The sequence below is a fragment of the Saccostrea echinata genome, unplaced genomic scaffold, assembly GCF_033153115.1.
Source record: "Saccostrea echinata isolate AGI-Se365-2 ecotype Australia unplaced genomic scaffold, CSIRO_AGI_Sech_v1 ptg000023l, whole genome shotgun sequence".
NCBI lineage: Eukaryota > Metazoa > Mollusca > Bivalvia > Ostreida > Ostreidae > Saccostrea > Saccostrea echinata.
The window spans coordinates 3279371-3423549 of NW_026889772.1; the positions used below are offsets into that span (position 1 = coordinate 3279371).

Here is a 144179-nt window from a genome sequence, read left to right on the forward strand (position 1 = left end):
TATTTACAATATATGAACCATGTGCAACATGCACCACGAATTTACTTCATTTTATTAAAGAATTATCGTTGAAGAACATAATTTTAAAAGACAACTTCTAGATGTCATCGGTTTAAATTTTCTAAGCCAGTGCCACATGATTGACTATATTCTTGTTTTGATTTGAAGTTGATAGATAAAATAAATGAACATGCTTATATATGTCAAAAGATCATTGGAAAGAAAAGTGATATTTGCCAATTGTTCACTTGGGACATTTTACTTCTTAAGCGTGATGCATTTGGCATGTTTTGAAACACTTTTCGTGGATCATTGCGCAATCGCAGTAAAGGATAGAAATAGATCAATGCTACCCGGACAAGCATTACTAATAACTTAGACTTTAAAGTGAATGGTCATAACGAACTAAATATGTGTTCGTTATTTTAACAATGCAATTTAAAATATATATGTGCCGTCAATTTAATACACAGGATAAATACTTGTCTTCTTTTCGTGTTTTTGAAGAGGATAAGTTCTTTTATGAATAAGGATTTCTCTTTGGGAAGCAGATCAGGCAGTATTTACAAAGGACTGGTTTAAACTTCAGAGGGATTTGAAAAAAACAGAAGGACTAGACAATTATAACTTTTTTTTTCCATTTTGATATAGAAATTATATGTTTCGCCACATCGTTGTAAATATTTTTTAGTTTTCAAGGAATATGAAGTGGATTGACTATTTCATTCTGTGTTTATTGTTCTTGGAAGGGTCTTTCTCCGCAAACATTACAGAAGTGGAAACCCTATATGATAATTTGTTGAACAATTACAATAAATACGTACGACCGCTGACTTCGACAAGTACCCCAGTGTTGGTGAATGCCACGTACAGTCTTGTAGGAATTAAGGAATTTGATGAAGTTAATGGCAAGTTTTCTGTGATTGGCTTCTTCACCATTACATGGATAGACCCCCGCCTGGCATGGAATCCGTGGCTGTACAATAATATATACATGACAGAACTTCCGGAGTCCAAGGTCTGGATCCCCAGTCTCACGCTGGTCAATCCGTACGATAAGATCGAAAACCTCGCCAAAGGACTTTTTCCCGTTACATACGTGTACAATGGTTTAGCTTACTGGTCACCTGGTGACGTCACATCTACCGGATGTGAGGTAGACGTGACGTATTATCCATTTGACACCCAGTCTTGTAGCATGATGTTGATGTGTTGGGGATATGGACCTTCTGCAATCATCACACAAGCGTCGGACCCCGAGATTGGGATGGCTTATTACTCAGAACATGGCACATGGGAACTAGTCGACAAAAAGTTATCAACTCATCTAGACTCATTTCTTTCCTATATTAGCATTGATATAAAAATGAAAAGACGCCCAACCTTTGCTGTTATAAACATTGTTCTTCCAATGGTTTTCATGCTGGTTCTGAATCTTCTTGTCTTTATTTTACCAGTAGATGGCGGTGAACGCGTTTCGTATGCTATTACAGTGCTGTTAGCGATTGCCGTGTTTCTAACTCTTGTGGGGGATAACTTGCCGAAAACATCGAAACCAACGGCTTTGTTGTCATATTTTCTTCTCGTGGATCTAGTTCTGAGTTCTTTGATTTGTTTCTTTGTTATTATCGGTATGTCCTTTTATTATAAAGACAAAAAGGAAACCCCTGTTCCAAAACCAATCGCCAACATGGTGAGACTGTGTTGCCATCGCAGATGTGCCCGTCGTGCGGAGAGTACGACGGTTGTAGAAGCTTACGACCCAAAATCGTCGAACAAAAATGTTCCGTTTACGGACGACGATGAAGAGGAAGAGGAGGTGACGTGGAAAATGGTGTCCAAGTGCTTTGACAAATTCATGCTCGTGTCTTGCCTTTTGATCATAATTGCCTCAACAGCGGCATTTTTTGTCATGACCATGTGATTTTACAGCATAAGCACACCTGACTGTATCAAGATATACTGATTTTTTTCACATAAAATGTGCACATCAAGTGGAGATCTTTCCATAATATGAAGAAAGGTAGTGAGATACGTAAGCTGTACTCATTGAGAATTGAGATGTAATAATGCCAGTAACAATTTACTTAAACCGTTGTTAAGTTAAGTAATCAATTAAAATATTAAGGAAACTTTAAACACTGCTCACTATAGAGTTCCAATTCCATGGTAGTTTTAATCTGCCTTTTTTCTTTAAAAAAAATGGCACAAACGGAATTTACAATGAATGACACACTTTGAAATAAATTAAAGCATTCTAAACATTATTTTACACCTAAATAAGCGTAATTGAAAATACTACTTGCATGCATTCTCCAGTGTTAGTAAACAACAGTGATTTCTGTTCATTGATACTTTTTTTAAATATAATGGTAGGTACGCTATGTTGAAAATGAACTAGATAAACTCAATTTGTACACCTTTATATGATACAACTATCTCAAATTATTCTTATTTTTATGTGTTAAAGTGACAGTACGGCGCATCTCATAAAAAAAAAATGACTAGATAAAATTTTCCCACAAGATTTGGTATTTTTTTACTGCTAATAAATGTATAAACTTTCAGAAAATTACAACTGTCACAATTAAATAATTTTGATTATTTCTTTAAAATTAATAGATATTTATGGGACGTAAATATATACATCGCAACGTGTTCGGGGTTCCACATTCCATGCTATGCACGCATGCGTAGTTTTCATAAACAAAACAGCATGGTTAGAGAGTGAAGCCCGGTAGGCCTGCTACATTGACAAAGTCGACCAAAAATAAAAAGAAACGGAAAATAGAACTTGAATAAGCAACTTTCCTGACTAAAATTTAGTTTGGGGATTAAAAATAATCGCTGGATAAGGAAGAAACGTGAACTCGGCGACACTCACGCAGGGCTCTCGAAGGTTCTATTCGACAGGTTTGTTGATACTTGTTATCATTTCTCAATTTTCTATCGCTTTCAAGGAAAAAAAAAGTAAAGTGTAAACTCAACATAAAAATACACCTTTGACTTACAAACATTGTTGACATTTGAAATGGTAATTTTTTTTAATTGTGCAGAAAAATATTTTGTTTGACATTTGCCGCAATAACGTATAATTAGTTGGTTTTTCCTTTCTCGGACCCCAATGCACAAAACGTCAACATTTGTACTTTTAATTCTGTTAAATTCGCCTGAATGCAGACTAAAATCTTTACGATTATTATTTTAGATTATTCTATCAGAAAGTTATGATAATTTGTTTTTGAAAATTGCTTTGACCTAATATTCATTATAATTGTAAACTTTACAGTGTAGGCACGTGCCGTTTTAGAATTCACTTGGTACAAATAAACAGATCTAAGATTGCTCCACTTCGTACGACCCTTGATTTTCCGGCAGATTCTAATTACGTTAATTTTGTTTGAGTTGAGAATTTTTCTGTTTCTCAAACTGCTTACATCAACTTTATACTTTATTTCTTAATGACATATTGGGTAATTTGAATGAAAAAGCACACATTTTACAGCCGTACTGTCGCTTTAAATAAATGGGTCTTTTGTACACCCATGGATAAAAGATATACGAGACATCCTTGATTATTGTGGACTGTTTTATACATTTCATAGCTTTAACTGGCTTAAGTCAATTATTAAAGAAACCCTAAAAAAATCAATTTTTACAAGAATGGAGAAGCATTATTTGAGAAGATAAAGAATAAAGTCCAAAAAACATCTTCTATCAGTGTTTAGAGCTTTTTTACTTTTAAAAATGTTGTTATAGTTAGAATTTATTATATGGATTGTTATCTTTGTATGAAGTTATATTAACTTTCATTCATAACTCATGATCATTGGTTGTAAAAACAGTCTAATAGTAAATTAGCTAAGAGAATTCATAAGCTAAAACTTTCATTTAAAATATGTGATTATTAACACTTATTGTATCGATTGTTACCTGTGTATGAAGTTTTGTTTCAATGAACTTTTCTGTGGTTCACAAAATGTTTGAATATTGCAATAAATAAACTGTTATTTGTTTTGCCTATTTTTTTATTAGAGAGCTACATGTTTTCTTATCGTAGTTTGTAAAATTGTCGTTAGATCTAGAGAATTGATCTAGTAATGCGTTTCTAATCTTAAACTTGGAGGATACTTATAAGCTTCTGCAGCCTATCATTTCATCAAATTAAGCTTCCTGAATTTTATCATTGCATATTTTTGTATGACAAAACAGTAGTTAAAGAATGTCGTTAAAAATATAACACAGACATATGAATGCTAATTTATCAATTGCAAACAAATACAATTTTAAATACATGTTTATATCAAGTTTTCATGTCAGACCATGAGCTAGTTTACATCTTATGTCTTGCTTTCCATGACCATTTCGGTGTTGTTTCCAATGGCCACTTTTTTCGACATATGTCACTTCAGATACATCGACGACGTCTTTTCAATTAACAATAATTACACCCTTTCATATGTCGACTCAATATATCCCAGTGAACATGAAATAAAAGACACAACATAGCCTGCCACATCTCTTTCATATTTGGATGTTTTACTGACTATAGACGACAAAGGCCAATTAACAACTTAACTGTATGACAAACAGGATGACTTAGGCAGTAATTGTTCCTGTGTTCATATAATAAGTTATATATGTGACGGTACATCTTTGATAAAAATAAGTATAAAAGTCTATTTTGTAAGAAGCTGCCTTCACTGAAAGTTATAAAGTTGTTACATTATTAAAAGTTTAAATAATATTTAATACTTAAATATAGTTATATGTTCAGATTCAGATGTTACAAATATTGTCGGAAACCCATGGATGGCTTCACCTCTAAGCGAAACTTTCAGATTAAACATAATACATCTTTGGTAACACACAGGTCTTCACACCGGAGATGGTTTTTACAATTTGTTTTAAAGTGACGGTCGTTATTTTCTGCACAATGCTAATAACCAAGTTAAGTTTATTTTACCTACATTCATTTCATGTTTACACAAAATTGCAAGACAGAATAACTTTTATTGTCAATTGATGGATTATCGTGAAAAACTTTTTTGGAGGGTAAGGAATACGAGAATCGATTGAAAGACCTTTTAAAAGTACTCCTTTGTCAAACCCATATTTTCTAATGTTGATATACGAAGACAAATAATTATGTGTAACTTGAAACCCTTTGTACAAGTATGGTTTGTCTGTATCAAGAAATTCTTAATGATTTTCATAACAGCCAACACTATAGTCATTTAATTTTCAAATTCAGGAATCTTTCTCTGTTTGTTTCTGTTATTTTGTGGTCATTTACATGCGTTATGATAAACATGTACCTTGAATGTACGTAAAGAGTAGAACATGAATCCTAACTATAATAGCCAAGAATTTGTCACTATAGTACCTATCTAATGTATAGAAGAAATATTGATGTTTCTGACAGAGTAAGAACATAATCTCACAAATATCATTCGAGATCTTCTTAACAGGAAATATTAACAAAAACCTGTACAGTGTGCACCGATTTAAAGATTACTTCCAGTTCTTATTTTTTTCTTTAATCCAAGCTATTATTTTCATGTCAAAAATTTTCTAGTTAAATTTGAAACTCCTGTAATATAAAGCCTTCTTTTAAGGATGTGGATAGTTTTTATGTTAGCTAATTAGAATATTCAAGAATTATTTAACGACAAATATTTCATTTTAAAGAACAATCGATCTGATTGACATTAAAAAGATGCTTGAGTTTCTGATTGACAATATTTATGTAGTTTTTGGAGATCAGGTCTTTCAACAATCTGTTGGATTTCCCATGGGAATCAATGCGCAATTAGCAGATTTATTTTAGTATTCATATGAAGCAGAATTTATTCAGAAACTTGTACATGAGAAGAAGAAAACACTTGCAGTGGCTTCAACTCGATATTTAGATATATCGACGACGTATGATCAATTAACAATACATGTAGTTACTTCCATTCATATGTCGACTCGATATATCCCAGCTGAGCTTGAAATAAAAGATACCACTGAGTCTGACATATCTGGTTCATATTTGGATATTTTATTTGAAAACGACTTTAATGGTTACCTAAAAACAAAGCTTTATGATAAACGTTATGACTTCAATTCTTCAATCGTCAACTTTTTTTCTTATGCAGCAATATACCCTTATCACCTGCATATGGGTTTTTGTCTCCCAGTTGATTCGATACGCAAGAACATGCTCTACCTATGAACAATTTCTAAAACGAAGCAAATTTTTGACAAACAAGTTGATGAAACAAAGATATCAACAGTCTTGTGTGAAGTCATCATTTCGCAAGTTTTATGGTCGTCAGCAAATACAATCTATCATTAAGTCAAATGCTCACTGACATTTTTCATACTAATTGTTAGGCCATTATTTACACACTGAATTGTCGACGGATTTTTCCGTTGTTCCTGATCATGACAAGCAGCGCACGGCGGGTGTGACCGGTCGGCAGGGGATGCTCACTGCTCCCTGGCACCTGATTCCACCTCTGATCTTTTTGAAGGTCCGTGTTTGTTCTGATCCCGATTTGTATTGTTTAAATGAAACTGTGAGCTTGAATACTGTTCAATTTTTAACCAAATAATGTTGCAAAGGTAAGTAAATTTACGAGTTCCATTTTTATTGAAAAAGCAGCTGTTAATGATGTCAAAAAGCCTGGACTTTAACTAATCGTGGGGAATGGTTGCATAAAGTGTTAAAAAGTCATACGTTTTGATGTTATTGATTTTGGTAAATTTTTGAGATTTCAAATTTTCTAAAAGTTCCTTAGAATTTTTATTTATTTCTAATTTTGTATATTTATTTTGATTTACCTTACTTCTATATTCCCTTTGGTAAAACTTAAACTAAGTCGAGAAAAATAGTTTTTGAACGAATGCATTAATTTCTGGATATACATGTATGAACATGAATGATCTCTCTAACAAAACACAATCTTATCCATTAACATCCGTCTGAAGTAGCAGGAACTTAAGTCTTCATGAAACAAATAAAAACACATTTAATTGTTCTTGATTTTATGTACATATAATGCACAAACACTTTAAGGCATATAATCAGTTAAGAAAAATTCTTTATTCAAATGAAATGATCTCTACATTTAATATTCGATTGAAATGCAGAAATAAAATAAAATGGAATTTAGTGTTCAGTGCAAGTGCTTTTTCCCCTTATATATGGACAGGAATTTAAAACACATGACTAATTTTCTCTTTCAGACGTAGAATAAAAGAACATTACAGAAAAGAAATCAATTTACAATCTTGTTTTTTTTTTCCGAAAAGCAGTATGGAATTGAAACCTTTCCATCTGACATTACAATATAGACAAAAATTGTTTAGACCATACATGTACAGCTACTTCATTGAGGACAATAATGACATGAGGGGCTAACTTTTATAGATATCTGTAAATAAATCTGTTCTCCGTGACTAATGGACTGTTTCAACAATTAAAACACCGAATGGTTAACACTTTTGATTGTAATGAATTATTTTCATTAAATTTGACACCAATACACTCTGGGGAAAAGTAAATACAATCCATGATCATTATATCCAAAAAACATTTGATCTTGTAATTCCTGATGACACATAAACCCAATTGCTCAAAAGGGTTCGTGATAGATTAGATTGTAGATATCTAGTAGGTAATTTTATAGCAAAATGAAGTGTCAACTTTCAAGCCAGACAGCCATTAGAAAACAAGTTACAGGTTTTCTCAAAACTTCCATCTGAAAAAAATGTATTTTACAACAATGAAATTTTTGGTGGGTATGTGTAACCCTTGGTGGGTATGTGTAAAACACAAAACGAGAAACAAGAAACGCGAAACGAAAAACAATGGAATGAGATTCAGCATACAATAACATGTCAACACAGAGGGACAGTTTGTGGTTTTGCTTTCATTTTGATACATAACAGATGCAGAGTGAAATGAAAACATCTAACTGAAGTCAGCTTTATCAGCGACCCGCACAGCTATCTCACACAGAAAAAAATATATTGTTGACAAATTTAATTAATACAATACTATTGCCTGAAAGAAATTCTTACTCAATTTTTGTTTATAATAATAAATTTGTCATCAAATGATACCTTCAGTGATAAACTACTTGAATGTATTTCCGCTGGGGTACTATATAACGGTCCAAATTTCTATGTTAGAACTCTAACTATACCTCTGTCTAAAAAAAGAAGCAATTATTACAGATCATTAGCTTTTTACTACCATAATTCCATGAAAATCTTTGTGATTTAGTAATTCTGGTAATATTATAGGTGAAATTTAATGTCGATGTTATAATAATAGCTTTTCTAATACTACATATGTATTTTTATATTGAAATATATTATTAAATGTTTTGTTTATTCTTTGATTATGTAACAATCAGATAGTAATACTAGTATGAAGTGAAATGTCTTACCAGTTATTAAATCATGAACTTTTTAGTTTGTTGATATCTTATTAAATCTGTCAAGATTATATCAGTAAGCTGTGCGGACTCGCTGATAAATCTGACCTAAGTTAAAAGTTTTAATTTCACTTAGCATCTGTTTTCTAACAAAATAAAATCAAGGCAAAAGCTGTCTCTTGGTTGACATTTTGGGGTCATTGGTTACTTTTTTATTCCGTTGTTTCTCGTTCTTGTTTCTCGTTTCGTCTGAAAATAATACCCTAAGCTTTGTGTTTTATGAAAAACGGGCCCTTTCCCTCTATATTTGACAGTGTATTTAATAAAATGATATACCATTACATAGGAAAAATTACTGATAAGTCCTGAAAATATGCCCTGTTCACACGGAGAGTTTAATTCGAATTAAACGTAAGTTACTGCAATTAAATATGAATCGCGTTCACACGAAGAATTTAATGCGAATGAGTTTAATTCGAATTAATTTACTTCGTATAAGCTCCGTGTGAACGCTAATGAAGGCTAATCCGAATTAATGGCAAAATTAAGTCACATGCAACATGTCGGTGGTCAGATATAGGTACTTGTGCTATTTTTGAGTGAAAACAAAGGAAAATTGTTTTAAAAATGGATCTGCTCTGCATAAGGTGATATTTATTATCAGGCTAATATTATGTGACTAAATTTACCTCCATAAAAACTCTGTGATCTGGAGAACTCGCGTGTAAAAAAAAAAAAAACTATTGATTTGACATCACAAGTGACAAAAATATGACGTTATATGCCAAAACACTTTTACACGTAGTTATATATTGTCAAAAATGGTGACGCTGGACGATAATGTGGAGCACCAACTGTGTTGAGCGGTATATGACTCCTGTCCATGCGGGAAAAGAGATGTTAACAATGAAATGATAAAACCATATGTCTCGGACACAGATTTTTACCCCACCTCTGTTGATTTTTGGATGATATCCTGGCTTACGATTGGTTGAAATCTGTCACGTGAAGGGGGTGTATTACTTATACCTAGTCGCTTGAAAATCAATACATGGTCGATACGGAGTTATCGTTCTTTTGTCAGAACGAGTTCACGCGATTTGCCGAGTGTCTGTTGACAATGTTACAGTTAACTAATGTAAGTAACGAAGATGGAACCTTTTTCTCCCTTTACTGAAAGTCTTCAAAACTGTCAGTACGTTATTAGCCTATAGCACGAAACACTCGCAAAACAACATTACGTCACACAACGTGACGTCATAATAGGCATTGTATGAGTGATGAAACATATATATAGTGAGAAAAACAATTTTACAAACCACAGACAATGCATAAATATTTTATCGGTGGGGTAAATTCGTTACATAGTTTTTTAGTGACAGGGTACGGGATGATTAATAATGCTGTTTAATAATGCAAGCAGTAAGATTTATGATCGGGGATGAGAAATTTTCTATTTAAAAAAAATAATTCCGCGATGTTTTGGTAACGCTAGTATTTGAGATGGATAACTTCTAAAAGAAAATTAAATACAGTATTCAATTTATGCTTCAAGCGAATTTTATTAGAAGCACGATTCCAGAACAATTTCACAAACAAGTTGATGAAACAAGAATATCGTTTAAAGTCATCATTTCGTAAGTTCTATGGCCGATACAATGACCTTGTCAGCAAATACAATCTATCAGTAAGTCAAATGCTGACTGACTTTTTTTCATACTAATTGTTAGGCCATTATTTACACACTGAATTGTCGACGGATATTTCCCGACCATGACAAGGAGCACACGGCGGGTGTGACCGGTCGGCAGGGGATGCTCACTCCTCCATGACACCCGATCCCACCTCTGATGTCTTAGAGTTTCGTGTTTGCTCTGCTCTTATTTTGTAATGTTTAATGGACTTTTTAGCTCGAATACTGTTCGTTATCTCCATATATTTCATTCACTAATGCCACGAGTTACGTTTTGACGTCGTCAGTGTTGCGCCGACAGCTATTTTTTGACATTCGTAAACTTGAGAGAAAAGTTTTATTTATAGAGATATTTTATTTTGTATATATCAAATGGTGAGCAACGTCTTAAAGATCAGTACATACACAAATGTCAAAGCGGTATTTATGATTGTGTTCTTATGAAAAACAAAACCAGCATCAAAACTCAGTCCGGTGTGAGTATATATGTATATTGCACTTCATTTTCTTACAACGTGGTCCTAATTTTTTTCGTGAACGAAATATGGAAAGGAACTAGCATGAAACTTTCCAAAAGATGTTTCAAACATCAAGTGACAATAAAATTTCGTTATCTGACAATGTTTATCGCAAGAACTTGCGAGAACTTGACAGGTATCGCACAGCAGTCGTGACTAAGTAAAATACGTCTCAATAAACAAGAAAACATTGATGTTGCCATCAATTGTCGCCCGGGAAATAAATGAAGTAAAATCTTGATCATCAAACCGCTTCGATTTGTGTGATAAAGGACTGAGACTATAGTCGATAAGATTTACGGAAAGCTTCTAATCGGATTAAAATCGAACAAAAACGATGACGTTTTAAGCTTTTTCATTTCGTCAAGTAACTGTTGGCTACATAAAATATAAATTAAAATCAGACATGTGTATCATCTATCATCAAAAATATATTTGACTTAATGAATATAAAACACAAACTGTGTAACGTACGTTTTTATGCAATAAGTAAAATTTTATGTTTTAAAAAAGGTCCTGTCGATAGTAAATGATAAGCAACTTTGTATATTATATAAAAAAAAACATTTATTTTTATAGATGTACTTCATGGAAGTAAATATATTGTGTATCTCTTAATTAATAAAGGGAAAGAACATTCTGATGAAATATATGGAGATAACGAACAGTATTCAAGCTCAAAAGTCCATTAATCAATACAAAATAGGAGCAGAGCAAACACGGACCTCCAAAACATCAGAGGTGGGATCAGGTGCCATGGAGGAGTGAGCATCCCCTGCCGACCGGTCACACCCGCCGTGTGCTCCTTGTCATGATCGGGAAATAACGAAAAAATCCGTCGACAATTCAGTGTGTAAATAATGGCCTAACAATTAGTATGAAAAACGTCAGTCAGCATTTGACTCAATGATAAACTGTATTTGCTGACAAGGTCATTGTATCGGCCATAGAACTTACGAAATGATGACTTTAAACGAGACTGCTGATATTCTTGTTTCATCAACTTGTTTGGCAATAAATTACCTCGTTTTAGAAATTGTACATACATAGAGCATGCTCTTGCGTATCAAATCAACTGAGAGATATAAACCCCGTATGCAGGTGATGAAGGTATATTGCTGCGTTTATCATATTAACGACTTTTTCAAGTAAAATATCCAAATATGAAACAGATTTGTCAGACTCTGTGGTATCTTTTATCTCAAGCTCATCAGGATAAATCGTATCGACATAAGAATGGAGATAACCATTGTTAATTGACAATACGTCGTCGATATATCTAAATGTCGAGTTGAAGGCCTGATGTATAATGTTAACCTTTAATTCTGAATAACTTCTCCCACCTCAATCCCATACACCAAAACTTAAACTTATATGTATCGAGCAGTCCAGTCCTCCGGGCTGCAATAAACATTCTTGTAGTTGTTCCTATGCAATTTTATATTTATTAATTTTCGGTTGTTTTCAGCAGAAATAACAAATTGAACAAGGTAGTTATATTTGCTTCAGTTTGAAAATTTGGAGACACTTGGTATTTTGCCTCTAAGGGGAAAACGTAAGAGTTCGAAGTTGCAAAGGCGATAAAACTTTTTATTATTATGCATACCCGATATCCCAAAATTTGTTAGTTATATTTGATAATGTTGTTTACAAGCCATGATCTTGTGATTTATATGCAAAATCTTATGAATGAAATAAAAGAAAATCTTATTCATGCAAGATTTTGTTTTCTGTAGGAAACCTTGTGAAGTAGTTTTTCATATTGTTAAACATGTGATTCATATCCGATAACTCTTGGATTTATATGCAATGATTTGATGATTTATTTGCGATAATCTTTTGAGGCAAATTGTAAATACATATAAACAACATTATCGAACATGAATCAAAGTTTTGCATGCGTCAAATAAAATTAAAGAACATGAGTATATAACAATTTAAATATATATATATATATATATAAATCACTGCGTTTCAATTATTTCGCATATAAAGCACAAGAAGTCCGCAAAGTTATCAAAAATGAATTACTTGCTTTCTTTTTCATATAAATCACAAGTTTACGAATATATAAAAAAAAAAACTTTTCGTATATCAATTAAATAACAAGATTTAGAATATGAATTTCAAGCTTTATATAATATAGATAATATAAATTAAATATACAATATAAATAAGCTTTCGAAAACTAGAAACTAGAAACAAAAAAAAATCCAAATTTAATAAATCCCTGTTTTATGAAAATAAATCTTTAACAATGATTATATGAACCCTGCGGGATTTATCACTTTCGGATTTTTTTTTTTTTTTTTTTTTTTTTTTTTTTTTTTTGAAAAAAGGCCATTCCTTCGTCGAGTAAAAAAAATGCAAAGAGAGTTACCTCACTTTTAATTAAAAGAACTGGGAGATTGCATATCGTTATAAGTATTGTGTTATTTTTCCTCCGTCTTCTGAAACAAAATAGTCATAATAAAACATTTCATTTATCAATATTCATTGAAGATGTAAATCCGTGTTAAAGAGTACCAACGGAATCTACTAAAGAGGGTGTTGCAGAAACTCGTGATTATTCCCTATATCGAGAAGGACATTTAAATACCCACGACGCATGAAGAGTTATCTCTAAATATAGATAATGCTACGTAGATGACTTTATTTATACGACGTGTACGTCCAGCTTGTTATAACAAAAAATTTAACATTTTACGTTTATTTCACGCATAGTTTTTTCCTATTAGGAAAAAATTAACATAGACTAGTGACCTGTAAGTAAATTTTTTTCACATTTATGGTCACTATCGCCATATTGCACGAGAAAAGTTAGAACGATAAAAATCACAATTAATGGCAAGTGCACCTCGCACATTATTTTGAAAGATGTATGTAGACTGCGTGCGTTAATATTTTTCAATATATAAAAATGTGTACAATAATCAGGCTGTTGATGCAATATCCAAGAAATTCCATTGAGTCATTTCAATTTTAGTTGTTTCAAGTCAAATCTGAGCCACTAGTTAACAGAACAATAATGAAAGGAAATGCATATGAAAAAAATTGAATTATATTTAAAATGATAGTACTTTATTTTAGACATCGCAACTAAATAATAACATTAAATATATGTCTTATTAGTTTTAGATCACAATATCAAGGAAGACAATTTAATTCTGCATGCATTTAAAATATTACCCATTAATTTTCTAACATTCTCTCCCTCTCTCTTTCTCTCTCAAAAGAAGTGTTACATTGTTCTTCCATTATATAAGAAAAAATATATATATATATATATATATATATATATATATATATATATATATATATATATATATATATATATATATATATATCTATATATCTATCAGCCATTCCGGGATTCGAACCCATTCTCAGGTAAAAAGAATCTTTTGCATAGAGTCCACACGCTTTACCACTAGACCAGTTCCAACAGTGATCGAAATATCGTGTGCTATTTTATGTGCACATTTTGCATTTCGGATGGATAATAATTTTTATTCGATTTTTGTGATTTTCGAAAATATGCCTCTTTTAAACAAAAAATCGGAAATGGCAGTTTTGAAGAAAAATCCTGTCTCTTTATGCGTATATCAAATTCATTCTGTTTCAAGGAGGCAATTTTTCAGAACAATGGGGATTCCCTACTTGAAAAACAGAAAACTTGACTTATTTTGCTATGTGACTAATTTACACTTCATTTAATGGCAAATTGGAAGTCGATATGCAGTTTCTAAATATTGTTCTACATTGTGCTGTATATACCGTTGTATCTGAAAAAATTTAAGACCGTTTTCCGTTACTTAAAATTTTTCTTTTAAACTGCTACAACTTCAGGGAAAATAACAAAAGAACTGCAACACCCTCTTTAAACCTCCCCGAAACATCATTATTCCTTACTCATCTTAATTATTTGTATATACAGACATTTTAAAAACCATTTACTGTTGTTTCATTGTGGAAAAGTTGTCGTTTAGGTTTTAGATATAATTTTGTTTATCCATTTTAGATAACGTGACCCTATAGGTATATATATTTCTAGAGTAAAAAGAAAAAAGAAAAAAAATTATTCCGTGGTTCAATAACTAGCAAATATCCATGGACATCATTATTTTCCCTTCATCTTCTGAATAAACAATAAAACACAACATGTGAAACCTCTTACCATTTGTTTAATTCTATAGATTCTACATAGCTCCAGTACTTTATGAAGTACAAACAAAACTATCTGTGACATATTAGCTCTCTCTCTCTCTCTCTCTCTCTCTTAAATAATCATTAATATCCATGAATTCTCAACCATTGGACGGAGTTTTCACAACATACGTACATTAACAAGACATCTGTAAGGAAATGATAGCTGGACAATATAAAAATGATTAAAGAAACAAAAAAAAAATATAAATACATAAAAAAAAAAATCATTTATGAAAAAAGCACATTTTTCCTTAATTGAAAGTTATATACTAGTAGTGTCCCCTTTATCAATGAGTTCTCCTGTAACATTTTATGGCATCAAATTAAATTACAAGCTATGAGGCAACAACTGAATAGTATTTCTAAAAAGTGACAGGAAAACTGAACATACAATTTTCCTAGTTTTTGTGATAGAAAAGGTGCAATATTGTTTACTCTAGCTTTATTATGTACATAATTCACTACTTCACACCAAAAAAAAGTCAATATTTTCTCATAAAATAATATAGCACTATCACAGTCTTTATACAACTGCAGGGCCCCGTTTTACAAAAGAAGTTACGACTAAGACAAAACTGCAAATAACTCTTTTTTACATTAATTTGAATACGGTTCAAATCTTTTTAAAAAGAAATTAGAAAGATATTTTTATGCAAACATATTTTAATAGAAATATTAATTTTACAAGATTTTACAATCAACTGAAGTTTTTGGTCTCAGTCGTGAGTTCTTTTGTAAAGCGAGCCCCTGGACTTATAAGTCCGACCTCTGTAAACTGTTGTACAGTTATCCAGATCATGGCCTTCCCATATATAACATAAAACTTAGTTCTTTATGCTTCTACATGCTTATCACATTTCTTCTCAAACAAAAGGTAACTTCATTAGTAATATATACTTTAATATATCTAATATTGAAATCTAACCTTAGGAGACTTCAATAGAGTTTATTGATTAGATAATTACTTGTATGTTAAAATTTCTTCAAATTATTCATGTACATTTTTTTTTATTTCTTTACCTAACAAGATAGGAAATCACTGGTAAATTTTGTTAAATTCGTTTAGTGTAAAGAAAATGTAACCACTGTATAGCACCTCAATCTCACATACAATTTCTCACCTGGCACAGGGCTACGTACTCACATTAGGAAAAACGATTTTAGTAGTCTTTCTAAAGAAGCTGTAAAAGATATTCGAAGTATTTTAAAAAAAAATACTAAACGGCAAATATCAAATATAAAATTAGAAATTGAATTATGTGTCCTAAACCTGTACTTCCATCGAGAAATGGATATACATGTAATATTGTTTCAGATGATGTAGTCGATACATTTAACATCGGGTGTGTGATTTATGATTTAAATGTATGTAATTTTTCCTGTTTTACATGAAAAGTATTGCAGTTTTGTGATAATTGTGACAATCTATTCTCTATGACAATTAGATAAATGAGAGCAATAAATATCTCTACATGTAGCTCATTAAATAGAGATCTCCTATGTCTGATTACAATGCCCTAGGTGGAAATCTCAGTTAAGGATATACAAAAACTTGAAGAAACTGCCGAGATTTTTGAAATATTATATTCAGAAATCATCTTCATCACTAAAGGTGACATTTTGTTTTTCACTGGAATCAGTAGAATCTTCAAGTTCAGATTTAAAGTTCTCCTCGTCTGGTGTCTGGGTATCCGTGCTCCAATCTTCCGTTTGAAACACCTCAGGAGCTTCATTAAATGACACCCTTTTGCTGCTGCGAGTCATGTTCTCCAGATCCAAATTAAGAATATCTACATTTTTAAGACTGTCCTTCTCGGTTTGTGAATTGTTGGATTCATTACTGTTGTCATCTCCATTTTGTTCACTTTCTTTTTTATCATTGCCTTTATCATCTTTCAAAGATTCTTCTTTCTCTTCTGTTGATTCATCTTTTTCCTTCGACTTTTCCTCTTCCTTCTGATCACGATCGGTCGATGTTTGTTCTGAATCAGATTCATCTTCTCTCTGAGAACTCTCGTTAAAATCTAGGTTAAGTTTTTCTATCACAGGACTTTCATCACTATCTTCCGTTTTTTCTCCCTCAAATTTTGTATTTTCAATTTTATTTAAATTGTCAATTGAATTAAACTGAGTCAAAAACACTTTACTTTCCTCACTCTCTCCTTTCTTCGATTCTTCATTTTCAGTTTCTTCACTTTCGGATTTACCTCTGCTACTCTCTGTTTTATCTTTGTTTTCATTTTCCCTTTCGTCTTCTGTCTCTGGTTTAGAGTCGTTAGCTGGAGGGCTTCCCATTCCTACACAAGTCGCAGGTTCTGGAACATCACTACCCTGTGGCTCAGGTCTCTCTTCACCCTCCAACCTCTCCCAAATCTGCTCTGCAAAAAGCTTCCTCTGTCTGGAAGCTACATGTTTAGGTACTCCTGCCTCAGCAGGGAAAGGCACTTTAAAAGGATTGGAAGAGTTCTCCTCATTCATCACATCTTCCAGTTTAGGAACCACAGCCTGCCGTGGAGATCCTGAGGATTTTTTGGGAGGTGGAACCCTTCCTGCTGGGGCTGTTTGAGGACGCCTGGTACCTGTTGGAGGTCGTTTTATTGCCTTACCAGAAACGTTTATTTGACCTCCAGGATTTGGATTTTCAGTCCTGTCCGATTCCAATCGGTAAGAATAACGAACATTTTCGCTAGCTTCCGACTCTTTCCTTTCTGAATCAAAATCTGCACCTCCAAATTTCTTATTTAATTTATCATCAATTCTTTTCACTCCAGTATCAATTCTCTTTTTCCCTTCCAGAACATTGTGGACTCTTTTTCTTGCAATATCTGGAATAAGTTTGTTAAGATCTGGGTCAGATTTAGACATTTGATCTTGTTTATGCTTTTCTTCCAACTCTTTTTTCTTCTGATCTTGTTTCCGTTTCTGTGAAACCCATTGATCATATGACATCCTGTTACCTTCAGCACTTTTGGATCGTGATGATGACGCAGTTTTTGGTCGTTCTTGGTCAGATTTTTGGCCATGTGGACTGTTACCATTTACAGCAAGCTTTATTCGTCCTGCTACAGGGCGCTTGTAAATGAACTTCGAGGTGGGTGGATGTGGAGTGGCCAAGAGCGCAGAGTCATTTGGTGATTTGTTTGATTTCTCTCTTATATTAACATTTGTTTCGGGAGTTCCTTCCACTTTTATTCCACCAGGCGTAGAAGGATCTTTGCGTCTAAGAGGAGCAGATTCTGGACGGATGTTCTTCTTTTCATTTTTCTCTTCATACTCCTTCAGAATCCGTTTATGTTCTTTCCTTTCTTTTCTTTTCTGATCTGCAATTTCCTTATTTTTTTGATCGGCCCACTTTTTGTAAATTTTCTGAGCTTCAAGCCTCTTCTCAAATTTTTCATTGGCTTCCAGCACCATCTGCTCTCGCTCTGCCCTCTTCTTTGCCTTTTCTTCTTTAACTTTCTTTCTGTAGAGTTTATCTTTCTTTTTTAGCCAGATTCTGAGCTCCTCTTTGCTGGAATACTTCAGGTGGTAGTTCATCCTCTCCTGTTCATCTATATCTCTGGGCGTTGTCACTGCTGTGCTGCCCGTTTTCTGTGTAGTTGCAGTGTTGTGTGAGTGAAATGATGAATTGTCTATGGTTGACTCGGAATTCTTGCGCTTAGACCTTTTCTTATGTTTCTTAGAAAGATATTCATGTTTTGGATTTCTGCTGTCTTTGATAATGTTCTGCATGGATCGGTAAGCCATATCCGTGGATTTGTTGGACAGTTCACCTACAAAGAAATTCCAGTGTTTAGTTTTTATGTCTAAATGATCATTGATTGTATCTTATGTACATTCATTAGTATATTAATAATATATGAAAGAAATAACTATAACGACTGGAAATCAATTTTCGGAAAAATTTCAAACCAATACTATTATAAATATACATGTACATTATTTTGGAAAGTGTTCCAAATTTTGTGGTATCACATGCAATTTTTTTCTGAATATTTATTTTGCTTCTCAAAGAAGTGTACAAGGCACAAATATATGTTATAAGTTTCTAAAATGCTTCAGCCAATTTTTTTTCGAATAAAATCATATTCTGGACCTTAAAATTGGAAAATAAGATTATATAACCCATTTCCCGTGCCCAATGTTAAATACCTTTTTTTTTTTCTTGAGATATCCCGTTGTTTTCCTAAATTTCACTTTAAGAGAGAAATAAATTACATTATACCGTATGAGTAAAATTTTTAGCAAGGATTTAATTTTGGCATTATTAGCGAGGGTACTGAGATCGCTAAAATTGAATATCGCTAAAAATTAATCGCATTCTATTTGTAATAGCTTCTATAGTTAGCATTTTAAAATCGCTAAAATTACTGGTCGCTAAAAATAAATATCAATTTTTTAGGATAAATCGCTAAATTTTAGTCTCGCTAAAATTTCCACTTATACATGTACGGTATTGGACTTTCCTTTTTGTTCGTGTAACTGGCAACAAAATGAGCTACTACTGTCCAATAACAACAGTCGAAAGAAAACTTTTTAGTGATTGCCCAAGAATAGGGTTATTGTAATATAGAGGATAAATTACTGTAAATCTTACAACAGAAATTGAACATGTGCAAATATGCATGTTTTACAATAGAAATTGCAAAACAAATGAGTTTTGTAATTATTTTACAGTATCTTATTTTAATGATTTACAGATTATCAAATTTTTGTAAGAGCAATATGGAAAATGTTTTTGAGCACTAAGGATTTTTTTTCCATTCATAAATCAATATGGCTCTGACATTATCTTTCTTTTGTTGACTTGAAGTCACTTCAAATGTTGACCATGACAGATCAAGATATTCTTACATTTTGTATGAACTTGGTTTTTCTAAGAGATAATATATGTAGGAGATATGTCACTCTTTTCATCAGCAAAATGTAAGTTTAATTTCATCTTTTACTGGTTATATGAAATTTGATATGCCAGGAATGTTTTTAATTGTGCCAAACAGTACCAAACTTTAAGGTTGCTGTTGTGTGGTTGCATTTTGTTCCAAAACTGTACTGAAATCAACAAGAACTGTTTTTAACACACTCTGTTTATAGAAGGAGGTTAATAAAATAGGAAAAAGAGCATTTTAACTGTCATTTAAAATATTACAATACATATCGCAATACAGTTAAAAATATCGCAATATATCGCAATACGAAATTTCCAGCCGATACCCAGCCCTACTGGTTACTGTGCCCTCTTTCTACAAATTCGAATCATCATCCTAATATGTTCAGAAAAATTGGTGCTCATCACAGATTTAGTCCATGCATACAAGCATGTTCAAACCTTAAACAAATACAGTTTTTGTCTCAAGAATACTTCAAAAACATGAAACAATCGTTATTATAACAAAGAAAGAGCATCTGAAGGAGGGGAGGGGGGGTCTTTATTGCAGTAAAGAACTTCTCAGCAACAGAGATTGTATTGGCACTACCCTGACACAAAGTAGCGTTAACAATATTACAATGGTTAGTGGAGACAACATTTTGTTCAGGTACTGTGTAAAACAGAAATTGTTTTGCTCAGGCAATCATTAAAATGCATGTATGACTAAATAACTTTAATGATGATAAATTAATGGTGTTGGAGAGTTCCAGTTTAAGAACTGGTTAAACTTTCCCTGTCTATATGTTATAAAGCTTTATGTCAATATTCCACCTGGGTCTGTTTACTCGTGCCTAGCCTAGAGATAAAGCACTAAAGGGAATCAGCAGGAAAAAAATCTCAATCCAAAACAGGCCAAGCTTTACCGAGAATTCCAAACAGCTTTTGTTTTCTATACGGCAATTTTAAATGACCACGTTGCTTTTCAGAGCAGATCATTGGTTCAATATCTAAATATGTTTTCAAGGTCTATTTTGTGATTTTTTTCTTCAAAGAAACTACACTAAAGCATTCATTTGCAAGACTGAAGAAATGTTAGTTTTTTGTACTCTTAATATAACATCATACCATCTCTATACTTTTAAGTATTGAAATTCAATCTGACTATTAAAATAACATATTCTATAACAAAAGAAATCATTTTAAAAAAGGGGGATCTACATTCAAAAATTATTAAAGTAAAAAAAAAAGAATAATGAATTGATGTATTAAATTGTTTTCTTTTATTAATGTGGTGTGACAAGTTACTAAATTGTTATAACTCTCCCAAAAATTGATGTACCTATTGCTATTGTTTTTGTGTTATAAGCTACCTATTGTTATAACTCCCCCTGAGAGGGGCCTCCTCTTGTACTGAGAATTATGTTGTGTTATAAGCTACCTATTGTTATAACTCTCCCCTGAGAGGGGCCTCTTCTTGTACTGAGAATTCTGATTCTGTTGTGTTATAAGCTACCTACTGTTATAACTCTCCCCTGAGAGGGGGCTCCTATTGTACTGAGAATTCTGATTCTGTTGTGTTATAAGCTACCTATTGTTATAACTCTCCCCTGAGAGGGGCCTCTTCTTGTACTGATAATTCTGATTCTGTTGTGTTATAAGCTACCTATTGTTATAACTCTCCCCTGAAAGGGGCCTCCTCTTGTACTGAGAATTCTGATTCTGTTGTGTTATAAGCTACCTATTGTTATAACTCTCCCCTGAGAGGGGCCTCTTCTTGCACTGATAATTCTGATTCTGTTGTGTTATAAGCCACCTATTGTTATAACTCTCCCCTGAAAGGGGCCTCCTCTTGTAATGAGAATTCTGATTCTGTTGTGTTATAAGCTACCTATTGTTATAACTCTCCCCCTGAGAGGGGCCTCTTCTTGTACTGAGAATTCTGATTCTGTTGTGTTATAAGCCACCTATTGTTATAACTCTCCCCTGAAAGGGGCCTCCTCTTGTACTGAGAATTCTGATTCTGTTGTGTTATAAGCTACCTATTGTTATAACTCTCCCCTGAGAGGGGCCTCTTCTTGTACTGAGAATTCTGATTCTGTTGTGTTATAAGCTACCTACTGTTATAATTCTCCCTTGAGAGGGGCCTCCTCTTGTAATGAGAATTCTGATTCTGTTGTGTTATAAGCTACCTATTGTTATAACTCTCCCCCTGAGAGGGGCCTCTTCTTGTACTGATAATTCTGATTCTGTTGTGTTATAAGCCACCTATTGTTATAACTCTCCCCTGAAAGGGGCCTCCTCTTGTACTGAGAATTCTGATTCTGTTGTGTTATAAGCTACCTATTGTTATAACTCTCCCCTGAGAGGGGCCTCCTCTTGTACTGAGAATTCTGATTCTGTTGTGTTATAAGCTACCTATTGTTATAACTCTCCCCTGAGAGGGGCCTCTTCTTGTACTGAGAATTCTGATTCTGTTGTGTTATAAGCTACCTACTGTTATAACTCTCCCCTGAAAGGGGCCTCCTCTTGTACTGAGAATTCTGATTCTGTTGTGTTATAAGCTACCTATTGTTATAACTCTCCCCTGAGAGGGGCCTCCTCTTGTAATGAAAATTCTGATTCTGTTGTGTTATAAGCTACCTATTGTTATAACTCTCCCCTGAGAGGGGCCTCCTCTTGTACTGAGAATTCTGTTGTGTTATAAGCTACCTATTGTTATAACTCTCCCCTGAGAGGGGCCTCTTCTTGTACTGAGAATTCTGATTCTGTTGTGTTATAAGCTACCTATTGTTATAACTCTCCCCTGAGAGGGGCCTCCTCTTGTAATGAGAATTCTGTTGTGTTATAAGCTACCTATTGTTATAACTCTCCCCTGAGAGGGGCCTCTTCTTGTACTGATAATTCTGATTCTGTTGTGTTATAAGCTAACCTATTGTTATAACTCTCCCCTGAGAGGGGCCTCTTCTTGTACTGATAATTCTGATTCTGTTGTGTTATAAGCTAACCTATTGTTATAACTCTCCCCTGAGAGGGGCCTCTTCTTGTACTGAGAATTCTGATTCTGTTGTGTTATAAGCTACCTATTGTTATAACTCTCCCCTGAGAGGGGCCTCTTCTTGTAATGAGAATTCTGATTCTAGTGTGTGATAAGCTACCTATTGTTATAACTCTCCCCTGAGAGGGGCCTCCTCTTGTAATGAGAATTCTGATTCTGTTGTGTTATAAGCCACCTATTGTTATAACTCTCCCCTGAAAGGGGCCTCCTCTTGTAATGAGAATTCTGATTCTGTTGTGTTACAAGCTACCTACTGTTATAACTCTCCCCTGAAAGGGGCCTCCTCTTGTAATGAGAATTCTGATTCTGTTGTGTTACAAGCTACCTACTGTATAACTCTTCCCTGAGAGGGGCCTCCTCTGAGAGGGGCCTCCTCTTGTAATGAAAATTCTGATTCTGTTGTGTTACAAGCTACCTACTGTATAACTCTCCCCTGAGAGGGGCCTCCTCTTGTAATGAGTATTCTGATTCTGTTGTGTTATAAGCTACCTACTGTTATAACTCTCCCCTGAGAGGGGCCTCCTCTTGTACTGAGAATTCTGTTGTGCTATAAGCTACCTATTGTTATAACTCTCCCATGAGAGGGGCCTGTTTTTGTAATGAGAATTCTGATTCTGTTGTGTAATAAGCTACCTACTGTTACAATTCTCCCCTGAGAGGGGCCTCCTCTTGTAATGAGTATTCAGATTCTGTTATGTTATAAGCTACCTACTGTATAACTCTCCCCTGAGAGGGGCCTCCTATTGTACTGATAATTCTGTTGTGTTATAAGCTACCTATTGTTATAACTCTCCCCTGAGAGGGGCCTGTTCTTGTAATGAGAATTCTGATTCTGTTGTGTAATAAGCTACCTACTGTTATAATTCTCCCCTGAGAGGGGCCTCTTCTTGTACTGAGAATTCTGATTCTGTTGTGTCTTAAGATACCTACTTTTATAACTCTCCCCTGAGAGGGGCCTCCTCTTGTAATGAGTATTCAGATTCTGTTGTGTTATAAGCTACCTACTGTTATAATTCTCCCCTGAGAGGGGCCTCCTCTTGTAATGAGAATTCTGATTCTGTTGTGTTATAAGCTACCTACTGTTATAACTCTCCCCTGAGAGGGGCCTCTTCTTGTAATGAGAATTCTGATGACCCTTATTCCTCATCTCTTGAGACAGGCTTCTTGGTAAAATCACCCCAGGGGGAGCTAATCCATGGCTCACCATGTGATACTGTTCTCGTAACATCTCCATTTGACCTATATATTGTCTTGTGATTGTGTTTGTCTTTAAGCTCTTTCCTTTCACTATATCTTCCAGCTCTCTATATTTCTGTGTTAATCTCTCCTCAATGAATGCATCTGGATCAATTTCAAAAGATCTATATTTCTTCATTTGCCTTCTTTTTAATAATTTCCCTTGCCTGTGTCCAGTGGGAGGCTTTTTCTTTGAGCTGCTTGTCACAATGTCACTCATCACATCTTTGTCTCTGGCTTTTACGGATGGAACTGGCAGACTTTTCGTTGTTGATTGTGATGGCTCCTCAGATGACTTGGATCTTGGTGTCTCCGGAGAACGTGATCTAGATCTGGATCTTGATCTGGAGTCAGACCTTGAACTAGATCTAGAATATGACCTTGACCTGGATCTTGAGTATGACCTTGACCTTGAACCTGACCTTGATTGTGAACTGGAGCGTGACCTAGAATGAGAGTATGACCTAGATCGTGATCTGGAATCCCGTCCATTTGACCAGAAGCTGGAGGAACTTGACGGTGATCTGGATCTGGATCTGGACTGTTTTGGAGAGCTGGTGTCTGGAACATGAATGTTCTTGCTTTGACTGGATTCTTTGACTTTATGTTTGGACTTCTTAGTTTTCTCCCTTCCCTTTCTCTCGTAGCCATTTTGACGGACATCTCCATTGATATGCATCTTTCTTTCTGTGTCTTCCTTTTTCCTGTAAGTAATTGTTGTTGTATTATTATAAAGTAACAAATCAATTTAGAAAGTCTAATCCAGTCATATTCAAACATGATAACCCCCCTCTCCTACATGTCAAAGGACAAAACAAAGTTCCACCTACTTGTTGACTTTTCCTTTCTCTTTGTCCATGTTTTCTATATCAATCTCCACCTGATTTCTCACAAGCTGTTCCAGTAAATTGAGTGTTCGTTTGGATTTCTTGGACTGCTCTTTCTTCTTGACATGGGACATTATCCAGTTATCAGTCTATACCTGGAATTAAGACAGGTTCATCTGATTCAGTAACACATAAAGCCTAGTTCATTACCAATTTTAAATCCTGCCAAGTGTTAAAGTAATTCATTTATTATTTAAGCTAGAAATTAAGGAAGCTAAATCTGGCAATAAAATGGTCCTGTACAACATCAAAAACAATCATAATTAAATATAGCCTGTTAATTAATCAAACAATTATTTGATAAAAGATTTACAATATAGATGACAACAATAATGACACAGAGAATTAGATAATTTCAGAATTTAAACACAATTAGATTTTTTTTTTATTCCCCTAAACTACATTCTGAGCTTTTCTTATCATAGCTATGTACATTCTTTTTATCAGTTCATTAATTTTGTTGGTTGTTTAAAACCCAGATCCATTGATAAGGTGATATACAATCAACAAACAGTGTAAAAAAAACACTGGTTCATGTTACACCCATGAAAACAAGAATTAGGTTAATGTTGGCAGCCAAAACAAAGAACTTCATTACATATTCATAAAGTAATCAGGATTTGTAATTCTAATAAAGACAAAATTTAAATAAGTTTATTATTTGTACAATAACACTTAGAAGAATATGCATGCAATTATTTTAGCAACAAAAAAGCCAAAAAGGCCGGACTACCACTGATGGTCGCCTCTGTGGCGCAGTGGTTAGAACGTCTGCTCTAGAGTCGCGGACTAAGGAGCTGATCCTTACATCTCAGGTTCGAATCCACTGCGGGACGTGGAGACCGTATAAACCCAGGTCCCATGACACAGTAGGTGTTGGCTTAAAAAAGATCCCTCACTGCTCAATGGCCCTGAGTGCCAAGTATAGGCATAAATTTGCAGCCCTCCAAGTGGTGGCGTCTCCATATGAGTGAAAATTCTCTTGAGGGACGTTTAACAACAAACAAACAAAACAAACCACTGATTGACATTAAGTTTTGTCCATTAATTTCTACACAGGGCAGACTCCGAGACATAATAACCTTAAGTAGTTCCTATGGGTACACATCCTTATTTCTGTGTATTGCTGCATGACAACTACATAGGTCAACAAAAACATGATCAACTCTTCTTTAAAAAAAAATATGAATGTGGATATTCCTGCATGTGGCTTAATTTTTTTAATCTATCGAAATAGGACCTATAATGTATACTGTTTATCAGTTCAGAGTGAAGTATAATACTTGATGCAGAGAGGGGATAGTTGCTCATTAACTCATCAAATTTTGTAAGATGACACCCCCAAAAAAGAAAAACAACAAAAAACAAAACTAAACAAAAATACTCACATGTTTATATTGTTGTGGGCTGACAGCAATATATGAAGGGATTTTTGAGCATATACATTAAAGTTTATAAAATCTATATTAATATTATTTGGATTTTTGCAATAAAGAATTTTTGGCAGTCTTTAAATGTGGGATTTCTAATATGACAAGAGTTTTAGATGTGCAAGTATATGATGAATGAAAAAATAGCACTTTATAGAAAACTTCTTTTGGAATTTGGAAATGATGGAAGAATTAGCAAGGATTGCCATAACTGGATTATAAATCTGTTTTCTGGTGCTAATCTTTTTATATCTGGTCTCTAATTGTTTATGGCCTACTTTTAATTATAAAATCTAATGAGTGCACAACACCCAGGTACAATGAATTCTTCAGGAGGCTGTTCAACACAGCGAACGCTCGCGAACATTTCTGTTGGAAAGATAAGGAATTTAGGCGAGCGCTCACGAATGTTCGCTCTGTTGAACAGGCCTCAGGTGTATATATCCTACCTGTAGCTTATTGAGGATTATAACCGTGATATTCATTACTATAATCCCATTACCTACAGACTTTTTTAATCCTTTCTAGGACCATCGACCACAATCAATCATGCAATTAATTTAGAAAACAGCATTCAATTACTGCAACAAGGATGAATTGTTATATATCACAACCATACAACTCAATCGCAGGAAGTGGTCACCTGCTCTACCATCATCATTGAATTAGTTGCTATGACAACAGTGTAGTAATATATTATGACACGAATAAAGCTTTCACTCACCTCGTATTAATCAACTGTATACAAGAAAATCGGAATCAATACTTAATGTACGGAAAAGTGAGCGCATGAACATTTTCTCATTTAAAAAAAGAACAGAGAATGAAAAATAAATAGAAATAGTACAATTTAGTAATCATTTTAGCAAAATAATTTAATTTTCATTTGGTTAAAATGATAAACATGCATGTTTTGACTTTATGTCTGTGAATTAATTTCCTGAGTGTAATATATATATATTAGATATACATAATTAGATCCATCATGACATTTAAAAAAGAAAAAATCTGTCTAGCCACACCAGGGATTTTACATCACCCTCTGCAGATGATATAGGAGGAAGCAGCTATATGATCATTCATATTCCAACTGATGTATAGTGAGCTGCATGTATATGATAAAAGAGGCACATAATCAGTGACAGACAGACAGACAGGTGGATACAAACTGCCTAAAAGATGGGTTAATATTCTGTAATATAGAAGCTTACTTTACATTAATAATTACATACTCAGTATTCTTTCATATTCAGTATTGCATTTCCAACTATAAAATGTCAGGTCTATAGTTGTCTGTATAAACTAAGTGCAAATGGAATTACCTATTTAGCTAAAAATCTGCTTCAAGAAATTGGCTCAATTTGTCTTTTATCAGCTATTCTGCTTGACAGCTTTAAACAGCTTCTCTATGCAAGGACCCTGCATATTACTTTAAGTTAAAATGTCACACTGTTAAACACTTGTAGTTCGAACCTTCAGATATTTGAATATCAAAACTCTACAAATAAAATTAAGAGACAGATCTTGAGGTCTTAGGCTTATAGGTATTTATAGATGCATTAACTGACCAATGAAAATGCCCATACACTATGCACACCTTTATGAAAAACAGTGACTTCATTAATCTACCAAGGAAATTTTTTTAATATCTGACATTATCCACCTTCAATAGTTAAAAATATTATCTAATGCTGTATGCATGCATTGTAAAGAAGACTGCATTGCACAATAGCCATTAGTTAGTGATGAGAGACATTTTAAAAAATTCTTGAAAGCTGAAGCTTACTCAAAAAACTTGGTCAGATAAGGTAACTACATTTAAACTTGGTTATAATGAAGTCACTGGGACCTAGCTGTGAAATTTCTTTGCTATATATCTGTAATTCGTTATATCCGTATAAGGAATTCATTAAATTTATATACAGTGGTGGATTTAAGGGGGGTGCACCCGGCACGCGCCCCCCTAAAATTGTCAACGTTAGCATAAATCACACTTAGTTTCATCAGGAAAATGTAAAAATGTCTAATCGGTAGACCTCATTTTTACCCTTCAAAATCTTTAGAATCCAGGAACTTCCGGGGGCTTCGCCCCCTGGGCCCCCACCAGGGCTTCACCCTGGATCCACTGGGGGCCTCAAGGCGGCCCCCAGACCCCCTGCCTACTTCTTGCGCCCCCCTAACTTCAATTCCTGGATCCGCGCCTGATATAGCTGGGGATCCAAGAAAACTTCACTATATTCATGAATTCGCTAAATCCATGTTCGTACGAAACAATTTTTACTGTACACACTTATAATGACTTGGTACACTATCTATACAAGGAACTCAGACAAACATTGTCAGTACTTAGATGATTCACTGAACAATGTCGGTGTCCCAGATATGGAACAGCAGACCATTATAACCTGATGTGATGGTGACCTGATGATGATGATCAGTTCAGCTAATACATGGCACACTAGGTACCAGTGATGAAATCATGTAATACTGTGAAGACATCACTAAAATAGCAATCAAGGGGGACTACTCAGAGCGAGAGAGAGAACTCGTATTGAATACTCAGTGAACACACATGTATATAAACTAATTTGATGTGGTTCTTAAGCATGTTCAGTGTGTATTAAGTTATAAACATAAACAATCGAAATAATAAATTAAATGAACTAAGTACATGTATGGCACAGAAATACAGTTATATATTAGGTTTAATTGACTACTAACATTACAGATACTAGCCTAGACTTTACTTTAGACATACCACACCACGTGAATTTTCCTATCTGTCAAGCATGTTTCAACTCGCGGTTTTAATTCTGCAATAACACGATACTTAATTGAATAATGATACAGGTAATTTCTTAGATTGTTTCCTTTACTACAGTACTTACATTTTGTTAGACGATGCCACCCTACTATACATGGTTACTATAAAACTAAATGTAAATAGTCCATTGCAATGCCGACAGAATGGTGTTTACATGCTTCTGTATATTTTGTATTGGAAATTTACGTACGCCCTGTATTTATGCGGTATGAATACCACTTACTACAATTATATTTGTAAAAACTCTAAACATAATTTTTTTTCAAAAATAGCGTTTTAAATATTCGAATCTTTGAACATAAAATATATAATTTGTTCCTTCTAGGTTCTTTGAAATTTGTGATTGTGTGCGGTAATACGAGGGAGGTATATTCTATGTAATAGCCAGGTAAATGTCTACGAGATTGCACGAGACCACACTGTACCATGACAACGTTGATACAACCAAAATGGCCGACTATATTTACATATAAAAGATACAGGTAACTAAACTTTTTTTAAAAAAATAATTGACATAGCTAAAATAAATTCCAAGTTTAGGAAATATATTTTAAAGTGATGATTTTTTTATTTTAAACATGGAACTTTTTATCGGTTCTTGTTGACAAAACAGGTGCCCGTCTTTGTTAATTTGCATCTTATTATTAATTAATTATTTTCACGAAATCTTTAGAAGAGGTTAAAAAAAAACAGTTCATTAAACATTTAAAAAGTCTTTCAAAGAAATGCATATTGCCAATGTATTGTCTAAAGAGAATTATCAAATACAGATACATGCATGTAGTACATGTGCTCAACCTGCTCAAAGTAATTTGCAAACACAATAATTATTTATTCATTGAAATTTTCTTTCCCTTTGTCTTGTTTACCCTGCTTTGCATTAGACTTTTAAGAAAATGTTTGCTTCCCAGCATTGAAAAATAAACAAGAAATAAAAATTAAGCAAAGGCCTTCCATGAAACGAAAATTAATGTTCAACATTTGAATTCACACCATTTTTGTTTTTTAAAACTTTTCGTCCTGATTTTTGACCAGTGATTTTACCGTAATTTAACATTGATTATGGCAGGAACTGTTGAAGACTGACTTGAATTTCTTATCAATACATTTTTAGATCCTAAAAGATGTCAGCGGTAGCCATGCCGACTATTGAGGAGCGGGAGAACTTAATGAGGCCCCAGAGAGTCCCCCTCTCTGGCTTCAGTCCTCGTCCTGTCCAAAGACTGGCCACAAGAAAACAACCCAAATCTGTGTTAAATATAGAGTGTAATCACTTCTTACGGACAGAAACAAAAGACTTCACCCATGGACACGCCCCTCTCACGTATAAACTTTGGCTGGAAGCCGGGAAGCACGACCCTCCCTACCCAAATACCCCTGACCCGAACTTTAACAGTAACGTGTGGAGAAATTTTAGAAAACAGTATGGATTTAACACTACCGCTGAGGGGAGAAAAATTTCTGAAGTGTTAGCTACAATGTATCCATTAAACATTCCCCCACCCTCCCAGGTCGGGGATCACACGTTTGAGAAATACATCAGAGAGACAAAATTGTTTAATAATGAGAAGATAGCTTTTCTTGCAATGAACAGAACAAAGGCGGATGTTCAGGAATTCAAAAGGTTACGGTGTCGTAGCGAGGCAAGAAATCCGCCTCTCGACGAAAGTGGTGAGTTATAAGATTCCATTTTGATCATAGGGTAAACATAAGCCAAGGCACACTTGGTTATTTTATTTTTATTTTATTTTATTTTATTTATTTTATTTATTTATTTATTTATTTATTTATTTATTTATTTATTTATTTATTTATTTTTGGTTTAATGTTCTCGGTAATGCATTTGTAGACTAATCCAAAGAATATGTCTTAAGACAGATACATGTAATTTAACAAGCGTCTGGCAATTGCAATGTTTAATCAGGGTTGAACTTGCACCCTGTTAGGCGTGCTCGTATGTTGATAATATACACGTACGTTGCAATACTGTTGCTATAACATCCATGGCAACATAATTATGTCTAAATTTTATCGACATTGGGGTCTCACATGAAAGCTATACACTTTTCAGAATTAAAGTTCTTCGATAATACAATCAGCATTAATACACTTTGAGCTAGCTACTAGCTGGCTACAATTTTTAGTGCATAATAAAGATAGCATTTACCACTTCATAACATCAAACACTTTAAGCACCCTTTCATCCTAATTAGCCTTCTTATTTTTTTTTTTTTCAGGAAACATTTTACCACCTGAGAACTTTAAGAAATACGAGCATCGGTTTTTACCCCCACCCCCTCTACCGCCGACCCCTCCTCCGACAAACCAGAAGATTGACTCCCTGGGCCAGCGGTATATACCTCGCTCTGAGCCTCATCTGTGGAAGTTGTCCTACAAATTATCCCACCCTCAGTACGAGAGTGTTCGAAAGGAAGTTAAACGACGACAAGAAATGATGAAGAACAAGCCCCCAGGAGTATCTCCTAAAACTTTCCCATCACCTCTGGTGCCATGAAACTCGATACTTATTTCATCTTATACTGTATTGAGGATCAGTGCAGACTCTAGTGTGCCATTCCTTCTTTCGTATCACTTCTTTATTTTCGAATTCGCGGTCTTTATCTGGACCTTATTTTATTTTGTCCAGTAAACCACTTCAAAGCTAACCAATTTAAAAAAATGTAAGAATGAATGTATATATTTACGAACGGAATGGTGCACTAATGAAGGACGCCCACCTGCGTCGCTTTTTGGGCAAGAGTGCTAAATCATTTTCAGTACCTGTGATTATGACGTCATAATACATGGTTATAGACTGTGATATGTTTCTCACTTGGTGACTGAGTGATAGTTGAGTGTGTACATGGTTCTTGTCAATATACATGTACCATACCATATATTATACGACTCATATTCTTTTTCTTTGTTTACATGTAGGTGTGAGTTTGAAACCATGTTTTGGAAACGTCGGCCAGAATTTTTTATTTTACATAAGCAGTATTTTCACGAACGCCAACCATTTGTAAACAATCACAAAACTATACCAATGTTTGTAAATATCTTTACCAGTATTTTATTATATAGCTGTACGATTGCTGACCATTGCTCAGAAGGGGACATCTGTGTACAGCTTACCGTGTTTGTTTTCTAACTAATCACAGTATATTTATTGTTATTCATTCTCTTTCTACTTTTGTTGTGCAATCACAAGAAATGGAATAAACCTTTGAAATAATTTTGCCAGTTTGTTTAATCTACCTATAGACATGTACGGAATAATGTTTGTAGGTTTCCTTGCACGGGTCCCAGTCCTGAAAGGGGGTCTAAGACAGACTTATGCAATTGCAGTCTTAGAATCACCAAATAGGAAATGATAATGAAGAAATGTGTTTGTAAAAATTTCCTAATACTGTAACTGCTTTAGGCAAATATCACTATATTCTACAAATTGGAACATATTGTCCTTCTAGCTGGACTCTTTTTTCTGGCAATGAACTTCGGGAAGACTTTTCACGGTCTGTAGAACTGCAACAAAAACATAGTCGTACACAGCACCTGGATATCCAGTAGATATTTCATCAAAAATATGTTTTAATAGAATATCCACATAAAGTCTTAAGACCATAAATTTACAGGAAACTTAAGTCAAATCTCAAATTAATTAGCATAACTTGAATTAGTTTTGAAAATAAAACAAATTTTCACCATGTGTGTGTCATTTATTTGAATATGATACAAACTTGCAACTCTTTAGACATGTTTGTTCAATTATAAAAGCCAAAGTAATGGAAATTTCGCTGGCCATAATACAATTTCTCAATCTCCCTTGCAGAGTTGTCGTTCGTTCCTCTCTCCGGCACCTCTGCAAATGCAATGGGCTCTCGTCAAGTTTTTGACGTAAGGTAAAAAAACACGACATTCCAAGGATTATTTCTAGGGATGTCAATTTTGTCAATAATTCATATTCGAATATTCAATGAAAGTATTCGAATATATTCGAATATTCGATAAGATAAATAAAATCTGGTTTATTTTTAATTGCACATCATCCTACTCTCATGGCAGGTATTGCATCGGTATTTCGAGGTAAAATATGATGTAGACTTCTGTAGATATACTGTAAGGAATTCTACATTTGATATTTATCAATGTTTAAAATAAATAATTGATTTGAAGTGTATACAACCAAAATATAATTTTAACAAATGATATAGATATCAAATTGCTCAAATTGACGTACCAGTCGTCTAACCAGGGACAAGATTGTCGTTTACTCCTCATAAATAGACATAATGAATTACAATAATCTGCTAAATAGGAGATATAATATAATCTTTGATACAATGTTTTGAAAATATAAACAAACACTTCCATAGACAATTTTCCTAGGTCATTAATTTCCCGATAATGATTTTGAAATTTTTAAATTCATATTAAACACCAGATAATCAAGTAATTGATGCATTATTCTGAAATTAACCCCTTTACAATATTATAAGCTGATTCTATCAAAGATGTAAATCAACGATCAATAAAATTTATTTTCATAAGTACACTCTTCACGTCTCTTAGACATTCAAGAAGGGTTTCATTTCATTGTCCTCAATTCTAGATCCGATTATATTAAATTATTGAAAATACTTATTGTATAAAACATTAATAATTCTTGTTTATTTCTTTTATACCTTACTCAAATTGAAATAGTTTAGAAGATCTATGAGATAAAGAAGTAGGATCACTAGTAAATAAAACGGGGATAATTCTAGCACTGTTCTAATTAAAATTTATTACTTTTTTGTGAAATCTGAAAAACACCGAATATTCGAATCTTAAATTCATATTCGAATATCAACTCATCGAATGAATATTCGAATGTTCGAATATTCGTTGACATCCCTAATTATTTCAAATTAAACTAATAGTTCTAGATCTACTTAGTAACTATATACATTAAAAGACAAACTTTAGTGCAGGAATTTAATTATAGTGAATTAAAACAAACGCACTATTTCTTGTGCCTAACACCGAGATTTTCGCGAGCCAACGACAGAGGTGATTATATGATCCGATGGTAGAGAGTGACAATTTCTAACACTAACGCTCGATACTTTACATACAACAAAAAACACAAACCAACAACTGAGTACGTTTATTTTCAACGTGCATATATGTAGTATAGATACTGCAATGATAAGCTGTATTTATTCTGTAGGGGTTTCCTTAAGTTTATCTTCAGTGATTGTGCAGTGATAACTCAAGTTCGAATTTCGTCATCCATCATGCACGCTCGTGTTACAGATACAAACAAGAAATTGTAGGTGGGCTATATCACCTTGAGCTGAACTGAACATTTCTTTGATACAAAATGCTCGAAACCACAGCAGGGGGTTTAAATATACCGTTTTAATAAGTAAATTAGCAATGATATTGTACTTGTGTCTTGAGTCGCCCGCGTGGCGCAGTGGTTAGAGCGTCTGCTCTAGAGTCGCGGAGTAAGTAGTTGAATTTCGAATCCCACTGTGGGATGTGGAGACCGGTCCTTCGGATGAGACCGTATAAACCGAGGTCCCGTGTCGCAGTAGGTGCTGGGCTGCTGGCACGAAAAATATCCTCGCTGTCCTGAGTGCCGAGAATAGATCAAAATTTGCATCCCTCCACCGGCAAGTGTTGGCATCTCATGAGTGAAAAATTCTCGAGAGGGACGTTAAACAACACATAAACAAGCAAACAAACTTGTGTCTTGAATAGAAGACTTTAAAAGATTTTTCTCTACAATTTGAAATGTTAAACTTTGATTCCCTAATGTGGCCAAACCCTACCCATGACAAGAAGGCCATGCTTTGAATAAATCTGAAACTGAACTTCTTGGGGATGCCTGCATATTTACATGTATATCACTGATCATGGCCATGCTGTTCCTCAGAATTAAATTTTGATTCCATATAAATATGGCCTCAGCCTACACCGGGGGACAGTGATTTGATGTCAAAAAGCTTTGACGTTTTGAATCTTTTCTAGCCCAGTGGTTCGATCTTGAGAAGATTTTTAAATATTGTCTTCTTATATATAATTATCTCTCTTGGAAGGAGACATGGCCCTTTATTTAAAGAGTTTAATCTTCTTTTCCAAAAGGATATTCTCTGCCAAGTTTGGTTGAAATTGGCCCATTGGTTCTTCAGAAGGTGATGAAAATGTGAAATGTTTACGCCAATGACGATAATACCACCGACAGACAACGGATAAATATTTTGATCACAAAGCTCCTTTGAACCTTTGGCTCAGGCGAGCAAATAATATCACAATAAGAAGTAGCTATCCTCTTCTTTTAGCATTGGCCTCTATGTCAAATATTTAATTATCTTGATTTTACCAGTACTGAATTCGCACACGTACAAATTGCCGTTTAAGGAATTCACTGCGATATCTCTTGGATCCATGAGGGAGATGTTATCAATATATGTGACAAAATGTCCATCTATGTCAACAATATGAATGCAGTGAATCTCTGAGTCTGCTATCAAAATTTGACAAAGTTGGTCTGTTGCTACACCCTGTGGTGAAAACTCCCCATCTTTCCGGGTGTCGTGGGTTCCACGGTAACTAAATCGGAACTCCCCGGCACGGTTCACCACCACCAACGACCTGTGTGCCGTCAGTGATACACAAATATCCCCATTTCCATTTTCCGTCATGAAGATATACCCGCCCTGGAAAGAAAACAAGTCTTCTCCTTGTTCATCATACTGAATCTCTTTTTTTATAGACCTGACATCGTACTGGATCACTTTGCATTGGTTAAGATGACTGTTAGTCATGCATACCAATAAATCTCCCGAATCCTTCCCACAAATGGCACGTGGTATCCATTCCTGCAATCTGATGACAATGTCTAATGTTTTATCATCCATATTGTACTTGCTAACTGTTTTGTCTTTCCAATCACACACATAGAGATCTTTTTCGCCATTTGCAGCTATATCGGATGGATATTCACCGGAAGTGACGTTTACACTGTCTTTCACAGCACCAGAAAAGACCATGCACGAAATGGTGCTTTCATACAGGACAGAAATCCATATTTTATCTGGCTGACAAATTTCAATGCGGTCTAAATCCGAGTTATTTGTATCTACCTCTAACAGAAGAACAGGGTCACCATTCTCAGTTACTGTACTACTCGTATCTTCAATCTCAACAACATCGCTATCTTTCACATCTTCACTGTGGTCAGACAGTTCAATAAAATCATGATTCTTGTGACGCCCAGAAATTATGCATTTATTACAAACTGGAGTCTCACATTGTACACATTGAATAGCACATGTGTTACCCTCGTGTGTCTTACACGTTGTAAAGGGCCGCTGAGAATCTTGGCATCCAGACTGTACCAGAGACGTATGGCCCTGGTGTACATGGATTGACATGCACGGTTTGCAAAGTTTGACATGACATGTGTTACAGTGTGTCGCAGCAGCTTCTTTGGAACCAGCGCATGCATCACATCGGACGAGGTCCTGCGCTAGTGAGCTCGCCATAGCCTGAAATTAAGATCTTTATGCTTAATGCTTAATGAAATATTAAGATGACGAACAGTATTCAATCTCGAAAATCCAATAAAACGATACAAATTCGGAGCAGAGCAAACACGGACATCAAAATTTAGAGTTGGGGTCAGGTGGAGGAGTGAGCATCCCCTACCGACCGGTCACACCCTCCGTGTGCTCCTTAATAAATAGAATAGATGGACTTTTTCCCATGTCCAAATCTTAGATATGCTTAATTCATTTACAGATATAGATGCAAATAGTAATTGAATAAAAAATACATGCAGTTCTCAATATTTATAGTTGGTAATAATCGTTTACTAATAAGTTTAATTGAATTAAGCCTATCTTTATGAAAGTCACAACACATGCAACAACTAGTATAATATACAAATGTAACAAGTTTCCCTATAGTGGCGGAACTAGGATACCTTAAAATGGATGGTTGGCATAAGACGGCAGCCTGAGGCACACTTTACGTATAATAACAGCAATATCCAACGATTTTAAAAAATATTCAGCTTTACTAAATTTTGGGACACGAAAGGAAAGGGGGCTGTGTCTCACTCTAAACCCGCTTATGCCCTACAAAACAATCAAGTAATCTTGCCACGAAACGTTATTTGTCATATAGTATGCCAAACAGAGAAAAAGAGACAAGAGGAAAATAATTCAAAGAACTATTTTTTTAACATCCTTTTTCAACACTACAATCAGCATTTCTAATCAACCCTATATCTATTTAATCTTCGCCTGTCAATATCAGACTTGTGGAAAATCCACATCTGCATATTAACATCTGTATTGCTCTTCAACTGAAATTTATTTGATATTCCGTTTATCTGTCCGCTAAGATGTCATAATAACTTGACACCAATCGTGTGTCTTTTGAATTAAGGGTCATCTATACACTAATGAAAAATATTTTTTGAGAAATTATATTGACTAATGGTGAAAATATTAAGTTGATCCTTTTTATTTTAATACACGATGCTTTTCATTCAATCCCAAGAAAAATATTCATGCAGACATCAAGGTATTGATGAACGGAAATCACTGTTGGTTACTTAATAGTTAAATGGGAAAACCACAATTAATTAAGTAAATATAGTACTAGATAACTTCATCTAGGTCTAGTATATTGTTAAGAAAACTGGAATTGATTTAATTACGAACTGTGTATTACTCAAATCAAAGGGCAAATCACTGCATAAAAGCACCTTGAAATTGAAACTTGTCAGTGTGCAATGTATTTAAAGGGTATTTAAGGTCAGACGACACGTTCCTCAATAATATATAATTTTCCCAAGAATTTGTCATATTGAAGTACTGTTCCTTTAACGAGTTTCCTCACCAAAAATTGAGGTACCTTACCAGGCATTTGTGCAAGATACCTGAGGGTAGTGTTTCCTATATAATCCTACATATAATCCTACTTGAAATCATTTAAATTGTCAAAATCACAATTTTTGTTGTATTTATTTTCAAAGACTTTTTGAAAACAGTTTAAAAATCACAAGATAATGTTGATATTATAAACATTTTTTATATATTACATGGATAAACAAAACGGATATTTGAGGAACATGTCGCCAGACCTTAAGAATGCCTTTGTTCGCCACTTAGTGACACAGTATCTGGCGTGCATATATAGGTTGATTATAAACATATTTAAAACTAGAGCAGAGCCCGTTGCAAAGCAACGAGTAGGTCTTCCGTTGGAGCTGCGAACAGGAAGAAGTGACCTTGAGTCAAGGTCATGCCACATTCTAAGGTTATAAGCAATCTTGTAAGGGGTATCAACTTGCAATGTCTCACCAGTAGAAAGACAGTTAAGGAATGTTGTTTCTCCGTTGATGACCTTGAACTCGTTCAAATGACCTTGCATCAAACCATGACACACTCTGGTTATAAGCAAACCCCATCTATGTGTTACCGACTCGACAAGTTAACACATGTTCTTACAGACCATTCATCCAGTCAAAACATTCTTTCCTTAGTGACCCTAAATTTAATCAACATGGCCGTAGGAACCGAGGGGGGGGGGGGGGGGCGTGCCCCCCAATAATTTTGCCGATATATAGATTACTATAGTAGACATAGATACTATAGCTTGTGCCACCTCAAAAGAAACGTCTGATAACCTTCTTTTTTTTTTGCTTGTCAAGGAATTTTTGGTAGTTGGTGACCTTTTTTTTTGCTTGTCAGGAAATTTATGGTAGTAGTGTCCCCTCAACTGTCAACTGAAAATGTATGGCTGTGCCCCCCCCCAAAAAAAAACCCCTGAATTTGCTTCCTATGGGCCTGATCAAGGCAATGATACACTGTATGATATCAGCGATACCCTTTTGTGTGTTTCGCAATTGACAAGTTCACAGTTTGCATTTATTGCATGATAGTGAGGGAGACATGAAGATTTCTTCGCCCATAAAAAATCATATTCCCCGAGGGCAACATGAAGATTTCTTCGCCCATGAAAAATCATACTCCCCGAAGGCAACGCCCTAGAGAAATATGATTTTTCATTTGCGAAGAAATCTTTATGTCTCCCTCACTATTATGCAATAAATTGTTTATAATACCGAATTAACCAAAATGCAGGAATTACAAAGGAGATCCAATGAATAAAGCAAACATGCATTTGATGAGAACGATATGAAAGAGATGTAAGTTACAGGTACACCAATAGCCTCGTTTCATTAAAAAAAAATTCCTACGGGACAAGTTTGTGTGATCACACCAGTAACATTCAAACACCATTACATTTTTACACATTTAAATCGACACAATCAATCAACGATAATATGCTGACGGTGCGACCGTTGGGCGAGTGCATTGTTCACTTAATTTTAAGATCCGCCTCTTCAAACAGCACGAGACATTTGGAACGTCTAGACTGTGACGTCTCATGACGTATGTTAGCTGTATTTCCATAAACGAATTTTGAAAAGTGCAAACATTTTAACAAAGCACGTTTAATCTACTATCTGTATGCAATTCCATTAATTAAGGTGATTTTTTGGGGTGAATTTTTAGTTGTTGTTACCGCGCGAACGAAGTTAGCAGCGTCGCTATAAACAATCTAACTCCTCACTCGTTTAATTGTGACGTCACAATCGTGAAACACGACGTTTTGTTGCAGGGCAAACATGATGGACACGTGACTTTCTCGGCCAATCAAATTTTATTTTACTAGTGATTTTTCACTTGTAAGCTAGTTTTCACAGAGGTATAATAAACGTTTTTTTAGACCATACATCGAAATAAATTATCATAATTTCTATAGTCGTAATTTATTAGGTTCAACTCACTGCTTTAAAGGATCATTGTAAATGTTTTATGCCCAATTTGGATACTGAAGAACGTGTGATTTTTGAAACACTGATGCCCCCTTATGGCATCTTATGGCAAAAGTTAAAAGTTTCTCAAATGCAAGTCAAACTCCATGGTCAAGATCAAAAGATAAAAAAAAATGTTATTACCCAAATAAAGGTCTTGAACAAAGAATATACTGTGAAATATATACTAGTATGAAAGCCACAGCAGCAACAGTTTAAAAGTTATGGCCAAGGTTAATTTCTTTAAAAGGTCAAACTCCAAGGTCAAGGGATCATAATTGTTTGTACTTGAGGGAAGGTCTTAATTGTTACAAGGAATACACATGTGGTATTAAAAAAGCCTTAGCACCAACTGTTCAAAAGTTAAAACCAAGGTTAAAGTTTTTCAAAAGTAGGACATAATCAAAGGTCAAGGTAAAATGGTCAAAATTAAAGGTATACAATGACAGGCCTTGTCACAAGAAAATTACCTATGTAATATAAAAGCCCTAGTACTAGTCATTCAAAAGTTATTGTCAAGGCAAAAGTTGTTTAAAAGTTGGTCAAACTCCAAGGTCAAGGTCAAATGGTCAAACATATTTATACCCAAGGAGGAGACTTATCACAAGGGATACAGATGTGAAGTATAAAAGCCATAGCACCAACTGTTCAAAAGTTTTGGCCAAGGTTATAGTTTGGTAAAATTTTGCGAAAGAGGATCAAACTCCAAGTTCAAGGTCAAGAGCTCAAATATGTTGGTACCTGAAGGAAGTCCTTGTTACTAGGAATACACATGAGAAATATGAAAGCAGTAGTTCCAACCAATCAAATTTTATGGGCATAGTTAAAGTTTTTGCGGACAAAGAGGCTAACACAGTCTAACAGACAAATAGACAGGTGGACAGGACAAAAACTGTATGCCCCCCCCCCCCCCCGATCTTCGATTACAGTAGCATAATAAAATATCGGCGTCTTTGGGTTTTCGCATTGGCCTTAAATCTGAAAATCCAAAGGATTACAAGGTGCATTACGATACGCTTTCACATCATGTTCTATAACCCAGAGCATATTGTCTGCAAAGATAAATATTTAATTCAGTATTTAATTAGCTATGCATAATTATCTATGTTGTTTTAAAAAGGAAATATAAAAAAAATATTTGTTTTATATTTTTCGATGTAGAGATATACAGAAAATGTTTTCCAATTTTAAGTCCTATGATAATCGCAATACACATTTAAAAAAAAAAATTATCTATGTTGTTTTAAAAAGGAAATATAAAAAAAATATTTGTTTTATATTTTTCGATGTAGAGATATACAGAAAATGTTTTCCAATTTTAAGTCCTATGATAATCGCAATACACATTTTAAAAAAAAAGTGTGTGTTGGAGGGGGGGGGGTCATTACATTTTTGCTGGGATTCGCCTATGTATGACCCTAGAGAAACAAAGAGTGGGGAGGGTGCAAGCAGCAACTAAATCAAAATTTACATATTAAAACTACAACAAAAGACTATTTTCAGAAGGTCTGCCCCCCCCCCCCCTTACAATCCGTACAACGGACCTGTGAGAAAAATACTGATCCTACATTCAGAGTCCCAGGGCACCAGGAAAGAGTGGCAAAAAGAGAATATCGGTTTATTTCAGTCTATAAGTCGAATCAAAATATCTTTTCCTCAAGAGTCTTCTTTCTTTGAGTTCTTCCCAGTGATCGTGTGATTTATTTCATTTAATTTACGTTCTGTACTGGACTTGGAAAATGAGGACATCTTTAGGTTCCTGAGCTGGCCTTGAAGCCCGCAGAACAGATTTTCTGCTTTATGATAAATTCAAGTGATATGTAATATGGTATTAATTTTGTGTTGATTTTATTAATGTTAATTTCATCAAGAAATATGAAAAATTAATGTTTTAACTATACATAGTGAGGCATTATTTGTGTGGAACGATTATTTTGGGGTTTTCAGTGCAATAAATATAATTTGTGGAAAAAATGTCCAACAAGCCCCGGGGTTGAATATCCGGGGGGGGGGGGTCTGTCCACAAGTACCTGTTGTCAAGCCCGTAGAAAACAATTTCAGTTTTTTTTGGGAAGGGGGGGGGGCAAATAGAAATTTCCACAGGTACTTGTACTCGATTTTTTCCTATGGTACACATGATGAATAAGTGTAATAAATATAATTTGTGGAAAAAAATGTCCAACAAACATTGGGGTTGAATTTGGGGGGGGGGGGATCCTGTCCACAAGTACCTGTGGAAATTTCTTGATACATAAACAGAATTTAAAAGCATGTATTAGACATCTTTTGAAGGGGAGAGGGCACGGCCGTAATTAAAAGTTATATAGAGACTAGGAAGGAATGAACTGTCATTAAATTTTGGTTAAGAACTATTACCTAAACTCTTCACTTTCACATTTTCAATTACAGATTCTTGTTTTTAAAAAGCTATACATGTACATTTATATGCATCTACGAGATGCATAAATTATGTTATTAATCATTTTATCTTAAAGGAAAAGTAAAAATCTCAATCAAACTTGTTCCGCATATTATGCTCTCTGATTCATTACTCAACAGATGCTTCATATACATGTAAGAAGGGAAGACCGCAGACTGCAGGTGTGATAAATTCACAGCATGCAGCTCCAGCCTTAATTCCAACTTTGTTCAAAAATATTATTATTCAACGCGAAAAATTAGAATTAGCCGATAGAATATTTTGAATCACTTCGGAAATGCTGCCGTAACACCAGACTGAGTTCACAATATCGAGTGATTTTGATTGACAGGTGTAGCGCCGTTGTGCATGGATTTCGTGTAACTATACATGTACTGCAGATTGTGGTTGAAAATAATAAACAAACAGATCTAAAGAAAAGATATTGTATACTGTACATATATTTGTTAAGAACCAGTTCATTCATGAAACGAATTTAGTCGTATTATGTGGGCCCATGTTAGATTTGACAGGTTGATTAACTAGTAGAAATTCAATGGACCACAGTCATTTAGGGTATTCCGAATCACCCCGCACATCGCGACTCTCGGTAATTTACCTTACCGCTGTACCTCGCACGACACATGCACAGGTGTGACAACCAAACAGTCATTATTAGTAAGGTCTATACTTATTGCATACAACAAATAAAGAGGTAAACATAATGCATTAACTAAAAGAATTAATTATTTTAATTCATTAACTTTCAATCCTTTTCAAAGAAAATGCCCGTGTAGAAACGTATTTCTCATCGATGTCGTGGCGTTGTTGGTGGATGAAACATGGCATAAAAGGTATCGATAGAACGGCAATTTTATAAGCTTTTGTGAGTATTATTTGTTTTTTATAACACCTCAAAAATATACTAGTTATGGCCGCATTTGTAGCCCCCTACAGTTTCGAACCACGTGTGTACATGCCCCTGGCCAAATAAATTGCACACGCTACATGTATACTTGTTATATGTCAGATTATTATTTTTTTTTTATAACATTGTTTTTCTTAAATGCAAGGGGTATGAAAGTAATGATTTGACAAAGCAAGAGCTATAATAAGACTATCCCGGGTCCCGGTATACACTTGATCAGTGTTGATCAATGTTCATATGTACGAGTACACGTATGCAAATAATTCGATAGCTTTTGAAGATTTCAACATACATTTTTGTAACATGCATATTTTTAATAACCACTTTATATACAAAACAAAATTTCATTCTCTTATCTGGTAATATGGACGTCGTAATAGATCTGACTGAATGCTTGACATGCCTGTTTCAAAAACGTTTCCTAAGTTATCTTAAGATATGCCTAAGTTATAACTTTAGAAGTTCCTAAGATTTATCACAGCTGTATCGCGAAACAATCTTATCTAAAAAAAAATTATAAGTCATTTCTTAAGTTGTGCCTTTAAGGACTAATAAAATAACATTCCCGCTCTATATACAACTCTCAGTATGGTATATATTTTTAGATTCAAAAAGGAAGGGTGCGAGGATTGGGGATTGCCCCCACTTTTAAAGGATTTGGACACAAGTATGCTTAACTTTTATGAAGTGTGTTGCTAGATCTAAGCATTCACAGACACACACTTTCAAGCCATCTTCCCTTCCGAGCACACGATATTTGTATTTTAATTTTTAAACATTGTTCTAGGTGTTATACATTTACTTTATTTTGTTCTTATAAGGTATCTACATGTAAATAAAATTTTAAAATGAATGCTTCGTAGCGAACACATGCGAGTTTATATTTTTCAAACAATCTTTGCCAATTACTACACTGCATGTACACGTTAGTTGTTTGTGCGGTGTAGAGCAACAATGTATTTCAACATCGAGATGCCTGCGGCTCTCTGTGGCCACGTGTATGTAAACGAGGACTGGACTACAACACTTAAAGACACAAAGCGGCAGAGATGGATGAAACTGTTTGCTATATTACAAAGACTTGAATTATAGTACATGTATATTTGAAGGAATTTTTATTTATATTAATGTTTATTTAATTCTATAAATAATAAATGGACATTCACAAGAGTGATGGTAAAAATAATATGTGCGTAGCATGCGTAGTAATTACAATTATTTACCGAAGCCCCCATTCAATTACAATTACAGATGAATTAAAATACAACAACACGGGATAGAGCAATACTTTTTTTTAATTGTATTATTGCGTGAACAGACAAAAACAGCGATTAAAATTCAAAATGATTTTTATGCACCAGTGTTTGGAATTAAGATTATAAAAGATTGGTAAAGTAATCTTACTGATTCGATATAATTAAAAACATAACTTTCCATTAATTAATAGCTCTTTGTACAAAATTGACATTATACGCGATCACAAATACTAGCTTTGTTTATGGCCACAGGTGGCTAGTACACTGGTGACCTCGATCAACAGCGTGGGATTCGCGCGTTGGGTTACATAACTAAACATCGAGCTGAACATGGAGACCGTAATATGCATACAGCTAATGATCGTGAATTATTCAATGCATACAGTTTAAAATCACTTACAAAGTTTGTTGTAATAATAAACGTAGAAAGATAGATTTAATATTCTCCGCTTTTGAACACTATTAATCTAATTTAAAAAAAAGAAGAAAAGAAAGACTAGTTGTAATAAATAATTTAATAGTAAACCATAAACCACGTTTTAAACCTTATTAAAAAGAAAATTAACATTAAATACCGCAGGGTATATTATTGAAAGCAAGTCTGTTTAAGTTATACACATGAAGAGGCCTGATTTCCTTGCCGAATGAAAAACGTTACCTGTTTACCTGGCCTGCTTTCTAATACGTATTACGCAATACCCATGGTATACTCGAACAAAACAACATTTTCATTAGATCAAAAAGGTGTAAAAGAACAATTTTGTTCCCAGGATCCAGATCGAAATATTTACCGTTTTTGAGTTATAAAGCAAAAACTTTTAAGGGCCCAAGATCCCTAATCATAGGGGCCAGCCCCTTTTAAATAGTATAATATGAAAGCCCTTGCAATTATGCACAACTTTTGTTCTACATGTCTTAACAAAATATTTCTAGTTTTCAAGATATAAAGGAAAATATGTCAAATTTTTTGCTGTTTTCCGCGTTCTAACTTTTGACCCCTCTCTAGCGCCATTTTTAATGCAAAAATCAAAAAACAAAAACCGATGTGCACAACTTCAATGCTTCCTCTTTTCAATTTCAAAAGGTTTTGTGCTCCAATTATAACCATTTCTGATCCTTTGTCTGGAAATCGGAGGCATGCAAAATTCAATCAAAGGGGAATAACTCGTGAACAGAAGGTAATTTCCAAATTGTATTATGGTATTCTGACAGTGTTTTGTAAAGTCTAAAAGCTCTGAAAATTTGAACAAAATCTGTTTAAAAATGAGGAAGATATGAAGCGTCAAAGTTGGCGTCTAGGAAAAAAAAAAAAAAAGAATAATCTTAATCATCACAATCAGTAGAAGGTCTTCCGTTGGAAACGGAAGACCTTAATTCACTGTTCAACAAAACATTTTTTTCACCATTCAACATAACTTAAGGCAAAATATTAGAGTCCTTTAGGGGTTTTTTCAGATGCAATGTTTGAGTCAAAAAGTCACACTTAGTAATTATTTTCAGACAAGGCACCTCAAACGGAACAGAGATAGATAAAGAAACTGTCGGCCGAAACAACAGAAAAATGGCACTGAACCTTAAATAACTGAAAACAGTTGAACCATCTACCAGTCTCAATAGATAATTTTGTATTGCCAGTTCTAAATACACAATATCTCTTGGACTGTTGAAGAGGCAAATTCAACAAATATTCTTCAAAGATAAGATTAATGAATTCTAAATAATATCTGATTTCAAAAACTCCAATACTACATTCAAACGTTTCTGAGCATATTCCATTAACTACTGGCAGTGCTTTTAAATTGATACCTTTTTATAGACGTTTAATTATAGAATTTTCAAAGTGATTTTTTTTATTCTTTGCACACTGATTTAATATTTATGAAGCAGTGCATTATAGAGATTGTATACAAGTTCTAAACACATAAAAATAACTTTGGGACACATAAATATTGTTTTAAGAAAGCTCTGATGAAAAATTACCACAAATCTACAAAATTTACATATTTCAAGGAACAAAGGCGCACTTTATCATGTTCATACAGAAAAGAAATGTTTCCTTTCTACTTGTTTTATATCACCTATAGTAAATGTAAGTACATATGTAGGAAATGTGACATGTGAAAATATTCATATCCCATTTCTATAAGCATTAAGATACAGTATGTTGGAATGTGGTTTGTCTGTCTGTCTATCCAACTCCACACTCCATTTAACATGAGTAAATATATGACCTAAATTGAATGTGTATCCTGTTATTTGCTGTGAATTGATCAATGATCAAAGTATGATTCATTAACTATCCAAAGTATTATTGTTTTCTGCCAATCTTTATGTAATATGTTCCTTTAAATAGTGTTTCTTATACATGTATATATAAAGCTCTTCTTAACTAAGAGAACTGTGAACACCAACACAAAATATCTCGCCCCTTTCTGTAAGATTAACAAATTCAAAATAGACTGACCACGGCGAAAATATAATTAAAAACTTATTTCATCTGGAAATTATTGGAACTACGAATTTTGGGTCGCGTTTGGTTAACACATCCTTGCACTTTCACAAATTTTAATTTCATCCTAAATATTTAAGAGAAGTAGCAATTTTGTTGTGTATTAATGAAAAATATTACATCTATAATTAATAAAATTCAGAGTAGAAATGTTCGAAAGCAAAACCCACTCATTTATTTAGTACTGTCAGCCGCGCTCAGTGTTGTATACAGAGTTTAACGAATTGAACACACCCGTGAAACGTAAACTGTTTTTTAAACAGGACACGAACTCTGTTAATGTGTTATTGTTAATGTTTACGATTCACCGGGTGTGTTCAATTGTTAAACTCAGCACACGCCACTGAGCACGGACTGAAAATACTGTGAGTGGGTTTTACTTTTTCACATTTCTACTCTGAATTTTCTGGATTATAGTTTGAATATTTTTCATTAATACACAACAAAATTGCCACTTTTCTTAAGTATTAAGAACAAAATTAAAATTTGTGAAAGTGCAAGGATGTGTCAGTCAAACGCGTCCAGGAATTCGAAGTTTCAATAATTTCCAGATAAAATAAGTTAGTACGAAATGGTATAGAAACATATATGTCATGAAATTATACAGAAAATTTGAGAAAATATTAACTTCAAATCTGTGTCCAAGCACCTTTAAACCTATGTAGAATTGAACCTGATTATTCATTATTAAAACTAAATCATTGACACTTTAGATTTGCATCTCTGTTATGTTGCAAAAATATTTTGAATATTGTGATGCTTTGTCAAGTAATGGCAAAACCTCGGGGTTTTTTTTCTCAAAATTTGGACGAAATTGAAAAATTCCGGGAATAAAGATAAAAAAAAAACAAGCAGGACATTCGCAATGTGTTTCTCATTTCATATTTAAGTGCTTGTCACAAGTTATGGAAATTTTCAAAAGCATGCAAGGGCAACTGCCCATAGTTAGACAGAACACATCTTACTTACAGTGACGAATTCGAATCAAAGTGATGAGGCCTTTGGGTGTTTGATTGTGTAGGTCATATTCAAACCCTTCTTCAATACAGTTACAGATCACTAATAGATAATAAACACACTACGATACGCCATCTTTAAATGTCTGTACTATACGCCATCTTTAAATGTCTGTACTTACTGTTGCATCATGTTGATTGTTTTGTACTGATATGATGAGTAGGGGACAATTAATATCATCTTATCAGAGAAACCAGGTAGGATATGAAACTATAAAACACATCTCATCAGAATCTACAAATATCGAGACTTCCCGCTCAAATTCGTCTATATACAAGGCAAAAACGTGGTCCACTACTCCATATAAACTTCTGTCTAGCGGAGAGGATCAGAACCACTTGACTTAATTTACACAGGGGGTAAAGTTTTCTATACAGGACATGCGATCATACAATGCTAGTTGCTGCTTTGATTGTTGATGGAATATTGGGTTCAAATTTCCTGAGGGCTTATAAATTTACACTAGCTAGACTTGGAGACTTGTTCATTTTCTACTGGTGAAGTAGGCAAGTCAGTTGTCTGTCAGTACAAGGGTAATTGGTGCAGAATAACTCTGAACATCTGGGGATACTAAAAAGTGACGTGTTGACATACTGCAAGATAAACAGTGTGGGTCTTTTTCTCCTACAACTGTTGAAATCTTGTAAGCCGTTAAATACTTCTGATGGAACATTGATAGGGGCGTCACTTGTGACCAGGAACACAGAAATAAAGTTCCATGCGTCTTATGAACCTACAGAATGAAGTGACTTATTTGAAGAAAGGCACATTTGTTGCTGGGCTGGATCCAGTTCAAAATATATGGCAGCAACAGCAAAAGGACGACGTATTGCGAGGAAATTTTAGAAAATTCAAATCATTTGCATGATTTATTTGAAAGGTTTAGTACCTATGCGTCATCTGCGAACAAACTGTCTGCAAGTACAATTGCGTTATCATGCATCTTTTGCATTATCTATGATTGATTGATTGTATGTTGTTTAAGGTCCCGTTCGAGAATTTTTCACTCATGAATGTGGTGAATTGTTGAGCATGTGGGTCAAAATTGTTGATCATGTGGGTCAAACAAAGCTTATATACCTGTCGAGAGGTTCTAGTTGGAGAAACTGCTGCTCCTGGCCATTCGATATAATTCTGAAACATGTCAAATGTCACGTGTTGTACATGTGCTGAAATATCCATAACATATATATTTAGCACAAGTTGAAGAAGAAAAGAGTATTTTAAACATACGTTCTATGTATACCTTTTAACTCGAAATAAAAGATGCCACAGAGTCAGTTACATCTATTTCATATTTGGATGCTTTACTGACTATAGACGATAAGAGCCAACTAACAACTAAATTGTATGACAAACGAGATATCTTCAGCTTTTCCATCGTTAACATGTAGTAATATTCCACTATCACCTGCACATGGTGTTTATGTATGTCTCCCAACTTATTCGATGTTCAAAAGCATGCATTATGCTCCGAGTACGATCAGTTTTAAAACCGAGGCAGACTACTGACAGATAAATTGACGTTACAAGAATTTCGACAACCTCGTTTAGAGTCAGCATTTCGTAAATTCTATGGTCGTTTGTTTGTTTGTTGTTGTTTAACGTCCCTCTCGAGAATTGTTCACTCATATGGAGACGTCACCACATGCCGGTGGAGGGCTGCAAATTTTTGACCTATACTCGGCACTCAGGGCCACTGAGCAGTGAGGATCTTTTTCGTGCCAAAACCTACTGCGACACGGGACCTCAGTTATACGGTCTCCACGTCCCACGTCCCGTAGTGGATTCGAACCCGCGACGTAAGGATCTACTCCTTACATCGCGACTCTAGAGCAAACGCTCTAACCACTTCGCCACGCGGGCGACTCTATGGTCGTTATAATGACCTTGTTAAGAAGTACAACCTATCATTTAGGTGACGTGTTTATAACAATTGTTAGGCCTTTTTTTTTATACCAAATTTGACTACTGAATATTCCGTCTACCGGTCGACAGAAGATGCTTACTCCTCTTAAGTACATGTACCTGATCTCATCTCTGGAATTTCCGGGGGTCCGTGTTTTATGCACTGTTCACAGATTTGTATTATTATTATTATTATTTTAGATTTTTTGAGATCGACCATTGTTCGTTAACTTCATCTTTCTCAATATGTTTGTTGAAAATATGTAGCAAAATTTCCTGTGTTGTATATACATTATTCGCTCTCACACCCCTATCAGCATCCTTTGGTTATTCACGCTAAGAAAAATACTACACGTGATGAAATTGGTTTAAAAAGTGAAATTGTTAAAAGAAAAACGGAAAAAAGATAAAATATTTCTGAAAAAGAGAAAAAAAAATTGCGCAAAGGACTTGCTGCTTTCCGGAAATGGGCAACTATGGATAGAACTGGTAAGGGTCTGTTTTTCTTTTTTAAAGAATAAATATCAAACAATGATGTACAATGCATATTTTTATATTAGTCTGCATATTGGTAAAGGGAAGAGGATGACCTGTAAAGACAGAAAAAATTATGTGATATGCAAGTCATTAGAGGGAACTGGAAAGATCGGAAAAATGTCACACCTAGCTATGCTAAAGCCCCCACATGAATGACGTAAAATTCATTGATTTGTTTGTTGTGTTTGTGTGCCTGATGTCATGAATATGATTCAAGGTCATTTTTTAAATGTCAAGGTCATGTTAACCGTTGAGATAAGAGTTTCTTCCGGAGCTCTGGAGCCACAACCTAGAATAATTAATAGTCCCCTACCGGTGGAATGGGAGGGGACTATAGGATTCCTCCTCGTCTGCCTAGCTGTCTGTCTGTCCGTCCGTTCCTCTGTCCCACCAAGTCTTCTTCACCTTTTTCAGAACGCTTGTAGATATTGAGCTGATTTTTGTATGCGAGTGTACCTTGACGAGTTATAAATCAAGTTTGCACTTCCTTCCGCTTCGATGCCTTTCAAAAGGAACCAAATTACACTTGCCAGTAAGGAACTAGTATTGCTTACGCAGTACTCTCAGAATGCTCGTTAACATGTTAAATCATCATCATCTCTATGATAAACTCTTTGGAAAATAAATCACAAACATAACGTAAATTTTACCAAGTTTTAAAAGTAGTAAACAAACACTAGCATTAATTATAACCCTTATAATGTCTTGCATATAAATCAGATGTGTGGAGGTCGGAGTATTACCCTCCCTGTCCATTTGATCAGCTTACTTAAACGCCTGAAGCATTCCCTTCAAATAATTACACGTATAACAAACTGGTATTGTGACTTTTATTGATAACAGAATTTGTGGAGTAAAAATTAATGCTGAAAATTAAGCAAAATTCATGCATATTCTATTTTCATGATAAAATGTACATTCAGAAGACAAAATGGGTGCTTTCTTCAGTGATAATAAAGAAGCGTCTCTGACATTTATAAAACCTACATGTACATTGAAAGTTGTATGGTACATGTATCACTATGGTCAAGAATTACTTTGCCTTGTTTTACTTACTTGGCAAATTACAAACATAAAATTTAAAGGACACATCACTCCTATCTCAATAAAGGAGAAATTTTGCAGACTGATATTTTTGATGCTTCAATATACCAATTTATTTCTTTCATACACTTAGTTTGAATAAAAAAAAAAACTACAAAAAAGTATCTGTTAAATTCAGCTCTAAATGTTTGGGGGAAAATACATTTTACCTTTCATACTTGACCACAATTTCAAATCTGGCATTTATATTCAACAAAGCTAATCAACACAACACAAAGGAAAATCTGTTTTTCTACAGTTTATAACAAAGTTCATTAATTCCAGTTTCTGCTTCGGAATTACATTTGTTTCTGCCCTTGTCTCAAGAAGCCAGGTAACAACAGGTAACAACAGATATTGCCCTATTTTGGTACACTACACAGTGGCCCAGCTTACAACAGCAGTAATGAGTCCTACACAATTCTACCAGGTTATGTTCCATACACAGAAAGTCTATTACCCGTTTCACAATTCATAGAAAGTAAGCAAGCATTTTCTCATGATAATGATGCTTCTAATGAAGTTTTGGCACTTATTCAAAATAAAATCTTTGCAGATAACTTTTTTTTTATTAATTTTTTTTTGGAAAAGACAAACTTTTTTTTAAATCCCTGAAATTGATGAACTGACCTAGATGTAGGAACAAAACAAAAGGGGGATGAAATGACCTAAACATATTCTGTAGACAACAGGACCAAAACAAAAGGGTGATGAAATGACAAGTGCTACAAAGAGAGGTAGAGGTGTATGACAGACCACCTGTTGCCAATTTTACAAGAGGTTCCTTCTCTCAGTTTAATACCAAGGCTAGTTCAGTAACCAACACAGATATTGCAAATTAACGGTACAACATACTCAATGTGTTTTTCTCCCAGAACAAGAAGATAATGTATAATTAACTGGATATAATTAATTATACAAAGAAATCTCAGCCATCTCTAATCTAAACGTTGATACACTGTAAGCAAGAGCAGTAGCCACAGTGTATGTATGTGTATTTTATGCTAATACTTGTAACTTAGATACATGTATACTGATGGAGCAGTAACCTCTACTATTCCAGTGTTCTTTTCTTCAGAATCATCTTTTGTGATAAAATCTACTTCATTGTCAAAGACTAGAAATACAATGGTTTATAAAAGATTAAAAGAAAACATGGCTGGATGAACGAACATCTGGTTAACAACAAGAAGGTTGTTTTCCTTTCAAATTGTAATAAAATTCCAAAAAATAAAAAAATGCAGTTCTCTAAAATTGTCAAAAAAGGTTAACTTTAGAGAACTAAAAAAATTCAACTTTTTAAAAACAAAAATCTGGTTTAAAATATACAGTTGGGTTTTCTGATAAAAAAAAAAAGAAGGAATTTTACAACAAAAAGGACACGTAAAGAAAGCACTAATTCCAATTGTTGTAATTCATTGTTGAAATCTACTTGGGGCATTTTCTACAGAAGCATATAAGCCAACACACATAATTGCCATGAAACTGAGCTACCAGGCAGCAAGCATTCTAACCTTCACATATCAAAACAAAGAGGACAACACAAATTAACATATTAAGTTCATAAAAAAGGTCATACATGTATATTCTTAATAAAATAAAAAAAGAGAACTCTGTACAATATATGGCACAATTTGGGTTGTAATTTCTGTTTATCTGTAGATACACATCAACATATGTATAAACTGACAGGGGAAACAACCAGCCAGTTTTATTACACACCATTTTTGTCAGATGAGCTTTTCAAACAACATTCTTAATTACAATATTAATCTTCAAGTGACTGTTACAATAGAAACAACTGCTTTGTCTTGTACATGGCTTTTACTGCAGAGAGATTTTGAGACATGATACAACGGAGTTGATGAACAATACACAAGCTGTGGCAGTGGTTCTCTGTTATAACTTATATCCTCACTAAACTTACAGCTAACAAATATAATGGACAAAAATTTAACTTGGCTTGAGCATATACATATGGACAAATGCAAATGAAGTTCTACAAAATCTTACATGAGGTCAAACAACTCCATGTCAGTTAAATGATCTTTAAACAATCAACAAATATAGACATCAAGTTTGTCACCAGACTTCTATGCTGAAACAATGTATTATATAAATATTGCATGTAGCTGAGTGTAACATTGAAAATTTTCACCCCAGTAAAACCATTGTCATCCGAGGTGCAGCCAAGGTTGACAATGGTTTTCAAGGGGTAGAAATTTTCAATGTTACACTCAGCTACATGCAATATTTATTATATTATACTGAATGTTTTATACATATACATGTTACAGTGAACCTTGTGCCCATAAATTCTGAGCAGTCAATATTTTCTGGAATATCACCTGTTGTCAAGCAATGTTGACTGTTGCTATGATGGAGGGCGTGGCTTTATTATTTAGAGGGTAATAGTGTTTTTTAACAGATGTTTCTTAACGAATCAGATTCAACTAATTTACATGAAAGTATAATAATATTTCATAAAAGCAACTAATCAAAGCAAAAATAAACACATTGTAAAAGGACAAGGTATGGTAACGGCTGAATCTGGCCCCTTATTTGACGTAAAAATCAGAACACAGTTAAAATTATGATAGTTTGTAGTTAAGAACTTAAAATGATGCTTGTTTTAAAACCAGCACAATTTTGATTCAAAGCTTACAGGGAGGCCACAAGAGGGTGCAGAAGTAGGACATTTTCCCAAATTTCCTCAATTCCTGTGGAATTTCGTCAAATTTGAGATACATTTTACTTCGGGAAACATAGAGCACAACCTTGCCTATCTGAGATTTTTATACAATAAGATGCATATGATACTAGTGTATGAAATATATAAAGTTCATAGATAGGCAAGCTTGTGCTCTATGTTTCTGAAACAAAATATGCTGTAAAATCGATGAAAATTTGCATAAAAATGAGAAAATTCGGAAATTGACATATTTTCGGACCTTCCTGTGACCTCTGTGTTTCCCATAACCAATACTCATTTTGTGGCAGGGGTAACAACAGGTTTCTGTTGATAAACTGTTGCATCATTCTGAAAGACACCCAAAACCAGGGGCCAAAAAGGGGTCTTAGCCTATCTTGTCCTTTCTATGGATAACACAAGTTGTCTGGTTCTAGCCTGCATCAATATTACAAAACTATCAATTATGGTTAATTTACATTGGATCCAAAAACCAGGTTACTCCCAATGGTCTAATGTATGTCTAGTCCTCAAACTTACATCATCACGGACAATAAAAAGTGTTAAGTGCCATAACTTTATAAATCAGAATTATTGTGGTGAAAAAATCAAATATTTTTCAAAAATAAATTGCCACTAACAAGGATATATATATATCTAGTTTCAAAGAAGATCTTGATACATTTTAGTGATTATTTATTACCAGCATGTCTTTGAACATCCTACTCTACTCTCAACCTTGATAAGCACCTATAGGTTCTATACAGAAGGCCACTGATAAAATATCTTTATTCTTAATACATGTATAAATAAAGACAGGGATTCTTTAAAGAATTTCAGACAGAATCTCCCAAAACTCAAATCTGATCTCTTAACATTATTGATAAAACAACTAAGAAATCAGAATCTCAAAGCATGGCCAAACAAATCTGGAAAACTGACTTGTAATAATTTCCAAGGGCCACAAGTCTATTATTGGGCAAAATCCCTCATAACACAAACTTGTTCTGTATGAGCTCAATATTACACATATAAAGTTATAATGCCAGGTTTTAATTTCTTACCCCAGAATATGACTAAGATAAGTCCAGAAAACTTAAGTGTCCACAGCTTGATTGACAGACAGACAGACAGTGCCATACCATAATAAGACAGGTTATTTGGTAATGGTAAGTGACAACCACTCTTGGTACATACATGAATTCACTACCATCATAGATGATGTAGTAATAGTAATAAAAAAAAAAACCAAAACTTTAAAAATGTGTAAGACTATTAATACATGTACATGTAGGAGACAAGATTGGTGAACTGGTGGCATCATACGGGTTATACATACAAAACAATCACACTGGAGGAAAAAATAAAATTTTGAAAGTTAAAGAATTGTAAAAAGCAACTGGCCTGGTCTTTTCTTTAAAAATAAAGAAATCAGCACAAGGTGTGACACAAACATAACACAAATGGACATATGATCTGTGACATAATGTGTAAGATATATTTACTATATATTGAGGACATCTCTCATAGGATTACATTAATGCTTTTAAAGCAAAAATTATATCTCCTTTGCCAAAACAAAAAAAAAACTATATATGTGTGTGTGTGTGTGTGTGTGTGTGATTAAAAACACATATATGAAAAATGCTCACTTTCATATGCAAAAAAACCCTGAAGTGGCTAATTTTTTTGGTTTGGTTTGGTGTGTGTCTACTTAGTTTTTCAGTCAAATCTCCAACATTAATGCTGAACACTGTTGAAGAAATCACTGACATATTTCAAATTAAAATTCAATATTTGAAAGTTCCTGTTTTTTTAAAAAATATTTGATTCTGAAGGGAAAGACTTAATTTTAATATTTGAACTTTTATCACTGACTAGTGTTTATACAAAAGATAGAAAAAAAAATTATCCACTGAATTACTGCTCCATTATCCAATCTGTTACTAAGCTATAACATGTATAAAGGTTCGTTAATAAGTGATAAAGCAGCATGCCAAATTTCCCAGTAAACAAACAAATGGCTACTAATTTAGTTCATTCAACAAGAGACTTGAAATCTCTGTGTGTATACATCTCTACTGACGTTTCCTACACTAGATATCAAGTGTTTCAGTACTGTCTTGGATATCTCTACTGATGTTTCCTAAACTAGATATCAGATGTTTCAGTACTGTCTTGGAGCCTTTGGATGTTTCCTACACTAAATGTTAGATGTTTCAGAACTGTCTTGGAGCCTTTGGATGTTTGCTGTTATGTGTGAAGTAAATCAAATCTCTGTGTGTATATATCTCTACTGATGTTTCCTACACTAGATATCAGGTGTTTCGCCTTTGGACGTTTGTTGGTATGTGTGAAGTATACCTGGAGTACAGAGCTTAAGCGTATCTCTCACAGACTGGTCTAAAGAGACTAAATAACACAAGTAAGCACAGTAAGACACATGATGAATAACACCACCATCATACAATGATTAATGGAAGAATATTCTTAAAAGATCACAAAAAGCTTTGAAAACACATTATAAAGACACTAGCATTAGCTATAAAAGAAACTTAACAGTGAACAAATAAACTATCTTCTAAACATGTAAGTAAAATAACACAAAATTAACTGACTTATAGACAGGAACTAAAACTTGATGAAGTCTCCCCGAGATAATTGAACAGTTCACATGTCTTCTTCATGTTTGCTGATGTCATAGATTTCCGAGAACAGGGGAGGTAACCTCACTCTGTTCCACTGAGCGCGGTACCACTCCAGAATCTCGTTATGTTGGACGCCCAGTGTCCTTAGTTGAGGAAGTTTCACTATTGTAGTCCCAAACAAGTTCTCCTCTGTTGAATGATTTCTACAGATCTGCAGCTTTAGAGCCTCAATCAAGCGATCTTGAATAGTTTCTACAGCTTTTGGATTTTCCAACCCTTTTCGATCTGTTAAAGATTGTACAATATTTAAAGCTGAAGCTTAAAATAGATAATTAAGATCTGCAGTATTAAAACTAGACTGTCCTTATGGGCCTGATATCTTTTGTGAAAGCCAAGAACTGATCAAAATGCTGCTTACAGCATGACTGGTCAATATATATATACGTTAAATACTTTTTTCCTGCATTTCTCTTACTAAGCATCCTGAGATACACCATAGCAAGTCTGATTTTTTTACTTTGAACTGACGTTGTAAAATTAAAGTCTGATTTTTTTTACTGTGAACTGACGTTGTACAATTACAGAGCTCACGTTATCAAATGTTAACTTTGACTAAGGCAAAGTCTCACACAAAACAAAAATAAACCTGATTTATCTTCCCCTACTACCCCACTGATAAGAAAACAAACCTGGTGTGGCCAGAACAATGGCACAAAAGAGACCGATCTCGGTGTCATTCAGATTTAACTGGTTCAAACTCTGGGCCAGGTCAAACATACAACTCACAAAGTCTGGCTACAATTAGAAACAACACATAAATAAAAAAAAAAATTACCACTCTAAATGATCTTAAATCACAACACATCATGTCTCCTGTTATTCAGAGAAAAATTATTACCCTTAACTATGACATATAAAGTATAAGAGCTGATTCTTACTGCTTGCAATACTACAGGCAAATTTAATTGTGCATGAAAGAAAACAAATTTTTGAGGGGATTGCTTTTAAAACAAATTAAAACCAAGGGCCTTAACAGTCACCAGATTATCATTAGTTTTTCAGGCTATGACCACTTTGGACGAAAGAACTCTTTAATTGTTATCAAACTTATGTAGCTTGCCCCTTACTTATTCATGATTGAATAAATGAAATAAGGAACATTGTATAATGACCCCCCACCCCCTCCTTTCATGCAAACATTTTTAAAGAAAATTTCCTATTCCTACATAAAACTTTGATCTTCAATTGTGGCCCTACCATGTCTGGAACAAACATGAACCTGATGATCCAATCATGAAGCTGCTGTTCTTTTAAAAGATTTTTTCCTATGTATTCCTATGTGAAACTTTGATCGCCCATTGTAGCCCCATCCTACCCCAGGGGTTCATGATTTGAACAAACATGAATCTACACTACCTGAGGATGCTTCCATATAAACATGACCAATCATGGCTTCGTTGTTCTTGAGAAAATTTTTAAATATTTTTCTCCATTGTGGCCCCATCCTACTCCAGGGGATCATGATTTGAACAAACAACTACACTGCCTGAAGATGCTTCCATATAGATATAACTATTCATGGCTTTGTTGTTAGAAAACATTTTTTAAAGATTTTTCTTATATATTCCTACGTAAAACTTTGGTTGCCCATTCTGTTCCTACCCTATCCCCAGATCTAGAAGTCACGATTTGTACAAACTTGAACCTGCACTATCTAAGGATGCTTCCATATTAATATGACCAATCATGGCCCTGCTGTTCTTGAGAAGGATTTTTAAAAGATTTCTTCCTATAAATTTCCAAGTAAACTAGTAAACTTGATCCTCTTCTGTGGCCCCACCCTACCCCAAGGGTAATGATTGAACAAACTTGATTCTACACTGTGCCAGGATGTTTTCATAGAAGTTTCAACTCTTCTGGCCCTGTGGTTCTTTAGAAAAAGATTTTTAAATGACACAAACTTATTAATGCTTTTCTTGAGTATCTCCCCTTGGAAGATGGCACTGCCCTTCTTTTGAACAAATTTGAATCTCCTTCACCCTAGGATACTTTGTGGGAAGTTTGATTGAAATTTTTCTAGTGGTTTTTGAGATGTTGAAAATGTGAAAAGTTTACGTAAAACACACAACCATACGATGGCAGACAAAAACCGATAGCAATTGGCCACCTGAATGACTCAGGTCATGAAGTTACCTAGAAAAGAGTTACTTTTTCTATAGCAGTAAACCTGCTCACCGAGAAGACGACTCCTAATTCCTCTCTTTGTATTATACTACCATCCTCAAACGTGAGACATCCTTCTGTTTTGTTAAACATCCTCGCCATTCTTGTTAACCAGACCTCAAAGAATCCACATTTGATCAGAATCAGCTGGTCATCTTGATTTAGTTCAGGAAAACCTGTAAACAATAATCATATAAATATTACATACCATGTGTACATTATAGACTTTTCTCCCTATCCTTTTATTCAATGACATGTTTCAAACTTGTTAGTCCCCTACTGGTGAAATGGAAGGGGACTATAGATTTCCTTTTAATAAGTCCACCTTTGTTTGTCAGTCTGTATGTACCACTTGGTATCTTGAGCAGATTTTTGGTCAGTGAGCATTCACAGAAGCATGTGCACAGTCACTGACTGTGAATCTGATTCCTGTGGTGCCTCAATTCAATGTTAACATCTGTACACATACACATTTACCCTTCTATGATACTCATATCCATTTTGATCCTATATCCCAGAGTTTCAATTTACAAGACAAAGCTTAGCATGGAATAGTCAACTTAAACACAAAGGATTTTCCGTGAATTCTAAAACAGTATTTTTTCACAAAATCAGCATTTTGTATCCCCAATTAAATCCAGGAACCTTCTTTTGAACATTTAGTATGAATCTTACAATTCAATCTTGTCAATTCTGGCAAATAGTTCGAGAAAAAAGACTTTTAAATGAAAATATATCCTAACCTACTGAGCTTTCTTTATAGTCATTTCATTAACTGAGATGGTGATAAAAGAATGCAGATGAGTTTAAATTAAGGAATATCAACTGCATCCTACAAATGAAATTTTAGCTCATAGAAAGAAATCCCATTTTCTTCTGCAAAAACTGAAAAGGGGGGTGGGGGGTCCTCATACCAATTAAAATGGAATTACGACTCTTAGTGTAAAGGCATTCTTAAATGTACAAAGAGAAATCATTATAAAGGATCTAGGGGAACATCATGTTCTTTACAGTGATTTACACCATGTCCTGTGGTCCCCTTGTTATAGTGAGGTCACTGACACTGGTCTTTAACCTCATTAACAGAGGCAAATTTTACTAATGATCCTAACTACCAACAGAATGACAATATCAAAGGTAAAGATAGTTTTTTTTTCTAAAATAACCAGATAACAGTGAATAAAGCTACCAGCATTTATCATTGATTTTGTGTAACCTGAACTCTATTTTAACTGAGAGGTTGAATTTAACTACCAGTCTGCAAGGGCATTAAAACACTAGGAAATTAAATGCATTCATTCTGTTCCAACCTCTTCTGTCCACTTTCCAAAGAAAACATCTGATGTGTGGAAATCACTTCTACTTTTATTGGTAGTAAGGAGAATTGCAGTCTTCAAGTCTTTCTTTTATTGATTTTTGAGGTTAACGAGGTTCGCTCCTGAGCTTTTGAGCAGATTTTTGTCTTAACCTATATTTAAAAAATTCTGCATAATGTTTTAGTTCTAACAATAAATTTGGAATCTACAATACCGATTAAACAATATTCAGTTAAAACTCCATGATTAAGTTCCATACCAAAAGCATTAAGAGAGGAACTATATCTTGTGGCGGATGGATTTTTAGAAGAAAATGATCATTTTTTCTCTTTCGAAGTATTTGAAATAAGTTTGGATTCCTATTTTTCCATGCAGTCTGCACACAGACTTATTCTGTGCCGTGAACTGTTTCATGCTGGTCCTAAATTATATATTAAATAAACTATCATGAATTTTATCATCATATTCAATAAATATAGCAAATATATTGCGAAAATACAGAAAAAAATAGCCCTAACTTTTGCTTAAAATTAGCACTATTTTAGTATTATCTAAAAATTAACATCACAGGCCCCCACTTTTCATTTTATTTTCTGAATATACAAGATATTTTTAACCATTCTACTTAAATTCAGTAAAATGTCATTACTTTCAAATGATTTTATTGCTTGTTAAAATTTTTAATGCCAGAAAAATGATATTTTTGAGTGCAAAAAGGTCAAATAATTAAACATGCGAAGTAATTTAAAGAAATTTTTGTTGTCACAAATTTTAATGTATCTATTCAAAATGAAATAAGACTGTGTTTGTTCCCATAATTTATTTGAATAAAAAAAAATATTGGAAGGAAAACTTTAAAAATTCAATCATGTGTATGATGTATTTGCAGTGCAAAAAGGTCAAACTAAGTGCCCTGTAGCGCCAAAAGAAGCGCATTGACCCCCATTTTTTGTTTTCATTTTAAATTAAGCTACGTGTGTAGATTCTAAAAATATACTTGATAAAAAATTCTAATTACTTTTGATGGCAGGATCCAACCTCCTTAAGGTGAAGTCTACACTTCTAACTGGGCTTAGCTTGCCCTGAATGACCTTGACCTCTATTCTATGTGACCATTACTCCATTTGAATATGTGACATTTATTCTATATGACCTTCTGATGTATAACCTCTACTACGTATGACCATTTCCATGTGCCTCTCATTTGCTCTATTTTTGACTAGTGGATAAAACACTTTATAAGATTTTTAATCATTATGTCCTTCTTCCTGAATGATTAATTACTCTCCCTGTGTGACTTCTGTTCTTTACTCTCCAATGAGCTCATGAATACATTAGTAGAACAACAATTTCTCTACTTTGTAGTTGGGATTAGTTATTGATATCATTGAGCTCATGGAACCAGACTTCCCTTTTTTTTTTAATCAAAATTTCAGTGATTTTTCAAAATCAATTCCTTCATCAAAGTAAGAATACTTGTGATTATATCAAAGTATGTATACCTGTGATCATATCAAAGTATCCCCAATTATATCAAAGTATGTATACCTGTGATCATATCAAAGTATCCCCAATTATATCAAAGTAAGTATACCTTTATCAGTTTTGTTAATCTCTTGACACTGTTTCATGATTCATGGATGAAATTAACTAGACAGACCACATGGACTATTTCAATTATTCCTCCAGATCTCTGACCTGTTTTGTAAGCTCCACAACGCTATTGATTGCAGGGTTGATGAAGCCAGCCTGAGAGTGCCACAAGGGCTATTCCTATTATTCCACCTTACCTGTGACCCATTTTGCAAACTCCACAACACTGTTAATGGCTGGGGTGATGAAAACCCCCAGATAGTGCCACATGGACAATTTTTATCATTCCACCTTACCTGTGACCCGTTTTGCGAACTCCACAACACTGTTAATGGTGGGGGTGATGAAGATCGCCAGATAGTGCCACATGGACAATTTTTATCATTCCTCCTTACCTGTGACCCGTTTTGCGACCTCCACAACACTGTTGATGGTGGGGGGTGATAAAGCCAGCCAGACAGACCACATGGACAATTTTTATCATTTCTCCTTACCTGTGACCCCTTTTGCAAACTCCACAACACTGTTAATGGCGGGGGTGATGAAGATCGCCAGATAGTGCCACATGGACAATTTTTATCATTCCTCCTTACCTGTGACCCGTTTTGCGAACTCCACAACACTGTTAATGGCGGGGGTGATGAAGCCAGCCAGACAATGCCACATGGACAATTTCTGGGCCTCGAGTTCCTCGTCACTGAACTGAACGGGTGTGGAAGGAATGGAAATCTGTTGCATCTGAAAGAATGAATGACAGTACATGTATTTAAATCTGTAAGGAATTCTGCTCCAATTTAAAGATAATCAGCAACAACATATGGCACCATAAAGACATATTCTTTAGAGATATTCTATCTTCAATACATAAATAAAAATCTCATATTACACATTTTAGTAGGGAAGTGACAATTGTCTGGTTATACACTGAGTTATACCGGTCAATTAACAATGTTCTGTTGTAAATATTTCTCCATCAGTGTGGTGATGATATTCTAAGTTTTACATAGGTTATATAACTTGTGCAAGTTAGTTCCTGGTTTTCCTCCGACTGGAGTTCCTTAATCTTTTTAATTGTCAACAGACATGAGGCTTGCTGAGTGTTTACTGACAATTAAAAAGTTCAAGAACAAGAGGAGAAAAAACGGTAACTAAAGAGCAAACATTATGGAACCCAATTACTGCATGACACAAAACAATATTACATAGCACATTGTGACATCACGGGGTTGTCCCTAAGACAACTTGGGGAAAACCCATATATTTTCCCTTATAGGCCAGAGAATTTCCCATCCTATGATATAATCCCCAGTTATTCTGGTATTCCCCCTCAACCCTGTTAGGGGAGGAACCCCAGACCCCCCTTCTACTTTTTTATTGTGCCCTGCTATTTCAATTCTTAGGGACAACCCTGCATCATAATAAGTGTTCTCTAACATATTAGAAAACAAAAAGAGAATCACTGTATGGGAGTGATGAAACAAAGCCGTAAAGAGAGAAACATATTTCTATCTCAGTCAAGTCAGTGAAGTGACACTAGACAACGTTTTACATATTTCTATATCAGTGAAGTGACACTAGACAACGTTTTACATATTTCTCTATCAGGGAAGTGACACTAGACAACGATTTACATATTTCTATCTCAGTGAGGTGACAATTGACTATGTTTTACATATTCCTATCTCAGTGAGGTGACAACTGACTATGTTTTACATATTTCTATCTCAGTGAGGTGACAATTGACTATGTTTTACATATTCCTATCTCAGTGAGGTTACAACTGACTATGTTTTACATATTCCTATCTCAGTGAGGTGACAACTGACTATGTTTTACATATTCCTATCTCAGTGAGGTGACAATTGACAATGTTTTACATATTTCTATCTCAGTGAGGTGACACTGGACAATGTTTTACATATTTCTATCTCACCGAGGTGACACAGACAATGTTTTAAATACCAGTGAGGAGGGCTTTCTTCTGAGGTTCTTTATTCTATCTTCAGTGACCAGGCAGTTTGTGTGGTGGGCCTGGGAGATGTTTAAGATGATGTCGTAGATGGCTAGCTGTTTATTCTCCAAAGCCGACTGGTCCATATTGCAATCTGTGGAGGTCACGCTACTGTCGTCCTGACTTTTAGACCTCTTTGGAACTCGACCATAACGAACAGCTGTAAAATAAAATGTAATTTATTCAAAATAGGCTCATAAGACACTCATTTATAATAAGAAGGAATATTTTTTATTATTTCCAAACAATCTTCTCACATTGTTTACAAATAAAGTTGTCATAGAGAACTTGGTTATTAGAGTAGTGCTCCGTTATGAGGCAGTAAAAACTTCTTATCTTAATGTCACATCTCTGTCTTAGGACAGAATTTCATCTTATTTCTCAAAGATTACATTTCAATGTTATCATAGCACTATATTTTTCAACTTCCTTAGCATATCTTATTACTGACTTTGAGTATGTACTACAGTGATTACGGCAGGGTTAGAAACTCCCTAAAATTACAACTCACAAATAATTGTGAGTACCAAGAAAGTGAACTCGCATTTTTATAAGACTACTCGCAATTTTCATACAAAGTTAAATTTATATAAATTAAATACATGTAACTTAAGGAAAAAGTAACTACTGTACTATACACAAAATACAACTACAGTGTGACTTTTATTTAAATTACTGATTTAAATCAAAAGTATTGTGTTCTGTCATATTATATAATTTTCTACAGTTTCAATGCAAAAAATATCAACTCGCAAGTTTTTGCGAGTTACCTAATTTTTAACTCACAATTTGGGAATTCTAACTCGCGTTTTGCGAGTTGTATATAGTGAATTTCGAACCCTGTACGGGTCATGAAGAGAATACATTGTCATATGTATACTCCCTCAAATCTACATGAAAACTGTCCTAGTTAATGCACTTTGAAGTACACACTTAAGAATTTGTTTATACAGTTATGAAGAACTAATTTTATAAAGTAGTAATTACATGTGTACAAAGATTTTTCTTAATAGGAACAATTGTTTTTCTGTACTAGAACTGGACTGTACTGAATAGCTAGAAAAAAAATATGTAAACAGTTATAATTTGATAAAAATTATTTTCAGTTACAAAAAAAAAAATTTGATTTTATAATGCCCCTGTTATAGTGTCAGTTTACAATATAAAAGATCCCCAGATACTCACAGTCTCTGGACATGCCCACAGCCAAACATTTTTTAAATCGACAATACTGACATCTGTTGCGACTAAGACGTATCACCATACATTTCCCGTCGCGTAAACACCTGTATTCAATCTGCTTCTGTATACTACGGCGAAAGAATCCCTGAAAAAAAAAAACAGAACATACTTCAATCTATTGGTCACTCTATTGTTTACAGTTACGGCTATGAATTCTCTCTGTGAGGGATATGTTTGTACATATGTTTTATTTAAAACATTTCAACAGAGCAGGGATTTTTTTTTTAGATATCTATCTAGAAACTGAATAAAGCTGCAAAACATTCAACCATTAACTTTAAAAACACAATCCTGATGATAAAGGAATTTCTTTTCTTTCACCCCTCAGAGGTAGTCTCTGTACAAACATGTTTATAATTTCTTACCCCTCACTCTCCTCCCCCCCCCCCCCTCTTCACAGGAAGTGACTGTAGACACATTTATACCCAGTAATTTCTGATCTGAACCTCACCTTACACCCCTCACAGGAAGTCTCCGTACAACATGTACAAACATGTTTATAATTCTGACCCCTCATTTCCTACCCCCCCCCCCCCCCCCCCCCCGCCCCATCTCCAGGGAAGTGATTCTGTAGACACACATATTTATAATTTCTGATCTGGACCTCACCTTACACCCCTCACAGGAAGTGACGCCATAATGGAAGCCGGAGGCTCGGTCTCCACACACCTTACACGGGACGTACTGTTTCTGGCTGTTGGAGTCAGCGGCAGCCTGAATGTTCCCAGCCTGCTCCTCTAAACAAACACAAAATTAGATACTTTGAGAACAGAGACAAAATATTTGAAGAAATCTGAGAGTCTTGTATAATGCATGCCAACATTTTACATTCACCAGTGCAAAAAGGGTGATCTCATTTTTTTTATATAAAATTTATGGTTAGTGCATAAATGTTAATTCTGTCTTCAATGGTTGAAGGTGTCTATCACAAGGATTATATACTGAATTCAAATTGAGCTGAAAGAGAAATAATGGAAAGCTTTTATAACTTACATATTCAATTTAAGATTTTTTTCTGTTCTGGTACACTGTATTAAATTTCACTCAACTGCTAAAGATAACCTTCTCCTAGCCATAAGACACCTATAGGAAATGACAGTTTTATCTTACAAATGAAAACTTGGAGTTTAAATGTCCATGTAAATAATGTAGCAGAACTGGAGATTGAAGACTGGGAAGACATTTTCCATTATGGAGATAAATTCTATATTCTTAAAAATAAAAAGCATATTTTATTTCCTCAGTTAGGATTATTGTGTATCTAAGAAAAGTATTGAAAATGTACTCTCTAAATTTATACATTTCTATGTATGTATTGCAATAAGGCAAATGAGCAAGGTCAGTAAACTTTTTTTCAAATCACAATTCTTGAATACATATGTAATAAATACATCAAATTAATATCTCTCTATTTGTGAATTCACTGTTTACTTTGAGCGCATTATTATTTTATGGAAAGGGAGAGTTGCAAATCACATGGAGAACACAGTTTTTTGTCCCAAGCTTTCACTGAAAGTGGGGGATATTAATTTCAGTGTCTGTCCGTTCCTCCATCTGTATTTCTGTCTGTCTGTGACACTTTCGTTTCCGTGCGATATCTCAAGAAGCCTTTGGACTTTCGCCATGAAATTTTACATAACAACTCCCTATGGCCTAAAGAAGAACCCTATTGATTTTGAGGACAAATGGCAAAGGTCAAGGTCGTAAATTCATACATTTTTTCTGTGTGTAACACTTTCGTTTCGGGGCAATATCTCAAGAAGCTTTTGAGCTTTTGCAATGAAATTTACACCATAACTCCCTATGGCCTCTCTCTTTCCTTTTTCTGAGAAGTTTGGATTATGCTCGGGCTTAGGATAATTGCCTACTGAAAGAATAAATTTTGCCATCTTTCAATGACTCTAGTGTGTTTGAAATACTGTAGATTCCTAAATATATGCGAGGAATTAATTATCACGTAATTTTGCAAGAAGCACCACACACGACATAAAATTATTTGCTTTTATTTTTAGGGTGCTAAAATTATTGTAAATATTTGATCAACCGTCCACTCGCGAATTATTGCTCACAATTAGACGTCTAAGAGCCATTTCGCGATAATAAGTACTCGCGTAAAAACTAAAATAAGGAATCTACAGTAAGTACCTCAGTAACAAGCTGAAAATCAAATACAGTGTCCAATTTCTGCTTCTAAGAAATTTACTTTTTAAATCCTTAAAAACAGATGCACAATTCTTGAACAGATTTACAAATGCCACACACTACATTTTGACGTCTTCTGTGTTGCGACAACAGCCATAATCACATAAATAATGATGAATTCTTTTAACTCAGAGAAAAATGTTATAAAGATATTTTATTTAAATTTCTAGGTAGCATTAAAAATTCAAAATATTGAAATGTGTATGTTTTTCTGGGACAACCCTTGCATATACTTTATATCAAAAGGATTTATCACTGTCTTAATTAACATGATCAACATCATTAAACATAAGCCATGCCTACTGACATCAAGCAAGCTCACTATCATAATGATGGTACATTATCCACATTAAATAATACTGCCAATACAAAGGCTAACATAAACATAGGAATAGTATGAGCTTGCAGCCCTGTATGTTCACTTGTTACAAAATCAACTCACAGCTCTAGATGAGAGTAAAAGTAAGAGGAATAAGTTCTAAATGGACAATAAGTATCAATTTTTTTTGTCAGAGTGGCTATAGGAATTAAACTTTTGTTTATAAGTTTCTGTTTCATAAAAGAATGAATAAACTTGTTATGTGTATGCATGTTCAACTATGGGAATTAAAACTTCAGCAATCAGTTTCCGTGTATGCATGTACTAGTGTTTTATTCATTGAGCACTTCACCGATTTTATCCCTTGACAAATCTAACAGGGAAGAATGAAATGGTTGTTACTTTATATAACTATCTACTTCATGTCAATGACCATTATCCCTGATCATAGTACGTGTACTGTAAGTATAGGGAAGAAATAAAATTAAGGAGCAAAAAAATAAGAAAAAATGTATTCCTTAAATTATTTTTTCTTTACATTCATCTAGGTCCAAAAGGAAAAAATACACGATACAATGGTATTATTAAATAGAAACATAATAAAGAGCTAATAATTCTATTTTTTTTACATTCATGTGAGACCAAAAGGGAAAAAAATATACACGATACAACAGTATTATTTAAAAACATCATAATCAAAGATATTAATTCAAATTGGAAGATGGTTCACTTCTGCCCCAAGACATCATTAAGTAAAGTTCAATGTTCTCTTTCGTCAGAGGTTAATGTGTACCATAGGTGATTTTTTTTAATGAATGGAAGATAGGGTTATTGATCAACAGTGATTATGCCTGGTGTAATGGTATAGACAAGGACTCACATATAAGTGCAATATAATCTACAGATGTATGTCTCTCCATCTGTCATAGTGATCTTTAGCATTTCCCCGCTCTACAGTACATCTAAGTCAATGTATATATAGTAGATATATCATGTACTATGTACATTGTATTATATTAAAATATCTGCTGAAATAAAATCAAAGTGCAAGTACATTTAGTGATGTAATTACCTGTCTCTTAATGAGTATTAAAATCTATTCTCAGTTCATGCTGTAATATCATTAAATAAATATTAGGGTGTCATATTCTGATAAACCAGTTTTAGGACTGTCAAATACATTTATTAAGCCTGGGTTGGCCTTCAACTCTTTTTGTTGGTTTTGGCCATATGTGGAATAAAAAGGAAATTTAACTCAACATAAAAGACTTGTTATCTTTGAGTGTTTGATAACAATCACTTCCTAGCCAACACGATTTACAAACACTACAACACACCCTAACCTAGTTTTCAGTCAATGTTACGTAAACTCAGTCTCAGTACACAAAGTTCAATAACTTCTGCTACCAACCACTCTACCTAATTTACATTAAAACATTTTAATGAGCTTCATTAATTATCCCTGGCTTTACTAAAACTCATAGATCACAATTACTCCATATACTGAAATACCAAATTTGCCATACTCATAAAAACTTGATCAATAGATAGGCCACTGAATACAAAAACAGTATTGTATTAAAGAGGAAAAAAATGTTTCCTCTTTGTTGTAATCAATTTTTAGGTCAATGTACTAGTAACAGTGAAATTTGTGAGTGCAATGACACAATTATAAATCCTGTCACTACCACCAGCTAGCTTTCAAATGTCATGTTTTTTAAGCATTGTTTTCATGTTTCAAAAAAATAGACAGGGATATTTATCATAATGGGGAGAAATAATGACTTAATTTGAAAAAGTACTGTTCACATATTGCAATTCAGAGTTATTTACAGCATTTATCTATCATGGTAATAAGTCTAATCATATTCCATATTTTGTGCCTTCAACAAAGAACTGAATTTCTCAAAACTTGATATCAAACATTAAATGTTTTGGATTGCATGATTAGAATTACATTTTTTTTTTTAAATAAGACCATACCATCCATATCTAATTCACAATTTAACTGCTGTTAATATGTAATAACTAGATCTCAAAATATTTAATACTGGTACATACTATAGACAATCACACTAACAGACAGATGGACACCATACTATCACAAATAACTGGTGTTAATTTAAGGCTGTACACAAAACCTATATTTCTGACATGAAAATTATTGAGTAAAACAAAAATAAGCTTGAATGTGTTGGTTACTTTCTAAAACAAAAAACTGTCTAAACCTGGTCACATACTGTAGCAAAAACCATGCTTATGTTAGATGATGGAACAAAAACTTGCTTATATTTGTCAAAACCTATCTCAGAAACTGTAAGCAAAACCAGGAAATGCTGTCTGATGTAACATAAATATATATAGTCAACAAAAATCAGCCTTCATTGGTCAGACTACAAAATAAAATCAGCTCTTTTAAGAAAATCATGATTTAATTGCTTGTCCTCTGAAACCATGCATCATAGAGCTGACATGCTTTAAATACCATTCTCTTCAAAATATCAATCTGAATCTCTTTAAATTGAACATTCCAGACTATAATCAACTCAGGTTGTTCAGTCTGTAAACAAACCCTAGCTCAGGTTGTTCAGTCTGTAAACAAACCCTAGCTCAGGTTGTTCAGTCTGTAAACAAACCCTAGCTCAGGTTGTTCAGTCTGTAAACAAACCCTAGCTCAGGTTGTTCAGTCTGTAAACAAACTCTAGCTCAGGTTGTTCAGTCTGTAAACAAACCCTAGCTCAGGTTGTTGTCTGTAAACAAACCCTAGCTCATGTTCAGTCTATAAACAAACCCCTACCTCATAATGTGGCACCAGCTACCCCCCCCCCCCCCCCCCCCCCCCCCGCAGTCACAAAAGTATGATAGATCCACATTATTTTTGCCTTGATATGCCACTGCTATACACAAACAGGAACTGACAAATTTAGAAACAAAATGAGATTTGAACCCTCAACCCTTTGCACACTACAAGAATGCTATTTGACTAAATCCAATGACCAATCAAATTTTTACATCAGCTGCCCAACTTGTACAATCAGATAAACAACATTTCAAGAATTTAAATTGTTTTCTCAACATTTTTACTCTTCAGATTTATCCACCATTTTCTCATTTGGATCTCTTTAAATTGTTTATGGGATACATGTAAATTATAATTATCTACCCCTGTTTACTTTGCTACATTGCTGATACACAAAACAAATGCCATCATTTGACCAGAATGTCCAGATCCATGGGACAGCATTATTTTAACAGTAGAACATTCTATCTACAGCATTATTTAAAGATCTATATCAAATGCCACAAATATTACAACTTCAAGAAATGATCTGTACCTTTTCCAGCTGACTTGTGTATGGGTGAGCTGGGAGTGGGGATGGTTGACGAACGTGCCTCTGCTGCCACTCGTCTCGAGGAGGAAACCTCCTGGAATCCCGGAACAGGAAATACTCCATGATGCTCCTTTGACTGCTCCTGCTCCAGAGACTGGGAAATCTGACCCGCCAACTGCTCCAACTCATCAGAGCTGTAAAAAGCCGGTAAATCGTCGATGGTCAGCGGTCCTGACTCTCCGCCAGAAGCTTGCTCCCTGTCTCCCGCGTCCATAGCACCTGGCGACCGACAGCCCGAGAGAGTCTTGTCATCTATAGTAAACAAAAGTTAGTTCAAAACCATTAATCATTTGTCACAAATCTTGCTAATTATTTGTATCCATTGGAGGGATCAGCTGATTTTGTTTTCTGCCTGGAGTAGGTCAACGTTATGATCAGTCGCCGCCATAAACAAACGACACACAGTTAAAGTGATCAAAGCATCTCCATTGTGTCCTGAAGTTCTCAAGTTGCATCGATCTGTGTTGTGTCTTTTCAAATTGTCATAGACCATCAATACTTCACCTCAAAACAAAAAGTATGCAAATTATTTTTTAACATGGCGTCAACTTATTCATCTGTTGTACCCAGAATGCATTGCTAAATTTTCGCATCGGGTTCGGCATCCAAATGAATATTTTCATATCAATAGCGGGAAATATAAGGACAGTAGCAAGTAGCCTGGGTAGGTAATGGTTTGCCGTCTGGAACGAAAACAATGTACAAAACACTTTTTGTTATGATCTGAATAAGACAGAATCAAAGTTGTTAAAACATATATACACTGTAGCAAAGGCACCTGAAATTTTATCAACGAGTTGCAAATATAGAAATATAGAAAATATAGATGTGATACAGGGCCCCAGCTCGGGCCTTGGGTAGATTTACAAAAAGACAAATATCCGGTTTTTGCGCAACATTTGGCATAAGCTTAATCTTTGATATATGTACCTTCATGGAATACAACTCTTACCGAAAATGAAAAAAAAATTTAGCCTATATGGAAGGTATTAAAATATCTTTATTTCAGGTAGGGATACACTGTTTAGATCCAATATTTCCATTAATATTGATTTTCAGTCCAGTCTTCTGAAAGCCCTTAAAATACTTGAGCACAAATACGTACATTTTCCTCCTTTGGTTGGTCATTGAATTTTATCAAAATCTACATATATGCGAAGGAAGAAAAAATGTAAACCAATGTACTCGTGTTTAAAAACAATCGAAAATCCAAATGGCCTTCCCTATGAGCCCTTTCATGATATCTGCAGTACTGCTCTCTTGCAGGGCAAATAAGTAACATTTAGCAAAGTTTTTGTAGACAAATAATAAAATGACATATATCAAACAATTGCTTTTACGTCCTTTTTCACCAAACTATCATTTTGCCCTGCTAAAGAGCAGTACTGCAGTTATAGTGAAACGGTCAATTATAAATGATTGTTGTTTACCTGGTTTGGAGTTGCTTGACCTTTCATAACCTCCCTCACCTATCTTGATGAATACATTTTTTTAGTAGGTGTATCAGCAGGTCTGGGCGGCCTCCGTTTTTGGAGGATAGCTAGATTCAATATGGCGACCAAAATTTTTACCATATATGGAAACCGCATTGCATTATGGGATAGTTTATCCTCTGATTTCAGAGGATAGCACAGGTAATTTTCAAACACCTCGTGCCTACCTTTAATCAAAAAGTGCAAGCACCAGAGTACATGTAAATAAAAGTTCAAACATTAATCTATCGATTGTAAGTGGCGATTTGAGATTCTATGTCTAGATATTTTGCAATTTATTTTCAAAGTGGGCACTTTTTGCACTCCATTATTATTGAATATTTCTTGTTATTTTTATGATTTTTCCCTATTTATATACAAATAAAAAAGGACTTTAATATTTCTTTCATATTTTTTTTTAATTCAATATAGTAAGACAAAAGGAAATGCATTTTAAGCGTATTTAAAACGCAAAATATACTCTGCCTTAAAATTGAAGCAAACAGAACTATAAATGGATTAAATGAATAATTATAAAAATAAATAAATAATTTGAATAGCATAAATAAATAAAATAAATAATTTAACATGTTAACTAAGAAATTAACATATATTCATACAGCCATGTGTTTACATAAACAAATAAAATATTACAAAGTCATGTGTTTAAGAATTATTAAATGAAAGAAATTATAAATGATTAAACTTATTTTTTTTTTTTCAAATTTCTTTATCAAGAGTTCTAAACTGCTTATCACAAAATTACGGTACTGGAAAATCAGCTAGGTTATAATTAACCTCAGACACAGGCAGGTAAGCGCAATATTTATTTTCCAAGCTGTATACGGAATAACTGATTAACAGCAATTACAAAAATATAGTTATAATGATTTAATATCTGGAATTATCCATCATCATATGAAATTGTGCTTTTTATTTGTTTTTATTTCGAAATCAGCGGACGGTTCATAAATGCAAGAGTTGTTGTTATTTGTTTGGTTGAGAGTTAACTGCCCTTAGTTTTGAAAATTCCGGTAGGTGGCAAGACCGCTATCCTCTGTTTTCAGAGGATAAAATCTATCCTCCAAAAACAGAGGCCGCCTAGACCTGATCAGGTGGTTTTAACTTTATTCTCATAAAAGAGTCAAGACTGAAATTCGACCTAAATGGCTTACACAGGAAATAAATGATGCTAGACTTTTACGTGATACATACCATCTACAAAGAAATTCAGAAAATTACAATTTTGGAGAAATAAAGTCACACAATTAATAGATCAAGCCAAATCAAAGTATTACAAATCAGCAATTGAAGAAAGTTCAAGTCCTAAAGAAATGTGGAGTTATTTAAACCATTTGGCATCCGATTCCAAAAATTTTACACCTAACCGTATTACACAAAATGGTTTGGATTTTGAAAATTTACAGGATATTGTTGATATTTTTAACAAACACTTTACAGAAATATCCTGTAAGTTATTAGCAAATATATCAGTACAAAGTTTTGATTCAGAATTATTAAATCAATTTACAGAAACTAAACTAGGGAAAGAAAATTTTTTCAGTATAAATCAAATAAGTGAGTTTGAAGTATTTAATATGTTGAATACACTTGATGTGAACAAGTCAGCAGGCATTGACTTTATTGGACCTCGTCTACTAAAACTTTCGGTAAATGTTATATGCAAATCTATTACACATCTTATAAATGCTAGCATTACTAATGGTGTATTTCCATCCCGTTTAAAACAAGCAAAAGTCACTCCTATTTTCAAAAATGGCGACCACGCAGATCCAGGGAACTACAGACCCATATCCATTCTTCCAACATTATCAAAATTAGTTGAAAAACACATAGACGATCAAATACGTAACTTTACCTCTAGCTTTGATCTTTTATTTAAATCACAATCTGGATTTCGAGAATTTCATTCATGTCAAACGGCTCTAACAAAACTAATGGATAATTGGTTACAAGCTATGGACCAAGGAAATCTAGTAGGCATAACTTTCCTTGATTTTAGCAAGGCATTTGATTTGGTAAATCATGATATCCTTATAAGTAAACTTCAATCATATCACTTTGACCAAATGGCTATTAAATGGTTTCATTCTTAAGTTATCTAACCTCAAGGTCTCAGTGTGTAAAAATAGGTACATATTCCTCTGATTTCTTGCCTGTCACAGCAGGAGTGCCCCAGGGATCTATCTTAGGTCCCCTATTATTTTTATTGTATATAAATGATCTCCCTTTACATGTAAATAGAACAGATATTGATATGTTTGCTGATGATGCAACCTTACATACACATCATAAAAATGTAGAGGGTATTGAGAATGCCCTTAACTTTGATTTGTGTGAGATTGAAAATTGGTGTTCCAAAAATCAAATGGTGTTGAATACCAATAAGACAAAATGTATGCTTATGGGAACTCAACATAGAAAATCAAAGATAAATTCTCCTGAATTAAATTTATATGCTTCAAACAAATTAATTGAAAATGTTGAATCTGAAAAACTTTTGGGAGTATATATTGATCATTCATTGCGCTATAATTACCATATTGACTCAGTTTGTAAATCTTTGACGTATAAATTATATACCTTACGCAGAATTAAAAAATTTCTCCCATTACACACAAGAAAACTATTCTATAATGCCTACATTCTGCCTTCTTTAAATTATTGTCTAACTATTTGGGGTAATGCGCCAGGTGCTGGCATAGATAGAGTTTTTATATTGCAAAAAAGGGCAGCCCGGATTATATTAGATGTGGCTTATGATGCCCCTTCACTACCATTATTTGAAAAACTTGGATGGCTTACCATATATGAGTTGATTGATTTTCATAGATATGTATTACTGTACAAAACACTTCATGGTATGGCACCTGATTATTTAAGAGACTCTTTTGAATTTATTTCTTCTAATAATTATGTTTTACGATCTGAAACCAACTATGACCTTCGTCTGCCGAAATATCGAACAAATCAATTTAAAAATTCTTTTCATTATTCCGGTGTTCATTTATGGAACAAATTACCTTTGTATATACGTATTTCACCAACTGTAAACACATTTCATAAAAATGTGGAAAAATTTATTATAACTTGCCGCAACACTGTTTAAGTAACGTAATTCCATGTCCTAAACTTTTAATTGTACTTGTATTTTTCCATCATGTTGTATTATTTAATTCTAGAGTGTACAATGTTTTCATACATGTAATTGTATTATTATTAATATGTTTAGAGGGCCCCGAGGAAGACTAGTGCATTGCACTAATCGGGTTACCCTCTTTAAATAAAGTATTATTATTATTATTATTATTATTATTATTATATGTGGTTGACACTACTTTTCTGCTCAAATCATGGCAATTGATAAGAGTTATTCAACTGCATCAACATTTTTTGACCCTGATCTTTCCTTTGACCTTGTCCTCACTTTTCAAAAATTTGTGATTAGCTAAGTTTTAAAGAAACTATTTATAATAAGATATTTTTATCAAACTTGGTACATATTGATAAGAGTCATTCAACTAAAAAAAAAACACCTTTTTTTTTTACTTTGACCTTTCCTCTGACTTTGACCACACTTTTCTTAAAGGGGGAGTTTCGATAAGGCCATTTCCTGGCCTCTCTCGAAATTTTATGAAATTTTGATATTTTGTAGAAAAACTTATCTTCCTAAAAATATGAAAATAATTTATGTTAAGTATTTTCTGGTCACATGAATTGAAAATTTAAGTAACTATATCCCCTTTTGTATGTTTTTGGAGTAAACATTTTTATAGGGGGAAAGTGAATTTTTTTAACCGTCAAAATCATAAATGAAATAGGATAAATATGAATAAAGACATAAATTAACCAATTTCAACATTTTTTTTGCTTAAAATGGTATTTATCTTATGCGAATGAATTTTTAAGGTGCGATATTTTTCTGGTGTGTTAAATGTTACTTTTCTTTAAAAGAAGATGAATTGAACTTATAAAACGTAAACATATATAGAAAGTTTTAAAACCATTACTTTCTATTTCCATTACTGGAACTCTTCAAATTAGACACGCTTTTGGTCGTCTGACTGGGACAACAATGACGTAGCGGAGAATACAAAACATGCCGATCTCAATCCAATTTTGAATGTTAAATGTATTTGTCATCCCAGTTAAAGAATAGGCATATGTGAGATTGCGAAAGACCAGAATTTATCATCCATTGATAAACATTACGATGTTTCCGAGGCATGTACATTGTATCCACTGGTTGTGAGTGGGATAGCTCTTTTATCAAACCTGCGACAGGAACTATTTTCTCCGAGGGCTTGCCCAAGGGGAACAGTTCCTGTCAAGGGTTTGATGAAAGAGCTATCCTACTCACAGCCAGTGGATAAGCGTTTTATTATACTGATGTATATCATATCTGAGAGTTTGTATTACCTGATACTACAGTTTCATTGGCAAAACATGATAAGAATAATTATAATAGTTTTGAAAAAGTATTTGAAATAAGATAACACTGCTAGAATGAGCTGAAATCTTGATGACATCACAATGCTACTTTAGTCAGGATGACATCAACAGTCTATAGATTGATTATAGGAAATCAAAATTGGCGACAAAAATTGCATGAAAGTTTTCTGAGGGGTGGGTTGCAAAAACTATACCCCGGGGTATTGCTTTGCTATGCATGGAAATTTTTAGACTATCATTTTTCATATTCCAGGAATCAAAATGTGATACCTCTGTTGGATTCAATTCAATGATGAGTCAGGCCCAGCATTCCCAAGGTCGAGGTCAAGGACAGGGTCGAGGTCAAGGACAGAGCCAAGGTCGAGGTCGTGGACAGTATCGTCCATGGAGAGGGAGAGGATGGGGAAGAGGACGATATTACAATCACTATGGCAACAGAGGAGGAAGGGGAGGCGGAGGTAAAGGAAGTCATTATCTCCTCAAGTATTTTCCTGATTATGTTGTCAGATTGACTTTTCTTTTCATCTATTTTTCTGGTTATTGTCAGGTTGTCTTTCCACAGAGTTGTTGAAAACTTTTTCAGATAGCCAGTCATTCAGACTGGCAAGATGACAAAATAAGGGAGTCTGAAGTGATTTTAGCCAGTCCGAAACTTAAGTCGCAAAAATAACCTCCCCCTCCCCCCCCCCCCCCCCCCAAAAAATACATAAAATTTATTGACTTCATTACACATCTTTATACTTCATAATGATATAACATTTACTCAGTCTCCAATTCTAAGTCTTCGTCCATTTTCTGTTTTTGCATTTATAACACAGTACTAGATTTACCTTTTTTGGGCAGGTGACAATGCTCTGATTCAGCAAAGTATGCATATTTTTGTTGAAACATTTATGCTTTGAGGAATTTATATCAACATAGAAAATGTTTCTGAGAAAATTGAAGAAATTCTGTGCATCAATGATAAAGATATATTCAACACGATCAATGAAAAACCGAAATTCAGGACAGTCAGGAGTACTATATTTACCACTTTCAGTGTTCCAGCTAGGGTGAAATGGAGGGGCGCTGCGCCCCGCCCTCAAATCAGTGCGCCCCTCTGCCCCCACAGCCGCCCCTGTGTCCCCTATTAGTGTCCTATAACATTCTGACTGTCCTTTTCCCTCATTAGAATAATTAGTGTGTTCTAAAGTAGATTACCTAAAGACAATCAGCAGTTCACACCTCCTGCCATGGGCGATTACGCAATGAAACTCACATTACGGTACCTATAGATAGTTTTCAGTAGACCCAAATTAGCAAGAATTATTTCCCGTTGGCCGCCATATTGGAGGTCAACATGCTCATATTCCTTCATTATTCAACCAACTTTAACTTTTTATACTGGCCATTGTGGGGTAGGAAGCATTGTTTTTCTGAAAAATATACATTTGTTAAAGCCTCCTTTATTTCATTATTTTTATTCTAGAAAGATTTTTCCCCAAATATTTCTGCTACACCCTCTTAGATTTGGTAAGACAAAGAGGAAAAATTACCAGGTTGACCACCAAGATGGCGGCCAAGGGAAATAACTCGGAGAGAAAGTACGTCATATGAAAACTATCTATGTACTATACAGGTGCCCTTTTTCAATTACAGGTGATTAGGTAATTACTTTGATCACTTGACAGTCTGAATAGGGGTTAAAAGCTGAAATACTTTGATTATGTCCAAGCTATCTGTTTTAATATAAAACAATAGTCTTGTCTTATAGCGTTCTAAAAATAAATCACGAAAGTGAAAGTAGCATTAACTTTGACATTTAATACTAATTATAAATTGTTGACCTTTTTTCTGAAAAATGAAGAAATTTAATATCCAAATAGCACAGAAACAAGTATAAAATTTTTCAATTATTTTCTCCTTAATTAGGATTCTTGACACTCTGAAAGGAATTTTTAAAGATTACAGACAATATGTAACTGTGTTCCATTTCATTGCAGAAGTTTAAAATTAATTCAGTTAATTAATTATCAGCCACCAACGTGATCAATTTGAAAAAAAAAAAAAAAACAAGCAATATAACCTACAAATACTGAATCTATTTAATACATTTGCCAGAAACATGCATACATGTGATCTTAAATTCACTGTCAAGGAATTTTTGTTACATCACTCAAAGCTTTGTGTCCAATATTTCAGACTTAAGATATCACTCTAAAAATTGTTGCAAATTGAAGATTGGTATCAGGACCAAGTCACCTAGGAAGGCCGAGATAGTTGCACTTGAAACAATTAAAATACAATTAAAATTTAATTCATTAATATTGAGTGATGTAACGGAGACACTTCAAGTTTAATTCAAATTAATTAATTAAAACTGAATTATATCTTACTTGTGACACTCATTTTTGCCCCTTTATAAACAAAATTTCTGTCCACTGTTCTCATTTACACTCAAATCTAAAGACTAATACATAAAAAGATCACCTTCTGTTTCAGACGTAACAGGACACAAACTTCAGCACACAGAAAAGAAAATTTCCTCCAAAATTAAAATTAATTGAACAAATTTTTTATTAAAGGATTTGCACTTACATTTGGGCATTTTTTGGCCAAGTTTGCATAATCATATGGCAAAGGAAGAAAATTATATGCCTCATTTCAACATATAGAGATGTAACACTGGACACTGAAGCCTTCCAACAAACTTTTTTTTTAAATTTACTTAATTGTTAAGTTTTTACTTTGAATCAGATCACAGGAAACTTTAAGAAAATTTTAACTTAATAAATAAGTAAAGAATTGAACAAATTTTCAGTTTTATTTAAATAATATACATTGTATTGTTTATGCCCCTAATTCTACACAAATGTCATTTTATCTTCTGTCAAGAGATCAATCTTGATCTTTTCCAAGTTAAAGAGTCACAGAAGTGATCAGTGGCCATTCTATGACCTGAAAAGAAAAGAAAAAAATGGTGAAAAGGTAGTTTGACAAGGATATTAAGATCTATACTCATACTTTGATAGTGATGCAACACTGATCTCATGATATTTTCACAAATTTAACTTGGACACAAAAACTGGTGTCCTATGTTACATCATGTAATGAAGTTAAAGAATGACAGAACAATGTATAATACATACTATTTCACTCAAGTTTATTGTGTGTTTTGCACTTCTTAAAACACCAATTAGGTATTTTTGTCAGAAGCCAATCAACAGAGAACTATGCACATTCATAAATAGTGATGTAACAATGACACATTCTGTTGTGGCTTAATAATCTTGTCAAAGTTACATCTTTTATAAATTTTCAGATATTTTCTAAAATTTTCTAAAATAGAGTTTACAATGGTTATTACTTGATACAATTAAATTAAGCTCAATCAGTTGAAATTTAATCACATGTAAATTAACATTTTTGAATTAAAAGATTTAGGTAATACTTGATTGGGGGGCGTGATGTAACTGTGGACACAATCAGTCCAACCATAGTGTGAAAATAAATAAGCATAATTCTTATATTAATGTAGCATAGTTCAATATTTACAGTTTATTAGAAAATTAATTCTTATTTCTTTGCAAACACGCAAATCTGGCATTATATATGTTTCAAAATACATCCTTAAATCGCCGAAAAAGATGAGGTCCCCAAAAAATGAGAGACGTAACATGTAAATGACCTACCTACTACTCGCGTCTCCTGTCATCTTTTTCTTGGAACTGATCCAACACGTGCACGGGTCTCACCAAAAATGAAAGTAGAGACCAGAAAATGTCATACAAACAGGATGTCGTCCTCTGATCACCCGAGTATTTGATGTATGACACGTGTATACAGACGTAACGTTTTGACACGAAAATACAGATAAAATTATGATGATTATTTTTGAAATAATATTTTCACATTTGAACACAGCCATAGTTCATAAATCTTTTACGACGTCTCTAATTGCTATAAATAGAACATATCGATCGAAGTTTCCTTCGATTGTATCTGAAAGCGGCTGTGCGCGAGACGTAACAAAATTGACACGAAATGTTACATCCCCAAGCATAAAATTTAACCATTGTTTAATTTTAAAAATATTCAATATTTTTTTGACAAACCCAGTAAATTTAATAAATAAATTTGTATATAATAAACGAATCAAGAAAATTAGGTGGAATGATTTTATTTACTGCTGCTATTCCTTCATTTCTTCGGACCATATGAAAAAATGTCACAGAGATTGTCCACTGAATTGCATCAAAAACAATCATTACAAGTTTGATTATTCGCTTGACAATCATTAAAACATCATTAGTTATTAAATATGAGCATCAGAAAATTATTCAATAAGTTTATTCATCAAAGTTGTGAAAGAAAAAGAAATAAATGGCATTTTAGATAGACGTAACGAAAATTCCTTGACAGCGAATTTAGGATCATATACTCATTTAGCTATAGTACATGTATAGACCTACACGTATGTACTGCAATAATGAGACACCAGTTAGTTTATATGAATTATGGTGCTATTATAATTATTGAAAATAGGAATCAAGAATAGAAGATGATTTTAAAAAGAGATAGAAAAGTAACATTTATTCTAAGATGATCTTTAAAATTCTTTTTTACATCTTTACATACTAGCTATAAATTAGTATGTGTTTATGTATCTTTCAAATCAATAAGGTTAAATAAATTAATAATATTTGAAGGAGTTCAGTAACAAGGTAAAATAAATAAATAATATTTGTAGGGGTTTATTATTATGAGGGTGAAGTAATGAGATACGACTATGTAACAAAAGCTCGCGACAACGGTAAGTCGCAAAAAAAGTGCCCTTCTCTTGCACCCCTCCATTTTCAGATCCTAGCTGGAACACTGACTTTCTTCATCTGTCACTTTTTTTAGCTCAACTGAGCTGAAAGCTCAAGTGAGCTTTTCTGATCACCTATTGTCCGTCGTCTGTCCATCTGTCCGCCCGTCCGTTCCTCTGTAAACTTTTTCACATTTTCAACTTCTTCTCAAGAGCCACTGGGCCAATTTTAACCAAAGTTGGTACAAAGCATCCTTGGGTGAAGGGAATTTTAAATTGCTAAAATAAAGGGCCAAGCTTCCTTCCAAGGGGAGATAATCAAGAAAAGACAAAAACAGGGTGGGGTCATAAAAAAGTCTTCTTTACAAGAACTACAAGGTCAGAAAAGCTGAAACTTGTATGTGTAAACATCTTGGGGTATTGTAGATTGTAAATTGATCAAGACCCCCAGGCATACGGTGGGACCACAATTAGGAATCAAAGTTTTACATTGAAATATATAGGAAATATCTTTAAAAATCTTCTCAAGAACCACTGGGCCAGCGAAGCTGACACTTTTATGGAAGCATCATGGGGGTGTAGATTCTAAATTGTTCAAATCTTGACCCCAGGGGATAGGGTGGGGCCACAGTAGGGATTCAAAATTTACATTGAAATATATAGGAAAAATCTTTAAAAATCTTCTTCTCAAGAACCATGGGCTAGAAAAGCTGCAGCTTATATGGAAGCATCCTGGGATAGAGTAGATTCTAAATTGTTCAAATCATGACCCCGGGGGAAGGGTGGGGCACAATATTTATTACAAGGGAGAAAATCTGTGAAGAACAGCAGGGCCAAAGATACTCAGGTGAGCGTTATGGCCCATGGGCCTCTTGTTTTTTACCTGGTTTTGCTCCAGTTGTAAATTTAATGGGCCACGAGGCCATGCTGGTTTCGCTTTCATTAGCCTCGATCTCGTATAAAGAAAAAGTATTGCACAATTGCACTTTATATTTTCTACGGTAATTGGGCTGGAAAGTGCGCCGATGATAAAAGGAAAATCAAAACTTAACCAAAAAAAGGGCCAGTCATTTGGACCGACATCAGTAGCGTTTTTATCGGGCACATGATTTTTTAACCGGTTTTGCAGGCATGACCGGCTGTTTTCCACAGCTTATACCAGAATTTGGTATGTGATCAAATCGGCTTAGAAAGACTTCTTGTTTCACAGGATTTGATCACATAGCCAGTCAAGTCATGCTATTAGTGTTATTATATATTGCTTAGTCATTTTATGAATAATCTTTTAGAAATATCAAAAGAAGGTCTTAAATCAGTGAATTAGTAAAATCATGAGCATTTTGAGAATGCCACTTTAAAAAACTGAAGAGCCTAACATTCTAGATGTTAGTCAGATTTTGTCACATTTCTCAATGTTCTCAATGATACAGGGTCAGCGAGAGGGGGAATAGGTGGAGGCCTAATGGCAGACCCCACGCCCTCCAGACCAAATCTAGTCCAGACAAAAATACAAGTACAGTCCCCATACAAAGGATGGATGCTATATTTTCCTGATGAAGGCTAGTGAATTATTAACAGGGACTCTAATTTTACACAATTATACATCAGATACGTAAATTTGAATTTATTAAAAATTTATTTTACTTATTATGATATAAAAATCCAAACACATGGTTTACTATATATATATATATATATATATATATATATATATATATATATATATATATATATATATATATATATATATATATATATATATATATATGTGATTACAGTGTATAGTGATCAATCAGCCATTGTCCATAAAGTCCAGGTGTTTGAGAAATACTTCACTAGTTGGTGCTCAGCTTATAAATGGGTTAGTATACATGGTGCTCAGCCTATAAATGGGTAAGTTTACATGGTGCTCAGCCTATAAATGGGTTAGTATACATGGTGCTCAGCCTATAAATGGGTTAGTATGCATGGTAAATAATTTCAGATTTTGCAATGGTCCAAACATTAATAAAGTTAAAGATTTGCTTGTAAAGTCATGATAAACATAAAAAGAAAACTTTTTTTGAAAATTTTCAGACAGATATAGAAGAAAAAAAATTCATGATTGTGGACTTCAAAGAATTGAATTCTGATGAAGGTAAACATTGTTCTTTGTTTATTAGATTCAGCCATTGAACTTTATAAACTGTCAGATGGAGAAGTAATGATGTCATCATTTGATTTCTTGACTGTGTATATGGTTAAAAGCAAAACAAAAAATTCTCTAAATCCTTCACATACATGATCAATAAATGAGGATAAATTGATCCTACTGATAATCGGAGAAAATGGTTAAAGGTCAAGGTTCTTACTTGCTATCAGAGTGAAAGGTTAAAGGTCAAAGTTTCAGACAGAGTGATCCGATTGATTATCAGAGCAAAAGGTTAAAGGTTTAGGTTTCAGACAAAATGATCCCCTATACATTATCAGAACAGAAGGTTAAAGGTCATGTTTTAGCTGCATTGATGCAATCAGATGGTTATCAGAGCAATAATTAAAGGCTGTTACAGACACATTTATTTTGGAAAGTACCAGTATTGATTGAGTGTTACTTCATACTTATCTTAATTATTGATTTTGATATAAAAATGATTTTTAAAATCATACATACATTAGTATATTAAAAATTAGCATTATGATCTTGGTGATTTTCATACTTTTCATCAATTGCTATTTGAGTTCTACTAATGATCATGATGATTATGAAATTCATCTTGGTTACATGAAATATATGTACATGTACTCCCAAAAAATCCCACAAGTCTGGTTAAAAAAAACCCCCAACATTGTCTTTACCCATGGCATTGGCACTGGTGACCAGGTTAAAGTTTTAAGAGCAGGTCCATTCCCAAGTAACCATAAACCCTACCTGAACCAAACTTGCATGGATGATGCATCTCAAAATCACATTACTAGACATTCTTTGAATGCTGGATCTGACCTACATTTTTAGCTCACCTCGAAGAAGTCGAGATGAGCTTATGCTATACCCCCGGCGTTGGCGTCGGCGTTAGCGTCGGCGTCCCAGTTAAAGTTTTAGGAGCAAGTCCCATTCCCAAGTTACTATAAGCCCTACCTGGACCAAACTTGCATGGATGATGCATCTAGAATGGACACTGCCACACTTGCTTCGGATGCTGGATCTGACCTAGATTTTCCAGATGAGTGACCAGGTTAAAGTTTTTGGAGCAGGTCCATTCCCAAGGAACTATACGCCCCACCTGAACCAAACTTGTATGGATGATGCATCTAGGGATGGACACTACCACACTTGCTTCGGATGCTGGATCTGACCTAGATTTTCCAGATGAGTGACCAGGTAAAAGTTTTTGGAGCAGGTCCATTCCCAAGTAACTATAAGCCCTACCTGGACCAAACTTGCATGGATGATGCATCTAGGGATGGACACTACCACACTTGCTTCGGATGCTGGATCTGACCTAGATTTTCCAGATGAGTGACCAGGTTAAAGTTTTTGGAGCAGATCCATTCCCAAGTAACTATAAGCCCTACCTGGACCAAACTTGCATGGATGATGCATCTAGGGATGGACACTACCACACTTGCTTCGGATGCTGGATCTGACCTAGATTTTCCAGATGAGTGACCAGGTTAAAGTTTTTGGAGCAGGTCCATTCCCAAGTAACTATAAGCCGTACCTGGACCAAACTTGCATGGATGATGCATCTAGGGATGAACACTACACACTTGCTTCGGATGCTGAATCTGACCTAGATTTTCCAGATGAGTGACCAGGTTAAAGTTTTTGGAGCAGATCCATTCCCAAGTAACTATAAGCCCTACCTGGACCAAACTTGCATGGATGATGCATCTAGGGATGGACACTACCACACTTGCTTCGGATGCTGAATCTAATCTAGATTTTCCAGATGAGTGACCAGGTTAAAGTTTTTGGAGCAGGTCCATTCCCAAGTAACTATAAGCCGTACCTGGACCAAACTTGCATGGATGATGCATCTAGGGATGAACACTACACACTTGCTTCGGATGCTGAATCTGACCTAGATTTTCCAGATGAGTGACCAGGTAAAGTTTTTGGAGCAGATCCATTCCCAAGTAACTATACGCCCTACCTGAACCAAACTTGCATGGATGATGCATCTAGAATGGACACTGCCACACTTGCTTTGGATGCTGGATCTGACCTAGTTTTTTCCAGATGAGTGACCAGGTTAAAGTTTTTGGAGCAGGTCCATTCCCAAGTAACTATAGGCCCTACCTGAACCAAACTTGCATGGATGATGCATCTAGGGATGGACACTACCACACTTGCTTCGGATGCTGAATCTGACCTAGATTTTCCAGATGAGTGACCAGGTTAAAGTTTTTGGAGCAGATCCTTTCCCAAGTAACTATAAGCCCTACCTGAACCTAACTTGCATGGATGATGCATATAGGGATGGACACTACCACACTTGCTTCGGATGCTGGATCTGACCTAGATTTTCCAGATGAGTGACCAGGTTAAAGTTTTTGGAGCAGGTCCATTCCCAAGTAACTATACGCCCTACCTGGACCAAACTTGCATGGATGATGCATCTAGGGATGAACACTACACACTTGCTTCGGATGCTGAATCTGACCTAGATTTTCTAGATGAGTGACCAGGTTAAAGTTTTTTGAGCAGGTCTATTTCCAAGTAATTATAAGTCCTTCTTAAACCAAACTTGTATAGATATTGATCTTGGGATGTACACTAACTAGAAAAAATATGATGTGAGATTTGCCTTACTTATAGATAACCTTCGTCGAGGTGAGCTTCGTAATCTTTGATTACCTATGTTTGGAATGTGTGACCAGGTTAAAGGTTTTGGAACAGGTTCATTGTCATGTAACTAGAAGGCTTATGATGGCACCACTTGTAAGTATGATGCAACTAGGGATGCATCCTACCAGACTTGCTTCAGATACTAGATCTGACGTGCATTGTTGGAATGATTGAATGGGTTTCACTTGTAGATATTGTTCATCAAGTTGAGTTTTGTAATCTTTGATTACCCATGTTTAAATATGTATATCCACACACTAAAATTTTTCAGCAAAACCCATCACCAGAGTAAATTTATTATGCCCCGCCATGAATATGGCCGGGGCATATAGTATTTGTCATGTCCGTCTTCCATCCTTCTGTCCTTCCGTCACACTTTGCGTTTAGCTCTGTTCAAAGCTCAGCTTCAAAGAAACTATCCAAGATATTTTTATCAAACTTCATATGCTGATAGATATTGATGAGAGCTATGCAACTGCATCAATATTTTTTGACCTTGACCTTTCTTTGGACCTTGACCTCACTTTTCTTAAATTAGTGTTTAGCTCAGTTTCAAAGATATCATTCAAGATAATGTAATCAAACTTCATATGTTGGTACATACTGATGTAAGCTATTCAACTGCATCAACATTTTTTGACCTTGACCTTTCTTTGGACCTTGACCTCACTTTTTCTAAATTAGTGTTTAGCTCAGTTTTAAAGATACCATTCAAGATAGTGTAATCAAACTTCATATGTTGATACATACTGATGTAAACTATTCAACTGCATCAACATTTTTTGACCTTGACCTTTCTTTTGACCTTGACCTCACTTTTTTCTAAATTAGTGTTTAGGTCAGTTTTAAAGATACCATTCAAGATAGTGTTATCAAACTTCATATGCTGATACATACTGATGAGAGCTATTCAACTGCATCAACATTTTTTGACCTTGACCTTTCCTTTGACCTTGACCTCACTTTTCTTAAATTAGTGTTTATGTCAGTTTTAAAGAAACCATTCATAATATTTTTATCAAACTTCATATGCTAATAGATACTGATGTAACCTTTTCAACTGCTTCAACAATTTTTGACCTTGACCTTTCCTTTGACCTTGACCTCACTTTTCTTAAATTAGTGTCAAACTTCATATGCTGATACATACTGATGTAAGCTATTCAACTTCATCAATATTTTTTCACCTTGACCTTTCTTTTGACTTTGACCTCACTTTTCTTAATTTGTGTTAAAATGTTGCATTACTAATATACCCGCTGCGGGGCATTCATGTCCTATGGACATAAGTCTAGTTATAAATAAATTTCACATACAAGAGTCCACTACTGCAAGTCAAATATTTTGCTGAACTAGATTTCAAAATTGCTTCCTGATATTTTTTTTCCAAATTCTACTAGGCATTAAGGAGATGTATTTTTATACTTAGGAATTCTACGAAGTCTGCCTGGTATAATCACAGATCTGAGAGAGTCACCGGAACAGCTGATTGCTTGTATGGGATTGGCTGTCCATCAGGTTTAGTCAGTCTCGTATCAGTAATGATCCAAGAGACTTATTTACTGCTTCCAGCATTTCCTCAGTTCTTCTTTTGTCTAGCTTTATTTATTTAATTATAAAGTAAATGTACTTTATCTCAAAATTAGTGACATTGTAATATATATACTCAACATACAATGACTGTATGTCATTTAAAAAATAATGTGCTATTGATCTTCTATTTAAATTTTTACAGTTTATTTACCCATCATGTGCTTATTGTAGAAACTTATTAATCTAATTCACTGATAACCACAACATGATTGTAGTTTTACATGTTTTGATTACAGTTGATTCTACACCATCGAAAATCCACCCCAGAACCCGGGGAGGAGGACCAAAATGACTATCAGCTTCCAATGATTCATGTTAGACTTATCAACGCTTGTCAGCCAATTGCTCTAAAGAACCTCAAAGCCAACTATTATGGTATGAATCATGAATAGCTGCAATATCAGATTAAAATTTGTTAACTTCTGTTCAATGCAAAAAGGTAATTTCAGTGCCTTCAACTGAATGTTATAGTTATTGTTGTGATTGATCTTTGACCCTCTAACCCCATAGTAAATAGATTTCTTCCCTTTGGCTACTATGCCTCTCTGTAGGAAGTATGAGATTGAAAGGTAAAAAGGTATCTTGATTTGTGTCAACAATAGAGTTAGTCCAGTTACCTATCACTGCCTCATACCCTCAACTACCTCTTTACATACTGTATGTTTGTTTGTTTGTTGTTTAATGTCCCTCTCGAGAATTTTTCACTCATATGGAGAAGCCACCATTTGCCGGTGGAGAGCTGCAAATTTTGACCTATACTCGGCACTCAGGGCCATTGAGCAGTGAAGGATCTTTTTCGTGCCAGCACCTACTGCGACACGGGACCTTGGTTTATACGGTCTCATCCGAAGGACTGATCTCCATGTCCCACAGTGGGATTCGAACCCGCAACATATGGATCAACTCCTTACTCCATGACTCGAGCAAACGCTCTAATCACTACGCCACGCGGACAACTTCATACTATAAAACAGGCTTATAGCAAACACACTTATAAGGAACTGACACTTACAGTATATTGATTTTCATTCCCCGTGGCTTTAAATTATTATTGTGAACTTAACAGACATTATGAATTATGTTTATGATGAAGCAACATTGTCCATCCTTAGCACTTCAGTATAAGTGTATTGTACTGTAGTAGGAGACAAAAAAGGCAAGCATTGTCAACATCATAATGAGTTTGACCTTTGAACCTTTTACTTTTGCTACAGTGATTCAGGAATGTTTACTGGTATAAATATCCTTTCTGACAGTTGTATTCAATATGCAATAAATGAGGGTTTACTGTGTTGATTTATTACAGTAAGTTATTGATTTATTACATGATTGTAAGTTATTGATTTATTATATGATTGTAAGTTGTTGATTTATTACATGATTGTAAGATGTTGATTAATTACAGGTAAACTGCGGATTTATTACATGATTGTTAAGTTGTTCATTTATTACAGGTAAGTTTGTGTCTGTCAAGGGAACAGTGGTCAGAGTGAGCAACATCAAGCCCCTGTGTACACACCTAGCCTTTGAGTGTGGTAGCTGTACATCTGTCCAGGTAAGTCTCTATATACCTGTACACACCTAGCCTTTGAGTGTGGTAGCTGCACATCTGTCCAGGTAAGTCCCTATATACCTGTATACACCTAGCCTTTGAGTGTGGTAGCTGTACATCTGTCCAGGTAAGTCTCTATATACCTGTGCACACCTAGCCTTTGTGTGTGGTAGCTGTACATCTGTCCAGGTAAGTCCCTATATACCTGTACACACCTAGCCTTTGAGTGTGGTAGCTGTACATCTATCCAGGTAAGTCTCTATATACCTGTACACACCTAGGCTTTGAGTGTGATAGCTGTACATCTGTCCAGGTAAGTCTCTATATACATGTACACACCTAGCCTTTGAGTGTGGTAGCTGTACATCTGTGTAGGTAAGTCTCTATATACCTGTACATACCTAGCCTTTGAGTGTGGTAGCTGTTCATCTATCCAGGTAAGTCCCTGTATACCTGTACACACCTAACCTTTGAGTGTGGTAGCTGTACATCTGTCCAGGTAAGTCCGTTTGTACCTCTACACACTTAACCTTTGAGTGTGGCAGTTGTACATCTATCCAGGTAAGTCCCTGTATACCTGTACACACCTAACCTTTGAGTGTGGCAGTTGTACATCTATCCAGGTAAGTCCCTATATACCTGTACACACCTAGCCTTTGAGTGTGGTAGCTGTTCATCTATCCAGGTAAGTCCCTATATACCTGTACACACCTAGCCTTTGTGTGTGGTAGCTGTACATCTATCCAGGTAATTCTCTATATACCTGTACACACCTAGCCTTTGTGTGTGGTAGCTGTACATCTGTGTAGGTAAGTCTCTATATACCTGTACACACCTAACCTCTGAATGTGGTAGTTGTACATCTGTCTGAGTGTGGTGGCTGTACATCTGTCTGAGTGTGGTAGCTGTACATCTGTCCGAGTGTGGTAGCTGTACATCTGTCCGAGTGTGGTAGCTGTACATCTATCCTGGTAAATCCCTATATACCTGTACACACCTAGCCTTTGAGTGTGGCAGCTGTGCTATGGTCAGTTAGGTCTGTTTCTAGCCTTCATGTACACCTATCATTAGAATGGGGTAGTTGTGTATTGCATCACTGACTTGTTGGATGTGCAGTTAAGGAAACAGAGGTGTGCATCAATGTATTTCATAATTTGTTACAGTTTACAGGAATGTTAAAACTTTTTTTATATTTTATATAAGATGTTGAAGTAAAACAAAATGTTAAAAAATTTACGCAAGTACTGATGTTTTAAGAATTGTTTTGCACCTACATTATCAGAGATTATGACGTAGTTCAATTGAGTCATGTGACATGTCTTCTCCGTAATAGAGTAACATGTACTTACAGAGTGTAACCTTGCTGTTAGATTCCATTTATAAAAAATAACTTGTATTTTTACAGAGTGTAGCCTTGCCTGATGGAAAATACATTCTCCCAACCAGGGTAAGACAAATATAATCAACATCAGATAAGCAATGGTTAATGATCTGTTAGATCTGTAGAACTTGAAAATGTTGACAGGGTATACTAACTTTTGCAGTGTCCTGTTAAAGGTTGTAGAGGAAGGATTTTTATTCCACGCCGTAGCTCAGAGCTCACTCAGACAATTGATTGGCAGACAGTGAGAGTCCAGGAAATCATGGGTGATGGACTAAAGGAATCAGGCAGAATTCCGCGCACCGTGGACTGTGAACTCACTCAGGATCTTGGTAAGGAGGACCAGGGTGTTAAAATTAGTAACTTGATATATATATATATATATATATATATATATATATATATATATATATATATATATATATATATATATATATATATGTTTCTTTCATATTTCTTGTTGAATACCTTAATTGACTTGCAGTATAATTAGTTTTATTTCATTGTCTGCTGTGTAATTTTCATTACAATTGTTGTCTGTGGTATAATTTTTAATAACATTTGTTGTTTTCTGTTATCTTTGATTACATTTGTTGTATGCTGTGTAATTTTTTATTACTTTATTATTGTCTTCTGTGTAATTCTTGATTACATTTGTTGTCTTCTATGAAATTTTTTATTACATTTGTTGTCTTCTATGTAATTTTTGATTACATTTGTTTTAATTTTTAGTGGACAGCTGTGTTCCTGGAGATGTTGTCACAGTGACTGGTGTTGTTAAGGTCAACAGCACAGATGAAGGTTAAAGAATTACTAATGACTTAATTAATACATGTACTACATATGAGCATGGTTACATGTACTACATATGAGCACGATTACATGTACTACATATGAGCTCTGTTACATGTACTACGTATGAGCTCTGTTACATGTACTACATATGAGCACTGTTACATGTTCATTCATGTACCTGTGATAGACTTTTAAAAAACTGTCTTTTATTGTGTTTTAATGTTCTTGTTTTAATCGAGTTTACATGTGCTTGTTTTTGATTGGACAGGTTGATTTTTCTGTACATGTACTTCTTTTTGATTGGACAAGTCGATTTTTCTGTACATGTACTTCTTTTTGATTGGACAGGTTGAGTTTACATGTACTTGTTTTTGGATTGGACATGTCGAGTTTTCTGTACCTGTACTTGTTTTTGATTGGACAGGTCGAGGAAGAAACAAGGACAAGTGTATGTTCTTACTGTACATTCAGGCTAATTCTGTAAACAATACAAAGGGGAATAAGACGGGAGATAACTCTGGCCTGGCCTTGGACTTTACAATGAAGGAGCTGTATGCTATTGAGGAAATCCAGAGTGAAGAGAACCTCTTCAGACTTCTTGTGGCGTAAGTAAAATATTATATCTGCATTTATTAAATGCTATGAAAAAAATTTTATGCTGAAAAATTTTCTGGGTTATTTTAAAGTTATATATTATTTGTCATTTTTATCTGTGTAAACTTGAAGTACATAAATTAGTATACCTTCTCCCTTTTCAGGTCAATGTGTCCTTCAATATATGGACATGAGGTTAGTAAGACATTATTACTCCTTTTCTTATTTTCAATAGCAGTCACATATGGAATGTTTTAAATACTAAAAAAATCACCTTTTTTTGCGGCACGTTATTATAGTGACATGGTACTTACGTCAGCAAGATTTGGTTATTGTTATATATTCTTTAAAAATATACACAAAGAAGAAATTTTTGCAAGCAGGCAATCTCACGTAATTATGCAAAAAAAAGTTCTTGCAAATGAAAAGTTATTTAGAATATTTATTTATGGTTTTGTCAGTTTACCTACGTTTAAACATCTCTTAAATCTGTTATGTAGCTGGTGAAGGCAGGTTTGATTCTTGGTTTATTTGGAGGCAGTCAGAAATACCTTAATGATAAGGTAGGTGTTTAAGAGAAAATCTCTATTTTGTATCAACTGCAATTATTAATTTTTTTTAATTTGAAAATAAACGTAATGAACATAACTTACATGTATGTTTGCAAAAATATTGGTTTCAAATAAAATTCTAGATTTCGTAAAGAAGCTTGCTACAGAATTACGAGTTGTTTGATGCAAGGACTATTTATTTTTCATGGGTCAAAAGATCAAAGGCTATTCTGAAATTTGACAAGAATTTAAAAACATTTTTTAAGATGGAATATCACAACTCAGTCTTATACTTGGTTAAAATAAAAATGCATTTTGGCAAAAAGTAAAATACTATCAACCTGTATGAAGCAGTCACCTGTACAGGTGTAAAGATGAAAACAATCTTGTGAACATTAAAGCAATATATTTTATTGGAAATTGTGTTCCTAGAACTTTACATACATGTCAGTGAGAATTTGTGACTTATCAGTTACAATTATTTCTCAGAATCGTATTCCTGTCAGAGGTGATCCACACATTTTGGTGGTGGGGGATCCAGGATTAGGGAAAAGTCAGGTGTGTATTTAATTAAATATGGGAGGGGTCTATATACATGTACATGTATCTTAAAAAACTGAAGAATATGGACAATGAAAAATTAAGTTTAAATTATTTTATGAAATGTGTGTGATAGGAACATGTTTTAAAACAACACAATGTATTTGAACATTTTTTTAATGATGTAGTATTAATATTATAAGTACAAATTATCATATTTTTTTACTTTAATCAATAAATTAACATTGGGGCCAGCTTATCACTTGTTGAGTGGGAAATACATGTATATTGGATAAGGCTTAAGGGACTGGACTCATGTATGAACATAGATATCTTGAATACCATGGATTTATCAAAATGAGTTCAAAGTCCTGACTACTTTTCTATGTATTTTAACCATTGTCAATATCTTGAATCCTCAGAGATTCTGATTTTTATGCCCCGCCATGAATATGGCCGGGGCATATAGTGTTTGTCATGTCCGTCTTCCGTCCTTCCGTCTGTCCTTCCGTCACACTTTGCGTTTAGCTCTGTTCAAAGCTCAGTTTCAAAGAAACTATCCAAGACATTTTTATCAAACTTCATATGCTGATAGATATTGATGAGAGCTATGCAACTGCATCAACATTTTTTGACCTTGACCTTTCCTTTGACCTTGATCTCACTTTTCTTAAATTAGTGTTTAGCTCAGTTTTAAAGATATCATTCAAGATAGTGTAATCAAACTTCATATGTTGATACATACTGATGTAAACTATTCAACTGTATCAACATTTTTTGACCTTGACCTTTCTTTTGACCTTGACCTCACTTTTCTTGAATTAGTATTTAGCTCAGTTTTAAAGATACCATTCAAGATAGTGTAATCAAACTTCATATGTTGATACATACTGATGTAAGCTATTCAACTGCATCAACATTTTTCGACCTTGACCTTTCTTTTGACCTTGACCTCACTTTTCTTAAATTAGTGTCAAACTTCATATGCTGATACATACTGATGAGAGCTATTCAACTGCATCAATATTTTTGACCTTGACCTTTCCTTTGACCTTGACCTCACTTTTCTTAAATAAGTGTTTAGCTCAGTTTTACCATTCAAGATAGTGTTATCAAACTTCATATGCTGATACATACTGATGAGAGCTATTCAACTGCAGCATCATTTTTTGACCTTGATCTTTTTCTTTGACCTTGACCTCACTTTTCTTAAATTAGTGTCAAACTGCATATGCTGATACATACTGATGAAAGCTTTTCAACTGCATCAATATTTTTTGACCTTGACCTTTCCTTTGACCTTGACCTCACTTTTCTTAAATTATTTTTTAGCTCAGTTTTAAAGAAACCATTCCTAATATTTTTATCAAACTTCATATGCTAATACATACTGATGTAACATTTTCAACTGCATCAACAATTTTTGTCCTTGACCTTTCCTTTCACCTTGACCTCACTTTTCTTAAATTAGTGTCAAACTTTATATGCTGATACATACTGATGTAAGCTATTCAACTGCATCAATATTTTTTCACCTTGACCTTTCCTTTGACCTTGACCTCACTTTTCTCAATTTGTGTTAAAATGTTGTGTTACTAATATACACTCGGCGGGGCATTCATGTCCTATGGACATATTTCTAGTTTTTTTCCTCAACACCATAGTTTGAAATAATTATAAGGTTTGGTTGTATTTTCATAGGAAAATATGGAAAATTTGTCTAATTATAAGTACATATGAACACACACCCTCCCAAAAATATACAATGTATTTAATTCTTTACAGCATGTTTGAACACTATACTCTTGTACTTATTATAGATGTTACAAGCTGTGGCTGACATATCCCCTCGCAGTGTTTATGTTTGTGGAAATACAACAACTACTTCTGGACTGACTGTAAGAACCAAAAGAAGTGTAAAGATTTAAGAATTCATAAATATTAATTTGTATTGAAAACAAACTTTCTAATATTAGTACTTCTTCCATTAAAATAGAAATGAGGTTAAGTTTGTCCGTTAACTGTCCATTTACCTGTCTCTATGTGTCTCCAGTAGTTGTAATTTCAATGAGATTTGGAGGATAAGCTATTGAAAGAAAATTTGAAACTTTCTGTTAGATGTTTCAGAAAATGAACTATAGCCATTGAAAGAAGTGTCAGTTGGCAAAAATGAATTTGAATTAATTTTCTGATAAAATAGGTTAAAGATGCAGACACAATATTTTATTATTTTAAGTGTAGGCATAATATTGTATAAAGATGTCCACATTGCAGCATTGATATAGACATAATTGTGCAACTCTGGTCTGTACTCCCTGAGTACTCATTAGTTTTAACAACATTAATATAGACAGCTATAGCTCTGGTCTGAAAATTCATTAGTTCTATTAACATCAATATAGAAATCTATAGCTCTGATCTGAGTACTCACTAGTTTTATGAACATTAACAGCTATACTCTGGTCTTTAGTTTTGTCTGAGTATACACTATGTCTGTCTGAGTATACAGTAACTATGTCTGTCTGATTATACAGTATGTCTTTCTGAGTATACAGTAGCTATATCTGTCTGAGTTTACAGTAGCTGTATCTGTCTGAGTATACACTACGTCTGTCTGAGTATACACTATATCTGTCTGAGTATACAGTAGCTATATCTGTCTGAGTATACACTATGTCTGTCTGAGTATACACTATATCTGTCTGAGTATACAGTAGCTATATCTGTCTGAGTATACAGTAGCTGTATCTGAGTATACACTATGTCTGTCTGAATATACACAATGTCTGTCTGAGTATACAGTAGCTATATCTGTCTGAGTATACACTATGTCTGTCTGAGTATTTAGTAGCTATGTCTGTCTGAGTATACAGTAGCTATATCTGTCTGAGTATACACTATGTCTGTCTGAGTATACAGTAGCTATGTCTGTCTGAGTATACACTATGTCTGTCTGAGTATACAGTAGCTATGTCTGTCTGAGTATACAGTAGCTATGTCTGTCTGAGTATACAGTAGCTATATCTGTCTGAGTATACACTATGTCTGTCTGAGTATACAGTAGCTATGTCTGTCTGAGTATACAGTAGCTATATCTGTCTGAGTATACACTATGTCTGTCTGAGTATACACTATGTCTGTCTGAGTATACAGTAGCTATATTTGTCTGAGTATACAGTAGCTATACAGTAGCTATATCTGTCTGAGTATACAGAAGCTATGTCTGTCTGAGTATACACTATGTCTGTCTGAGTATACACTATGTCTGTCTGAGTATACAGTAGCTATGTCTGTCTGAGTATACACTATGTCTGTCTGAGTATACAGTAGCTATGTCTGTCTGAGTATACAGTAGCTATATCTGTCTGAGTATACAGTAGCTATATCTGTCTGAGTATACAGTAGCTATATCTGTCTGAGTATACACTATGTTTGTCTGAGTATACAGTAGCTATATCTGTCTGAGTTTACAGTAGCTATATCTGTCTGAGTATACACTATGTCTGTCTGAGTATACAGTAGCTATGTCTGTCTGAGTATACAGTAGCTATGTCTGTCTCAGCTGATTTCTACCTCCACAGGTGACCCTGTCTAAGGATGGGGGATCTGGTGACCATGCCCTGGAGGCTGGAGCTTTGGTGCTGGCTGACCAGGGCTGTTGTTGTATTGATGAGTTTGATAAGATGGGAAGTCAACACCAGGCATTGCTGGAGGCGATGGTAAGTACAGACCAGGGCTGTTATTGTATTGATGAGTTTGATAAGATGGGAAGTCAACACCAGGCATTGCTGGAGGGGATGGTAAGTACAGACCAGGGCTGTTGTTGTATTGATGAGTTTGATAAGATGGGAAGTCAACACCAGGCATTGCTGGAGGCGATGGTAAGTACAGACCAGGGCTGTTATTGTATTGATGAGTTTGATAAGATGGGATGTCAACACCAGGCATTGCTGGAGGCGATGGTAAGTACAGACCAGGACTGTTGTTGTATTGACGAGTTTGATAAGATGGGAAGTCAACACCAGGCATTGCTGGAGGTGATGGTAAGTACAGACCAGGACTGTTATTGTATTGACGAGTTTGATAAGATGGGAAGTCAACACCAGGCATTGCTGGAGGCGATGGTAAGTACAGATCAGGACTGTTATTGTATTGACTAGTTTGATAAGATGGGAAGTCAACACCAGGCATTGCTGGAGGTGATGGTAAGTACAGACCAGGACTGTTATTGCATTGAGGAGTTTGATAAGATGGGAAGTCAACACCAGGCATTGCTGGAGGCGATGGTAAGTACAGATCAGGGAATTGTCGTAAAGGTGGCCATGTACATACAGAACAGTGGTGTAGAAGTAGAGATTGATTGGTTGCAGTTTTATGTCCCTTAGAAGATTATTTCACTCCTATGAGATACTGGTGAAAAGCTTCAAATTTAGACCTTTACTTACTACTCAGCCATTGAGCAGTAAGGGTTCTTTTAGCATGCCAATGCCTGAGTGTGACACAACCCTCAGTTTTTAAAGGTCTTATCCAAAAACCCGAGGAAGGGAGTGGAGAAGTAGAGGGTGCCATGTATGTACAGACCAGGGAGTGGAGAAGTAAAGGGGGCCATGTATGTACAGAACAGGGGATTAGGTGATGCCAGTTTTTAGGTCATCAAATATTGAGAAAATCTGATAGGAAATGTTAAGCTGTGGGCCTTAGTTTGTACCACTAGGGGTTGGTAGGGATGGACCATGGTATATAATTATCTATTGACCTAAGATTTGAGAGTGATGGGCTGCATATAGTGCATGTGGTAGTCCATGATGTATGAAGATTAGGGTAGAGAAGAGTTGCACTGGATGTGCAGTAGACTAGGAGTCTAGGAGGGGCTAGGTTGGAGGAAATGATTTGTATTGATCCCGGGGAATTTGGAGATTGTGAAACCATTTTTTTGAAGATATCAAGTACATTGTAGTAATGAAACCAAAAATACTGTACAATCATGTAATTTTATTTCAGGAGCAACAGAGCATTAGTATAGCAAAAGCAGGCATTGTGTGCAGGTAAGATACAAGACTGGTGTGTTACTGATATATACTGGTAAGTTAAATTTAATAAATTATATTAAGTAATATGACCAATTGTTGTTTGTCTAACAGTTTGCCAGCAAGAACTTCCATCATTGCAGCAGCAAATCCCATTGGAGGACATTACTCCAAGAGCAAGACTGTCTCTGAAAATCTAAAGTAAGACCACACTTCTGCAGAGAGGGCAACACTGTGCAACTACTTAAACAGTATGAAAATTGAACAAATAAAATCTGTATGGACTAAGAGATTTGTGACACTAACAGGTACTTGTAATCTACATGTTTATGACACTAATGGGGGCTTTCATCTAGGAAACTGTGATGTTTTTGTGATCTATGACACCAACAGGTGTTGTGATCTATGAACTAAAAGTGCTTGTGATCTTTGACACTAACAAGTGCTTGTGTTCTATGACACTAACAAGTGCTTGTTTTTTGACACTAACAGGTGCTTGTGTTCTATTATACTAACAAATGCTTGTGTTCTATGACACTTACAGGTGTTTGTCATCTACGAAAGTTACAGGAGCTTGTCATCTATGACACTAACAAGTTCTTGTGTTCAATGACACAAATAGATGCCTATGATCTATGACACTAAGAAGTTTTTGTGATCTATCTATGTCACTAACAGGTGTTTGCATACTATGATGCTAACAGGTGTTTGTGATCTATGACACTGTCAGATGCTTGTCATCTATGTCACTAATAGGTGCTTGTGTTGTACAACACTAACAGGTGTTTGTCATCTATGACACTATCAGGTGCTGGTGCTCTATGACACTAACAGGTGCTGGTGCTCTACGACACTAACAGGTGTTTGTCATCTATGACACAAACAGGTGTTTGTCATCTATGACACTAACAGGTGCTTGACACTATTAGATACTTGTCTTCTAAAACTACATTAGGTGCTTTTCATCTCTGACCCTAACATGTGCTTGTGTTTTGTACTTGACAGAATGGGTAGTGCCCTCCTGTCCAGATTTGACCTTGTCTTCATACTTCTTGATAAACCTGATGAAGTAAGTTTGGTTTTCAAAACAATTTCCTCATTTGACTTTGATCATGTGATAAGTAATAGCTTAAGGAAAATGCTCTTTTATTTGATCCCAGTTCTAGAAATGCACCATGTGCATTTACCTCTTGATCTGATTGTAAACATGTATTTTCCCCAATACCTTGTTGTTGTGTTCTTTTACTTCTACCTTTCATTTTAGGAAATGGATAGTATGCTCTCTGACCACGTTATGGCTTTGCATGCTGGGAAAAACAGGTGGGACTTGTTATTGTTGGATATTTAATAGTTCCCATTTGACAATATTTTTACAATTATCATCTGGATATTAAATAGCTCTGATTTGACAATATTTACAATTATCATCTGGATATTGAATAGCTCTGATTTGACCATGATATTTACAACATAGTCTTATGTTTTCAGGTCCATCTCATCTTTAACAGTCAGGCGTCAAAACTCTGTAAGTTATATATATACTGTATGTAATGTTACATCAGAATATCATTGAAAAATTATAATGAAGTATGTACTGTTATTCCATAATTCTAATGCAATTGTTTTGTAAAATGAATTTTGATTGGCTAATGCAATGATGTTTGAGGCAGTTAAATGAGCATTAATGAGAGTGAAAGCTTCTGATTATGACGTCATAATAGAGCAACGCAAAAACACAACACTCCGTGAGGTATTTCATATAACAAAACTCAACAAAATAATACGTAAACAAACAACATAAATTGCATTAAAATAGGAATAACTATCTTCTAATTTGGTATTTGCGACCGTTAATGCTGATTTAACGGTCTTGCAAACATCCATTTTACTGGCTCCGCTTACGCATTGCCGGTAAAAATCACTTTACAACAGTTAAATCAGCACTAACGGTCGCAATTACCGAATTATAAGATAGATATTCCCTAATTTCATAAACCATGAGATGTGAATTTTGTACTTATACAGAATACCAGCGCCAATTCGTCTGTACTTCTGAGTGAATCAGACAAACCTCTGACAGAGAGATTGAAGATTTCCCCAGGGGAGCATGTAGACTATATCCCACACCAACTAATGAGAAAGGTAATGTCTACAGGGGAGCATGTAGACTATATCCCACTCCAGGTAATATCTACAGGGGAGCATGTAGAATATATCACACACCAGGCCATGTCTACAGGGGAGCATGTAGACTAAATCACACACCACATAATGTCTACAGGAGAGCATGTAGACTATATCACACACCAGGTAATGTCTACAGGGGAGCATGTAGACTATATCCCACACCAGGTAGTGTCTACAGGTGAGCATGTAGATTATATCACACACCAGGCCATGTCTACAGGGGAGCATGTAGACTATATCCCACACCAGGTAATGTCTACAGGGGAGCATGTAGACTATATCCCACACCAGGTAATGTCTACAGGGGAGCATGTAGATTATATCACACACCAGGCCATGTCTACAGGGGAGCGTGTAGACTATATCACACGCCACATAATGTCTACAGGAGAGCATGTAGACTATATCACACACCAGGTAATGTCTACAGGGGAGCATGTAGACAATATCCCACACCAGCTGATGAGAAAGGTAATGACTACAGGGGAGCATGTAGACTATATCACACACCAGGTAATGTCTACAGGGGAGCACGTAGACTATATAACACACCAGGTAATGTCTACAGGCTAGCATGTGGACTATATCACACTCCAGGCCATGTCTACAGGGGATTATGTAGACTATATCCCACACCAGGTAATGTCTACAGGGGAGCATGTAGACTATATCACACACCAGCTGATGAGAAAGGTAATGTCTACAAGGGAGCATGTAGACTATATCCCACACCAGGCCATGTCTACAGGGGAGCATGTAGACTATGTCCCACACCAGGTAATGTCTACAGGGGAGCATGTAGACTATATCACACACCAGGAAATGTGTACAGGGGAGCATGTAGACTATATCCCACACCAGGTAATGTCTACAGGGGAGCATGTAGACTATATCCCACACCAGGTAATGTCTACAGGGGAGCATAAAGACTATATCATACACAAGGTAATGTCTACTACAGGGGAGCATGTAGACTATATCACACACCAGGTAATGTCTACAGGAGAGCATGTAGACTATATCCCACACCAGGTAATGTCTACAAGGGAGCATGTAGACTATATCACACACCAGGTAATATCTACAGGGGAGCATGTGAACTATATCACACACCAGGTAATGTCTACAGGGGAGCATGTAGATTATATCACACACCAGGCCATGTCTACAGGGGAGCATGTAGACTATATCACACACCAGGTAATGTCTACAGGGGAGCATGTGAGCTATATCCCACACCAGGTAATATCTACAGGGGAGCATGTAGACTATATCCCACACCAGGCCATGTCTACAGGGCAGCAGGTAGACTATATCCCACACCAGGTAATGTCTACAGGGGAGCATGTAGACTATATCACACACCAGGTAATGTCTACAGGGGAGCATGTGAACTATATCAAACACCAGGTAATGTCTACAGGGGAGCATGTAGACTATATCCCACACCAGGCCATGTCTACAGGGGAGCATGTAGACTATATCCCACACCAGGCCATGTCTACAGGGGAGCATATAGACTATATCACACACCAGGTAATGTCTACAGGGGAGCATGTGAACTATATCACACACCAGCTGATAAAAATTGTCTACACAGACATTTTTATGACAATATTAAGTCATTGGCATTTTTTCATTTTCCACTAAATGAATCTTTGCAGAAGTCTGAAACTGGTATAAATTTATGTACTACGCCAGGCGATAGGTCAGACACGAAAAAGAAGACCATGATACTTTGTCAGAATGGATTAAATGTATCAGATGTATGTTAAAATCGCGCATTAAAAGATTGAGAGGCAATATGAAAACCATCTATCCTTCTGTATTCAATAATCCAGAAGTGAAAAAAGAATTAGATAGATTACATGATCAGTACGTACTGGTCCCTGCTGACAAAGCAGATAACAACATTGTCTTTGTCTGTAAGGCTCATTATATTAAATGTATTTTAGAGGAACTTGGATTTAATTCTACAAGTGGTAATCCAACTTATACTCATAGTTCCCTTTCTAAGGAAGAAATTCTTCAAAATCATATGTCAGTTTTGAATATTTTTAATATTCCAAACAACCAAAATGAATTTGAATTACCATATTTTTATTGGATTCCGAAACTTCATAAAAATCCTTACAAACAAAGATACATAGCGGGTTCCAGTAAATGTTCAACCAAGCCTCTATCTTTACTCCTCACTAAGATATTAACAGTGGTGAAGGAGAAACTTCAAGAGTACTGTGCAACAATATATTCGAGAAGTGGTGTAAATCAGATGTGGATACTTAAAAATTCCAAGGAACTTTTGGAAAATTTGAAATCACAAGATTTTACCAAAATCAACAGCTTAAAAACTTACGACTTTTCAACTTTATACACAACCATTCCCCACGATAAATTAAAGTCCAGGCTTTTTGAGATCATTGACAGCTGCTTTTTCAATAAAAATGGAACTCGTAAATATACTTACTTTGTCATTGGTCATTTGCAAAATTATTTTGTTAAAAAACATTCTGATTGTACACACAAGTACTCTGAAGTTGACATTAAAAAGATGCTTGAGTTTCTGATTGACAATATCTATGTGGTTTTTGGAGACCAGGTCTTCCAACAATCTATTGGAATTCCCATGGGTACCAATTGCGCCCCGTTATTAGCAGACCTTTTTTTGTATTCATATGAAGCAGAATTTGTCCAAAATCTTGTACGTGAAAAGAAGAAAACACTTGCTGTGGCCTTCAACTCGACATTTAGATATATCGACGACGTATTGTCAATTAACAATGGCTATTTCCATTCTCATGTCGATACGATATATCCTTGTGAACTTGAGATAAAAGATACCACAGAGTCTGACACATGTGTTTCATATTTGGATATTTTACTTGAAAAAGACGTTAATGGTAATCTAACAACCAAGCTTTATGATAAACATGATGACTTTAACTTTTCAATCGTCAACTTCCCTTACTTATGCAGCAATATACCTTCATCACCTGCATATGGGGTATATATCTCTCAGCTGATTCGATACGCAAGAGCATGCTCTACATATGTACAATTTCTAAAACGAGGTAAATTATTGACAAATAAGTTGATGAGACAAGAATATCAGCTGTCTCGTTTAAAGTCATCATTTCGTAAGTTCTATGGTCGATACAATGACCTTGTCAGCAAATACAATTTATCATTGAGTCAAATGCTGACTGACGTTTTTCATACTAATTGTTAAGCCATTATTTACACACTGAATTGTCGACGGATTTTTCCGTTATTTCCCGATCATGACAAGGAGCACACGGCGGGTGTGACCGGTCGGCAGGGGATGCTCACTCCTCCGTGGCACCTGATCCCACCTCTGATGTTTGGAGGTCCGTGTTTGCTCTGCTCCTATTTTGTATTGTTTTATGGACTTCTGAGCTTGAATACTGTTCGTTATCACCATATATTTCATGTAAGTTATTCTTTTTGATATCGTTTAGTATGTAGGTTATGCCAGAAAGTATGTGTATCCAAAGATAGGACCTGATGCAGCAAAAGTATTGCAGGTAATTCAGATTAAAATATTCTGAAGCATAATGAGGTGTAGAAAGGAATTACAGCACACCTGGCTCCAACACCATGTATTTTGAATATATTGATTTTTATGTAAAAAACGTTTAAAAAGTGCAAGTTTGTGTAACTTTCAAATACAGACACATTACAAAATTTTTGTTTGATTTTTAGCTCACCTCAACGAAGTTGGGGGAGCTTATGTAATACCCTTGGCGTCGGTGTCCCAGGTTAAGGTTTTTGGGGCAGTTTTCTTTTCAAGTACTTCTTTGGTCTATATTAGTCAGAGATGCATGGAGGATGCTTCTAGTGTGTTTGATTGTACCAGTCAAGGTTTCAGATGCTAGAATGACCAGGTTAATGTTTTTGGAGCAGGTTAAAGTTTCTGGAGCAGGTCTCATTTCCAAGTAACTATAAGCCCTATATTGACCAAGCTTGCATGGATGATACATCTAAGGATGCACACTACTGGCCTTGCTTCGGATGCTGGATCTGACCTATATTTTCTGGATGAGTGACCTGGTTAAAGTTTTTGGAGCAGATCTCCTTTCCAAGTAACTATAAACCCTATATTGAACAAACTTGCATGGATGATATATCTAAGGATGCACACTATTGGACTTGCTTCGGATGCTGGATCTGACCTATATTTTCTGGATGAGTAACCAGGTTAAGGTTTTTGGAGCAGATCTCATTTCCAAGTAACTAAAAGCCCTTTATTGACCAAACTTGCATGGATGATACATTTAAGGATGCACACTACTGGACTTGCTTCGGATGCTGGATCTGACCTATATTTTCTGGATGAGTAACCAGGTTAAAGTTTTTGGAGCAGATCTCCTTACCAAGCAACTATAAGCCCTATATTGAATAAACTTGCATGGATGATACATCTAAGGATGCACACTACTGGACTTGCTTCGGATGCTGGATCTGACCTATATTTTCTGGATGAGTAACCAGGTTAAGGTTTTTGGAGCAGATGTCATTTCCAAGTAACTATAAATCCTATATTGACCAAACTTACATGGATGATACATCTAAGGATTCACACTACTGGACTTGCTTCGGATGCTGGATCTGACCTACATTTTCCAGATGAGTAACCAGGTTAAAGTTTTTGGAGAAGATCTCATTTCCAAGTATAAGGCCTATCTGAACCAAACTTGCATGGATGATGCATCAAGGGATGAACAATCTCAAAACTTGCTTTGGATGCTGGATGTGACTTACATTTTCTGGATGAGTGACTAGTTTTAAGTTTTCAGATAAGTCTATTCCCAAGTAACTGCAAGCCCGTCAGACCAAAATTGCATAAATATTGCATCTAGGGATGCACACTCCTAGATTATTAGTTTAGTGTGGGACTTTGCCTTACTTAAAGACAACATTCGTTGAGGTAAGCTCTGTAATCTCTGATTACCTATGTTTGAATTTTTTTCAAACATTATACTATTCAAAATTTTTGACTCATTTCTGTTCTCAGTTTATGGTCTCAAGACTAGTTTATTAGCTCACCTGAGCCGAAGGCTCAAGTGAGCTTTTCTGATCACTTTTTGTCCGGCGTCCGTCTGTCTGTCTGTCCGTCTGTCTGTCTGTCTGTCTGTCTGTAAACTTTTAACATTTTCGACTTCTTCTCAAGAACCACTGGGCCAATTTCAACCAAACTTGCCACAAAGTATCCTTGGGTGAAGGGGATTCAAGTTTGTTAAAATGAAGGGCCCCGCCCTTTTTCAAGGGGAGATAATAAAGAATTAGTGAAATATTAATAGCATCTTTGAAAAATCTTCTTCTCAAGTACCACAGGGCCAGGAAAGATGAAACTCCTGTGGAAGCATCCTCAGGTAGTGTAAATTCAAGTTTGTTCAAATCATGACCCCCGGGGGTAGGGCGGGGCCACAATGGAGGATCAAAGTTTTACATAGAAATATATAGGAAAAACCTTTAAAAATCTTCTTCTCAAGAACAGCAAAGCCATGATGAGTCATATTTATATGGAAGCATCCTCAGGTAGTGTAGATTCAAGTTTGTTCAAATCATGACCCCCGGGGGTAGGGCGGGGCCACAATGGAGGATCAAAGTTTTACATAGAAATATATAGGAAAAACCTTTAAAAATCTTCTTCTCAAGAACAGCAAAGACATGTTGAGTCATATTTATATGGAAGCATCCTCAGGTAGTGTAGATTCAAGTTTGTTCAAATCATGACCCCCGGGGGTAGGGCAGGGCCATGATTGACTATCAAAGTTTTACATAGAAATATTTAGGAAAAATTTTAAAAATCTTCTCAGGAACAGCAAAGCCCTGATTGATCATATTTATGTGGAATCATCCTCAGGTAGTGTAGATTTTATTTTGTTCAAATCATGACCCCCGGGGGTAGGGTGGGGCCACAATGGAGGATCAAAGTCTTAAATAGAAATATATAGGATAATAACTTGGAAGCATCCTCAGGTAGAGCAGACTCAAATTTGTTCAAATGATGACCCCTGGGATAGGGAGGAGCCACAATGGGGGATAAAATTTTTACAAAGGAATATATTGGAAATTTTTTTTGAACATCTCAAGTACAAGAAAACCATTTGTTATATTGACATGGAAGCATCATCAGGTAGTTTAAAATTCAAGCCCCCCCCCCTCCCCGCACGCGGTGGTAATCTTTTCAATACTGAACTCATTTGTGCTTTTGCCCAGCCAATGTGCTCAGGTGAGCGATGTGGCCCATGGGCCTCTTGTTTGAATAATGTTAGACTATTAACCGTTTGAGAATCCCTTTTTATTACATTACACATGTTACACCAGAGTAAACATCCCTGCCAATACAAAATGAGTCGTGGCTCAAAGAATGTCAATTTTAAGTTAAACATTTTAAGTTTTACCTTTCTTTAAACTTGTCTCAGTACTTAAAGATCCTCCCTCTCTTTACTGAAGAGGCATTCTGACATTGTGTTGGGATGTCAGTCATTTGTGTGATGATTTCTCTGTACCAGGATTTTTACATTACTCTGAGGAAGCAGCACCAGGGTCTAGACAGCACCCCCATCACCACTCGGCAGTTAGAGTCCCTGATCCGGCTGACAGAGGCCCGAGCCAGACTGGAGCTGAGGGAGGTAGCCACCAAAGAGGACGCAGAGGATGTCATAGAGATCATGAAATATAGGTCAGAAATCATAAAGTATAAGTCAGAAATCATAAAGTGTAGGTCAGAAATCATAAAGTATAGGTCAGAAATCATAAAGTGTAGGTCAGAAATCATGAAATATAGGTCAGAAATCATAAAGTGTAGGTCAGAAATCATAAAGTGTAGGTCAGAAATCATGAAATATAGGTCAGAAATCATGAAGTATAGGTCAGAAATCATAAAGTGCAGGTCAGAAATCATAAAGTATAGGTCAGAAATCATAAAGTGTAGGTCAGAAATCATGAAATATAGGTCAGAAATCATGAAGTATAAGTCAGAAATCATTGAATATAGGTCAGAAATCATAAACTGTAGGTCAGAAATCATAAACTGTAGGTCAGAAATTGTGAAATATAGGCAAGAAATCAGCTTTGAATGAAGTATGCATGAACATAAGTGCAAAATACATTAGGTAGTAGATAAGGTAGTAGAATTGTAGCAATGCCGTTCACTTTGCGATAAAGGGAAAGACTCTCTGTTCAAAATGACACAATTTTAGAATAATTTCAAGTTTTAAAGTCTGTGATGTTTAAGAATGTTTCCTGGTTTTCAGTATGATAGACACCTACTCGGACCAGTTTGGTAGCCTGGACTTTCTGAGATCCCAGCATGGTTCTGGCATGAGTGGACGGTCCAAGGTCAGTCACTCTACATGGTTATTTTGTTTGCCTTGGACTAGATCAATGCCCTGTCATTGGATAAAGGACCTCACATGCCTACCATCTATATTGCTGTTAACAGCAAGTAACAAAATATAGATGGCAACATGGTGAATTATAACAATGACATGTCAACCATGTTCTCTGAAAAAAAAAAATCCTTATGTTATTTTCCCCTCTTAAAATAAACCAATATAGTCATGTTTTTAATTTTTTTGGCAATGCTGCAATTAAATTTAGAGTAGCACCCCTTATAGCTTGGTAAAAAGAAAATTTAGTTATTTCCCTTTAATATGTCACTAAAATTGATCAATGTGGCAGTGTATGAATGAACTGATGCAGTGGTGCCTGAGAAACTTCAGATGAATTTTTTGGCCTTAATGGGTTTATTTTTGACTGTCTACAGAAATTTGTCAGATTGTTAAAAGGTACTAGAAGGTTCAGCTTTGCTTAGCTTTTATCCAATTCAAGGACTATCCAGATTGGCTCACTTTATCCTTAACCTTAAGGCACTATCCAGATTTCTTCAACTTATCCTAAACCTCAAGGCACTATCCAGATTGCTTCACTTTATCCTCAACCTCAAGGCACTTTGAGGATCGCTTCACTTTATCCTTAACCTCAAGGCACGATTCAGATTGGTTCACATTATCCTCAACCTCAAGACACTATCTTTATTGCTTCAATTTATCCTCAACCTCAAGGCACTATCCAGATTGCTTCACTTTGTCCTCAACCTCAAGACCCTATCCAGATTGCTTCAATTTATCCTCAACCTCAAGGCACTATCCAGATAGCTTCACTTTATCCCTAACAACAATGCACTATCCAGATTGCCTCACTTTATCCTCAACCACAAGACACTATCCAGATTGCTTCAATTTATCCTCAACCTCAAGGTACTATCCAGATTGCTTCAATTTATCCTCAACCTCAAGACACTATCCAGATTGCTTCAATTTATCCTCAACCTCAAAGCACTATCTAGATTGCTTCAATTTATCCTTGACATACTAAGTTGGTGCTATCAAGATTGCTTTATTCTCAAGGACTATTCAGTTTGCCTTGTTTCATACTTACTTGTTTGAATCTTGTTTATTTGATATATACATGTATTGAAGGCTTTGTGATAAATGTATCTTTGTTAATAAAAGATTCATGCTGTGAAAATGAGTACAAAGCTGTTACTGTTTTTGTCCATATTCACTGTTGATGGGTTTTCCTGTACATTGTTCGCTGCAGTGGTATAGTATACATGTATTTCTGTGTATACGTAGGTTTTAGAGAAATGTCACAGTACGTCAGTATCCTGTTGTAAATATACTTAGTTCTACAGATATTTTTCCCAGTAAAAATATGCACACATTTGAATGTAAATGCTTTTAAATTTTTGATTTTCTTTTAAAAGCCCAAGAAGTTTGTAGGAGCCTTACAGAAAGTGTCAGAAAGGACGTACAACTCCATCTTCACAGTCCAGCAGATGAGACAGATAGCTCAGGTATGACAGATCAGTATTACTGTGGAAATTACTTCTATAATTTGTGTCAACAGTTAATACATTTACATACTGTTAACCAAATTTTACAGGTTTTACATGTGAACTATTTATTTCATTGCATATTTCCATGTACATGTATGTAGAATATTTCCCCAGTCCTGAAAATTACGGGTAGATTACAATCTGACAAATAGTGAATAAAAGTTGTTGTGAAAAGTAATATAGCTGGTTTGCAGTATTTCATCAGAACCTAATTAATGTAAGTTTGAATTATCATACATGTATTTGCTTTTCACCTTTAACTTGATAAGATTTTGTTCTTCAGGAAATTGGATTACATGTTCCAGATTTTGAAGGCTTCATATCCTCGTTAAACAACCAGGGGTTTCTATTAAAGAAAGGTCCTAAGGTGTACCAATTACAGACCACTGATTACTGACACCTAAAAGATGAACCAATTACAGACCACAGATTACTGACACCTAAAAGGTGAACCAATTACAGACCACGGATTACTGACATCTAAAAGAATGTGTACCAATTACAGACCACCGATTACTGACACCTAAAAGAAGAATAACTTGATGATTAAAAGTGATCTTTCATGTGGATTCTCATTTTATAATTAATTACTACCCATTCTCAATGTGGCTCATTTTATATACAGTAATTAATCTGTTTCATTGAATTGCTGTTGTTACAAAGATTGTAATAAAACTGTGATAAGACTGATTAAAGCTGGAAAATCATTACATCTGTATTGATATCTTGATGAACAACTGTAGGGCCATATATTGCTATAATTGTAGCTATCTCAGTGAGCCTATCTAAACGTGAAAGACATGCATGTGGTAGATTTCACACAGACTGAACATAAATCAGTTCATACAGACCATGAAAAGTGCTTGAATTCTATTTTGACCCAGTCCTTGAAAATGGTTATACAGTAGTCATGGAAAAGTGCTTGAAGAGCAAGGGCCACTTAGGGCCTTTTTTGGCCCTGTGAGTTTCTGAAAAATCGAAACTGCTCAGTTTTGGTTAACAATGCAGTATTTATCACTTGGACCCTTGGTGATCGTGTATCTATTAAACATGACATAATTTTCTCTATAGTCAATGCATTATGATGCCATGAAATGCGTCATTTTTACCATATTCTGTAAATCCCTTTAAAAATGGCCAAAAGTTTGAGAATTTTTTCATATAGAGCCTCTGATCCAAAATATGCAATAACATAATGAAAGATCTGTTTCTGAAGATCATAAGACATGTTTTAATTTTTGAATTGAAGGCTGTGCTCATATTTTAATTCTTTGCTGAACATAGTCAAATATGCCTGTTTTCTGCAAAATTCAAGAAGATTGCATTTTAACAAAGCCTGTTTTCCAATACCTGAATTCTCAAAAAGAAATTTTGTTATAGGAAATTAAAGCACTGTCTTTACTTTAGTTTGATATATGAAATGGGACAGAGGATGATAGTCAAATAATTGATATAAGGACAGGGCCATTTTATGCATAAAGTGAACCTAGCTCTTTGCATGTTAAGTGCCTGAAATTTTTTCTATGGTGCTTGAATTCTGATGTTGAGCTGCTATATAAGCAAAGATTTTAAAAGAAAGAAAAGAATGTGTTAATTTACCTTTTAATAAGGTCACCTGAGTCACTCGGGTGACCTATTGCGATCTATTGTGCATCATCTTTTAACATTTGAACATTTTTAGTTTTTCTCCAGAAATGCTAAATCAATTTCAACCAATTTTGGCTTAAAGCATCTATGAGTGAAGGGGAACAAAAATTGTGAATTTTATGGTCCCTGCTCCCCTAAGGTCTGAAGGATGGGGCTAGAACCATTCTATCTTTAAAAAGCCATTTTGACTCCTGGACATCAAATAGTCAAGCTGTTGGCATGATTGTAATAAGCATTGAACCCTCTACCAAAATTGTGAAAGAGCAAGAGCCACGAACCATCAAAAATGGCCCTGTCTAAAAAATTAACGGGTTTTTGTCAATTGATAGTGAAGACCTTCAGCTTTGCTTTGTCGTTTTTCTTTTTTCGATATCGATTATATTTTTTGAAAAAGAGAGTTTGAAGTATGGTGGGTGTTTTAAAAGAAAAATGCTAGTAGAACGTCATTTTCTGTAAGGTAACGTCGTAGGGCGGAAAAATTACCTTGATCGATTTTGCATGTATGAATATGTGACTTTGAATTAAAACTAGTATTATTAATATAATAAACATCATAATTAATTTGAGACAATTAAAAGCATTTGGATCTTGATTTTACATTGCCGTCTTTATGGTAACCTCGTGTTTAACTGATTGAATTATATAGATACATGTAGTAAACACTAGAGGCTGTGAGCACTAAGCTCACAAAATGATACCCCGCCTATCATATGTTTATAATGGCAAAGTCCATGTTTTACTACGGGAGACCCGAAATATGTGTCTGATCAAAAGTGAAATAGGAGGTGCACAAGGGCACTATGTAAAAAAGATTCTGTGAAAGTATCATTTAATCTTTAATTTATTCAGGCGTATAAGAGGATTTGCAGATAACAGATGGGTACCCCTAAATATTCTGGAAAGAATGGCAATGTCTGTTTTGCTATTGGAAACCCGAAATATGTGTCCGATCAAAAAGTAAAATAGGAGGTGCACAATGGCACTATGTAACAAAGATTCTGCGAAAGATTGAGTGGTATAGGAGTTGCGGATAAGAGATGTGTACGTACACCCCAAAGCGTAATGGACGGACGTACAGACTGACGGACGGACACCCTCATCACTATATATTCCCACTTTTCAAGCGGGAGTATAATAATATGTGTGATTGTCTTGGAATATTTTCATTCTATCTGGTTCCTTCGATAATATTAAAAAAAGGAACATTCTATTTATATCCTTCAACACATTTTTGAGCGATGCTTCGCTCCTAGTTAAGTATTGAATATTGATCATCATAAACAATATACGACATGCTTCAAATGCCGATAGTCTGTCTAACTTTGTTTTCCGGATTTGCAGATATTAAGCTGATCTTTGGCATGTGCGTCCAGGCATTCGCAATTTATCAGAATGGTTTAATTAGTAAAGAGAACTCATCAAAACATTCTAGCCCTAAATGTGAGTTTCTTTGGAGTAATATGGAATACAGTAGAGTACACTTCAAAAAATATTCTTAAGAAATATAAATTTGTTAAAAAAATCACTTGTCACTGTCCTTTATTATATATTTAACGGTATTTGCTGGACCCCCCCCCCCCCCAATATTTTTGCAAAATATTCGAATACTTTTCTCCCAAATACCTTATCTGCAAGGGATTTGTAAAGGTAGAAGTCTGCGAAAATTCTATGATTATTTTCCATGTAAATGTACCAAAAAATTAAGCATGAGGAGTTTTTCGTTATTATCATACGTAACCATTGTGTAAAAATCCACAATTTCGATTTCATTTGCACATTATGGTTTTTATGGTTTATAAAAAGAGTAGAGCTGCATTGATATTGCTGATATGTGGGTCACTATCATAATTGAAATACATGTACAGGTGTTCATTTATCCTTGTTTTATTGTCTCACAATCAGCACAAGATTGATTTTAATCAACAAAAGCTTGCTTAACCACTTCTGTGCCACAGGGCCGATTTTGGGCCGATCACAGAGTTGCGTAGAGTGCCACGGGGCCGATTTTGGGCCGATTTTATTGAACTGAATTGTAACCATGTATTTCTTTTACTTTTATTCAACGTAAATAATTGTTAAACCTTTGCACCTTTCTATTGCATAACATTAAAGTTTTTCATGACTTATTTGTAGAATATCATGAAAATTTCAGGCAAACATATGGATAAACGAAGTAAAATTCATACCACTGATGACTCCATGAAATTTTTCAAATGAGTTGTTATTCATAAATATTACTATTGAATATGCTCATTGAAATGTACAATGTACACGATTTCATTTCAAATGTACTTTTTCATACTATTGTAAAATCAGTTTATTGAGGTACTACTCGTCTATTTTGCAGCAACGGTTAGAATCAACGTCATTTTACGTAAATGACGTCATAATAACAAGTACGTGTAAGCCAAAGCTTGAGAACAGTTCCGAGTTTATCGATTACCAGTAATTCAGGCCTTTAGATTGATTGATTAATTGTTTATTTTTAACACCGAGTCGGCAATATTTCAGCCATATTTCGGCGACAGGCCCTAAGAATATTCCATATATACGACTAGGCGAGGAGGGGCGGTTCGGATCCCCCCCTTTTTTTTTACTTGCTTAATTCATATAAACAAACGACGTCGGACACTTCAAAAAGCACAGACTACATATGGGAGTGAAAGATATATAAATAAAAGTGGCTCCACCTCTCTCTCTTCATGAAATAGGATTTTGTGATACATGTAAGAGGATTTTTCTCCTTGTAATAAAATCCAATTCGGGTATAACAAGACATAAGTGATAAACTATTGTCAAGTTTATTTATTTTATTTTGTTACGTATGTAGACATTGCACAAGTGATATTTTTTAAATAACAAATTAAATATTGTTTCCTGTACCGTCTCGTTTCCTGTTTTCGATTATATTGTATGTTCGATCTATTTTTTCTGGGTTTTCTGTATGTCTAAATGCAGATATTACATGCGGCTGCTCAACTAAAAACACCTAATAATTAAATATATTGAAAAGATAATCAAAGTTAATAAGTTCATAGGTTTGTTTTTGCTATAATTGTCGTCTGAAATTTTCATCTTTACCAACACTTATTTTTCTTTGTATCGTATTGACTTTATATTATATATAACTATTAATATTTCATAGATTTTTTTTAAAGTAGCCGCATGAATACAATGTATTACAATGATAGGGGTAATCAGATGATTTTGATATCTTGATGATATGTTTGATATGATCATTTTTCTTCCAGAATTTTAATGGAAAATAATAACGCAATTTATTGAAATCTCTAATGAAAAATGCATAAACGGCCAATGAATGAAATTGTTCGTATGACAAAATGTTTTGTTTGTGTGTGTGCATTTGTGTGTTTTTTTGGTTTTTTGTTTTGTTTTGTTTGATTGTTTTGTTTATTTATATTTTATTTTATTTTATTTTGTTATTAGGCAAATGATCTTTTTTCTCTTTGAGTAGAATATCCTAAATATATTCCTTATCAATTTGACTGGAAGTACAGATTATTTAGATTTTTGCTAAGGAAATTGCACCTCCCTCTTATGATGACTATACAAATCAAGTTAACAAAGTGTGGTTATATTTTCCTTTGAATTAATGCTAATCATACATCAGATAATGCTATTTTGGGGACTATGAAAATTAAAAAAAAAAACAAACAAACAAAACAATTCAATTATTTGAAAATCTAATTAAAACTGTAGTAGAAACTTGCCTAAAGCGCACTCTGGTGAAAACGATGAAGGGGGGGGGGGGAGAAAATTAAAAAAAAAGAAAAAAAAGAAACAAAAACAACCATAAACAAACTGAAAAAAAACTGCAAACCTCTTTCATTTTAAGGTTATTATTCTGATCATTCTCACTCTTGTTTTTTGGCTTCAACACAAAAAAGGGGAAGGGGACAACCGTCTTTGAATTAAAAAAAAATTAAATATAAATTGAATATATAACAAATGACTATTATTAATCAATGGGTGTAACTCGATTCACCCCCCCCTTCCCCCCGTTAGTATGTACTGCGATATTTAACATCGCCCTTCTCCTCAAAATCACATGCGAGTTCCATACACATTCGTATCGCACGTTTAAGTTCAGTGTTGCATTTTATTTCATTGTTATTACTTTTTTGCATTTCGTTGAACGAATTCTTTGCAATCCTTCTCGTTTTCAATCCAGTTTTCTATAATTCTTCCTCCACTACATCATCCTGATATATTCTACATGATTTTCAATATAATATTTTGCTTAAAGTAAAAACACAGTTTACGACGAATGTTTTTAGTTTTTTAATCGCAATTCTTAGATTACCATTCTCTTTGAGTGCTCTTGAAATATATACGGAAATGCAAATTAAAGTTTGAGAAAACATAAATGGAATGTGTACAGGTGTGTACGTGTACCTATGAAAATGAATAAACAACTACAATTTGAGAGAAAGAGAGAGAGAGAGAGAGAGAGAATAGACGGTTAATAAAACATTATACAGTTTAATTTGAATTGTTTTAAATTATTATTATTATGCTTGAAATTTATTTATTTTTTTATTTATCTGTTCATAATTACTCTTTCGCTTAATTCTCAAGTGCTGATTTTTTTTTAAAGTTAAATATTATAGTATAAAAGTGATTGAGCTTTTTGGGGGTTTGTTTTGTTTTGCTTAAATACATTCTAAGGACTCTCTCCGTGTGTTTTCACATCGCTGAACTCTTAGATAAAACAAAATCGTATACTATTAATAACAAAGTCGCAATGAAGAGATGATGACAGATAAAAACTTAGGGTAAATTATATGCATTGTACTTATTTATTTAATTTATGTTTTGTCTAAATAGATTTATAATCAATACCCTTTCACTGACTGACGATCTGAAGCATAACTTTACTTAATTTAATTGTGTTAGTTACAATGAAATATTTGGAGCACAGTACAAAAAATGCATGAACGTTTTATACTGATTTCTAAGAATACGACATGCATTTAATGCAATTTTGCTCACTGGGGGTATAATTAAATTATGTTTCACAAATGAACAAGATCAGTTATATGATATATGTATACAGGCATCAATATCCTCACTTCGATTTTAATAAATACAGACATATTAAAAATATACCGGTATGTTCTTTTGTTCTAGATCACGGGCGCGGGTTCGTCAAGTGCAAGTGTTTTGACGAAACCCGATATCGGTGCACACCACAGGCCTTCAGATCGCTTTGATCTGACCGACATGTATGTTTTTTTTAATACATGTCGGTCAGATCAAAGCGATCTGAAGGCCTGTGGTGCACACATAACTGTATACTATAACTATACATTATTTTGTATCAGCATGTATAAGCCATCGATATAACTGAATGTTGTAAATCCATTGAGATGATTTTTCTGCATGTAGATCTACATAAAAAAGGTGGATTTCGGTGCGGAAATTAGATGATTATCTTAATGCGTATTTTTTTCACTCCTTTTTTCACTTTTTAAATTTTCACTTTGGACAGCAACCTATATCATCCAGTTGGGTTTAATTAAATCATATACATGTAAATAGGGACAGTATCTTAATTTCATTATTCGAGAGCGTTTAAAAAAAGAAATTCAGCAACATCCCAAATAATTCAATTCAATTCAATTCACTTTATTGACAATTACCATGTCGGCATACAGTCATGACATAAAAAGAATTAACAAGAATAATACATACATATACAAAATGACAAATGTGAGTTGAACGAAATAATGTAGAGTATATTCACATATTTCTAATTATTCATTGCTGACTTTCTTTTCTGGTGTCAAAGCACTTTTTCAAAAAACAACATATCCTTCTAGCAGTTGTAATATTTGTAGGATTGACAATTTTTTTAATGGGATTATCACTAGTATATGTGTTTACATTAAATATATCAGTATAATTGCATCTAAATTGGTCATACTTTGAACAGTATAGAACAAAATGTTTTTCATCTTCAATAAATAATTTACATGAATAGCATAAACGTTTTTCTCTAGGAATAGGGGGTTTACAGTATCTGCCCGTTTCAATATACAATGGATGGGCACTGATCCTTAATTTTGTTAATACAGATCTAAAACTTTTCTTTAAAGGCAGCTTTAAATAACTTTGCAATTTGTATTCATTTTGAATTACAATTTTACTATAAAAAGCTAACTTTCCAGAGTTTGATTTGCTTATATTTTTCAGTTGTTCATGTATCTTGTTTTGGTAATGCTCTTGTAATTTGTTTTTCAAGGTTGTGTGAGAAATATCCAAAGAAGTGATATTTAATTTTTGTAGTAATGAAGACAGTTTTCTTTGCCAAGATATTCTAGATACAAGTTTTTTGTCTTCTTTAAATGCAGAAATCACTAAATTATTATTATAATCATGTTTGTTTTCCATTTCCTTAAGTCTCTTAAAATATTTAAACATATATTCATAACATAAATAGTACAAAGGAAAACGACCCAATTCACATAAAACAGCAAGATTTGATGCCTTTCTATGTACCCCTAGTATGTCTTTAAATATTAAGTGTTGTGTTTTTTCAAAAGGAAATTGGTCTGAAGACATTAAATCACATTTGAAGACAGTTATCCATACTTCAGATCCATATGTAATAATTGGTATTATCATTGACTGGTATAATTTTAACATAATTTCAGCTGAAAAATTAATGTTTGCAGGAAAATTTGATTTAATAGCATAATATGCTTTCCTAGCACGTTCTGTTGTTGTTCAGCTGCAAATTTCATTTTTCCATCAGATCTGAACACAACACCCAAATATTTATATTCATTCGTTATGTTAATCATTTGGTGATTGTAATAAAATCTAAATGATGTTTCATCATCTGTTTTTCTTGAAAAAATCATAACATCTGTTTTATCCATATTAACACACAATTTCCAGTCTGAACAATATTTTCCTAAAACATCTATACAGTTTTGTAGACCAACTTCTGATTCTGATACAAGGACCAGATCATCAGCAAAAAACATATGATTTATTGGCATAGTATCTAGATATGCAGGATTTGTGCTTACATTTTTAAGATAATTCACAAAATCATCAACAAAGATATTGAAAAGTGTTGGACTTAAATTATCACCTTGTTTGACTCCTCTATTAGCTTTAAATTTTTCACTCATTTGATTGTCCTTTTTACAAGAATAGTATGTATTTGTATACATGTCTGTCAAAAGTTTGAGAAAGTTACCACCAATACCCTTTTTATTCAATTTGTATAAAAGTGCAGATCTCCACACAGTATCAAATGCTTTTGAAAAATCTACAAAGCACACATATAAATTCTGTTTCTTTGTATAAAGATATTTGTTTACAAGTGTTTTTAGTACAAATATATTGTCAGTGGTCCTATGACCTTTTCTAAATCCAGATTGATATTGACTTAGTAGGTTATTTGACTCAAGATAATTATCTAAGCGTTTCTGTAGAAGGCCTGTAAAAAGTTTTCCTAAACAACTTGTAACACTGAGACCCCTATAATTGTTTGTATTATTAGGATCACCATTTTTGTATAATGATGTTATAAGTGAAAGGTTCCATTCTTTGGGCATTTTTCCATTTTTAAGTAGAATATTAAACAGTTTTGTAAGGACAGGTAAAAGGGTAGTATTGTTTGTTTTAATAAACTCATTTAAAATTAAGTCAGGCCCAGCACTTTTACCATTTTTCAGCTTTAAAATGCTTTGTTCTATTTCATCTTGAGTAAACAAAAAGTCTAATGGATTTGGTTCATTATTTAGTTCAGTGTACTTGTATTTCAAGCTCTCTTCATCAGTATATTGAATGTTCAGTAAGGATTTGTAGTGGTCAACGAATTCTGAAATTCCAATTGTTTCTGCATTAGTTTTCTTTGATTTGTTTTCTTTTATCTTATTCCAAAATTTACTGGAGTTTTGTGGCGAAAGTGTGTTAATTTGTTCTGCAATACTATTGTAAAAATTAGATTTAAGACTTTTTCTTAGTTTATTATAATCTTTTCTACATTTTGCAAAGGCATGTTTTAGTTCACAGTTGTTTGGATATTTGTGTACTTTCTTCCCTAAATTTCTAACTTCTTTTCGTAGGAGTAAGCAATCTGTAGTCATCCATTTTGGTCTTTGTTTATTTTTTCGTTGTGATTTTGTAAATTTTGCAGGTTTAAATGGAACACTTTTATTAGCTGCATTAATTATAATACTTGATAGTTTATAAACAAGATCATTTGAATCATATGTGTTATCATCATATATTTGGTCAAGTAAATTATCCAACATTAGTATTTGATTTTTAGTTTCTTCCTCATTAATAGCTTCTGCATATTGGTTTTTACAAGTGCTTGACCAGAGATATTCCCCCTTCAAAGAGTGCATTTTATATTTTTCATTGCAAAACACATTTGTGTTCATATTAATACTTGCAGTTATAAGGCAATGATCTGATATTTCTGTAGGAGGTAATACATTAAAATGTTCAATTTTATGATACAACTGACTTGATGCCAACATATAGTCAACAGTGCTTAAACCATTAGAATTAAAAAATGTAAAATAGCCAAGTGAGTCACCAAGAAATCTTCCATTCAGGATGGATAATCTATATGTTTTGCAAATATCTGTAATTAGGTGTCCATGTAAATTTGATGTCTTTAGACTTATCAAGTTCGTTTCTGTTCACTGAAATGTCAGGTTCATATATGTATTCTGGTAGAGGGCAATCCAAAAATGTATCATTCAGTGTGTCATGTTGTATAAAATCTTGCAGGCCCCCTGTACGAGCATTAAAATCTCCACAAACAAAAATTTCTCCTTTGCTTCTATAGTTTGCAATTTCATTTTCTAAATTAGAAAATACTTCTTCCGATTTTGCAGCCTTTATGACGTCACAACTGACGCATTACTAGTAACGTCATATATAATGACCTAGTCATAGTAAAAACCACGAAGTTTTTCCAGATATTTATTTCAGAACATGTATAATAGTTGACTCTTTTTCACATTTAGCGTTTCAAATGAACAATAGTCTGATTTTCTAGCAAATTTTGTGAAATTTAAAATTTTTAATTATTACATGAATTGAATAAAAACGATTGATCCACAAATTAGTGATTATTTGATCCATCAAAATTTAAATATAAAATCAAATTTCATATTGGCCACAGCCACGAACAACAACGATAATAAACAGGAAGATTTGTATCGGCAATATCTATATCGATGGGAAGTATAAAAGTTGTTCTTGACTGTGGCCACATCTAACTTTGGGAAAATCTGTCGAAAAAACGGCATTTTTTAACGTTTTTATGAAACCGTCGCATTTTCCAACCGTCGCCCGTGTTTAATGGCGCATTATATAACGAAGTAAGTTATGTATGGAAATGAGGAATGTTGTCCTCTAACATTTAAAGTTTAGTACTCTTCTTGAACTGGAACTTTATTTTTGTGAAAAACACAGGGCCAAATATGATGGTTCGTGGCTTTAGCTCTTTAAGGCCCCAGGGTCAGGGATTCTGGAGTTAGGATGGGGCTCTTAGATGATCATATAGTGAGAATGCATAGATTCTTCTCTCCCCCTGTATATTTAGCAGATAAACTACATGCATAGTTATGATGAGCAAGGGTGTCTCTTCCAAAATTGTGAAATTTGTGGCCCCAGGGTCAAGGGTTCTGATGGTGAGGTAGGGGCTGTATTTGATTATATAGGGAAGATACATTAATTCTTTGAAAGTCTTCTTCTCTGCTCCTGGGTAATTAGCAAAAAAACTATTTATGATGAGTATAGTTATGATGAGCAGGTATGCCTCTTCCAAAATTGTGAATTTCATTGCCCCTGGGTAAGGAGTTCTGTTGTTGGAGGGGGGGGGGGTCTATTGATTATATAGTGAGAATGCATTCTTTGAAAATCTTCCCTGCTCCTGGGTATTTACCAAACAAATGTAGTGTATAGCTATGAAGACCAAGGGTGCCTCTTCCAGAATGGTTAATTTGATGGCCCCTGGGTCAGGGAATGTAGTGTTAAGCTCGAACTTATTTGATTATATAAATTAGTGAAAATGCATAATTTCTTTGAATATCTTCTTCTCTGCTCCTGGATACTAAGCAGATAGACTAAGTGCATAGTTATGATAAGCAAGGGTGCCTCTTCCAAAATCGTGAATTACTTGGCTCCTGGGTCAGGAGTTCTGTTGTTGGGGAGGGGGTCTCTATTGATTATATATGGAAAAATGCATTATTTCTTACAAATTCTTCTTTTTCCCTGGGTATTAATTAAACAAACTAAATGCATAGTTATGATGAGCAAAGGGTGCCTCTTCCAAATTTGTGATTTTCATGGCTCCTGGGTAAGGAGTTCTGTTGCTGGAGGGGGGGGGGGTCTATTGATTATGTAGTGTATATGTATTGATTATGTAGTGTATAGCTATGAAGACCAAGGGTGCCTCTTTGAGAATTGTTAATTTGATGGCCCCTGGATCAGGGAATCTAATGTTAAGCCTGGACTTATTTGATTATATAAATAAGTAAAAAATGCATAAATTCTTTGAATATCTTCTTCCCTGCTCCTGGATACTTAGCAGATAGACTATGTGCATGGTTACATAAATGATAAGCAAAGTTGCCTCTTCCAAAATTGTGAATTCCATGGCTCCTGAGTCAGGAGTTCTGTTGTTGGGGCGGGGGCCTTTATTGATTATATAGGGAAAAAATGCATTATTTCTTTCAAAATCTTCTTTTCTGCTCCTGGGTATTAAGCAAACAAACTAAATGCATAGTTAAGATGAGCAAGGGTGCCTCTTCCAGAATTGTGAAATTTCATGGCCCCAGTGTCAGGGTTTGTGGTGTTAAGTTGGGGCTCTAGGATAATATATAGTGAAAATGCATTATTTCTTTGAAAATCTTCTTTGCTCCTGAGTATTTAGCAAACAAACAGAGTGCATAGTCATGATGAGCAAGGATGCTTCTTGCAATAATGTGAATTGCATGGCCCCTGGGTCAGGGGTGCTGTTGTTTGGAATGGGCTCTTTTGATAATATACTTTTTATTTATAAGTAAATAAAAATGAGACAAAAATCCTTATCTTTTGTACATTTAATGTTCTTCATAGGCCAAGAGAGGCCAATGTGAGAGGGAATGAGATAGGTTTACCAATAGTGTTCGAGCACTGTTGTTTTGTTTAGTTTACAAGATAATAGTTACAAATGGGGGCAGGTACAGGCAACTAAATAGATCTAGTTAAGGATTTATTAAGGAGCACTAGACTAACTATGTTATTGATCCCTTATCATTATATTTATTGCTTTTGGGCAACATAGTTCATCTTTCAGTTTGTTTTATTTCATACTTCTATGGATGTTTTACGGTGTTGTATTACACTCAGGTGACTGTTAAGGCCCTTGGGTATCTTGTACAAATACCAATTAGAAAATGTTGAAAAAGCATCAATGAGCTAAAGATTTTTTTTTTAATCTCATTTAATATTCTGTGTCAATTTTTATCTGCATTAAAAAAGGCCTTGAGAGTGATGGAAAAGTGGTAGAAAATAATCTGGCTTGGCTGTATGAACTCTGTTAGATACACAAAAGTCTGATATAACTAATCATTTAAAATAACCTTGCTCAGCTGTATGAACTCTGTTAAATACACAAAAGTCTGAAATAACTCATCATTTAAAATGACCTTTTTTGGAAGCTTTGCACACCTTTCCATAAGGACAAAGTGAAAGAAGTGCGATTAATTTGGGTAGAAGGAAGACGTTCTACTGCAAAGCAGAAATTTAGACGAGATCTTTGTTAATCTTGATTTAAATAAGACTCTTGATGAGGGACAATGCACTGCGATATATAGACACTAAGTGAAGTCCCAGTGAGATGTGACATCACACTCCTATCTATAGACACTTTGTGAAGTATCAGTGAGACATGACATTGCACTCCTATCTATTGATACTGTGTGAAGTATCAGTGAGACATGACATTGCACTCCTATCTATAGACACTTTGTGAAGTATCAGTGAGACATGACATTGCACTCCTATCTATAGACACTTTGTGAAGTATCAGTGAGACATGACATTGCACTCCTATCTATTGATACTGTGTGAAGTATCAGTGAGACATGACATTGCACTCCTATCTATAGACACTTTGTGAAGTATCAGTGAGACATGACATCGCACTCCTATCTACAGACACAATGTGAAGTATCAGTAAGTCGTGACATTGCACTCCTATCTACAGACACTATGTGAAGTATCAGTGAGACATGACATCTCATTCCTATCTATTGATACTGTGTGAAGTATCAGTGAGTCATGACATAGCACTCCTATCTACAGACTTTATGTGAAGTATCAGTAAGTTGTGACATCACACTCCTATCTACAGACACTATGTGAAGTATCAGTAAGTCGTGACATCGCACTCCTATCTACAGACTCTATGTGAAGTATCAGTGAGACATGACATCGCACTCCTATCTATTGATACTGTGTGAAGTATCAGTGAATCGTGACATCACACTCCTATCTACAGACACTTTGTGAAGTATCAGTGAGACATGACATCGCACTCCTATCTATTGATACTGTGTGAAGTATCAGTGAGACGTGACATCGCACTCCTATCTACAGACACTATGTGAAGTATCAGTAAGTCATGACATCGCACTCCTATCTACAGACACTATGTGAAGTATCAGTAAGTCGTGACATCGCACTCCTATCTATTGATACTGTGTGAAGTATCAGTAAGTCGTGACATCGCACTCCTATCTACAGACACTTTGTGAAGTATCAGTGAGACATGACATCGCACTCCTATCTATTGATACTGTGTGAAGTATCAGTGAGACGTGACATCGCACTCCTATCTACAGACACTATGTGAAGTATCAGTAAGTCATGACATCGCACTCCTATCTACAGACACTATGTGAAGTATCAGTAAGTCGTGACATCGCACTCCTATCTATTGATACTGTGTGAAGTATCAGTAAGTCATGACATCGCACTCCTATCTACAGACACTTTGTGAAGTATCAGTGAGACATGACATCGCACTCCTATCTATTGATACTGTGTGAAGTATCAGTGAGACATGACATCGCACTCCTATCTACAGACACTATGTGAAGTATCAGTAAGTCGTGACATCGCACTCCTATCTACAGACACTATGTGAAGTATCAGTAAGTCGTGACATCGCACTCCTATCTATTGATACTGTGTGAAGTATCAGTAAGTCATGACATCGCACTCCTATCTACAGACACTTTGTGAAGTATCAGTGAGACATGACATCGCACTCCTATCTATTGATACTGTGTGAAGTATCAGTGAGACATGACATCGCACTCCTATCTACAGACACTATGTGAAGTATCAGTAAGTCGTGACATCGCACTCCTATCTATTGATACTGTGTGAAGTATCAGTGAATCGTGACATCGCACTCCTATCTACAGACACTTTGTGAAGTATCAGTGAGACATGACATTGCACTCCTATCTATTGATACTGTGTGAAGTATCAGTGAGACATGACATCGCACTCCTATCTACAGACAATATGTGAAGTATCAGTAAGTCGTGACATCACACTCCTATCTACAGACACTATGTGAAGTATCAGTAAGTCGTGACATCACACTCCTGTCTATTGATACTGTGTGAAGTATCAGTGAATCGTGACATCGCACTCCTATCTACAGACACTTTGTGAAGTATCAGTAAGTCATGACATCGCACTCCTATCTATTGATACTGTGTGAAGTATCAGTGAGACGTGACATCGCACTCCTATATACAGACACTATGTGAAGTATCAGTAAGTCGTGACATCGCACTCCTATCTATTGATACTGTGTGAAGTATCAGTGAATCGTGACATCGCACTCCTATCTACAGACACTTTGTGAAGTATCAGTGAAACATTACATCGCACTCCTATCTACAGACACTGTGTAAAGTATCAGTGAGACATGACATTGCACTCCTATCTATAGACACTATGTAAAGTATCAGTGAGACATGACATCGCACTCCTATCTATTGATACTGTGTGAAGTATCAGTGAGACATGACATTGCACTCCTATCTATAGACACTTTGTGAAGTATCAGTGATGTGACATTGCACTCCTATCTACAGACACTGTGTGAAGTATCAGTGAGACATGACATTGCACTCCTATCTATAGACACTGTGTAAAGTATCAGTGAGACATGACATCTCACTCCTATCTATTGATACTGTGTGAAGTATCAGTGAGACATGATACTGCACTCCTATCTATAGACACTTTGTGAAGTATCAGTGATGTGACATTGCACTCCTATCTATAGACACTGTGTGAAGTATCAGTGATGTGACATTGCACTCCTATCTATTGATACTGTGTGAAGTATCAGTGAGACATGACATCGCACTCCTATCGATACTGTGTGAAGTATCAGTGAGACATGACATTGCACTCCTATCTATAGACACTGTGTAAAGTATCAGTGAGACATGACATTGCACTCCTATCTATAGACACTGTGTAAAGTATCAGTGAGACATGACATCTCACTCCTATCTATTGATACTGTGTGAAGTATCAGTGAGACATGATACTGCACTCCTATCTTTAGACACTTTGTGAAGTATCAGTGATGTGACATTGCACTCCTATCTATAGACACTGTGTGAAGTATCAGTGATGTGACATTGCACTCCTATCTATTGATACTGTGTGAAGTATCAGTGAGACATGACATTGCACTCCTATCTATTGATACTGTGTGAAGTATCAGTGAGACATGACATTGCACTCCTATCTATTGATACTGTGTGAAGTATCAGTAAGTCATGACATTGCACTTCTATCTACAGACACTATGTGAAGTATCAGTGATTCGTGACATCACACTCCTATCTATTGATACTGTGTGAAGTATCAGCGAGATGTGACATCACACTCCTATCTACATTGGATTTTATTATCATGGTAGATATATAAAACATGTTCAATTCGTCTTTCAGACAACTGTTTTCTCAGTAATAGAGATATGTTAGTTCAAATTGTACTGTATGAACATGAAAATGTAAATTTAAAAATATCTGATTTACAAGTCTTGACAAAACATGACAAATTTGACAAACCTCAACATTTATTGGCTAAAAATACATGTACAATGTACATCTAGTGCCATATTGTTAAAGTTCATCTTCTAAATCATCTTTTAGGAAATTTTTCATTCTGAAAGAAAAGAACTCCATGTTTAAAAAGATTTCAAGTTCTGATTTGTCATAAAAGCCATGAAAAATACAAGAAATGACCATCTTTGAATATTCAATTTTTTTTTATTAATCCCACATCACTTGTACTTGTATATACAATACCTTTAGGATGTGTGGAAGCTGTGCTAGAGCTTTCTGATATCCCTCCATAAGATCCTCAAACTCCCCAGAGTTCACTTTAAACTTCTCCATGTAGGTTTTCCCAGCCTCTTTTGTCATTGTCTTGAAGTGATGGAACTATATATACCAAGGAATTAAAAACAATCTTTTTAACACCCTGTCCCTTGTTTTAAAAAAATTCCAAGGTTACAGGCTGAATATACTGTAAACCAACTATTATTCATGTCATCTTTTAATTGCGATTCGTCATTTTGAAATCAATCCTTGACGATTAATTTTCCCGATTGAGGAAACATTCTCTACAAATACAATTGAAAGCAAAATAAATGGTTTGTGGCATGTTTAAGTAGGTCGCAGAAACTCTCAGATATTTTTTGCACATGAATAAAAGTTGGTTTACAGTATATGTACTGTATAATTTTAAAATACATATGCATTGTAATTGTTAAAAACAATAGTGTTTCAAGGTTTCAAGTTTACATATTTTTCAACATCTGATCACACAGTGAGCTGCCTAGAAGTGAATGGTCATGCTTCAAAACATGGAAAATTCTAAGTACTAAGTATATGTTAAGGTCATGGGCACCAACATACTAAGGTTTTAAATTCATTCCAAGAAAAAAAAGTTATAAAATAATTAAAGCCCTGACACTTTTTTCAACATCACATTGACCTTGTTAACTTAGAGAGGACAATGAGTAGAGATGAACATCATTAAATTTACGACGTGTTTTTAAATTCACTTTAGTGAAAGTGTTTAAATTATATAGCTGTTCCTATAAAACTCGATCTGACCTCTTTTTTCTGTAGCAGTGTAAAAGCTGTTCCCTCGTTTCTAAGTAGATTACATGTCCTTTATTAACTGTATCTGATATACCTCTTTTTTCTGTAGCAGTGTAAGAGCTGTCCCCTCCCTTTCTAAGTAGATTACATGTCCTTTATTAACTGTATCTGATATACCTCTTTTTTCTGTAACAGTGTAAGAGCTGTCCCCTTCTTTCTGAGTAGATTACATGTCCTTTATTAACTGTATCTGATATACCTCTTTTTTCTGTAGCAGTGTAAGAGCTGTCCCCTCCCTTTCTAAGTAGATTACATGTCCTTTATTAATTGTATCTGATATACCTCTTTTTTCTGTAGCAGTGTAAGAGCTGTCCCCTTCTTTCTGAGTAGATTACATGTCCTTTATTAACTGTATTTGATATACCTCTTTTTTCTGTAGCAGTATAAGAGCTGTCCCCTCCTTTCTGAGTAGATTACATGTCTTTTATTAACTTTATCTGATATACCTCTTTTTTCTGTAGAAGTGTAAGAGCTGTCCCTTCCTTTCCAGCCCTTGCTGTTCTGCCCACTCTATGGATGTAGGTCTTTATGTAAGGGGGTGGATCATAAGAAATCACAAACTTCACATTGTCTATATCCATACCTCGTGCCATGGCATCAGAGCAAATCAAACTGTAAAATACAGAAAATAGCAAGTAACGTACGCATTTTTTTTTGTAAGTTTGAGCTACAGCTGAGCAGCTTTAATACCCCCTCTGGAAACTTCTTTTTTCAAACATCATCTGTACAGTGAAAATTTATTGTATCTAAGTGTGTACAATAACTCTGACCTTTAAGTGACAACTCCAGGTCAATGATATCAAATACTCTGACCTTGACCTTTTTAGATTCCCTACAAGTGAACTGTTATAGAATTTGAACTCATCATAAAGAGCTCAAGTTATCAAATCAAATTAAGGAGTTAATGGACAGACAATGGATTGATTAATTGAGACACAAAATCACACAAAGCATACTATAGCCTATTACACATACATTGAACTTCAAGGGACTGCAGAAAAATGTTCAAACATCAGAAGTTCAATGTAACATAAAAAGCTTTGATAAACATTGATCAAGTATTGTATTACACATTTGTTGATCATTTTGTGAAATACATGTCAATTTGTATAACTACATAAAAGTGTTCAAGTCTTCTTTTTTTTTTTTTTTCTTTTTTTTTTATTCTACTTTCACACATATTACACAAATACACACAAACGTATATATAAACTAGAGCTGAGCTCGTTGCAAAGCAACGAGTAGGTCTTCCGTTGGAGCTGCAGGCAGGAAGAAGTGACCTTGAGTCAAGGTCATGCTATATCATAAGGTTATAAGCAATCTTGTAAGAGGTATCAACTAACAATGTTTCACTCTGTAGTATAAAGACGATAAAGGAATGCATGTGACCTTGAACTTGTCCAAATGACCTTGCGAAAGCCATGACACACTCTGGTTATGAGCAAACCCCATCTGTGTATTACTAACTTCTCAAATTCACACATGTTCATACAGTCCATACATCCAGTCAAAATATCTTATCCTTAGTGACCTTGAACTTGAGTTTAGGCCATGTCACACTCTGCATGATACCAACAATGTTTCACTAGAAAAAGACGGTAACGAATTTAAAGCTTCTCATCCAAACTCATCCAAATGACCTTTCATCAAGACCATAACACACACTGGTTAAGAAAAATCCCAATCTGTGAGCTATTGACTGGATAAGGTTAGCCATGTTCTTTCAGACCATAGATCGAGTCAAATAATTTATCAGGTTCCACACAATGATTTAAGGATTCATTGTGAATGTTTCTGTCCAGTTTGGATATTGAACAAGACGTGTTTGTGAAACACTGATGCCCCGGTATTGCAGCTTATGGCGAAGGTTTAAGTTTCTCAAATCCGTATCCAACTCCAAGGTCAAAGTCAAGAGATTTATGTTACCCAAAGAAAAATCTCGTCTCAGTGAATATAACTGTGAAATATGAAACCGCTATAAGACTAACTATTGAAAAGCATGGCAAAGGTTAATTTTTTTTATACTCAAGTCAAATGTTAAGGTCAAGGATAGATTAACGGTGTCCAAAGGAATGCCTTGTCATAAGAAATAGACATTGAAATATGAAAGCCCTAGCATTAATTATTCAAAAGTTATGACAAAGGTCAACGTTTTTTTTTCAAAAGTAGGTCAAACCCCAAGATCAAGGACAAAAGTCAAAACTGTCGGTACTCAAGGGAGGGTCTTGTCACAAGAAACACACATGTAAAAATATGAAAACCCTAACACCAACCGTTGAAAAGTTATGAATGAGATTAAAATGTTTCAAAGGTAGGTCAAACTCTAAGGTCAAAGGTAAAAAGTCAAAACTTTTAATTTTTTTTAAAGTACGTCAAACTCCAAGGTCAAGGTCAAATAGTAAAAATTGTTGATATCCAATGAACAGCGTTTTCACAAGGAATACACCTGTGAATGTGAAAACACTAGTCCCAACCGCTCAAAAGGTATTGCCAAGGTTAGATTTTTTTAAAAAGTGGGTCAAACTCCAAGGTGAACGTCACAAGGTCAAAAATATTTATTCCAAAGAAAAGGTCTTGTCACAAAGAATTTCGGATGTGAAGTATGAAAGCCCTAACGCCAACTGTTCAAAAGGCTAAATTTTGCATAGTTGGTCAAACTAAAAGGATAAGAGAGACTCCGAGATATTCAATCAAGTAAACTTATGATATTGCAGATCAAATAAAGCATGAGCTATAAGAGCAGGCACGTAGCATCAGCCTCCCCCTTTTTTCAGACCTAATTTTTTACTTTAGTAATGTTCATTGAAAGTCCCGTTGGCCCCCACTTTTTGTTGCAGTATTGTCCCGTTGTCCCCACCCCTTTCCGCCAGGAAATAGGATTCTGGGCTATTTTCCTATTTTGGTTTTGCTTGTAAAGTCTTTTCAGGTAAGTTAATTTTTTTTCTCTGGTTGCCCCCCCCCCCCTTTCAAAAACGATGCTATGTCCTTGAAAAGTAACATGTAGAAATGTCTGTCCTGGCATATGTTATAGTTTTATAATCTACAGCCTAACTTTGCACTTAAACCACAAACACATACGTGTAGTACAAAATAATGATAAAAATAGAAATAATCAGTAATATTTAATTATTAAGATAAAAAATAAAAATAATACAAAAAATTCTATATCACATGTATAGAGAGATTGTCAATCAAATGGCATGTTCAACGCAATAGCAGCAATAAGAAACTCGCCGACAGTTTTTTTTTTTTAAATTCCAAATTGCTTTTTAATTTCTACAGATATTTATAATCCTTTCAATGTATGTTCGTGGATTATTGATGGAATAATTTTAGTTACATGTCAAGTTTAATATTATGGTGTTTGTGCTTTGTAGCAAGGATTTGCTAAATACTTAATATAATATTCTATGATTGTACCGAAAAGTAGATACATGTTTTAAAGCAGAGCTGCCGCTCAAGCTTTATTTCTGTCGTGTAGATCTAGAGGTCTTTGTGTATATATCATAGGTAAAAGTACCAATACCGATGATCACATCCCTTCAAAGTTATATTATTCTTGTTTATTACGCCCCTTGCAGTGGCAGATCCAGGAATTTCATAACGGGGGGGGGGGGGGGGGGGGGGCAAAGTAGAAGGCAGGGGAGGGGTCTGGGGGGGGCTGCAATGAAGCCCCCAGAGGGTCTATAACAAAGCCCTGGTGGGGATCCAGGGGCAAAGCCCCCAGAAGTTGACAAATTCTTACAAATAAGAGATGTTTTTTCCTTGATATAAGGATAATGGACATATAAGTTCTACATACAAAAAATTCGAAAACGGAACGGAAGGGGGGGGGGCGTGCGCCCAGCGCGCCGGCCCTGGATCCGCCTTTGCTTTTTTTTTATTTTATACATGTAGTTATGCACCTCACCAACCCTTCTTGTGTTCAAGATGTTTCAGTCGTTTGTTTGCATTATAACTTAACAAGAAGTCCGTGATTTTTTGTGTGAAGTTTAGTTTTTAAAATTCCGAAAATGACAGGCTAAAAGGATATTTATTATTGATGAAAATAATGAAATTGGTAATCAAAGTTCAAAATACACGTGCGGTGGCGATATTCAAAATTGACAGGAAGTCGCTTGACTTTTTAATACACTTAAAGATGGTGTCAAGAGGAAAGAGTTTGAAAGGTTTGATAAATACACACAATGTCATGCATCACAGAGTTGACCAATATGAATGCATTATGATCAGGTCACGTGGTAAGTACCTCTATCACAATAATTGATACGTGGAGCACCTGCATTGATTTCTTATAATTAAGTTAAAAATTTATTTTAAAAAAAATGAAGATATTAGTTAATAAAAGTTTTATTAATTATTTATTATTTAAACTGTAATGGTTTGGGTCGTGGATATCGGCCTGGGTAGCTCAGTCGGCAGAGCACCTGACTAGTGATGCAGGGGTCCCGAAGAAAAAGAATATTTGTTAAAGGTACGTGTATAGTCAATCAGATTAGAAATACAGCGACTATCAGAATTCTGGGCCGTAAAAAAGATCTGATTTTGATTAGATCTCAGGTATAGGCAAAAGTGTGTGTACTGAAGGGGTTAGTTAATTCATTCAAGATTTATTATATTGTTCGGTTGGATGAAGGCTTCATAAAAATATACACACTGCCTGTACAGGTACACTACACCGGTACACATCAATGAATGTTCGGATTAATTCAAAAATCGGCGGACATTAATTTATTTTAGTTATCTAAAGGCAATGTTATTTCCAGAGATATTTATATTTTCTGTTTTTTTATGTCTCGGATTTTTCTTTTTTGTGATTTACCGGTTTACAAAGGCCTGTGTTTTAACAGCTGTTCATAAACGCTGTCAATTAATATATGATCAGAGAAAACGAGACATCTCCCGGTAATTCATTTCTTATGGAAAATATATGGATTGACATCTTAGCATTTACCTGTGTAATTACGATGTTACAAACCGTGACGATGACTGGCCAGGAGGACTACCCGTTATAAAAACAACTCATGATCAACTCAGCGGACCTATAATTCACTTTAATATATGCTGTAAATCAATAAAATCATTTCAGTGTAGTCAATATTTTATTGCAAAAATAATGAAAAAAAAAATGCGGGATTTAGAATTTTTCTGTATTTCAAACTCTCGATATGCATATATTTGGGGCGCTCTTGCATATGCACTTATAAAACGTGCATGTTCTGTACTTGCATGCGTGTACATTGTATGTGTCCGTAAAACCTTAAGAGAGCTGATAAATGTGTTCTGATTTTCAGAAAAAATAATGGGAACCTATAAATAATTACATGTTTATCATTTTGTTCGCATACAGTAACAAGTTAAGTAGAAAAAATAATTTGTTCAACATCGAGGTGCCCACGGCTCTCTGTGGCCACGTGTATGTAAACGAGGACTGGACTACAACACTTAAGACACAAAGCGGCAGAGATGGATGAAACTGTTTGCTATATTACAAAGACTTGAATTATACTACATGTATATTTGAAGGAATTTTTATTTATGTTAATGTTTATTTAATTCTATAAATAATAAATGGACATTCACAAGAGTGATGGTAAAAATAATATGTGCGTAGCATGCGTAGTAATTACAATTATTTACCGAAGCCCCCATTCAATTACAATTGCAGATGAATTAAAATACAACAACACGGGATAGAGCAATACTTTTTTTAAATGTATTGTTGCGTGAACAGACAAAAACAGCGATTAAAATTCAAAATGATTTTTATGCACCAGTGTTTGGAATTAAGATTATAAAAGATCGGTAAAGTAATCTTACTGATTCGATATAATCAAAAACATAACTTTCCATTAATTAATAGCTCTTTGTACAAAATTGACATTATACGCGATCACAAATACTAGCTTTGTTTATGGCCACAGGTGGCTAGTACACTGGTGACCTCGATCAAAGGCGTGGGATTCGCGCGTTGGGTTACATAACTAAACATCGAGCTGAACATGGAGACCGTAATATGCATACAGCTAATGATCGTGAATTATTCAATGCATACAGTTTAAAATCACTTACAAAGTTTGTTGTAATAATAAACGTAGAAAGATAGATTTAATATTCTCCGCTTTTGAACACTATTAATCTAATTTAAAAAAGAAGAAAAGAACGACTAGTTGTAATAAATAATTTAATAGTGAACCATAAACCACGTTTTAAACCTTATTAAAAAGAAAATTAACATTAAATACCGCAGGGTATATTATTGATAGCAAGTCTGTTTAATTATAAGTTATACACATGAAGAGGTCTGATTTCCTTGCCGAATGAAAAACGTTACCTGTTTACCTGGCCTGCTTTCTAATACGTATTACGCAATACCCATGGTATACTCGAACAAAACAACATTTTCATTAGATCAAAAAGGTGTAAAAGAACAATTTTGTTCCCAAGATCCAGATCGAAATATTTACCGTTTTTGAGTTATAAAGCAAAAACTTTTAAGGGCCCAAGATCCCTAATCATAGGGGCCAGCCCCTTTTAAATAGTATAATATGAAAGCCCTTGCAATTATGCACAACTTTTGTTCTCCATGTCTTAACAAAATATTTCTAGTTTTCAAGATATAAAGGAAAATATGTCAAATTTTTTGCTGTTTTCCGCGTTCTAACTTTTGACCCCTCTCTAGCGCCATTTTTAATGCAAAAATCAAAAAACAAAAACCAATGTGCACAACTTCAATGCTTCCTCTTTTCAATTTCAAAGGGTTTTGTGCTCCAATTATAACCATTTCTGAGCCTTTGTCTGGAAATCGGAGGCATGCAAAATTCAATCAAAGGGGAATAACTCGTGAACAGAAGGTAATTTCTGAATTGTATTAAGGTATTCTGCAGTGTTTTGTAAAGTCTAAAAGCTCTGAAAATTTGAACAAAATCTGTTTAAAAATGAGGAAGATATGAAGCGTCAAAGTTGGCGTCTAGGAAAAAAAAAAAAAAAGAATAATAAGAACTAGAGCCGAGCTCGTTGCAAAGCAACGAGTAGGTCTTCCGTTGGAGCTGCAGGCAGGAAGAAGTGACCTTGAGTCAAGGTCATGCCATATCATAAGGTTATAAGCAATCTTGTAAGAGGTATCAACTAACAATGTTTCACTCTGTAGTATAAAGACGATAAAGGAATGCATGTGACCTTGAACTTGTCCAAATGACCTTGCGAAAGCCATGACACACTCTGTATCCAACTCCAAGGTCAAAGTCAAGAGATAAGAAATTATGTTACCCAAAGAAAGATCTCGTCTCAGTGAATATAACTGTGAAATATGAAACCGCTATAAGACTAACTATTGAAAAGCATGGCAAAGGTTAATTTTTTTTTATACTCAAGTCAAATGTTAAGGTCAAGGATAGAATAACGGTGTCCAAAGGAATGCCTTGTCATAAGAAATAGACATTGAAATATGAAAGCCCTAGCATTAATTATTCAAAAGTTATGACAAAGGTCAACTTTTTTTTTTCAAAAGTAGGTCAAACCCCAAGATCAAGGACAAAAGTCAAAACTGTCGGTACTCAAGGGAGGGTCTTGTCACAAGAAACACACATGTAAAAATACGAAAACCCTAACATCAACCGTTGAAAAGTTATGAATGAGATTAAAATGTTTCAAAGGTAGGTCAAACTCTAAGGTCAAAGGTAAAAAGTCAAAACTTTTAATTTTTTTTTAAAGTACGTCAAACTCCAAGGTCAAGGTCAAATAGTAAAAATTGTTGATATCCAATGAACAGCGTTTTCACAAGGAATACACCTGTGAATGTGAAAACACTAGTCCCAACCGTTCAAAAGGTATTGCCAAGGTTAGATTTTTTAAAAAGTGGGTCAAACTCCAAGGTGAACGTCACAAGGTCAAAAATATTTATTCCAAAGAAAAGGTCTTGTCACAAAGAATTTCGGATGTGAAGTATGAAAGCCCTAACGCCAACTGTTCAAAAGGCTAAATTTTGCATAGTTGGTCAAACTAAAAGGCTGTAGAAAGGATAAGAGAGACTCCGAGATATTCAATCAAGTAAACTTATGATATTGCAGATCAAATAAAGCATGAGCTATAAGAGCAGGCACGTAGCATCAGCCTCCCCCTTTTTTCAGACCTAATTTTTTACTTTAGTAATGTTCATTGAAAGTCCCGTTGGCCCCCACTTTTTGTTGCAGTATTGTCCCGTTGTCCCCACCCCTTTCCGCCAGGAAATAGGATTCTGGACTATTTTCCTATTTTGGTTTTGCTTGTGAAGTCTTTTCAGGTAAGTTAATTTTTTTTCTCTGGTTGCCCCCCCCCCCCTTTTCAAAAACGATGCTATGTCCTTGAAAAGTAACATGTAGAAATGTCTGTCCTGGCATATGTTATAGTTTTATAATCTACAGCCTAACTTTGCACTTAAACCACAAACACATACGTGTAGTACAAAATAATGATAAAAATAAAAATAATCAGTAATATTTAATTATTAAGATAAAAAATGAAAATAATACAAAAAATTCTATATTACATATATAGAGAGATTGTCAATCAAATGGCATGTTCAACGTAATAGCAGCAATAAGAAACTCGCCGACAGTTTTTTTTTAAAATTCCAAATTGCTTTTTAATTTTTACAGATATTTAAAATCCTTTCAATGTATGTTCGTGGATTATTGATGGAATAATTTTAGTTACATGTCAAGTTTAATATTATGGTGTTTGTGCTTTGTAGCAAGGATTTGCTAAATACTTATAATTTTCTATGATTGTACCGAAAAGTAGATACATGTTTTAAAGCAGAGCTACCGCTCAAGCTTTATTTCTGTCGTGTAGATCTAGAGGTCTTTGTGTATATATCATAGGTAAAAGTACCAATACCGATGATCACATCCCTTCAAAGTTATATTATTCTTGTTTATTACGCCCCTTGCAGTGGCAGATCCAGGAATTTCATAACGGGGGGGGGGGCAAAGTAGAAGGCAGGGGAGGGGTCTGGGGGGGCTGCAATGAAGCCCCCAGAGGGTCTATAACAAAGCCCTGGTGGAGATCCAGGGGCAAAGCCCCCAGAAGTTGACAAATTCTTACAAATAAGAGATGTTTTTTCCTTGATTTAAGGATAATGGACATATAAGTTCTACATACAAAAAATTCGAAAACGGAACGGGAGGGGGGGGGGGGGCGTGCGCCCGGCGCGTCGGCCATGGATCCGCCTTTGATTTTTTTTATTTTATACATGTAGTTATGCACCTCACCAACCCTTCTTGTGTTCAAGATGTTTCAGTCGTTTGTTTGCATCATAACTTAACAAGAAGTCCGTGATTTTTTGTGTGAAGTTTAGTTTTTAAAATTCCGAAAATGACAGGCTAAAAGGATATTTATTATTGATGAAAATAATGAAATTGGTAATCAAAGTTCAAAATACACATGCGGTGGCGATATTCAAAATTGACAGGAAGTCGCTTGACTTTTTAATACACTTAAAGATGGTGTCAAGAGGAAAGAGTTTGAAAGGTTTGATAAATACACACATGCATCACAGAGTTGACCAATATGAATGCATTATGATCAGGTCACGTGGTAAGTACCTCTATCACAATAATTGACACGTGGAGCACCTGCATTGATTTCTTATTATTAAGTTAAAAATTTATTTTAAAAAAAATGAAGATATTAGTTAATAAAAGTTTTATTAATTATTTATTATTTAAACTGTAATGGTTTGGGTCGTGGATATCGGCCTGGGTAGCTCAGTCGGTACAGCACCTGACTAGTGATGCAGGGGTCCCGAAGAAAATTAAAGAATATTTGTTAAAGGTATGTGTATAGTCAATCAGATTAGAAATACAGCGACTATCAGAATTCCGGGCCGTAAAAAAGATCTGATTTTGATTAGATCTCAGGTATAGGCGAATGTGTGTGTACTGAAGGGGTTAGTTAATTCATTCAAGATTTATTATATTGTTCGTTTGGACGAAGGCTTCATAAAAATATACACACTGCCTGTACAGGTACACTATACCGATACACATCAATGAATGTTCGGATTAATTTACCTGTGTAATTACGATGTTACAAACCGTGACGATGACTGGCCTGGAGGACTACCCGTTATAAAAACAACTCATGATCAACTCAGCGGACCTATAATTCACTTTAATATATGCTGTAAATCAATAAAATCATTTCAGTGTAGTCGATATTTTATTGCAAAAATAATGAAAAAAAAAAAATACGGGATTTAGAATTTTTCTGTATTTCAAACTCTCGATATGCATATACTTGGGGCGCTCTTGCATATGCACTTATAAAACGTGCATGTTCTGTACTTGCATGCGTGTACATTGTATGTGTCCGTAAAACCTTAAGAGAGCTGATAAATGTGTTCTGATTTTCAGAAAAAATAATGGGAACCTATGAATAATTAAACGTTTATCATTTTGTTCGCATACAGTAACAAGTTAAGTAGAAAAAATAATTTGTTCAACATCGAGGTGCCTGCGGCTCTCTGTGGCCACGTGTATGTAAACGAGGACTGGACTACAACACTTAAGACACAAAGCGGCAGAGATGGATGAAACTGTTTGCTATATTACAAAGACTTGAATTATACTACATGTATATTTGAAGGAATTTTTATTTATGTTAATGTTTATTTAATTCTATAAATAATAAATGGACATTCACAAGAGTGATGGTAAAAATAATATGTGCGTAGCATGCGTAGTAATTACAATTATTTACCGAAGCCCCCATTCAATTACAATTGCAGATGAATTAAAATACAACAACACGGGATAGAGCAATACTTTTTTTTAAATGTATTGTTGCGTGAACAGACAAAAACAGCGATTAAAATTCAAAATGATTTTTATGCACCAGTGTTTGGAATTAAGATTATAAAAGATCGGTAAAGTAATCTTTAGTTACTGATTCGATATAATCAAAAACATAACTTTCCATTAATTAATAGCTCTTTGTACAAAATTGACATTATACGCGATCACAAATACTAGCTTTGTTTATGGCCACAGGTGGCTAGTACACTGGTGACCTCGATCAAAGGCGTGGGATTCGCGCGTTGGGTTACATAACTAAACATCGAGCTGAACATGGAGACCGTAATATGCATACAGCTAATGATCGTGAATTATTCAATGCATACAGTTTAAAATCACTTACAAAGTTTGTTGTAATAATAAACGTAGAAAGATAGATTTAATATTCTCCGCTTTTGAACACTATTAATCTAATTTAAAAAAGAAGAAAAGAAAGACTAGTTGTAATAAATAATTTAATAGTGAACCATAAACCACGTTTTAAACCTTATTAAAAAGAAAATTAACATTAAATACCGCAGGGTATATTATTGATAGCAAGTCTGTTTAAGTTATACACATGAAGAGGTCTGATTTCCTTGCCGAATGAAAAACGTTACCTGTTTACCTGGCCTGCTTTCTAATACGTATTACGCAATACCCATGGTATACTCGAACAAAACAACATTTTCATTAGATCAAAAAGGTGTAAAAGAACAATTTTGTTCCCAAGATCCAGATCGAAATATTTACCGTTTTTGAGTTATAAAGCAAAAACTTTTAAGGGCCCAAGATCCCTAATCATAGGGGCCAGCCCCTTTTAAATAGTATAATATGAAAGCCCTTGCAATTATGCACAACTTTTGTTCTACATGTCTTAACAAAATATTTCTAGTTTTCAAGATATAAAGGAAAATATGTCAAATTTTTTGCTGTTTTCCGCGTTCTAACTTTTGACCCCTCTCTAGCGCCATTTTTAATGCAAAAATCAAAAAACAAAAACCGATGTGCACAACTTCAATGCTTCCTCTTTTCAATTTCAAAGGGTTTTGTGCTCCAATTATAACCATTTCTGAGCCTTTGTCTGGAAATCGGAGGCATGCAAAATTCAATCAAAGGGGAATAACTCGTGAACAGAAGGTAATTTCCGAATTGTATTACGGTATTCTGACGGTGTTTTGTAAAGTCTAAAAGCTCTGAAAATTTGAACAAAATCTGTTTAAAAATGAGGAAGATATGAAGCGTCAAAGTTGGCGTCTAGGAAAAAAAAAAGAATAATAAGAATAATCTTAATCGTCACAATCAGTAGAAGGTCTTCCGTTGGAAACGGAAGACCTTAATAATCTTAATCGTCACAATCAGTAGAAGGTCTTCCGTTGGAAACGGAAGACCTTAATAAATGTACAAGACCATATGAAATAAAGAGAAAAGGGAGACTTTGTATAAAACTAGTGTGAAAGTTTACAAGGAGAGAGAGAGAGAGGAGAAAGAGATGGGAGAGGGGGCACATACTTCCTGTAAAACTCATGTATAGGTAATAATTTGTGTTGAGCAAATTTTAGAGTTTTTCAACTATTTCCTGCCAGTGTCTTTCAAATTCATCATATTTACAGTTTTTTAACAAGAGGAACTTTTCTACTCTAATTCTTTCGGTAATAACAATTTTTAAAGCCTCAATATTTAATTTTATAGTTTTGGCGAACTGACTTGCAAAAATATATTGTTTTATTATCAGAATTAGTAAATTTTCTAACTTGTATAAGTTTCTATTTGTAAATTTACCAAATAAAATTGATTGCCTATCAAAGCAAACAGACCTGTTCAATTTTTGCAAAATCCATTCCTCAATCTCTAACCAAACTTCTTTTACTAGAGAACATTCAACAAAAAGATGATCAATAGTTTCAATATCCTTCCCACAGAAGGAGCATAATGGTGAATCAATTAGTTTTAATTTAAAAAGATAGCATTTTGTAGGAATTATTCTATGCAAAATTTGGCATTGTAGCCATTGGAGTTTTGATTCTTGGGTTGTTTTGAAAGGTAGCTCAAAAATTTTTTCCCAATATACTTCACCAAATTCTTCTCCATTTTCACTCCATTTTATAACTGAAGTAATATTACCCTTTTTATTATTAATGAGAACATTATACATATCTTTACATCCTTTTTTACTCTTTAAAAATATTCCAAGGGTGGCTGGAATAAGTGGTCTAGAAATTGGCATTATTTTGTAATTCTTAAAACAGGCTAGCCTCTTTCTAATTGCCATCCTTAATCCTGCATATTCAACATAGTTTGTGTTTACCTTAATGTTATTTTGTATGAATTCAAAACTGTAGAAATCCCCATTTGGATCTAGCAAGTCATTGATAAAAACAATGCCTGAATTAAAGTAACTTTTGATGAAAATTGACCGGCCACCGATAATAACATCTGGATTATGCCATATGTGTTCTTGAGGAGGAGTTACATATAAACCATCCATAGCTTTAGTCTGGTATACTTTACACCAACTGGAAAATACATCTTTCCAAAACTTATTTTTCATGATACTACTCAGATTCTTGATAAAATCAATTCCGAACATCCAAAGATGATTTATACTTGTTTCCAATTCTGTTTCAAGTAATTTAACCCATTTAGCATTTGAACACATAACCCGTCTTATCCAACTGGATTTTAGTGATGTAACAAAATCTTTATAATCTATCATTTTCAAACCCCCATATCTATACTCCTGAATCATTACATTTATTTTAACTTTATGATTCTTATTATTCCAAAGAAAATTATACAAGTCTTTTTCAAAAGCACTTAAGACATCATCAGTGGGATTTGGTAAAGTGAGGACGAGATGATTTAATTTAGGTATTAATAATGTTTTTATTACTGTCAGTCTTCCAAGAGGAGTAAGTTTGCAAGTTTTCCATTGTAACATGGTTTTTTTAATTTCTTGAATTTTTAATTTGTAATTAAAATCTACCATCTCATGTAAATCAACAGAAAACTTAACACCTAGTAAATCAAAGGATGTAGTATTGGGATCAAACTTCCATCTGTAGTGGTGAAATACTTCTTTTGAGAATTTTTTACTTCCAATCCAAACTAGTTTAATTTTAGAAAAATTTATTTTTAGACCTGAGATTGATGCAAAATAATCTAAAACTCTTGTAATTCCATCCAATGAGCTTGGAGAGCCATCAGAAATAACAGATGTATCATCTGCATATTGTGACAACTTGTATTCTTCACCATCAATTGTAATACCTTTTATATCTTTATTTTTTCTAATTAAAATACCTAGAATCTCTGCACAAAGTAAAAAAAGGTATGGTGAGATAGGATCACCTTGTCTACAACCCCTTTCAGGGCAGAAATACTGTGACACAATCCCATTTTGAATAACTCAGGATTTGATATTATTATAGAAACATTTTATCCAGTTTCTAATTGAGGGACCAAAATTGAAAAAACAAAGTGTTTGATGTATGAAGTTCCATGAAATTGTATCAAATCCTTTTTCGAAGTCAATAAACATTAGTAGACCAGGTATTTTTCTCGATTCTGCTTGGTGCATAATATCATATATTAATCTAATATTCTCACCAATAAATCTACCTTTAATAAATCCTGTTTGGTCTTCATGTATTAACTTATCTAAGAAATTTTTTATTCTTTCAGCGATACATCCAGAGGCTAATTTATATACAACATTTAAGAGGCTAATAGGCCACCAGTTTTTTAAAAATTGTCGTGGCTTACCAGTTTTTGGAATACAAGTTATTACGCCAAGTTTGTTTGGTTCAGAAAATGTTTGTTTTAAGTATGAATCATTGATTGCTCATGTGATGAATGTGCCAATATCCATCCAAAAAAATTTAAAGAATTCACAAGTGAATCCATCTGGACCCGGGCTTTTATCATTTTTCATTTGTTTAAGAAATTTTTGAACCTCTGTTTTTGTTACAGGGCCCTCTATATTTTGTGATTCTTCAAAAGACAGCTTGGGGATATCATTGTATTCTGATAATTTTTCACTATAGTTTTCATTTTCTATTACTTCTCTTTTTTTATATAGATTTTCATAAAATAATTTTGTTTCATTTAGAATATCATATTGATTTGAAATAATAGATCCATTTTCTTTTTCTAATCTTGGTATCTGTTTACTTATATAATTTCTAGATTCGAGTTGACTGAAATATTTTGATGGTTTTTCTCCTTCATCAATCCATTTCATTCGGGAACGGATAACCTGTCCCTTTAACCTTGTCTTATGTATATCTTCAAGTTCTGTTTGTTTCATTTTAAGGGTAGCTAATGCACTTTCTGTTAAATTTTGTTCTAATCTCATAGAATCTCATTTTCTAAATACAATTCTCTTTCAATCATCTTTTTTTTCTTTTAACTCGAATAAGAGATAGTCTTTCCTCTGATTTCCATGAGTAAAATATCTAAGAAACACTGGTCACTAATGGTAAAAAATAATAATTCGTTATCGACAGAACAAAGATTATCTATATTGTACACTGGGCAAGCATACTGAACTTTCACTTCATTAATTTTTTGTTTGATTGATTCAATGTAACCTTATCTGTTAAAAAAGAATTGTTAAACTTCCAAAATCCTTTACCTTTTAGGAAGTCATTTATTTTCAAAGACATCACAACTTGAGAATGGTCTGATCTATAGCTGCTTTCATATTGAACACTACTAACAGAAGGGAGCAATGATTCAGAAATTAGAAAAAAATCTAACCTAGCCTGTTTTAAGGGTGTCTTTTTCCTCCATGAATAGCGTCTAACTTGAACATAATTTTCACGGAAAACATCTTTTAAATTCAAATTTTCCATTAAGTTCATAACTTCCATTCTCGCTTTTGGATTATTCAAGTTTTTATAGTTCATGGAATCTAATTCCTTATCCAAAACTAAATTAAAATCCCCTGCTATGATTATTTGTTGCAACATATACATCTTTTCAATCTCATTCATCAAATTAGAGTAGAAAACTGGTGTATCATAATTTGGCCCATAAATATTTGCAAGTAAAAAATTTGTACCCTCAATGGTACAGTCTATAATTATATAATTTCCGTTTTCATCACTCAAATGTTTGTGTATATCTATTTCGCAATTATTATTAAAAAGAATAGCAACACCACGCGAATTAGACTTATAAGAACTGAAGAAAGCCTGATAACCCCACTGTGTCTGGATGAATTTTTCGTCATTTTTAATGAAGTGTGTGTCTTGCAGAAAGTAAACATTATAGTTTTTTTTTCTTAACGTATTAAAAACATCTAATCTTTTGTTTTTATCTCCAAGACCCTGGCAATTCACTGTGAGTATATTTCGATGATTTTTCTTAACAGTATTCATATAAAAAAATCAAGAGGGAATTGAAAAAGTGCCCAAAGTAAA

General features: G+C 34.5%; 7 protein-coding genes and 1 long non-coding RNA gene across 8 annotated transcripts in view; 3 read left to right on the forward strand and 5 right to left on the reverse strand.

The window, feature by feature from the left end:
- The first annotated feature begins 703 nt into the window (after nucleotides 1-703).
- Nucleotides 704-1924, forward strand: LOC133191608 (neuronal acetylcholine receptor subunit alpha-6-like). The gene has a single exon (XM_061327353.1). The coding sequence runs from the start codon at nucleotides 704-706 to the stop codon at nucleotides 1922-1924; it is 1221 nt and encodes a 406-aa protein (XP_061183337.1).
- A 12894-nt stretch (nucleotides 1925-14818) lies between these two features.
- On the reverse strand, nucleotides 14819-29310 carry LOC133191083 (E3 ubiquitin-protein ligase RBBP6-like). Its single transcript, XM_061326768.1, has 4 exons — nucleotides 29219-29310; nucleotides 24844-24995; nucleotides 23858-24717; nucleotides 14819-18625 (listed from the first exon to the last, which is right to left on the reverse strand). The coding sequence occupies exons 2-4, from the start codon at nucleotides 24972-24974 to the stop codon at nucleotides 16440-16442; spliced, it is 3177 nt and encodes a 1058-aa protein (XP_061182752.1). The 5' UTR covers nucleotides 24975-24995; nucleotides 29219-29310; the 3' UTR covers nucleotides 14819-16439.
- Nucleotides 29311-29560: 250 nt separating this feature from the next.
- Nucleotides 29561-32198, forward strand: LOC133191346 (testis-expressed protein 52-like). The gene is made up of 3 exons (XM_061327093.1): nucleotides 29561-29636; nucleotides 30269-30825; nucleotides 31392-32198. The coding sequence occupies exons 2-3, from the start codon at nucleotides 30279-30281 to the stop codon at nucleotides 31667-31669; spliced, it is 825 nt and encodes a 274-aa protein (XP_061183077.1). The 5' UTR covers nucleotides 29561-29636; nucleotides 30269-30278; the 3' UTR covers nucleotides 31670-32198.
- Nucleotides 32199-35489: 3291 nt separating this feature from the next.
- LOC133191609 (tripartite motif-containing protein 2-like) lies at nucleotides 35490-36614 on the reverse strand (the record flags this gene model as incomplete). Its single annotated transcript, XM_061327356.1, has 1 exon — nucleotides 35490-36614. A coding segment is annotated over one exon (1122 nt), but the record flags the coding sequence as incomplete, so codon positions are not given.
- Nucleotides 36615-54583: 17969 nt separating this feature from the next.
- Nucleotides 54584-71912, reverse strand: LOC133191086 (ecdysone-induced protein 78C-like). Its single transcript, XM_061326771.1, has 8 exons — nucleotides 71272-71912; nucleotides 66025-66152; nucleotides 65359-65500; nucleotides 64125-64333; nucleotides 62756-62900; nucleotides 59266-59429; nucleotides 57720-57825; nucleotides 54584-57315 (listed from the first exon to the last, which is right to left on the reverse strand). Exons 1-8 carry the CDS (start codon nucleotides 71540-71542, stop codon nucleotides 57053-57055), a joined length of 1428 nt encoding a protein of 475 aa, XP_061182755.1. The 5' UTR covers nucleotides 71543-71912; the 3' UTR covers nucleotides 54584-57052.
- Nucleotides 71913-71974: 62 nt separating this feature from the next.
- Nucleotides 71975-110746, forward strand: LOC133191084 (DNA helicase MCM8-like). The gene is made up of 28 exons (XM_061326769.1): nucleotides 71975-71992; nucleotides 77527-77731; nucleotides 83493-83621; nucleotides 83841-83923; nucleotides 84139-84199; nucleotides 88320-88408; nucleotides 88720-88858; nucleotides 89938-90038; nucleotides 91441-91482; nucleotides 91580-91748; nucleotides 92149-92217; nucleotides 92636-92816; nucleotides 92970-93000; nucleotides 93306-93368; nucleotides 93846-93914; nucleotides 95717-95794; nucleotides 97478-97615; nucleotides 98898-98941; nucleotides 99038-99124; nucleotides 99929-99992; nucleotides 100188-100243; nucleotides 100412-100448; nucleotides 100949-101065; nucleotides 104590-104655; nucleotides 107650-107819; nucleotides 108394-108478; nucleotides 109908-109997; nucleotides 110323-110746. Exons 2-28 carry the CDS (start codon nucleotides 77563-77565, stop codon nucleotides 110434-110436), a joined length of 2541 nt encoding a protein of 846 aa, XP_061182753.1. The 5' UTR covers nucleotides 71975-71992; nucleotides 77527-77562; the 3' UTR covers nucleotides 110437-110746.
- Nucleotides 80063-81115, reverse strand: LOC133191347 (uncharacterized). The gene is made up of 2 exons (XR_009721675.1): nucleotides 80945-81115; nucleotides 80063-80210 (listed from the first exon to the last, which is right to left on the reverse strand). It is a non-coding gene; the product is annotated as an uncharacterized LOC133191347 (long non-coding RNA).
- Nucleotides 110747-126828: 16082 nt separating the features above from the next.
- LOC133191085 (ATP-dependent RNA helicase DDX51-like) overlaps nucleotides 126829-144179 on the reverse strand; it is a 56070-nt gene continuing 38719 nt past the window's right edge. Inside the window, exons 13-15 of the mRNA XM_061326770.1 lie at nucleotides 128386-128551; nucleotides 127079-127213; nucleotides 126829-126935 (exon numbers count right to left, since the gene is read on the reverse strand). Of these exons, the coding sequence (XP_061182754.1) occupies nucleotides 126912-126935; nucleotides 127079-127213; nucleotides 128386-128551 (325 nt within the window). The 3' untranslated portion in view covers nucleotides 126829-126911. The remainder of the gene's footprint in view (nucleotides 126936-127078; nucleotides 127214-128385; nucleotides 128552-144179) is intronic.

Coding starts and splice junctions, on each gene's coding strand:
- LOC133191086 (XM_061326771.1), bottom strand. CDS start 71,542: ATGGACGCGGGAGACAGGGAGCAAGCTTCTGGCGGAGAGTCAGGACCG. Junction 62,901..64,124: donor GAAGAAAGCCCTCCTCACTG/GTATTTAAAACA, acceptor TCATTCTTTCAG/ATGCAACAGATTTCCATTCC. Junction 59,430..62,755: donor GTTCGCAAAACGGGTCACAG/GTAAGGAGGAAT, acceptor TATTGTTTACAG/GTTTTCCTGAACTAAATCAA.
- LOC133191346 (XM_061327093.1), top strand. CDS start 30,279: ATGTCAGCGGTAGCCATGCCGACTATTGAGGAGCGGGAGAACTTAATG. Junction 30,826..31,391: donor TCCGCCTCTCGACGAAAGTG/GTGAGTTATAAG, acceptor TTTTTTTTTCAG/GAAACATTTTACCACCTGAG.
- LOC133191083 (XM_061326768.1), bottom strand. CDS start 24,974: ATGTCCCATGTCAAGAAGAAAGAGCAGTCCAAGAAATCCAAACGAACA. Junction 24,718..24,843: donor GAGAAAGGAAAAGTCAACAA/GTAGGTGGAACT, acceptor AATTACTTACAG/GAAAAAGGAAGACACAGAAA. Junction 18,626..23,857: donor CTCAGGGGAGAGTTATAACA/GTAGGTAGCTTA, acceptor ATTTCTTTGTAG/GTGAACTGTCCAACAAATCC.
- LOC133191608 (XM_061327353.1), top strand. CDS start 704: ATGAAGTGGATTGACTATTTCATTCTGTGTTTATTGTTCTTGGAAGGG.
- LOC133191084 (XM_061326769.1), top strand. CDS start 77,563: ATGATGAGTCAGGCCCAGCATTCCCAAGGTCGAGGTCAAGGACAGGGT. Junction 92,817..92,969: donor CTCTTCAGACTTCTTGTGGC/GTAAGTAAAATA, acceptor CTCCCTTTTCAG/GTCAATGTGTCCTTCAATAT. Junction 93,001..93,305: donor CTTCAATATATGGACATGAG/GTTAGTAAGACA, acceptor TCTGTTATGTAG/CTGGTGAAGGCAGGTTTGAT.